Source organism: Typha angustifolia, chromosome 9 (genome assembly GCF_048772165.1).
Source record: "Typha angustifolia cultivar Huaian chromosome 9, ASM4877216v1, whole genome shotgun sequence".
In the NCBI taxonomy this organism is placed as follows: Eukaryota; Viridiplantae; Streptophyta; class Magnoliopsida; order Poales; family Typhaceae; genus Typha; species Typha angustifolia.
In genome coordinates this window covers 7,150,220-7,294,398 of record NC_133247.1, presented here as the reverse complement: position 1 = coordinate 7,294,398, position 144,179 = coordinate 7,150,220, and the positions used below count along the sequence as shown (strand labels likewise).

Here is a 144,179-nt window from a genome sequence, read left to right as displayed (position 1 = left end):
TGTAGAAATTCGTAAACATATGAAGATATTTATTTTATGCAGAAGAATTATTATTAGTAGATTTGAGGTTATTCTGGTCAAATATAACATATTTTTGGATTTTTAATCTTTTTATGGATATAGTTGAGATTAGGAGATTGATGTAGAAAGATATATGTGCAGAGAGACTATTTTAAATCTTTATGAAGGTTATAATTATTAATTGTGGATGGATGAGTAAGACATAATGATTTTTTATAGTAAAAAAGATATTAGATGAGTGATATATATATTGTAAATTGTATATAGAAAAGAATTTTGGAATGACCAATATGATAATTATATTTGCAAGATACTTATGTTAGTAGGTATGGAATTTTGATTGTACCGATAAGATGGATGATTTGATAGGGATATCTTTATCCAATAATATTGCTAGAGGATTAATGTCTCTTTTAAATTTTTAAGTTGATGATTACCAAATAAGAAAATGAGCAAAGGAAATATGACATGGATACAATTATTAGATTATGAATGATTTCAGTAGTTGAAATTTAATGTATATATTTTTGGATGGTATAATATTAGAAGTTGCTAATTATATGAATTGGATTAGATGGAAAGAATGATAGTGAAATGAATTATATAGGATGATGATAGTTACTAAGTTGATAGCCTCATAACATATTTTGCATGCGGTTAAAATGTATTTTGATTATTAGTTTTGTTTTGAGCATTAATTTAGAAGATAAGAATATTATAGCACGACGATCGTGTGTTTTGGGTGATGAATTTTACTTACAAATATACTTTTTTATTATGATTATTAGGTTATATTGATGATGTTATAGAAATTTTTTGATGATGCTATAAGATTAAATTGTTTAGTATATATAGTGGACTTTGTATAAAGGATGTGATTAAATATTAAGTTGGGACTCTTGAGAAAGTATGCGGTTTAAATAATTTAATTAGAAATGAGATATATTTGTTTTTAATCCTAGCTATTAAATTGAGATATTATATGCTTTGACATGTTAGTTGTTTTGAAGGTATTAATTAGAGATATAACTTGATAAAATTATTCATAGAGCCTATAGATATGATCTTTTATTATGACTAATAAATTATTTCAAAGTTGGATAAATTGTGAATGGAATACAAACAACTATAATCTTTCATATAAAGTATATTGATGGATGTTTATTATATTGCTAGTTGATAAATAGATAGTGATGTATAGAAAGTGACTATATTAGCATTTATATAATCTTTGGTTTACGTGTTAAATTATTACTAGAAGTTATTAAGCAAGTTTCTTTTTGAATAATGAGATTGATCTTAATAAATGTACTGACTTATAGTTTGCATTTGAGTTTTAAGATAAAGATATCTAATTGGGAGATAATGATTATAGAATTGATAACTCTATTATAGTTTGTAAAATTTTGATTTTTAATGAATTTTAAAATTGAGGATATGATTTGATTTATAATAAAAGAGAAGATATGTTACTAAGGTTAATAATTATTATTCTTAGGAGTTCTGTTATCCATATGAATAAATTGGTTTGGTAGATCAGATCATAATAGTATAAATAACTCGGGGAGATTGATCTTAGTAGCTTATTAGTTCATGGATAGCACTTTTTTATATTTATCTAAATTGTATGTATGTATTCTCAAAGATCGAGTATGATGGATTAGTAAATACTTAGAACTGTATTAGTTACCTAACGTTATGTTGATGTTATTGAGTATATGTTAATAGCCGTTGGATATGGATTGATATTATGAATGGAGTGCTATATTGTAAAGTTATTAAAAAGATTGTTAGATTATTTTGTAGAATTTACTAGGAAGTCATTGCTTTAACAATGGTGATTGAGTTGATTATGATTGGATTAAAACTATATGAATCAATGAATAGATAGTTTGGATATAGAAAATAATTGATAGAAAGAGCATATAAATTTTTATCATGTATGTTTTTTGAGATAGTTTGAATTTAACCATTCAGATAGTGCAGATTAAAAAGGAAGATAATATGGAGAATTAGAAGACTACATAAATTTTGTTTGATGTAATATAATTAATATTGGTGGGTTGGATATGATGAATCGATTGTTATTTTGAAAAATGTATTATGAATATAAATTTTGATTTAGTAGTCTTATATAGATAAGTGTGATCTCTCATATTGATTTTTTTAGTAAATTACAAGTGAAAATTAGGATCAACGAGAAATGCATTTAGGAAAAAAAATTAGAATTTAGTGTTTTGATCATTTCATGGTGTAATATGTATTTATGGTTTTACCTAGTGTTAGTGCTAGTATCAAGGGATGTTTCATTGAGCATGTTTATGTATTCGAATATACATTTAGTAGATTAGAGATAATTTATTTAAATAGGTTGTATCATATTATTATAGGTAATTATGTCATTTCATTCTTATATGATTGTAATTTAGTAGAAGAAGTGATAGATTTGGACAAATTGAGATATTTTAGAGTAGAACATGATACAGTTGGCAAATGACATACTTGCTATATTATTTTCTTAATGATCAGTATTATTATTGCGTTATCTAGAAGGATAATATGATTGCATGACTAGCCTAGATATAGATACTAAATCTTTATGCTGGATTATTTGTTGTGTAATGTTAGAAGTAAATGGATAAAATGTCATAAACGAGGTAAGAGTTATGGATTTAAAATCGTTATGCTAGACAATTGTCGATATGGTTAAAAGGTTATAGGAAAACGGGTTTTACAATACCAATTTGATATAAATTTTGATGTCGAAATTCTTACGAGGGGGAAGGAAAATATAATAGCCAAGACATAAAACGAAAATAAAATAATATTAAAATAAATATTAAATAAAAAAATATTAGTAATGATAGTAAAGATATAACAAGAATAGCAATAATAATAATAAGTTTAATTAATAATTATAATCATTAATAATAAATATATGACAAAAAATGGAAAAAAAAACACTTTATTGGTTGATGGCACAAGTGTGCCATGCAAACAAGGCTGGCGCTATTGGGCGCCACGCGCCCCCAACTGCCAGCCTGGCCAACCAAGCCGGGCCAGCAAGGGCATAGTGGGCCCTACCACACCCCTCACTGCCTCTCTCTATAGTGCTCTCTCTAACTCTCTCTCTCTCTCTCTCTCTTACCCTCCTCTCTCTCTCTCTGAATCACCTAACCTCTCTCTCTCTCAAGCTCCCTTGTTCTCTCCTCCTCTTACTGATGCCAGCCTGCTGCCGTCGCCGTCACTGCCGCATTCTCTCTCGAGCTCCCTCATTCTCTCCTTTCTCTTACTGATGTCGGCCTACCACTGCCACCATCACAACCGCCACAGCCAAGATAAGCCTTCCTCCATTCCGTTCTCTTCTTCTTCTTCTTCTTTTCCACTACTTCTTCCTCTCTTCGTTCTACCTTTTTCTCTAGCAATAAACAACTATCTTAATTACTTATGCTATTTAGTTTATCTAAATTTAATTTTTAGACATTCAATTTTTCAAGAATAAATATATTTAGTAACATGGTTATTAGATAAGTGTAATCACTGTAATTTTAGTTAATTATAATTATAGATATTTGTACATAAATATACTTATAACTTCATATATTTTTATTAGATTAATACACGTCTTTATAATTAGTTATATATATACAACTTATTATACATTATTATGCTAGTAGGCTTACTTAATGTTTATATTACATGATTAAGTAAAGCTTATTTTATATGCAACTCTTAATTGGTTTTGTAAGAGTAGTAGTCAAAAAATAATTAAAGTATAATTATATAACATATATACTTATATTTTAAATTATATTATTGTACATGTAACTCTTTTACATTTTTTTTATCAAAATAGATTGACTTTTATATGCTTAATATATAATTAGCAAACTATGATTTTATAAATAAATCTAAAATTAGAATAATAGCATATTAATATTATTATAATTAAATATATGATATAAATCAAATTATTTAATAAAAATAAAAGAAGAAATTCTAAACCTAATAAATCATCATATGTTACACAAACGGATCCTAATTGAATAAATAACTAACTTTATATTACCTAAACATTTTCAGATCTCAACCCCTTTATTTGAGACCCTATGGACCCAGTTAGCGATGAGTTGACACTCGATTAATGGATGTAAGGGATACGTGGGTTGTGTCTTCTGAACAAACGATGAGTATAATTATTCCCTAAACGTATTTCTCAAATTATAATATATTATATAATTATATATATGCATGTTTTGGCCTCCAGTATAATTATATAATCTTATCTAGAGATAATTTCAATTGAGCATATTTTATCATACATTCGATAAGACTAATCTTAGATATAAGTATACTGGCGATATATAGAGATGATTGGAGATGATCTTTAGCATGAGTATGCATGTGATATACTAGTATGGATATGCATGTGTTAGATATATGGTTGGAGACTGCATTACATCATTTTCCTCTTGACCTCTCTTTCACCTAAATTTCTGATATGCATGACTCGTTATAGTATTAGATAAAATGCATATAATCTATCATTTAGAGGAAAAGTATGAAATCTAATTGATAGGATTGTTAATAGAAAATGTGAGGATACTTGAGTGGGCGCGAGGGTTAAGATGTGCTTAGTGGATGATTGATCACTTGATGTAGTTGTGATCTTATGGCCTTACGTCCGACGTCGTTAATCTGTGTGCATAGCAGACATTCGAACACATGCTGTTCGCTAGGGCATATGTAGCGAGTTATTCTCATATATTTTTATCAACTATCTTATTAATCAAATTTCATACTTTCCTTCTAAATGACAGATCATATATATTTTATCTAGTACTATAACAAATCATGCATATCAAAAATTTAGGTGGAAGAGAGATAAAGAGAAAAATAATGCAATGTAGTTTCCAATCATCTATTTAACACATGCATATTCATACTAGTCTGTCACATGCATACTTATGCTAAAGGTCATCTCCAATCATCTCTATATATCACTAGCATACTCATATCCAAGATTTGTCTAATCGAATACATGATAAAATATGCTCAACTAAAATCATCTCTAGATAAGATCATACAAACATACTAGAAATCAAAATATGCATGTACATAATTATATAATATATCATAATTTGATAAAAACATCTAGAAGATAAGACTATTCACCGTTTGTTCGGAAGACACAAACTATGTATCACTCACATCCGTCAATCAAGTGTCAACTCATCGCTAGCTGGGTCCATAGAGTCTCAAATAAGGGGGTTGGGATCTGAAAATATTTAGGTATAAAATTAGTTATTTATCCAAGTAAGATCCGTTTGTTTAACATATGATGATTTATTAGGTTTAAAATTTCTTCTTTTATTTTTATTAAATGCATTTGATTTGTATCATATATTTAATTATAATAACATTAATATGTTATTATTCTAATTTTAGATTTATTTATAAAAACATAGTTGCTAATTATATATTAAATATATAAAAGTCAATCTCTTCCAATAAAAACGTCAAAAGAGTTACATGTACAATAATATAATTTAAAATAGAAGTACATATATTATGTAATTATACTTTAATTATTTTGTTACTACTACTCTTACTAAACCAATTAAGAGTTGTATATAAAATAATTTTTACTTAATCATGAAATATAAATATTAAGTAAGCCTACTGTTTTATTACATACATAATCATGTATAATAAGTTGTGTATATATATATACCTAATTATAAAGACATGTATTGATCTAATAAAAATATATGAAGTTATAAGTATATTTATATACAAATATCTATAATTATAATTAACTGAAATTATAGTAATTACACTTACCTAATAACCATGTTATTAAATATTATATTCTTAAAATTTTGATTATCTAAAATTCTAATTTAGATTAACTAAATAACATAAGTAATTTAGATAGGTGTTTTATTGCCTGAGAAGAAGGTAGAACAAAGAGAGGAAGTAGAGGAAAAGAACAAGAAGAAGAGGAGAACGAAAGGGAGGGAGGCTCACCTCGACTGCGGCGGTGGTGGCGGCGACAGTGGTAGACCAGCGTCAGCGAGAGAATGGAGAGAAAGAGAGAGCTCGAGAGAGAGGAGGGTAAGAGGGAGTGAAAGAGAGTACGACAGAGTCTTAGAGAGAGAGCTATAGAGAGAGAGGTGGTGAGGGGGGTGTGGTGGCAGCGGCAGCGACGGCGACAACGATGGCGATGGCGGCAGGCAGGCGTCAGTAAAGAGAAGGAGAGAAAGAGAGCTCGAGAGAGAGAGAGGAGGGTAAAAGAGTGAGAGAGAGCGCTATAGAGAGAGAGGCGATGAGAGGTACGACGGCGAGGCCCACTGCGCCCTCTTTGGCCCGACCCGGTTAGGCGGGCCGGCGGCTGGGGGCACGTGGCGCCCACAGCGCCAACTATTTTATTTTGGCTTTAAGTCTTGGTTATTATAATTTGTCTCCTATGAGATGACAGTATGAAGTTGGACATTTTGGAAGCTAATATGAGCTTCATCTATATGTGAGCCTTCTCTCTACCCCCCTCTCTCGACTGATAGTTTTTGTGGCGACTATGGGAACCCTTATCACATCAACTTGTTACTCTGGTCTCACCTCAACTCTATTTCTCCAACTCCTAGCATATTGCTCTGCTGTCTTGGAGACTTCAATAGAATCTCTTCCCTGATTGAAAAATATGGAGGGCTAGATCTTTTTTATAACCTGGTATAGGATGTTACAACTTTCTCTTTCTAGAAGAGAAATATTGGCATAAGCTGGCCAAAAGCCATTGGCTTATGTAGGGATATCGCAACAATTTCTTTCATCTCGGCATCTACAAAGCATCGGTGTTAGCACATTTCCAACTCTGCATAGGGGAGAACGAGTGGACCCCAGGACTAGTCCATAATACAAGGAACCTGCATCACTCACTTCAAGGACCTATTTAAGTCCACCAATCTCATCTCAGTCTTCGACGGCTACACAAGCAGTCTCTTCACCATCATAGTAATCCCTGAGCTAGCTAAGGAGAACCCACAACGGAGGATATTGAACTTGTCAAAAATGGATTTAGCCCCAACCCGGCACAGCGATTGGATGGCCTAAATGCCTAATTTGCCCAAGATCCTCTCATTTGGTGTAGAACAACATCCACCTCCACCTCAAAAGAATCTCTAACCTAAAGATTGCAAAATCTGCTCCCACTTTCACGCATCTAATGTTTGCGGATGACTTGCTCCTATTTAGCAAAGCTTCCATTAGAGAGGCCTCCCATATCTGCCGGACCTTGGATCTCTATTACTCACTCTTGGGACAACAACTCAACTACGAGAAGTTTATCATAGTGTTTAGTAGAAGGGTGGAGAACAAAATGAGATCTCATCTCAACTCCATCCTCAAGTTAAAATCCTAGAGGGACAGACAATGTCTTTTGGGAACCCCCTTATCTTGTAATGCTCCAAGGCTGAGGCTTTTAAGTTCATCATCTAGAAATTTTAGAAATGACTGACGAGGTGGAAAGCAAAGTACTTTTATCAACAATTTATGGGTTTCCTCGTTAAAAGCAAAAGTACTTTTATCATGAAGTGTTTTGGGAGGCAAATCTGAGTAGTAGCTCTTCTTGGATATAAAGATTTATCCTTCATATCAGAGAAGTATTAAGTGTTTTAGATGAGAGATAAGAAATTGTAGGAACGTATCTTTCACGAAGGAACCCCAGGTCTCCTCATTAGACCTCTCGGACATACCCCTGCTAGAAAATATCTCCACTTAGATCAGAGCAAGCGACATGTAATAAAGACCTCATTGAGCACGACTTCCTTGCTCAAGTTGCCCGTGCCATATGTAAGATCTTTATCAACTTAGACTCGCTCAACTGATCGAATAAACTCTTCTAGATGGCTTCTAAATCTGGCAAGTTGACGGCCCCTCTGCATTCAGAGATCGTGCAGAAGGAAGCTGGGGGACCTCGTCCTTGAACCCTGAAATCCCTTGTATTTGGAAAACCATCTAGTGCTACAAATAAGCCCTCCCCTAGGTCAAAACATTCACTTTGCTAAGTGTTGCGAAGGCCGCTGTTCAAGCTACGCTCAGCAGCATAATTCCTCAAATTGACACTACCTAGTTTGCAACGATCAACTTAAAACTACTGAGCACCTACTCCTCCACTGCAATCTAGCTCGAGCCACTTGGTTCGCAGGCTCTCTTGGCTTAAGGATGGAACCTTGCAGCCTCCCACTAGAAGCCTGGATCCTTAATGGAACAAGGAGTTGGATTCTGATCAACTGGCGTATGTTTTCTCTACTACTTGGGCCATCTAGAAAGCTTAGTGCAACCTCTTTTTCAAAAGCTCCTCAACAAACCCAGCAACTATCATCAAGCACATTGTGAACCTCGTGCAAAGCTCGTTGTCTCTGCCTAGTAAGGGTGCCACCCCCATGGATCTTACTGGGAATTTAGCCTTCAATCTGAGTTGCTCCATGGACCTCTTCCTTTAGTGGGTGGATGCTTCATAGTGAGGTGGTCCTAATGGAGGTGCAGGTATAGTGATCTAACATGCTGCCAGGGACATTTATATAACCAAATATATCCTTCTTGAAGGCTGCGAAAACGCTATGAAAGGAGAGGCCCTAGCCCTTCTTCATAGGCGCAAGGAACTCTTTTTATGGGGAGCCAAGGCCAAATGCTTCATTTTCAACAGTTGTTTGACAGCTGTCAAAGCCATCAATGACCCAGACGAAGGCTTAGACTGGATTATTGCGTAGTGACAGAGAATGTATTAGGTGGACTAAAATGTACTCTATCCAAATCTCTTTTACGAGCAAAGCCAATAACGGTGCTACTCATGACCAAACTAGTCTAGCTCTCAAAAATATTTCTTAGGACTAGACTGATACACTGCTGAATGTAAGATTTGATCTAGATCCATCAATATTCTAAGTGGATGGCGAAATCGTTAATATAGTTCATCAAAGGCATTCGGGTTAAGATGTTTGAGAATGTCATTAAAATATTTGTGAAATTTGATAGAGTAGGCAGTAAACATTGTCTAATTAGGAACATATTTGGCGATTAGAGAAATGATTGTAGATAAGAATGTAACAAATGAAGTAGACTTACTATAACTAAGGAAAAATGCAGAATTAGTAAATATGCTGAGAAAATTTAATGCAGACAGTGCAGCAAACTCAAAAAAAACAAAGAGCAGAGATTCACTTGCAAATATATATATAAGGATTTTGGCTACTCAAATGGAAAGTAATGAAGAGTTCACTTTCCTTTTTGCTTATTATTAACAAGGGAAATACTTACCCTAGCTAAGCAAAGAGGTAAATTTGTCGTTAAGAATGAACAAACTCATGTCAGAGAGTCAAATTTATTAGAAAGATTGCAATTTCTCACCATCCTTGGTTAGAGAAAGCCAAGTAGTTGCCATTATAGCAACTTAACAAAAAGCTTCTCAGATGTGCAACTCGATGGTGCCATTATAGCAGATTAACAATCGGTAGGAAAATATAAAATTTTGTGTAAACTTTTGCATTTATTGACCGCTAGTTGTTGCAAAAAAAAAACATATTATTTATAACTTACACCCCTTTCCTTAGCTGAAAGGATAATCACTTTTGCTCACTACAACGAAGGATGTCATATACGTCATAAGCGCAATCGCAAACATAGAAAATTTTCTATAAAACTCCAAAAACTCATTGTAAAAAATTACGATTCCAATCCAAGATTGAAATTGCTCCATTGTCATTATATGTACAAGATATATTTATAACCCGTCCGACAACTCGACACCGATGGCTTCTTACTTGTCGGATGCCGCAATGACCTACTTCTTATGCAACAGTCTGCCAACTTCGCTAAAACTCACTGAAGTGAGACTCCCCATATCTCAATAATCTCTTGAGACATTGATGTAAGTTAATAGATGCATGAACCTCCAAGATCTTATTATTGTAGCTCTGAAGATGAAATAGATCTTGAAATGAAATAATATCCTCTTTTCTCTTTGATGGCTCCTAGGTTTTGTGGAAGAGATCTCAAAAGCCACTTAATGAGCTCCAAAATATGAATTGATGTCATCCGAGAGATGACCTATGGTTACGTCTAGAGCCCCTTAGGTACCGCTGCTACCAAGTACCAAAACTACCCCTAAAAGTACGTGAAACGATTTAGAAATATTAATGTTGGCGAGGTGATCTAAAGTGTCTGAATGCCTTCCCCAAAAGTTTTGAAGTCATTGTGAAAGTGTTCTAATTAACACTTATAATACACCTCTCTCTCTCTTTCTCTCTCTGTGAAATGTCTTGAAAGTGTTCCAATACTTGTATAACACCTCTCTCACTATCTAATACATCCTGAAAGTGTTCTAATACTTATAGAACTCTTTAGTGATCCAAGTAAAAATCCTTAACTTCGATTTTTGCTCATACACATGGTTTTAAATACATCAAAAAGAACTTTTCTCCATAAATTGTCAAATACAAAACTTAACAATCTCTCTCTTAGACAATTTGGACAATTTCGTGACAAAAGCATTAACCTACACAAACCTAAAAGACAATTCCTCTTATTGAACAAGAACAAGAATTCAAGAGTTTTATTCAATCTTGAAATAGAAAAATACTAGATGCCATGTGAAACACATAACTAGATAACTTTATCATTATATATATTTTCCTTTCCATTTTTCTATAATGAATTTGAAGTATTAACAATATTGATGCTTTATCACACTGCCTTTTACAAGATGATTTATAGACCAATAAATTCACAGCATGATAGCAACAGATGTGCAAGGTTTTGTTGTAATTGACAAATGTGCACAAAATATTTTATTTATGTTCAAGCATCTTAATTTTGTAACATGAGAATATATGCAAGGTTTCTTTGAAGAATTTAAAGTTGAACGGTCTTTTTTCAAGTACCAAAAGTAGAACGTTAGAATATAGAAGACTATTTTTTTTTTCTTTTGAGTAGCAAAAGTTTGAACATCCCTCAAAAAAATTATAGAAGGTTTTTTTTTTGGAGTAGTAGAAGTTCACAGCGTTGTTTGAATGTGAATGAAAGAGAAATCTAGAAATCTCACTTTTAAGTTGTCGCATTTGGACATCATTGAAGAAATTTGTTAGATTCAACTATCTCATGGAACCTATTTAGGTCACCTTATCTAAAAATGTTGAAAGGTTATCAAACCCTAACCCTAAGAGACGTCTATCATCATCTTTGGGAGAGCTTTAAGAAAACCTAACGGCTTTAGATCGTAGAGGACAGCGTCTCGAGGGTTGTTGTCTTTGTTAGATCAATATCGATGATGACAAAGATTGAGAGTCAATCATCAGAAGCATTGAATCCTAGGTTCTACCGAGCAAGATATTTTAGATAGAGTTGTGGATATCAATAGGTATCTATAAGTTTGTTTTGTAAACTGCAATATTTGATTAGTAATTAATTTTTAATACGAGTTTGATTATATAGTTTATTTATCCAGTTTGGAATTTTCTTCACATAAAAACCTCACTTATTTATTATTTATTATTAACATAATATTTATAAGAAAGGATCTATAGTTTTTCAATTAAAATTATAATAGGACCCTCTTTAGAGAGAGATCCTCTGAGCAATAAATTTCTCCATCAGTTGATGGAGCAAATAACGCCTACTATAAAGCTAGAATGTGTGCATATTAAAAATCAATATATCAACGTGTTTGATAGTCCATAGTGAATGGCTGGAGCATACTTACAGAGGTAGTTGATAATAAATTTTTTGATAAACCTGCTAAGTTCTGGGACAAAACTAATTATGAAAAAAATAAGCTAGAATCATATTCCCTCTTATGAAATTACTAAGGATGTAAGGGTTATCCTACAAACTATAATGAGGATACTACAACTATCAAGTTGTCAAAGTTTTACAAGTTATTAATAAGTTTTGAAACCCCCATTATGGAGGAGAATAGAACATTTGATAAGTTTTATGCTAAACTTAATGACATTGTAAACCCAAGTTTTAATTTAGAGAAAGAATCCTAGTGCACAAAATTGCTGTAAAAAAATTCTTAGATCCTTATGACATTGATTCCATGAAGTTGAATTATTTATGAAAAATTTACAAATCTCTAAGTCTATCCTTCCAAAAACTAAAGTCTAAAGACGTAAGCTTGACTACCGATAGAGGTGAAGAAATCGAGTTAGGTATGCAATGTGAGTTTGATCTAGAGTTGATGGCTCTATTCGTAAGAAATTTAACAAGTTTATAAGAAATCTAAGAAATCTATTAAAAATCTATAAAGAAACAAGGTTTTGAAAATAAATAAATAGATAATAAAAATGTTATAAGTTCGAACTCTTAGGCAAGAAATAAGGGTTATAATTAAAATGTAAGTATTAAGAATTCAAAGTGCAATGTTATGATTGTCAAGGTTTTATATACATTAAACAATAATATTTTTAACTATCACAAGAAGAAGGGTATTGCCTTGAAGGCTATTTGGGATGATTCGAATGCATTTGATGCTGAGGATTTTGAGACAGAGCAAAAAAAAACAATGTGGTCTGTACTACCTCTTTATTATCTACTAACCATTCTTAAAATTCTTAAAGCACAAAGGAACATGACTTAATTGAATCAGATGGCGAAGATAACTCAGAGTTACAAAGGGCCTACAACGAGCTATTGCAAGAGTTTTGTAGGCTGAAGAAAACAAATGTAAATCTCTTGACGAAACTTAAGGGCAGTGAATCAGAAAATAACCAAATTGAAAATAAGGATTGAGAATAATAGAAACATATAATCACTTAGCGACTAGAGGAACTCAAAAAATTCAAAGAAGGTAAAATCGAATGAGACCATTTGATAAAATAAATAACCTCTCTAAAAGGCAAAACCAAGCTTGACAAGATCTTAAATGCCCAAATCATCGACAAAGATAAGTATGGTCTTAGTTATATAGGCAGTCCCCGAAAAATAAACTATTTATGAAGAAGGGAAGATAATGCTTGAAGCTCTAGAGAACCAAGAGAAAATTGTCGAACAAAGAACTTTGATAGTGAGTTTTTGTGAAAGTAAAATATAAATTCCAAACAATTCTCCAAAACGAGGTAAGAAAGGAAAAAAAATTTCTACTCGTTTTCATTGTGAAACAGTAGTGCATATCTTATCGTTGATTATTGCAAAAATTTAGACATGTATTCATCTATAGGGTTAGAATCAAATCTATCTATATTAGGAAAAATAAACTTAAACACTATGTAGTTCATACTACACCGAAAGCCCTAAATTCTAAGATAAGGTATGTGTACAGCGGTTGTTCTAAGCATATCGTATATGGAAGGTCTAAAGGCTAATAGTCTAGTATTAGTTAGTTCACAAAAAGTTGTCTTATAGTAGATAACTCAAGAAAAATGCCATTGTGGAATTAGAACTCTAATGATTGTTATGAAGTTGATGCATATATTCAACTAAAATACAATAATAATATTACTTTGGAAGATACAGATCTTAGCACCAAAGATTTGGATATGTCAATAATAAGGACTAATATAAGTTGGTAGTAGCCCTATCAGATAGGAAAGTAAATTAGAGCGTTACATAAAAAGATTAATGCTATTACCAGGGCTGCTTTCCTGTAAGAGAAATTTGATACATTTGAGGTTATAGAAATTAAAGTCCAGAAACCTCATTAATATTCAATTCTATCATGGTAGTGTTTGAGAATAAAAATTATATATTGTTTTACGATTCTAAAGAAATTAAACATGAAAGTTTTGCCCCCATAACTCCGTACCAAAATAGTATTGTTGAAAGAAAGAATAATTTTGTGCAAAAAATGGCACGGGTAGAGCTGTCAAATTAGCTCACTGTTTATGAACAACTTGCTCATTTAGTAAATGAGCCAAAATTTGAGCTTGGATATATAAACACGAGCAAGACAGCTCACTCATGTTCCTTTTGATGTAGCTCGGATTTATGTATATATAAGATATGGATCGAATCTTACAAACGTGGAATATAGATAAATATAAAATGAGTGAACCTAATATTATTTGAAGTTTGATCATTATAAGAGTTTGAAGTTTGAGGATATGTAATATAAATTCATATCTTAGATATTTACAAATAAATGGATATTCAAATACCTACTTGAATCCATAATTTGCAGTCGAATATTATTTATGAAAGATGAAAGAGCTAAACAAGTTATAACTATGTTTCTCAGGAGAGTTAGAAAGTTTGACAATCTAAATATTGGTGGTTTCAACACATATATATATGGAATATTAAATATCAGAATCCATCTGATTTAGTATTTGAATCGGTATCAATCAAAATCATATTTCCATATTCATATCAAGACTTAATTTTTTCTGTAATTTCTATCCGTGCTGGAATATGAAATCTTTAATTAGGAAAGTTGCAATCCATATCTTATACTTTTGGGATACAAAACAGAGTTGGAACGGATATGATTCAACCCATGAATAGAGCCATAGAGGGCTCAACTGTTCAAGTGCTATTACACATGACCAAGATAAGAGAGAGGATTGCATACTAATACTTATTTGTCAAGCACCCGGAATTGCACTACATTCTCTTCTACAAGCTCAAAGAAGCATCTGTCTCCTTCTTTAATGTTGTTCTCTGCACACAACCCTGCCCACCCCTTTCCCAGGAAGTTGTAACGACTGCTGATGCCAAGGTTCACAGGCCATGATCTTTGCTGTGAATTCCTCAGTATAATCTCTCGCTTTGTCGAAAGACCAGCTGATGAGCAAAACTTTTTTGGAACGCTCTGCATTGGTACAAAAGTTTATAGACATTGTTAGTCTAATATCAACTATTAGAGGGAATTAACTTTCGTTAATGAAGCATTCACCATAAAATGTTTAGTGAAGGTATAAGGTCTAATTGTCCCCTCAAAATGAGGTACAGAGGGCTTTGCACAGGCAGAAATCTTCCCTGCCGAAGTAATCTCGTTCTTTCTTTTCGTGTTTGATGATGGCATGTTCCTCTTCTCCTCGTCTACACAGTACCATTTCCATGCTCAGCAAATCAATACCACAAAAATGAGATTGTAACTCAAAAGATCATTCAATTTTGTAACTTTTACCATGGCTAACTTGGTCTCTCGTGGCAGTGGGATCAGAGAAGTCTTTGCAGCATGCACTGAGGTCGAACACCTTGATGGTGAATACCAAATTCCCTTCGTAGCGAAACACTAACATGTAACCAACAAGTAGATCATAAGCCTTCAAAAATTCCTCCCAACCCCTGCCGAAGAAAACTTGTGATCCATCTCGAATGAGCTCGACATGCCAAAACTTGCCGAGGGGACTTAAGATGGTAGCCTCTCGACCATCAAAGATATTGTTGTTCAAAAGATGCCCTGCAAAATTAGGTGGTATTCGCTGCAAGATACAAAAGTTAATCATAGTTTGTTAGGCCATCAAATCCAAATAACAAATAGTATTGAGATAGAGAGAGATTTGTACCAGTTTTTCCATTGACTCGGGAAGCAACACCTTGAAGAACTGGAGACGCTTATGGCTGCGAGTAGCACTTGAGCTACCGTTTGTCGCCATCTGTGGATGCGTAGCTGCAATAGAAGAGCTAGAGATATCTAACGTATGAAATTATAGAACTAAAGTTTAAGACTTCTAGACTGCATGAAAATTAAAATAGCAGACAAAAAGTGTGTAGCCCTCCTTCGGTCCTTCCTCGCCATCTCCCTCTGAAACAACTTATCTTTTTAAAGCAATCAGACGGATGGGTTATTGATAAAGTTTCCTTTTTTTTTGGGAAAAAGATATTTTACTTCTTGTAAGTTGGTCTAAATTGAATGTGCCCCCTCAACTTCCATTTGTGACATTTAACTTTATTGCAGTTTCAATTTTTTTTTTAATGCCTAATAATAGTTAGTTTTAACAAAATAAAAACTAAAACGTCCTTTTCATTTAGAATTAATTAGTGGGTGATTTGCAATAAATTACAATGCTTTTTACGGTATTAGTGATGAGGTCATTATATGCAAGGTAAGCAATAAAATTACAATGCATGTTCACTATTTCTTTTCCAAAATGCTACGATTCGGCTATGGGGGTCGAGTCAATTAGATTAAGTCGAGTCGAGTTTAGTTGGTTACTTTTGCTTTTAGTTGGTTACTTTTGCTTATTGCTTTTAGATTTGAATTAGAGCAGCAAATCCATGTACCAAGCCAAATAAAGCGAATTGGATCCGATCAATTATTTATCATTGTGAAATGAATATCGAGTTAAGTTAATTTTATTATCTTATTTTTATCTTTAAACATACTCGTTAGGTTGCTTTCGCTTTCCTAATTAACTTAGAAACCCTACTAAGCTATTAAACCCTTATCCACCTCCTCTCATGAGGGATCCTACCCTACGACTATCCTCCACCATCCCGTGGCCATATGCTATCATTCGATGACCACCACAATATCGGATAAACTATTTTTGCCTTGTTTTGACATTCCTCCGCTGTTTTATCAATATTATTTCATCTCGACCAAAGAATCAATTCATTCGAAAGTCATTAAATCCGTGACTTCTGAGGGTACTACCCATAATAATTTTATAATTTTTCTACAAACGGATCATTCCAAATCTAGTTTGTAAAAGTGCTATGAGAGCCACCATTTCTCGGCCGATGATTAACATGAGATCAAGGAAGACGAACTAGTAAGGAGCACCCATGAGTGAACTAGAACTCATCTCTATCCCCCATTGTTGCTCATTTAGCACCACCACCACCAGTCAAGCCTTTGGAAGAGCCACCGACGTGGGTGAAGGTGATATTGAAAGAATTTTTGACTGATTTGTAAAAGAACTTAAAAAGAGATGCAATTCATTAAGGACTCGATCCAAGACTAGGCAAAGGCTCTACTAGCTGCCCACTACCACCCGACGCTACCACATCTACCGGCCATTGTAGAACCACCTCTATCATGACCATTATCTTCAACCAATGAGGGAGATGAAGAGAAGCCCCAAACTGTAGCCAAAACCCCTCTTCCGACCATGATCAAGCCCCTGCCAGCTATGCAGACCTTCCTCATCATAGCAGTGATGTCGGAGAGCAGCCCTCAGCGATGGCCCCAAAGTCATCTTCTCTACCTGCAGTGAAAAACTATGCTCGAAACCCAAGTTTTCCACTAATAGTGATCCAAGCCGTCGTGATCCAAACCACCACCTCCAATCTCTCCCTTGGGACCTCCACACTTGAGCCATGATCTCCGTTCACACTACTGTCGGCTAAAAGACTATTGTCGATAACCTTTCATGCTATAGCAAAACCTTGGCTAGTGGCCTCAAGTTCGACACTTCCATGACCTTGACAATTGCGACTAGCTTCTTTTGCCCAACTGTGAGCCAATAGTGGCCGTCGTAGCCACCGACAACCGTAAAGTGGTTGAGCTTGATGGGCACATTCCCTTCAGTTGTGCCTTAGCCATACCATGTTGACATGGCTTCTTGGGGCTACTTCATCACCAAGGCTTCGCTTACTAACACTGGTCAGGGACCCTGCTCAACTGCCACCATGGCTACAACGGCTTGTGGTGGCACCCCTAGGTCGAAACACATTTTTAGCCTTAGGGTTAGGTTTAGAGAAAGTGAGTGGAGGAGATAAAGTGCACCTATATTGAGGTGGGCTACATTTTTACAACTCAACCTGACCACCTCGTGCGACCTAGTTTTGAACTTGTGATCAAGACTCTCGGCATGAGAACGAGCCCGAGGATGACTGGTGGAACAACTTGGTGGGCTTGCGTTTGTTGATTGACTCAAACCTACATGCAACTTGAGTATGATGTGAGCTAGAGTCCACGAGTAGGATGTGAGTTAAAAGATTTAGCTCGCGTACTAGTCACCTTGAGGACAAGGTATGAGAAGCATGATGGACTTTTATGATCCGACCAAAGAGTCGAGTTTAGCTGGTTGCTTTTGTTTATTGCTACTATAAATTAAAGCAAATAATTCATGTATGTAAGCCCAATAGGGCGAATTGGATACAACCCTCTATGACTCTACTTCTATAAATATGAGTGGTCGTGAGTTATTTATCATCGTAGAATAAATATCAACTTAAGTTAATTTTATTATCTTGCTTGTAGCTTTAATTATACCCATTAGATTACTTTTGCTTTCCTATAAGTAAATCTTAACCTTAGAAATCCTACCAAGTTATCAAACTCTAATCCACACCTCCTCTCATGAGCCACCCTACAACACAGACCGTCCTCCACCATCCCATGGCCATCTGCCACCCTCCGATGACTGCCACAACATTGGATAAATCGTTTTTGCCTTATTTTGACCTTCCTCCACTATTTTATCAATATTTTTTCATCTCGATTTTAAAATTACTTCATTCCAAAGTCATTAGATCCACCCATAAATATTTTATAACTTTTCTACAAATGGATCATTCTAAATCTTGTTCATAATAATGGTATCAAATAGACCGTTCCTCGGCTAGTGGTTAACATGAGATCAAGGAAGACGAACGAGGAAGGAGCACCTATGGATGAGCCAGAAATCATCTCCATCCCCATTGTTGCTCCTCCAACACCACCATCACTAGTCAATCCTGTGGAAGAGCCATTGACTTAAGCAAAGGCGATATTCAAAGAATTTTTGACTAATTTGAAAGAGAACTTGAAGGAGATGCAAACTTCCCTCTAGGACTCATTCCAGGCCTTGGGAAAGATTGTACTAGTCTCCCACTGCTACTCGATGCTGCCATATCTGTTCGCTATCGCAAAACCACCACCATCACGGTCATTAGATTACTTTGATTTTACTATTATAAATAAGAGTGGTCGTGGACTATTTATCATCGTGGAATGAATATCAAGTTAAGTTAATTTTTTTATCTTGCTTTTACCTTTAAATGTAAGTGTTAGATTGCTTTTCCTTTTCTAGGAGTAAATTTTAACCTTAAAAATCTTAATAAGCTACCAAATCCTAATCCATACCTCGCACATCCCCTCATGAGATAAGGCACCTCTCCTCATGAGCCACCCTAACTTACCATTCACCGTCCCACGGCCATTTGCCAAACTAATCCACACGACTCCTTTCTCTCTCTCCCCTCCCTCTACTCTCTTTGTCAAAAATTATTTTTTTATTATAAAAGATCTCATCTTTCACTATAGCTAGTGAAAAAAATAACTCTAGAAAAAACACCAATGAAAAAATTAAAAATTTATTATTTTATATAATTTCCTGATAGGTTTAACGTGGGTTTAAAATGACTTACTTGCATTTATATTTTATACATTCAATAAATTTTTGGTACTATTTGTACGACACATACTTAATTTCCTACAAAATTAAATACTTTTCAATTTTTTATGTCATATCAAAGTACTAATTAAACCTGTGTACTCTAATTTCCATCTAAAATAAATATATTTTTATGTAAAAAAAATTTAAAACTTATTAAGTCAACAATAAATTGTAGAGTGGTTGTGGGCTTGTTTAAACCCACAATAACTCACTTTATTTTAATAAAGTTTGAAATATAAAAAACTTCTTAAAAAATAAAAAAAATATTAGTAAAAATAGTATAGCCTTACACGTGAGCTTATAACTGAAAAAAGAAAAATTAAAAGCAGTAACATTATGTTATTATTTTAAAAAAATATTAACGTTACAATATTTTAAGAAAATAAAAAATAAAAAATAAAAAAATGATATATTTCGGTATATGCATGCTTAAAAGCGCATAAGCTTGCAAATCAATAATTTAAAGGTTTTCTAATTAAATAATAATATTTTAAATTTTATTATCAAAGTTAAATGGCATTTTATTTCATTAATTTTATATTATCAAAATCAATTATTTTATATATTACTAATATTTATTTTTTACTTTTTCACATCACACTTAGCTTATTCCACAATCAAATATAATATTTTCTTAGCCTAATTTAAAGTAGTTAAATTAAGACTAAAAAAATATGATTAACTAACTAAGTTCGAAGCTTAGCTTCAAACCAAACACAACCTAAAATTTTTATAACCAATAGTGAAATATCTTCTAATCACCAAATTAACAGAGTGTCTAAGCCCAATAACCATGCATATAGAAGTTATTACAGTGTTTGCATATATGACCATCCTTTAATTTATTTTAATTGTGACTCTTCGGCGATCCATGCAATTTGGGTGGTGAGTAAGTGGGAGACATGACGATGATATCTATAATAGAGTTTTAAAATTTTATGTTATCATGATGAAAATAGATAAAGATTAGTAATTCTCTTTAGGGACTAATGTTCAGTTAGTAGGAATGAGAAATACTATGAGTCTTTAAACTCATGCATGGGGTGGAAAATTAATGCATTATCTAATGAAAGCAACATATTTTGAGTTATTAAGCAACCTATCTTTGCATTGTTTTTTGAATTATTAAACAAATATCTTCTTATTTTCCTTTCTATTTATCTGACCGCATTTGTACTACATTTATCGAGTATTTAAAATGCTTTATAATTATACCACAGTAGCTTCTAAAGTTCCAATAGCACCGTAATACGTTCTAAAAGCTCTAGAATACCTTGTAATAAAACTAAAATATTCGTCTAACAATAGCATAATACCTTTTATTTGGTGATATATATACACTATTCTATATGTTTAGTTTTTTTGTTAGGGGGCAATTTGTGAATCTAAATGCAATAAAAATTCAGTGTTTTGTTTTATTATTAGTAGCGATCAGGTCCATTCTTAGTCTCGTTGCATGGTAAGCAAATTTCACTATTTATTTTTCAAACTACATTTTGATGATATCTATGATAAGGCTTTTAAAATTTTATGTTGTCATCATGAGAACATAGAAGAACAGTAATTTTCTTATGTAAGTTAGTGGGAATGGGCAATATGCAAGTCTGCAGTCCTGCATAGTTATTAAACAACTATCAATCTTTGTGTTATTTTGAGTTATTAAACAAATATATTCTTTATTTTTCCCTCTATTCTCTTGATGGATTCCAAGTGAATAAGAGTATGCTGAGACTCTAATGTGGTGGATTTCGTGGAGAGTAATCCGACCACATTTGTACTACTACCTCATATACTCGCTGATCTATCCAGTATAATAAATACTTTATAATAAAGGCAGAGTAGCTTTCAGTGGAAAGACAAGACAGTACATTCTAAAAGCTATAGGATACCTTCTAATAGAAAAAAAGTATCTTCTAACAACAACGTAATACTTTTTATTTGGGTGGATTAAATATCTCTTCGTAATATACACTATTCTATATTTTAGTGCTTTTTTAGGCGGCAATTTCGTGAACCTAAAACACATGGATAATTTGCGACAAAAATTCAGTGTTTTTTGTTATTAATGTCAGGTCGATTTTTAATTGTTTTGCATGGTAAGCCAATTCACTATTTCTTTTTCAACTACATTTTGATGAGATAAGTGGAGTTTTTGAACAAAAAAAAAATGCTCTTTTATACTTTATTTATTAAAATAGATTATGCCTCAAACTTAATATTATAATAAGCCACAAAATACATATTTATAGACAGATACAATTGCCCACGTAGGAGCTATAAGTTATCTAACTTAATTTAGAAGAATAAATAATTAAGAGAAATGAACGACAATTCTTCACCAGCTCCTTCACAAACTTTGGCTCATCTACTAATCTGAAAATATTTCCACTAAAATGTGGTGATCATAAAGCACAGTAAGTGAACACTTCTACAGTTTAAAAGTAGTTTAAATAATGATTCAATAATAGATATATATGAACACTCACATCATGATCAAAATCAATGCATCAATACTACAATTTATCATGTTCATCTAATGCACACACACATTAATAATTTACAATATAGCATGCATCAATCTGAACTATCATATCCTCAAACTCAAGCTTCACCTATATGCCATATCAATACTATGCAACAAGATATATATCCTTTTAAACTATCAAATATGTAACATCCCATAATAGTTTAAAAAATAATAAAAATAATAATGCACATGAGGGGTATGTGCTCCACCGCACATCATCCTCCTCCTCCCTCCCTTCTCCTCTTCAACTAGGTATAAGTAATTTGGGTTTAATAAAGAATTTAATGCATTTCTCCAATCTTTCTTTCCTCTCTGTTTCACCAAAAATCCGGTCGGCCGACGACCTCGTGCCTCCCGCCACTTGCCCCAATTGTTCCCTCTCACTACCCTCTTGTCGATGATGCCCTTGGTGGGCCGTTCCATCCCCCGATGGAAGCTACACGTGGTAGCCTCCTCTCGTCGGCTTTGAGCCATACTTTTCGGCCATCGCCGCTAGTTTCCCCTCTCCTTGGCCATTCGGGAAGCTTCCCCTCCATAAGGGGAAACTAATGGCACATTGCTTCGGGGCCCTCATTGCCCGAGCGATGGTGTAGGCCAACTCCATGGCTGCCGGCATGGAGGAGCTTTCCCACTCATCGTCGGCCACCCTGGCTGACTATGGGCTATGCACACTCCCCCAACATAAGAGAAGGGGGTAGGCATGTGTTAGTCGGTTGCTGACGGTGGTGTTCATCGGTAGCCAAGCACGAGTTTAGTTGGGTTGGGCTGCAGGCAGCCCACCCATAGTTGTGGGTTGGAATACGGCCCAACCCAATTCTTTGGTGAGTTTGGCTGTGGCCTAATCCAATTCTGTTGTGGGTTTGGTTGTGGCCCAGCCCATATCTATTATGGGGTTGGGTTGTAGCTCAGCCCAAGTGGCAATTTTAGCTAGTTTGGTCTTCGGGCCCAACCTTTGAGTTAGTTATAGCCTAACCCATTACTTTGGGCATTGGGCTAGCCAAATAGATTAGTTGATCTTTAATTTAATTTAGTATAATTTACTCATTTTATTTAATTATCTTTGTCAATTTGAATCTCAATTATTAATCATTTTTTAGAGGGTAGTTTTGATTAGTTATAAAAATTATTACAAATCAATATTAATAAATGATAATCATATTAAACATGCTTTAAAGCAAGTTAATTAAATCCGGTCTATTTTTAATTTACTTTCAATCAACAATTATTAGGGGAATAGTGATCATAATGATAATTGTATTTAATAACCTTTAATAGTGCATCATACTGTAAAAATTAATATATCAACTCTAGCTGATTAATAAATGTAAGGACCTTTAGGTGAACATACCTCAAAACCTATAATAGCTATTCAGATTAATTGATTGATTAATTTAGGTAGCCTTGTGTTTATGTATTTTATTTTCATTATCGAAGAAGATTCATTATCATGCGAGGATGATTTGTGGTGCAGTTGGAGTTGATTAACTTGGAAGCGATGAGAGGCAAGTGAATTCTATGTAGTCTAGGAATAATGTAATATTGAAGTGATGTTTTACCTATGAGTTCATCGCATTTATATCATACATAAGTAGATGTTTATTCACTCTTTAGCATAATTATATCTAATTTACTACTTCATAGTTATTCATGGATTATTTGAGCATTTCTAATTATGATAATTATGGCTGTGGCTCAGTGTGAACTTGATATATGATGTGATTCGGACCCTACCGAGTCGTGAGCATGGATACACCCTATGGGAGTCTACTTTTATTGTGTTTTAATTGTTTCTTTTAGAAAATAAGGATTCTATATGTCGCGTTCGAACACCCCTTGCGAATGCCTTTAGGCATTTGTATCGACAGAGAATGCAATTTGTGTGTTTGAGCACATAGACCTCGTTCAAATGCCCGCGTGTGAATGCCTACATATGTTCGCATCGGTAGAGAACGCGGAATTCGCGTTCAAACATGCTCGACCCCGTTCGAACACAATCGGTGAGAATTAATTATTTTTAAGGTTATTATTTATCTTTTTTGGCTTGTTTAGTTAGCCTTTTAAGGTGTGGATGGCAACCAAAAATACGAGGAATGAATATTAATTTCTATCCATTTCCTTCCTCTCTACCCTAATCTTTCTTCCCCTTAGTTCAAGCCCAAGCTGTGCGCCATCTCGATGCCGGTGATCTTCTAATATCCCTCATCTATCGAGTCCTCCCTCCTCCTTGGGATTTTGATCACTTCTCCCCCCTCATCCTTATCCCCTTAACACCACTATCCATCCACCACATCGCCACTATCATCCCTCACCTCATCATCACCACCATCTGTCACTCCCACCATCACCCTCACTTTTATGTATTTTCATCTCAGTTACAGTCAGAATCTGCAAGGGGCTTAAATACTAAAAACGTAGATAAGGAAGTTACAAATCGAGCAACCCTAGTTTCGTAATTTTTCATCTACGATAGAATATCTACTGATTATTTTCCTCCGACTGTACGGGCTGTTTTCCTGCATTCGATCTAGATCGGGAAGCGGACGCTCAGTTCATAACAATATAAATGATTTGATAGCTTAATTGATACATATCATGTGTTCTTTTATTAGTATATGTGAGTTAATGATATGAATATGTAGCGTGGACATATTACTATGATTATGTTGGCATACATATGTACCATGTGACATCCTTCCGTATCTTATTTTTAAATTGTAGAGATATATATTTTGCTGGACTTTATGCTCACCACCTTTTCATGGAAACACTTTTCAGATCAATAAATGACCCAAGTATATGGAGGAGATGGTGAAGATCTAATTATATTTTTCTAATTCTTTTCGTATTGTAAAATAAGTTATACGAATTGTAGCCCTCATACACGGGCATTTATCTTAATGAAGTGTATGGATATGTATTTTTAAGCTTGTTGTGACCTATAGTAATTTAAACTTTATTTAGCTTATTTTTATTTATAAAAATATTAGATTTTATCCTATACATTACGTACAAATATTGACTAACAGGTCACATAGAAATCACGTAGGTTCTACCCACATAAGAGGCACGTGTATTTGGAGGTGGGTGTTTCAAAATCTTTAACTCAGACTGATACAAAGCCACGACCGTAGGCCACATAAAACAACACTCACACCAGACCACACAAACACCCCCCAAATGAGGGTAGACCCCAGCGATAACTTGCCAACTCATCACCTTACGAATAGCATGCCTGATTGTCTATCAATGCAAACTAATGACTTTAATGTTGGGAGTTTCATATATTGTTAGGTTTCCAATTTTATTGGTAGGAATGTTGTTAGTTGGCCTAAATTGTTAAGCTGCTAAATTTCATATTTTTAAGTTGCTAAGCTGACTCATTTTCTTTGAATATAGATTTCATTTTGCAAGTTTTAATTTCTAGTACAAAGTGTATCATAAACCCTTTCCAGAAAACGATTTTGCATAAAACAGTGTTAGAAAATATTTTCCATTATCGATTAGACGAATAGGAGTCGCTGTCCGAGAAAGTGGTTTCCCATTGTACTACTTTAGAAAATATTTTAAATAGTCTTATAGTATGAAAAATAGATTTTAATGTAGCACTACTTTGGTCAAAAACTCATTAAACAACTACAACTTGGGGTTTTTTTTATGCAAACACTCTAGAAATAGAGATCTGCCAGAACTTCATCCATGCAAGTGTTAGTTAGTACGATCAGACACGATGCATGGCAACTCTTTTCACTCCCACTACAACTACTCGTCAAATATAAACGCCTGCAAGGGAAGGTAGACTCTAATAGTATAATCATCTGCCCATTATTCGAAGAATAACTGAATAATTGTCTACCTCCGTAGACTAAGGATATCAGTCATTGACCCATATCCCCAACTTTATTATCACTGTTATTGTGAGATCATCAAATAATACGAAAATAGAAGCCACAGCTCAATGATGCCCTCGCTCTACGTTGTCGAGTACTATTAAATCTACGCCATCCTACCCTTCGATCTCTAACATAACACTCTAAAGGTTTGGCTTTAGTGTGTCGAGAATATAATGGCCCGTCTAAGCCTAACAAATGATGTGCTGAATTGTCTAGGTTCCACAGATTGAGACATTAAGTATAAGCTTTATTATATCATAATATAATATAATTCTTCTATCCCTTATCCTAGCTAGAGAGGTGTTGCATAAGGTCGAGACATAAAACCACATCATTTATAATAGTGCATAATTAGTAAGATATTATATTGTATAATAAGTATAATAGAAAATATCATCATCATCCAAGTTACATGTATTATATGAGCATAGTAGCATATTAATCGAGATATAAAGAAATCATGGTAAAGACATTCATATCATGCAAAATTAATATGTGCAACTACAAATGTTCAAGCTATCGTATCATATGTGAACTATTCTACTTTATATCCTAGCATATCATATCAAGCGATAAACTAGGTTTGCTCAGTGGTTTGCTATGGTCCTACGGAGGTCAGCGAGGGAGAAGATATGAGAAGTCATTGGCTCTGCCATGACATGTGTGCCAGCTCACGACTAGTGGCATGTGGAGGGTGATTGGTAGTTTTGCCACGAGAGAGGATAAGATCTTCTAGAGGGCAAGTGGGGAGGGAGAAGGAAGATCAGGCGGCATGTGCACTTGACGTGCCAACCAATCTTTATTTCTTTTCTTTTTTTTCCTAGGCATTGCAACTCCACCCATCATAAATAATTTTGATCCATAATTTACTTACTCACCAGCTACATCAAGCAAGAAAAGGTACATTGCCCTCGTCTTCTCCTCACGCTCCCACGTAGCCTCATCAACCGTATTATTCCTCCAAAGCATCTTGAGTCACACCCTGTTTAGATGGAGAGAATAAGAGAGAGGAGAGAAAGTTAGGAGAAGAAATACTTTTTCTCTTATTTGGATTAAATTTTAAGAGAGGAAGGGAGAGAAAGTTAGGAGAAGAAAAATTTTCTCTTGTTTGAATTAAATTTTAAGAGAAAGGGATTTTAAGAGAGGAAGGGAGAGAAAGAAAGAAAAAGCGAGAGACAAAAGGTACGCAAGTAACTTAGATTTTATCAAACACCCTTACTTGGTTTAGGCTTAGTCTAGCCCGAGCCCGAACTACTCATGGATGGCATGGGCCAGTCTTTTACTCGCCCGACCTAGCCCGAAAGTCCGCCCGCAACTAGGCCTGTCCGTTTTCTACAGTAAAAACCAAATAAAATTTTAGTATTAAACTGTTTTACATTTTTTTTAAATACACATTTAAAATTATTTATTTATTATTATTTTTTTAAATAGAAGAACATAAATATTTTTTTAAAAATAAGCTAATAGTAAAAAAAAATTTAAAAATAGCTAAAATATGGATTGGGCTGAATGATTGGTGGGTCGGGCCGGCACGGCCCGATCTCTCAAGGGCCAACGGGCAGTAACGGGCTAGACTATTCTAGCCTGGCCTGAGTAATTGGTGGGTCGGACTGTGAACAAATATTTAAGCCCGGTTGGCCTGAAAAGTCCGCTTCGAATCCGGCCCGGCCCACCCGATGATCATATCTAATGTAACTAGTGCGGGAGCTGTGGAGGAAGCTTTCAAGTTGCGAATTGTCGTGGGTGTGTCGCCGAGCCTCCACACCCACGACAATTCCGAGCCATTACATTTATATGCAGTCTCGCTGCAGAGCACTACTCCCCGCTTTCTTACTGATCTTAAGAGAATCAATGTCATGGTTGTAGGTGACCGTGACCGAGTATTTCTTGCCAGGAGATGTGGTCTCCAGTGCTGCCTTCCTTTTACTAGTGCTTGAGGAATGTCAGGCAAGGAGAGAGGTAGGTGGATTGAGGTCCATTAGTGTAGTTAGTTTTAGAGGACTTTGCTTCCTGAAGTTGAGGGGACATGGTAGGGATATGAAGTTTTGGAGGAGGGGAGTATGCTATGAGGGTGATGGAAGAAATGAAGTCTTTTAGGGTTTGTTAAGAGTCTGCTTTGGACGAGCTTGCTATATTGAGTACGTGAATGGGAGAATATTTTGCATGCATGATGGATGCATGATGGGACTTGTTTGGTTTTGTGAAGTAGATGGGCAACTTTGCCGAGCTACGAAAGAGGAGATGGAGTGGGTTGAGGGCATTGGCGTGGGCTAAATGGGCTAAGGCATAGAAGGATTGATTTGCCTGGTGTGGTGGCACCCTGGCCTAAATTAGGACGTGGTATAGTAGGGAGTGGTTGTCAATAGGGGAGTTGTCTTTGATGTTTTTGGCGGTAGAGATGATGGATTGTGGAGTTTGGGTGAGCGAATGATCGACAGGTGGAGGCTACATTGGAAAGTAGGATAGGATGTTGCTGGTACTGGACTCGCAGAGTGACATGTTTAGGATGGAAGGGAGGGGAAGTTACCATTTGCTGCATGTTTGCGATTAATGGAGGTGGGGCTTGCCAACACTGTGATGATCAGCAACACAATAGGTACAATGAGCTGGTTCTCTTGCCATCCCACTTGAGGTAGTTGGGCTTACGCGAGCTTTAAGAAGCACTGAGGTGCCGGTACTTTGGCTTCAACAAGGCAAAGAGCTTCGAGTGTAGGTGATGGGGAAAATCGCAAGTGATATTCATCTCCAATTCCCCATAGTATGTGCACTCTAGAAGCTCATGACCAAGGCAGGCACAGAAAGAGCAGAACCTAGGAAGATACTCATATTTTATGGTGATCTCCTGGTTTGTTCTGTTTAGCAAAGTGACAGTGAGGAATGAGATGAGAGGCTTTGTAATATCAATCCTGATACGAGTTCGGATGAACTTTGCCCACTTTTTCAACTAGCGTACGAGCAGTGTTTGAGGTGAGATATTTAAGAGGGAGACCATAGAATTTGATCCAAAACTCAACATGCGAGAAGGTTTAAGATTGCACCAACCAATTTTTTTGAAAGTAAGCAAGGATGAATAAGTCTTTGTTGAATGACTAGGGAAAACAAACCAAGCCTTCCATCTATTAATCTTAAGCTCAAAAGCAATCCTGTAGACATTCTTACTGTCTATTTAGGTCAAAGGTATTTAAACATTTTCACGAGTTTTTATTTTCAAACTAGATCTATATTATATTTTATTTAACAAAATGGATAACATCCTAAATATAGTTATCCTAATAGCTGATAAGATCAGCATTTTTTTTAAAAGATAAAATGCTGAATTTATCTAAAAGTAAAATATTAAACTTATTAATATTTTACTCATGGCTGTAATAAAATAACTTACGTTTAGTATTAAATCTGGAAGAGAGTAGTTTGGTCAAGAACTCTTTCCCAAACGCACTGACCACTCACAACTCTCCACTCCACAGCTCCGCTGCACTGTTCCATATTTGCCACGTGTTCCCCGATAAAAGGACGCCAAGGTAGTTCCCTTCCAAAGCAAGCAACGACAATAGGATTCGAAACGACGTTTATAAACACCACTCCTCCACAATCAACAGTACTGCGAGTGTAAAAGAATGGCGACATGCAAGAGGTCTAATGCTTCCAGGAAATCACAGTTCTTTAAGGTCTTGCTACCCCCGTGCCTGGAGATGTTGGTACGTACTTTACCATTATGCCTCTCTCTATCTTATTAGCTATATGATTAATGCATGACTTGGGTACGTATGTACTTGTCTTTACCAGCGTATTCCACCTAAGTTTGCTGTGCAACATTTGAACGACAACAATATGCATATCCATGTTCCTCGAAAGGCTACCATACTCAGTCCCCTGGGCAAATTTTGGCATGTCGATCTTCTAAAAGAAGGATCCGATTTGTTCTTCAGAGGTGGATGGAAGGAGTTCGTGAGAGCTCATAGATTGCTTGTGGGTTATTTTTTAGTGTTTCGATATGAAGGTAACTTGGTGTTCACCATCAAGGTATTTGATTTGAGTGGATGCTGCAAGGAGTACAGAGACGGAGATCTGGAAGCGGATTTAAATTGCAGTGTTCCAGCAAGTAAGTCCTTTTCTACTGAGACTTTCCTTAATTGTTGAAGTAAAATTAAGGCTTCTAACAAAACCTACTTTAAAATAATCTAGCTAACGTAGCTAGTTATCTTTGTGGATTATTTTCCCACATAACTTCTAATTGTTCTTTTTTAAATATACAATATTCTCACTGTATACCTCAGGAGGTGGTGCTTTTTACGAATATACCAATAAAAGTGGAGTTGATTTACAAATATCTACATGGAAAAGGTTTTTCATAGTAAATCTAAAATATAGCTGGTTATTTACAGAAGAAATCGTCTCTTTCTTTTGAGTGTTTGTACTGACTTGTCAGATCACCTTTTACCTTACATGTATGTTGCTTCTAAATTCAAGTACTTACCTTTTTTGTGAAATAATACTTACTTGCCTTAGTTGCTACAAGCATTAGCTCAACAGTTGGTACCCTATAATATTTTAAGTTCTCTTATTCAGTGTTGAGTGAGATGTCACGACCTAACTTAAATGTGATGTGATAAATCATAACTTTGACCTACACAACTCGCCATAGCCGTATATACTAGTCACCGTACTCACAAACACTTAACAAACATTCTAAATTAATAACGATGTAATATTATTACGTAAAATCCACCTTCAAATACACTCGCTAAAATCCACATAATTTTCACGTCACCTGATAATCAATATTTGTACATAATATACAGAATAAATCTAATATTTTATAAATAAAAATAAGTTAAATAGAGTTTTAAATTACCACATGCCGCAATAAGCTTCAAAATACGTATTCATACACCTCATTAAGATAATACCCACGTAGAGGTTACAATTCATATAACTTATTTTACAATACTAAAACAAATAAAGAAAAGTATAATCAAATCTTCACCAGCTCCTTCACATACTCGGGAGGTCATCTACTGATCTGAAAAATATTTTCATCAAAAGTTAGTAAGCATAAAGCCTAGCAAGTATATATCTCTACAGTCTAAAAATAGGATAATGAAGGATGCCACATGATACATATGTATGCCAATATAATTATAGTAATGCATCCATGCAACATATTTATATCAATAGCTCACATGTATTAAATAAAATAATACATTATATGTATCATTTAAACTATCAAATTATTTATATCAAGCTCACAAATTATTTATACCAAGTTTATATTGAGTCATAGTCATAATTATTATAACATGCTCAAAGAGCTATCCACCACATAATAAACATAGACATACATATCATCTCAAACATCAAGGAGGGGTAGAGAACTAGCGGTAATGTCGCCCATACATACCTAGTGACACTTTATATGACTGATTGTTTGTGGCCATCAGGCTAAGGACCCCAATCATAGGCATATCATCATCAATATCATCATCGCTCTAGTAAATCATCGCATAGAGAAGAATCATTACTTGTAGCCGAATCATAGCATAGAGTAGAATCATTTCTTGTAGCTGAATCATCACACAGAGTGGAATCATCGCATATAGCGAAAAAGAGCTCACAGCTCAATAGACGTCTTAACCCTACATCATCAGATACCACTAGGTCTATGACCACTACCTCTCAATCATAATTTCAGATCACCTAGTGTCTAGTTTCAGTACTTGGCAGTGTTACGCCTGCTCAAACCGGTGCACGTAGTGCTTGATAGTCCCTTCCTGACCTCACGACCTTAGAGCTAATATAAATATATATAATAAATATACACTTTGCTCCCTAACCCTAGGCTAAGCGGGTAAACCGGCATTACTGAGACGAAACTTAACTATAGGGTGATACATGCAGGTAGTGTAGTGATTAATATCATCAATCATAGGACATGCACATCGAAGATATCATAATCAGAAATGCTCTAATAATCTATGAATAATTATTCTCAACAGTGAATAAATATTTACCTATGTATGGTATGAATGCAATGAACTTATAAAATAAAGCATCACTTCAATATTACACTATTCCTAGACTACAGAGAATTCACTTGCCTGTCATCGCTACCTAGTTAATTAACTCCAACGGCCTCACAAATCATTCTCGAGCGATAATAAATCTACCTTGATAATGAAAATAATATACATAAGTACAAGGTTACCTTAATTAATTAATTAATTAATTCGGATAGCTATTACGAGTTTAAGGTATGTTCACTTAAGAATCTTTACATTTATTAATCAGGTAAAGTTGGTTTATTAATTTTTACAGTATGACGCACTATTAAGGATTATTAAATACAATTATCATCGTGATCATTATTCTCTAATAATTGTTGACTGAAAGTAAATTAAAAATAGACCGCATTTAGTTAACTTACTTATTGAATATTAAAGCATAATTAATATGATTATCATTTATTAATATTTATTTATAACAATTATTATAGCTAATCAAAATTATCCTCTAAAAATGATTAATAATTGAGATTCAGATTGACAAAGATAATTAAATAAAATAAATAAATTATATTAAAATAAGTTAAAGATCAACTAATCTATTTGACTTGCCCAAGGTCTAACATGATGGGTCGGGTTGTAAATAACCCAGAGGTTGGACCCAAAGTCTAAACTAACTAAAATTGCCACTTGGGCTGGGCTACAGCTCAACCCAACCCAACTAAGGAATTAGGCTTGGCTGCAGCCCAACCCACAACTTAGGGTAGGTTGCTTGTAGCCCAATCCAACTAAAGAATTGGGTTGGGCTGCAGCCCAACCCAACCAAGGAATTATCTGACGAAAGAATTTATCATAACAATTACAGTAGCTATTTAGTGAGAACTCAAAATAACTGACAAAATTAATGATGTAAGGTATAACAAAAGAACACTTCTTTACCTAACCTGTTTCCTTTTAAAAAAGAAGTAAGATTACCACTAATATAATATTTAGAATTAATAATAGTAGCACAAATGGTATAAATGAAACTATTAAGATAACCTAGACTACCTAAAAGGAAAGATAACGTGACTTAATGCTACTTGGTTCTTTGTATTAACTATAACATTCAATAGTTAGATAAGAACTACTAAGTCGACTCCATGCTAACATAATAGTAATTGCATATTAAAATCTACACACATATAGATGGGCTGCAATAGAACTAGAACCTACATCGGTTGATGGGCCAAAGATGGCCAAACTCACTACCCTTGCTAGAACGAAAAAGAATAAGTAGTTACAATGGGTGAAGAAGAATATAAAGGATTGAGAAAAGACGAACTCATCTGATAGAAGAGATGCTCATCACAGGTCCCACATGGGGTGTTGCTCTAGAGGGTAGACGTCGAGGTGGCGAGGGAGAGAAGGTGGTGGTGACACGATGTGGTCAATGACGACGCCCAACGACAAAGCGGAGAACTAGCAAAGCAATCGAGTCCAATGGTGATCTCGATAGGGTCACCCAATGCTCCAGCAAATTATAGTTGTCGACGAAATATTTCGTAGTAGGAGTGGGGAAGCATACGGAGAAACTATATAAAAGAAATGGATTTCATCATGCTAGAAAGAGGGAGATGAGAGCAAATCTAGAAATTAAGGAGAGAAAAGAAGAGAGGGAGGGAGAGAACGTGGGAAAGTGGGGGAAGTGGGGTATGTGCCCCTCACGTGTGCACATGCAAATTTTTTTATTATTATTTTATTTTGGTACGGAATAATACAGCATTAATTATGGGAGTGATTTGAACCTTAAACCAAATTATTTAGGTTTTTACCTTATTATCCATTTTAGTTTTCCTTCACAATTTTACTCTTTTTTAGTTGTAAATGACAGTAATATCTTTTCTCATTTAATTGGACCATGTCATCATCTCACGATTTTTGTCCTTTTCTAATTTTACACTCATTAGAAGAGATAGTTCCTAATTTTTGAATAGATAGAAGACATAAGATTTATTTTTTATTCCTCTCCCATAGGAACACAAATATGAATTTTATTCTTCTCCTGTGTGGAATCCAAAACTATGAATTATAAAAGCTAGTTAGTATGTATAAATATATTATTAATTACTATATTAAGTATTGAGTTTAATAAAATATCTCATATGATCTATCAAAGAGTGTATTTTGAGTTAATATCTATGTAATCATAAGTATCTTAGAAATCCATATTTAATAACTATGAAATTTATAATTATTAATTATAGAATTTATAGTTAATACTATAGAATCCATAGTTAGTAATTACTGAATCCATAGTTACTAATTATAGAATTTAGAATACTAACTCTAAAATTATATTTGACTATCTATCAAAATATTTGTTGTTGCACAAAAATATTTTCGAATTTTTAGATTATTTGCTATTAAAATTTACACAAATATTTCAGAAATAGATTATATTATTTAATGTCATAAATAAACATTTCAGATGTGTGTAGATTATTGTTGTTGTACAAAAATAGTTCATAAAAAACATCATATTATTCCAAATAGATTTTTTTTTATTGTTAGGGCAATTATGATTTTGTTTGGACTCTCCCTTTCTTGATATCTTAATAACTTTCATTGTAATTTCTGGACGAAGCCTAGCCATATTATATTGTATAAATGTCATTGGTGTAACACTTTGTAGTCGATTCTCGTACTAAAAAAAAAAAAAATTCCACAATCCACTCTATAAGAAAGAGCTCATTATTACCTTAAAATCCTTAAGAATTCTCAATCCCATCTAAAATGAACATCTGATCTAACCAACCTATTTTTTCTATTCTCTTCCTCTTATTCTAACATGAGCGAACTAATTCATTAACAAAAAACTTAACATTACAGAAAGGGAAAAAAACATACTAGACATGCGTGTAAACTTCACGCTCTCTGATTTCTCACTGAAAGAAGGAGAAGAAGCCCCACCGCCACACATCGGTGCCTCTTCTACTGGCTACAACCAAAGGTGAGTTTTGAAAATAGGAGAGCTCTTGGTGGCAAAGAGATTAGATATTTTGGTAACATGGAGAAGAGCTTTTGGTGGCAAGAAGATTAGAGGAGATCACTTAAGAATTTTGCCACCTGAGAAGAGAGAGAACTAGAGAAAAAATTATTTCTTTTTATTTTACAAATGAGATCTCTTGCATTTGATATACAGAGATATTCTTAAAGTAGTTGGTTGAAGGTTAAGTTTGGTATTTACAGAAAATTTTGGGCAAAACAGCAAAGAAAACTTAAAATGGGTAGTAAGGCAATTACAAATCATTTGGGTTTACTGTACAAATCGCCCTTAATTATAATGATTATGATGTGCATGAAAAAACTACAAAGAATTACTATGATGTTACAATATTTTATTACTAAATATTTATAAGATATCATTGCTAATCGAAGTTAGAGAGTTATTTCAGATAGTGTACCTTACTAATATTTCAGTCAATGTGGTACTATATTTACTTTTTATCTTATTTTTTATTGTCATAATAATTATTTTAAAAATAATTCATATTTACTTCTCTTCATATATGACATAAAATGCTCTTTTGAGCTTTTTAAATTTCATAATTAATCTTTTAATAATAATATGTGAGCTCTACTTAAATTTGAGCCGAAAGATCTTGTAAAATTAATGTTCAAATTAAAAAATTTACAACAGATACTTCACTGGATACGCACCTTTAAACCAAAAGGATCCTATATATATATATATAGGAGTACTTTTAAAAATTTGCAAATGTAATTGCTTTAAGTATATAATGTGCATGTAAATGTAATTCAGCTACGAAGCAAACCACAGAGCCATCATCCAGTAAGAAAAGGAAGAACGAGACGCCTGCAGAAGAAATTTTTAACCTGCCAAAGAAGTGCAGTAAGAAGACACTACCTCACTTTGTGAAGATGATTAAACCTTACAACCTTAGGAGGTACATGGTGAGTGCTTCATTTGTGCTCCCTAAACATTAACACCATTGATTAATCTACAGATGTAGCAATCCCTACTTTTTCTTTTGGTGCCAATGCAGATTGTTCCAGATGATTTCTGCTTGGAGAATGGTCTTTTAACAACTCGGGAGATGATACTAATGAGGGATTCAAAACAAAGATCATGGCCCATACGCTTTGGCGTTAGTGCTACGGGCAACATCTTAGGGAAGGGTTGGATAAAGTTCTGCGCACAGAACAACTTGAAAGGAGGAGAGAGATGCATCTTTGAGCTTGTAGAAGAGAACGTATTGCGCTTCCAGTTGCTTAAAAGTTGAATGCCAGCAAGTAGTCTACCTTCTGTTTTGATGATCTACCTACTGGTTTTGCAAAGAAGCAAACCCTAATTAGTTATATATATCTTTTGGTTTTGGTGCTCGAAGCTAGCTAACATTCTCATGTGTGAAAATCTGGCTATTTGCCTATGGATGCAACCTTAGATAAGCATACTTGTTGGTCTGAAATGAATTTAAAAGAGAGAAATTTCAGCGAAATTAAAAGCACATATAGAACCTGACAGTGACAACTTGTTCAAATAGTGTATAGAAGGATTAGTAAGCATTTGTTCAGAATTTGGTTTAAGAAAAAAAAAATTTTGGTTACATTCTCACACTTAGTCTCATTGATTATCTTTCTTCAAAAACAAACACACGAATCATGGTCACAAGTCCTTTAATAACAACAATTACTTTCTATGTATTATGACTCATTTAGTTCTCAGAGCTTTCTACATATTGCTCTATGGGAAAGCAATTCATAAATCACTCTATGGGAAAGCGATTCATGAGCCACATAACCTTATTTTGCAGCTAAATAAATCACTTTGGAAAAAGTGATTAATCACTCTCTCGGAAAGTCACTTAACAATCACTCTCCTAGAGAGCGATTGAACTAATACAAAAACCTTCGCCCAACTAAATCCATGCTTTCTTCCTCTCACAACCGAGCGAGCGACGCGATTCTCCTCCTCATAGTCCTCGTGGGTTGTTGGTCGATTGTAGACGAGTAATATGGCATTTTCTTTCCTCTTTCTCATGGCATTTCTTTCCCTTTCTCTTAGTGTAAGCTCTCTTTCTCTCTCTTAGTGTAAGCTCTCTTTTTCTCTCTCTTAGTGAGAGTGGTTTTAGTGCAGGGTTTAAGGTTTCTTCTCATCTTGATTCAGTTTTGTATACTTGAGAGGAGTTGGTATTGCAAAATTTCTTGTCTTCAGTTCTATTTCATAGACCTATTGGATTGCAATTGATCTTGTTTTTCTTTTAACAACACACTTGCATAATACTCTAATATTTGTTGTTATTTGGCGATTACATGTTTAAGTCTCATTTTTAGTTCATTACCTGTGTTCTTTGCTTCTAGTTAATATCTAAGGGAAGTAATACTTTAAGAAGTCATTTGATGTGATTCGAACCACACTAAGTCACCTCGTGCATGAATATAATATATGGGCCTTATTTCTTATTTTGTTTTAGTTGTTTTCCTCAAAAAATAAGAATTTTAAATGTCGCGTTCGAACGCGGCCTCCCCGCATTCGAACGCTTGCATATGTTTTGCACCGACAGATAACCTAAATTGTGCGTTCGAAAGCGCATGACCCTGTTCGACCACGATTGGTGAGAATGCAAAGTTTCTAGGTTTACCATTTGTTAGTGTGGCTTGTTAGATTAGCCTCTTAAGATGTGGATGGCAACCTAATGGGGGATTATGAATGAATATTTAATTTTCTTCCCTTCCTCCTCTACCCTACTTCTCCCTTCTCGTTCAAGCTTTAGCCATGTGTCATCTCGACACCGGCTACCTCTAATCCCCCTTAATTATCGAATCCTCCCTCCTCCTTAAGATTTCAACCAACTTCTCTCTCTTCATCCTTATCTCTTCAACACCACGTGCCACCAAATCCATCACCCTTATCACCATCATTACCATCACCCATTGTCTCCACCTTCACCACAATAGTGTATTTTTGCCCTAGGTGCAGTTAGAATCTACGAAGGGCATAATATAAAAAATATAGATCAGGAAGATATGGAATAATCATCACTAGTTTCGTAATTTTCTAACTATAGAAGGATATTTTAAGAATATTCTCCTCTGACTGCACGGACTGCTTCCCTACATCTGAGCTTAATTGGGAACGGACGCACAATCCATAACATCTTTCATGCATATTAAAAATGTGTTTGATTGACTTGAAAGATATGTGCAAAATTGTTCTTTCATGCCCTTTATAATATGTGACCCTAAACGTGTTAATTACGGGTGGCAATCGAGTTAGGTTAAGCAGGTTCAGGTTGAGTTGGGTTAACTTTATCTAGACACAAACATGACTCAATTAATAAATGGGTTGCATTTGGTAAACACAAATATGACCCGATTAATAAACGGGTAACACGACCCTACCCGCCTAACCCATTTAATAAACGAGTCAGGTTAACATGATCCATCTAACTTGTAACACCTGCCACCAAACATGTGCCTCTCACATGGGTAGAGATTACCACGTGACGTGCTAGTCAATATTTCAACATAATATATAAACGAAAAGCCCACATTTTTATAAATAAAATAGACAAAGAAGTCCATAATACCAAGACCACAATAAACCTAAAAGACATATCTATAAAATATAAGTCAAAGCTCACACAGGAGTTACAAGCTATCTAGCTTAATTTACATTAATATAATAAAAATAAGAATTAGAAGACTAAAAGTCGATCTTTGCCAGATACTCTACAGGTCTAGGGGTCATTTACTAATCTAAAAATAATTCCACCAAACGATGGTGAATATAAAGCCTAGCAAATATTCACTACTATATTCTAAAAGTAGTGCGATAAAAGATGCAACAATAAGTAAATATAAATATGCACAATATAATCAAATAGAATACATCAGGACCACATACTCGTCATGCTCATACAATGCGCACATGTATTAGCAAACGATAACCTACCACACATCATCTGGACTATCAAGTCTTCAAACTCGAGCTCACACCGAGCTCCGCCTAGAGGTCATGTCAATGCTACATCACATAATATGCATCTTCTTAGACTACCAAGTCTGTAACTAGGCTCTTGTAGAGCTACGCCCAGAAGCCAAATCATCATCTCATACCCAACCACACGCATATACCCAAGGGAGGGTAGATCCTAGTGATAGAAATGCTAGCCCATCACCTGACGAATAGTATATCCAATTGTCCGCCTCTGCCGACTAAGGACCTTAGTCATAAACCCATCACATAGGTCAGTATCGCACGTTGATACTAACATCTGAGCCCTCGGCTCCACATAATTACACCACTGTGTAGAAATCATGAGCTGTCGCTTACGGACGCTTTCACCCTACGTCATTGGATACCATTAGGTCTATATTATTGATGTGATATTTATTTAATGGAAATATTTGGGTATAAAGAGAGTAGAAGAAGAGGAAGAAGGGGGCCTTTCATAAAGGTCTAGGGGGATAGGCCAGTTGAGGAGATTAGAGATGGCGTAGCCATGGTGGGAGAGAATGAGAGAGAAGGAGAGGAGAAGATTTGGGGAAGAACTCAGTTCATTCAATAATGATCATAAGGTTGTATTCCATATATTTAGAAGCTAACCTAATAAGCAAAACAGTCAAAAGAAAGTCCTAGAAAGAGTGCAAATCCGCCAATCGCATTCGAACGCGATCGAGCACGCTCGAACGTGCTAAATATGTTCACTAAATTTGCAAATGTATGCAGGTGTTCTATCGGGGGCGTTCGAACACAACATCGAATGTACTAAATACGTCCTCTGTATTCGTGAATGTATACTGCAGGTGTTCGAATGAAGGCGTTTGAACATGAGTTCCTTGCATTCGAACACGACCATGAAAAAATTTTATTCCAAAAGGAAAACAAAAAAAACCCAGCCTGAGATAACTAGGTCCAATCCTAGTCATATCAGTCGTCCTACCCTTCTCTTTTCTCTCTATCTTAAACACTCTAAAGGATATTACTCTTATCGATCGACAGTATATCGCCCATCGCCTAACAAAATGGCTACTTGATTGTTTGTGATTAATATACTAAGACCTCAAGCATAGGCCCCGATGTATATATATATATATAAGTAAAATAGTATCCCGTGCCCCTAACCCTGGTTGGGGAGGTGTCGGGTACTGTCGAGATGCAACAATCACTCACTTTATGGTCGTGCATGTGTGCAAATGGCATGATATTATCCAGCACAATAAGCATAATGTAATACATATCATTATTATATTTTGCGTGCTAACACACATGTTCATTCTTACTAAATATGCATAGAAATCATAATATACGAAATCTTACTAAAATGCAAAACAAAATTACTATGCATAACGTGTAATAATAATAGTAAAAAAAACGTATGCACATGTATGCTTGTGATGATGTCATAAGGTAAGTTATTTCATTCTCTACACTAACTCCTAAATTATAGAAGTTCTATTTGCCTGAACCAATTTCCTGATACTAGCTGCAATTACGCCACGGGATCATCCTTATAGGATATAGAATCTACCTCTATAAGGAAAGTAAATAAAAAGCATAAGTACAATATTCCTATCACTAATTAGTTAAATAATCTTACTAACATTCACTACAAACTTGGGCTAGGCTGGGCTACCTCTAGCCCCACCCACCATAAACATGGGTTGGGCTGCATGCAGCCCAACCACACCCCAAAACATGGGCAGGGCCACACCAAGTCTAGCCCGGCCCGTGGATTGGACTGCACCCAACCTGACCCGACACACGGGGTGGGCCACACCCAACCTGACTAGGCACTAAGGGTAGTTGCGCCAAGCCCGACTTTGGGACATCTCTCTCTCTCATTCCTCACCTCTATTGAAAAGAGGAAGGAAGGGTAGCTGCTGGTGGCCACTACCGCCTCGTCAACGGAGGAAGGCACCCATAGTGCTTCCCAGGCTGGTAAGGAAGATGAGGACCACTCACTGATGAGCGTGAACCCAGTCGGTGGCGAGGGGAAGAGTTGCCGGTGAACCCAGCCGTCGACAACCTAGACCCCATAGACACATGCTTCCCTCGGTAAGCAGAAGCTAGCCGAGGGGAAGCCCAGTTACCATGGGTGGCCAACGATGAGAATCCACCTTGCCTCGGCCATCGGCCAAGACGAGGGCCCACCCGGTAGCTCTGGTCGCGAGGACCCAAATGCGAGCACCCCATGGAGACTCCTCGTGAAACCAAGGATGACGACGGCTAGAAAATAGCTCACAAAGCCGCTGAGATAAGCCTTGATATGTAGCCTTGCATAAGGCGAGGAGAGCCCAATAAGGGCAACAACCGATAGAGCTTCACAAGGTGAAGCTCCCGGATCGGCACGACAACGACTGAGGTCACCAGATGGCCAAATCGCTAGAGAGGTTGAAAGGGGTAGAAAATGAAAGAAAATGCGATCTAGCCCAAATTAGCTGAAATTAACTACAATAGGGGGTATAGAGCACTTACCAGCGGATTGATTGGCGTTGACGGTGAGCCTGGATGGAGCTCCAATGCAGTGAAAAACAAAAAGAGCTAATGACATCTTTAGGTGGGGAGAAAGAAGGAGAGAAGAGAAAGATAGGGAATGGAGGGGGAAAAGAGAAAGGGGTGCATGTGCCCCACACGTGCGTGCCCACATTAGCACACGTGCTGGACACGTGTGCACCATTTTTTTAATTTTTAAAAGGGGTGTTACATAACTTGTATACTTAAACAGGTCATGTTAACTCAACATGTTATGAGCCGTCTAATACGTTTAAGATAAATCTTATATAAAATCTAATATTTACTGATTTATCCTATATAAATGGTGTATTATACATACAAAATAACCTATTAACAACTCAAAGGCCAAATGAATGTCCTGTCACATGTTGCCGCTGAACAAGTCGTATCTAGAAGGTCACACTGAAGTATTAAAATCCATTTCCTCTACTTGCTCTTCTTCCTCCTCCACCTTCCCACTTTTTTGTAGATGACGACCATGGCGCTCCTCAGTTGCCTCTCCTCTTCTTCCACCTCCTCCACCCGCTTCCTCTCTGTCACTTCTCGTGGCTTCTCCTCCACCTCCATTGATAAAAACCCTAACAATCAAGAAGAGTGTCCCTTCCACCGACAACCAAATCAATCCCCTCTCCCACTTCGTCGATGCGACCTCCTCCAAACCATGTCCACCATGTGTTGCATGGAGATTACCGCCGACTCCCTATATAAGGCGAAGCTCATCCGTGGCTTCTACCACCTCTATGACGGCTAGGAGGCTGTTGAAGTCGGCATGGAGGCTACTATCACTAAATCTTATGCCATCATCATCGCCTACCGTGACCACTATATCTACCTCGGTCGCGGCGACAATCTCGTATCTGTCTTCCTCGAGCTCATGGGTTGCCACAACGGGTGCTCTAGAGTTAAGGGTGGATCAATCATTTCTACAAGAAGGATGTGAATTTCTACGAGGGACACAGGATTGTTGGGGTGCAGGTTCCCTTGGGATGTGGCATTGCGTTTGCTTAGAACTATAACAAGGAGGAGACGGTGATGTTTAAGTTATATAGAGATGGGGCGGCGAACCAGGGGTAGCTATTCGAGGCACTTAATATGTTAGCACTATGGGAGTGGAGGCACCACAGACAAACGTCGACGAACTCTTGGGGTAGATGGCAGGTGGAGATTAAGTGGGAGGCATAGTGATAGGCGGCAGGCGGTGGCTAGAGAGATTGGAGAGAGAGGAGGCGTGATAGAATTTTTTTGCCCTTTTAGTGAGATGAAGTGGCTGCGGTTGGAATATTGGAGAGTGGAGAGAATGAGAGGGTGATTTAGGATTTAGACTTTAGTTACCTTATATTTATGGGTTAGTAGGTTGGCGGGTTGACCCGACCTGACCTAACCCATATACTTATACGGGTCAAATGGGTCATCTATATAAACCCGAAAACTGCCTAATTATTAAACGAGATAGGTGGGTTGACCCATTTATGACTCGAACCCATTTTACTAAACCTAAACCCAACTAAGAGTTGGGTTATCGTGTCAGGTTATCGGGTCAGGTCAAGATTTGCCACCCCTAGTGTTAGTGGTAATTTTGTAAACATTGTTTAACTAATATATTTTTTACTCACACTTGCAATGGTAGCACTCATTGAAAAGGTTTCTGTCGATCATACTATGCTAGGATTGATAGGTTATATGTTGAACAATAAATTGTTCTCTTAAGATGCTAGGATTGCATTGAAGATTTTAAGAAAAAAGAACAATTCTTTTATATTTGGGATTGTTCATATGACCATGTACTCCAATTCTAACCGATAGAAAATTTTAGGAAAACAATGAATTATGGCCAAAAGTATTTGTACAATTATTTAACCTGTGAAGAAGTTTCAACTATCAATATGTTATGCCAAGCCAAATTTCATCTATTAATAAATTCTAATATTTTAGAAAGTTCTCATAGTTCTTCAACTAAATATTTCATAGATTTTCTTATTATTATTCATCTCTTATTATTGGAGTGGCTCAATTACGAGGGGGCTCAATAGTGTTAAATATGATGGTGGAATAAAAAAAAGTTATTAGAGTGGAAGAGGTCAATATATGAGGAGTTATTAGATAAAATATCGATACTTATCGAACTAAGTAGGGGTGAAAGTAACTTGGAATAGTATTATAGGATATGCAACCCTGGTCGTGAGTTTGATACTATGCCAATTGTTGATGACAAAAGTGTGGTTTTTTTTTTTTTTGTGAACAAAGTAGTGGTTTGGTGGAATTATTTATAAAGTCTACCCCGAAAGATAGAGTGCATGATAGTTTGATGGAATTCACTACTTTGCTCACACAATCTAATAAATAAGGGATATCTCAACCACTAGTAAACTTAAATTTTTATGAACAATATTATGTAGACCTAAGTTAACCAAGTTTAACCACGTCAACCTAGTGATACCTGAAGCACTAGTTGATCTGAATTATCATGAACAATATTATGTAAGGCCCAAGTCAATCAAGTTTTAATAATGTGAGCCTTGAGATATTTCAATCGCCAATACATCTAAAAAGTAATGAAGATTAGTATAATGTAGGCTCAAGTCAACAAAGTGGTAGAGTTGATATCGTACATATAGTAAGTATTATATATGGTGTAGAAACAAATGATAATTATGCTTCCACATCTGATGAGAATATTGATTAACAACTAGAGGTTGATCAAGATGATCAAGATCATTTAGTGCCACCTTTATTTGAATCTCCGCTAGAATGGTGTAACGTAGATTGGGCACCTCATGTGTTGTTAGTAACTAAGTACAGGGTATATCAATTACTTCATAGAATATTAGTAGTGAGCCATGTGTTAGTTTATTGTTTAAAAACAAAGACGAGTAACAAATGTATTTAAAAAACATCCTCATACCACCCATATGAAGTTAAATATTCTAGTCCTACTATTTTATATGTGAAGTATCAATAAGATAATATTTATCAATGGGGAGTACGAGGATATATTCACAATAGCCATGGAATATGGTAAATAACAAAATACATTGGTCCTCATACTTGTCTCAATTTTTCAATAAATGTGAATCATCATCAATTAGATATCAAATTTGTGACTCACAAGCTTATAGATTTTGTGAGAAAGAATATAAGTATAAAAATAATTAGTCTATAATGAGAGTTATCCATACTTATCATCATTGGATTTCATACTAATTATTATCTAGCATAATTATGTAAATTATTGCCTTCATATATGATGGAAGTGAAATGCAAAAGTCGGATATTGTGGTTCAGTGGGATAAAGTCTTATTAGATGACCTAAATATGAAGATGTTTATGCATGTTTTTGGTTTTTTGGAGCTTCAATTCATGGATTCAAACATTGTAAGCCTGTAATAAGTATTGATAGCACACATCTATATGGTAAATATAAATGTGTATTAATTATTGCTACAGGAACGGATGAAAATGATTAGACATTTTCTCTTGCATTTGCTATTGTAGAGAGCGAGAATGTGTCGAGTTGGGGTTGGTTTTTTGCATGTTTGCGCCATCTCGTTGTGCATCAAAGACAAGGAAATTGTTTGATTTCAAATCAGCATGCTAGAATATTAGCAGCTGCGAATGACTCTAGTAATAGTTGGAAGGAGCCAATGGCTTATCACCACATTCATTTGTGTCATATGGTTAGCAATTTTAACGAATATTTTTACAATACTACTTAAAAAAATTTTGTTTATCAACTGCTGTGGAAAATCAAGTCTAAAAGTTTGACTTTCGAATGTCATGAGCGATTACATCCAAATGCAAACAAATGGCTTGATAACATCTGAGTTGAAAAGTGGACTCTACCTCATGATGGTGGACATCATTACGGCCCAAGACTACTAATTTGTCTAAATTAATTAATAATGTATTGCCCAATGCTCGATTCTCGCCAATAACAGCTTTGGTGCAAGAAACATTTTATAGCTCAGTCTACTACTATTATGAGAGGCGCAAACAAGGAGATGATTATTTAAGAACCAATCAACAATTCATGCCTAACATTGAAAAAATATTAAATCCCTAGACACACGTATGTATCTAATCTCTAGGCAATGATATTTCTCGTTCGCTTAAGAAAAAGTCAGAAGAAATATTAAAAACGAAAGTAGAGATGAACGCCAAGATTTTAACGTGGAAAACCCAAACGGGAAAAAAAAAACCACGGATCCAAACTCGGATCAAAACCAATCACTATGACAGTAGCAGTTACAAGACTGACTCACAAAACAACCCGTCGATCCAAACGACTTTGTTCCTCTCAGTCTTGATCGCTAGAACCCACGATTCACTGCTTCTTGTGATTGAAGTCCAATCTCAGTAGCCCTCGAGATTGATCTTTCGTCTAGATAGCCCTTAAGACGAAAGATTAAGATTTATAGATGCGAAGGGCCTTGTTTGTTGAAGAACCGATGTAGCCTCCAAAAAGTCTCCTTGAATAATCTTCTTCAACTACCCTAGGTTAGGGCAACACTATCCTTATATATGATCTCCAAGATAGAGCCAAATCCAAGTCATATTCGTACTCACGAAAATCCAATAAATTGCAAACTTCATATGTGCGTTCGAACGCGGCCCGAGTGCGTTTGAATGGCCTAACTTAATCTCAGGTGCCTTTGAACGGGCCCAAGTGCGTTCGAACGCGACAGCTTGAATTCTTCAGGTTGCGTTCGAACGCGTTTGTGAACGCTGCTCTCGGTCTGTGTGAACGCAGTACCCGCGTTCGAACGCGTTTGTAAACGCGGCTCTCTGTCTGTGTGAACGCAGTGCCCGCGTTCGAACGCGTTTGTGAACGCGGCTCTCTGTCTGCGTGAACGCAGTGCCCGCGTTCGAACGCGCTTGTGAACGTGGCTCTCTGTCTGTGTGAACGCAGTGCCCGCGTTCGAACGCGTTTGTGAACGCGGTGAGAATGCGAGGCTTTTCTCCAATGATCTTGCAATTATTCACACCAGAGATATTCTAGACTTGTGTAAAGCTCAAATACATGAAAGAATACATTTAGAATATTTTGTACAAAATTGCCAATAAATAAAAAACCTAACAATCTCCCCCTTTAGCAATTTGTGACAAAACACTTAGGTTACAAGATATTACAATGACTTCAAACTGAGCAATCAACAAGTCTAGAATATTTTGCACATCAATCCCTGCAAGGGAACATATACCAATCCAAGATCAAGTGAAAATAACTTGAAATAAAAAAAATCAAAACACAAGTTATCACAAGAGCAAAAATTTAAACAGACAAAGATTAAACACACGTTATCACAATTACTTCAAGTTAAGTTAAGTTTCAAATGCCAAGTTCAACCATCAAGTAAACTCCACTAAATTCCCCCTATGCCCATACTCCCCCTACACACCTAGACACTTAAACACTGAGACACTCTCCCCCTTTTTGGCACAAATGCCAAAGACTAGGAACTCGGAGGAAACTGACGATGAAGAATCGTCAACACGGAATCAAGTACAGTTCCCTGACGGACTTGCTCAGTACGTAGATCATTCACCGTGGAATAGAGATCCTGCACTTGAGTACTAAGTTGATCGAACCGGTCCGAGTACTGTGGTAACTCCCCCTCAGTGGGAGATGAGTCATCGGCAGAGCTATCATCAGAACTGTCGAGATGCGATGACCGACTAGGGGCGGAAGAGGACGGTTTGAGAGGAGACGTCTGGTCGTGAGCTTGACTCCGCTTCAGAGTAATCCGATCCAATGGTTTCTGCGAAGTAAGAGAAGGTTCCGAAGCATCTACTCGCACCCCACTCTGAGTGCACAAAGTGGTAAGAAAAATGCCAAACGGTAATCCCTCACGAGGTGCTTCTTACTATGTAGCTGAGAGAATGGAATCATAGATCACGACAGCTAAGTCAATAGAGACTCCCGATAACATGGCATGAAGAAGGAACACACGATCCAAACTAATGCTGGAATGGCGAGTCTTGGGGGTGACATTGTACAGACAAAAGAGGTGAAGCATGCGAGCCACAGATGTCAGCCTTGCATGCGGCATCATGTTACCTTTCCAACGTTCCCCTTTGATCAGGACTGTACCGGCATAGTCATTTATATTAGGGAGTGGAGCAGACGTCGGATACTGAAACTCACCATCAAGCAAACTCAGTTCAGCACGAATAATATCGGAATCCAGGTATATAGATACACCACGAACAGTAGAACGTATACAGTGATCGAAAATCATGGCATTACTAAAGAATTCTCGAACAACTTCCACATAAGCAGTCCCGCTCATCCGACACACTGATAACCATCCACGTTCAGTAAAGATCTGTTCAATCCCCAACTCAGAAAAATCAGATATAACTACGGGTCTTTCACAGATAACAGGACGGGTGCCAAAATTATGCTTGTAACGACCCTCAGCCGTTGTTGAAGAAAACTTGGGAGCCGAGGATGGCGAGGAAGGCGGCCTTGGTTTCTTGGTCACCGTCGTTTTCTTAGGCATTCTTGAAAAGAAAACACGTTTCAATATTCAATACATCTCCGAAAGCAACCAAAAAAATAGCAAGAAATCCAAAGAAAAATGGGAAAAACCATGAAGCCCCAAAAGGAAAAACATCTTACACTTGAAAAATGCTAAGATATCACGTTCAATCTCACAAGAATCATCAAGAGTTGAACATTAACGTGATCAAAAGTTGAGAACGCACAAATCACTCAAAATCAAACAAGTTTATTGAAAAAGAATAATGGATGATCATACCTTGCAAATGTGGGGAGAAACTCAAAATTTTGGTTGAAAGACACTAGATCCGGAGGAGATCGACCCCCAAAAAGGATTTGAAGTGAAAAATTCGATGAAAAACACCAAGATCTTGAAGATTTGAGAAGGGGAAAATGAAGGGTTTTTAGGGTTTGGAGAATGGAAGATGAAACCCTTGGGTTTGGACGCAATATTTAAAGAACCCACGCGTGCGTTCGAACGCACCAGTCCGCGCGTTCGAACGCGCCGCATTCGAACGCGCCGCGTTCGAACTCAACAATCCTCGTTCGAACGCCCTTTTTTTGTTTTTTTTTTGTTTTTATTTTTTTTAAACTAAAAACAAGGTAAAAATATTTTTGGAGATGCACTTCTAGAATTCCAAAATATAATCAAGACATAGAATATGACAATCAAATGAAATAAGTCATACAAGATCAATCAAATCATCAAAAGCATATTATAATCAATTCGAATGCATCACTCAAAATTACATTAATCTTGATTGATCATAACGATATACATATGCAAGATGAGCATAGATAACATGAACCAATCTTCTTAAACAAACTTTACTATATAAACAATAATGCAATACAGTAGTCAAACCGACTTAGTATAGAAAGTTTGCACTTTTCGACTTATTCTCCATAATACAGCAGGAATTTTTCCTGTAATTTTTTTTTATTGAACAATATATGTGCAATGATGGCTTTCACACATGAGTAGGTAGCCCTTTTCTTGTAGTACAAATCAAATGATGTGCAAGAAGAAATTCACATATATCATTTTTTTTTAAAAATTTGCAAATAATGTACGGAGTCAAACTGGACTCGAAACAAGACGGCTTTCACACTAACTCATTGTAGCCCTTTTCATTGATCTTTTATAAAAATATATTTGATAACTAAGCATGAGGTCAAACTGTGCAAATCAAAGTTAATAGAGAGCTATTTAAAAAAATATTCATGATATCATGCTCACTCAAGAATACACATACATTATGAGGCATTAAAAATTTATTATTATAGAAGTCGAGGGAGTGACAAATTCAAAATTGAAACAATATACTACAAGATGACAAAATTGACTATAATAACTCATAATCAAGAGAAAAATCATATTTTTATGTCAAGAGGATATTATTGAATCTAGGAGTGCATCAATTTTTTTGTTTTTTATTTTTTTTATTATTTATAACAAAAACTCTCGATAAATCTGAAACTAAAACCAAAGAAAATTTCAGAGTAAATGAAAACAAAAAAAAATGAAACAAAAGAAACTCGCAAACTAAAAAGAACACACATCCCAATAAAATCAGTCCAAAGCACAAATCCCTAAAGAAGTACGAAGATACTCAAATCTCTGTAAATCCAAAGGTTTTGTAAACAAGTCACCCAACTGTTTCTCCGTCTCAACATGTTCTAGTGCTATTGTTTTGTCTTCAACTAACTCGCATATAAAATGATGTCGGATATCAATATGTTTTGTACGCGAGTGTTGAACATGATTTTTCGATATATTAATAGCACTCATGTTGTCACAATAAAGCACCATAGTATCTTGTTCGATGCCATAATCCTTGACCATCTGTTTCATCCATAGTAACTGAGAACAACAACTTCCTGCTGCAATGTACTCGGCCTCTACAGTAGATAAAGATATCGAGTTTTGTTTCTTACTGTGCCAAGCAACCAGATTGTTTCCAATATAAAAGCATCCACCTGAAGTACTTTTTCTATTATCACATGAACCTGCCCAATCAGAATCCGTGTATGCCGATATGATAGCACCCGAGTCATAAGTAAACCAGATACCTAAATCAACTGTGCCACTGACATATTTTATGATATGTTTCACAGCAAACAAATGTGACTCCTTGGGTTCAGACTGAAACCTAGCACACACACCGACACTAAATGCAATGTCAGGTCTACTAGCCGTTAAGTACAAAAGGCTACCGATCATGCTCCTATACACTGTCTGATCAACACTTTTTCCTGACATGTCCTTACCTAGTTTGGTAGTTGTACTCATAGGAGTTCTAGCATGTTTTGTATTTTCTAAACCAAATTTAGTCACAAGATCCTTAGCATACTTGGTTTGAGTGATAAAAATCCCTCTCTCCAATTGAGTAATTTGAAGCCCTAAAAAGAACTTCAACTCACCCATCATACTCATCTCAAAATGACTGTGCATGAGATCAGCAAACTCCTTAGCTAATAATTGACTCGTCGCCCCGAAGACAATGTCATCTACATATTTTTGTGCCACAACTAAACTCTTGTTTTCACGTCTGATGAATAATGTCTTGTCCACTCCCCCTCGAGTGAACCCCGCATCCACTAAAAAGGTGGTCAACTTCTCATACCAAGCTCTTGGAGCTTGTTTTAGCCCGTAAAGAGCCTTTTTCAATTTAAAAACATGAGAAGGAAATTTTTGATCTTCGAAACCCTTAGGTTGTTCCACATAAACATCTTCATTCAGAATACCATTTAAGAAAGCACTTTTAACATCCATTTGAAACAATTTAAATTTTAAATGACAAGCAATGGCAAGCAGTATACGAATAGACTCTAATCTAGCAACAGGAGCAAATGTCTCATCAAAATCTATACCCTCAACCTGAGTGTATCCCTGTGCTACTAGTTTGGCTTTATTTCGAACTATATTGCCATGTTCATCACTTTTATTTTTGTAGATCCATTTTGTTCCAATAACGTTCACATTCTTAGGTCTAGGAACTAAATACCAAACATCATTCCTAGAAAATTGCTCTAATTCCTCATGCATAGCATTTACCCAAAAATCGTCTAACAATGCTTCCTTCACATTTTTAGGTTCAAAAGAAGATGTATAACAAGTAAATGATACCTCACTTTGGATTTGTCGTCTTGTCTTAATTGGTCCATTCAAGTCTCCTATCACTTGTGACAGTGGATGATTTGATTTCACTCTAGCAGATGGTTCCGGTACGTTGCAGTCATTTTTGTTCATTTCAATTTTGTCCTCGTCCTGATTCTCCATTTCCAGATCAAGCTCCTTTCCTATTTCTTCGTAATATGTACCTGCAGAAACAGAAATAGAAGTAGCTTTAGTTAAGTCAGTCGAGGATTCATCTATCATAACATTAGCAGATTCCATAACAGTAGAAGTTTCAAGGTTAAATACTCTGTAGGCTCTACTATTATTCGAGTACCCCAAGAAGATGCCTTCGCTACTTCTAGTGTCAAATTTAGTCAAATATTCTCGATCACGCAAGATATAACATTTACTACCAAAAACTCGAAAATACTTAACACTAGGTTTCTTACCTTTCCAGATTTCATAAGCTATCATATTTGTACCTGGTCTTAGATAAACACGATTTATCACATGTACCGCTGTATTGACCGCCTCTGCCCAAAACCTTTGAGTAACCTTTTTAGCGTGAAACATAACCCTAGCCATTTCCTGCACAACTCGATTTTTTCTTTCAACAATCCCGTTCTGTTGTGGAGTTATAGGAGCTGAAAACTCATGTTGAATACCAAGAGAATCGCAAAATATAGAAAAATTTTCATTTTCAAATTCTCTACCATGATCAGAACGAATCCTAACTAGGGTTGTAGATTTTTCATTCTGCAATTTTAAGCATAGTGATTTAAAAACTTCAAAGGTTTCAGACTTCTCACGTAGAAAGGCAACCCAGGTATATCTAGAGTAATCATCGACCATTAAGAATATATAGCGTTTACCTCCAAGACTTTCAGTTTTTGTTGGTCCCATCAAGTCCATGTGAACTAATTGTAGCACACGGTCAGTAGTAGCTGTATTTACCTTCTTATGTGAAATACGAATTTGTTTTCCAATTTGACATGAACCGCACACTCTTTTTGACATTTCTTTTATCTTAGGTATTCCTCTTACCACTTCATGTTTGGACAGAGTAAATAATTCCTTGTGATTCACATGTCCAAGACGTTGATGCCAAAGATCTGCAATGTCGAAAGACGCACTGTTACATTTCAGTTTATGTGAAGTTCCAACGACATAGCAATTATCAGATATTCTAGATCCATAACATATAACATTACCATCATGATCTAGAACAGTACAATCATTTTTGGAGAATTTTACCTCATAATCTTCATCACAAAATTGACTGATGCTTAGTAGATTTGCTTTCAAGCCCTTAACATAAAGAACATTTTCGAGACGAGGAATCCCTAGAGTATTTACCTTTCCTTTACCTATTACCTTTGATGAATTACCATCTCTGAATGTCACAACTCCCCATTCATGTTTTTCAAGATTAGAAAATAACGACTTGTCACCCGACATATGTCTTGAACAGCCACTGTCTAAATACCATAAATCAGAATTTAAAGCTTTCAAGGCTGTATGCACAATATAACATTTCAAATCACTTTTCTTGACCTATATGGTTTTTGTTTTCATCCCATAAATGAAAGCAGTTCTAGGTTTTTGCAAAAATTTACAATGAGGTCGAATATGCCCTAGAATGCCGCAATGATAGCATGTCGGAATAAACCCTTTTCTACTCACCTTTTGTCGAGGAGTGTGACTAAAGTTTACCTTTGGTGCTGTCAAAGATTCACTAGTTTGTAGATTCAACTTCAATTCTGAAGGATTCATCCAGGATTGCTTTGAAAATACGATTGATGGCTTCAGGTATTCTTTCTTTTGTTTACCTGCAGAAACAAAAACAGTTTTATTATTATTTGAATTACCAGTATATCCAATACCATACCTGTCTTTTCCAGAGATCTGAGCTTTTAGAATCTCGTCCAGTTTGTTCTTCCTTTTTAGAAAAGTAACTTCCTTATGCAATCGCTCTAGTTCAATTTCATCAGCCTTTATTTTATTTTTCGCATTGTCAAGTTGTTCAGAAAGGTCTTTGACACGTTCAAGCTCCAATTTGTACTTCTCCTCAAATTGAATTTTTTCTGGTTCAATTTCCTTGAGTCGTTGAAGTAGTCTAAGATTGCTTTTCTTGAGTTTAAACGACTCCAGGTACAAGTCATTATATGCCTTTTGAATTTCAGATTCATCTTCCTCAGTCGGTAGCATATCAAGATCATCTGTACTATCAGTTTCATCAACAGAGTCAGTATTAAGCAGAGAAGAGGCAAAGGCTACAAAGTTTTCTTCGTCTTTATCAGAATCATCATTAGATTCATCTGAATCATCCCAAGTAACTTTCATAGCTTTGCCCTTTCTCTTAAGACGATTAAGGCATTCTTGTGCGATGTGTCCAAAACCAGAACATTCAAAACATTGAACTTTATTTTCAGAATTCTTATTTTTCTGTTTGATATTATTGTTGCTACCACCTGTATTCGAAGTCACAGTATTCTTCTTTTTCACAAAAGTTTTGTTTTTTTTAAACTTTTCAGTATTCAACTTGTTTGACTTCCGAAAGAATTTATTGAACTTTTTGACAAACATAGCCAACATCTCAACATCTAAATCACCTTCATCTTCAGACTCCTCTAAATTTTGTTCAACAGTGGATAGAGCTATCCCTTTGGACTTCCTCGGTTTTGAAAGACTGGACTCAAATGTTTGTAGATTTCCTACCAATTGTTCAACTTTCATAGAGTCAATGTCCTTACTTTCCTCAATAGCTGTAACTTTCGCCTGAAACCTTTCTGGAAGAGACCTAAGGATCTTACGGACAATTCTATTTTCAGGAATTTTCTCTCCTAGGTTGAAACTGGAGTTGACTATATCACTTAACTTTGTATAGAACTCATCAAATGTCTCATTCTCCTCCATACGTAGGGTTTCAAAACTAGTAGTCAACCTCTGAAGTTTCGAAAGTTTTACAGCCATGGTTCCTTCGTGAGTAGTTTCTAAGATCGTCCAGGCTTCTTTTGCTATTTCACAAGTAGATATTCTTCTAAATTCTTCCGAGGAAACACAACTAAAAATTGCATTTATTGCTTTGCTATTCCAACCAACTTTTTCATAATCTGTTTTATCCCATGACTCAATCGGTTTCTCAACTAACTCATCATTCACCATGTACATTGGTGGACTCCAACCGTTCATAATGGCCATCCAAACTCTCTCATCTATAGACTTCAAATAAGCTCTCATCCTAGCTTTCCAATATCCATAATTTGATCCATCTAGAATAGGAGGTCTAATAGATGATGGTCCATCTCTATGAAAATCCATGCCTATTTGATCTCTCTCAAAGAGTGAGAGAACCCACTCTGATACCAATTGAAAGAATATTAAATCCCTAGACACACGTATGTATCTAATCTCTAGGCAATGATATTTCTCGTTCGCTTAAGAAAAAGTCAGAAGAAATATTAAAAACGAAAGTAGAGATGAACGCCAAGATTTTAACGCGGAAAACCCAAACGGGAAAAAAAAACCACGGATCCAAACTCGGATCAAAACCAATCACTATGACAGTAGCAGTTACAAGACTAACTCACAAAACAACCCGTCGATCCAAACGACTTTGTTCCTCTCAGTCTTGATCGCTAGAACCCACGATTCACTGCTTCTTGTGATTGAAGTCCAATCTCAGTAGCCCTCGAGATTGATCTTTCGTCTAGATAGCCCTTAAGACGAAAGATTAAGATTTGTAGATGCGAAGGGCCTTGTTTGTTGAAGAACTGATGTAGCCTCCAAAAAGTCTCTTTGAATAATCTTCTTCAACCACCCTAGGTTAGGGCAACACTATCCTTATATATGATCTCCAAGATAGAGCCAAATCCAAGTCATATTCGTACTCACGAAAATCCAATAAATTGCAAACTTCATATGTGCGTTCGAACGCGGCCCGAGTGCGTTCGAACGGCCTAACTTAATCTCAGGTGCATTCGAACGGGCCCAAGTGCGTTCGAACGCGACAGCTTGAATTCTTCAGGTTGTGTTCGAACGCGTTTGTGAACGCTGCTCTCGGTCTGTGTGAACGCAGTACCCGCGTTCGAACGCGTTTGTGAACGCGGCTCTCTATCTGTGTGAACGCAGTGCCCGCGTTCGAACGCGTTTGTGAACGCGGCTCTCTGTCTGTGTGAACGCAGTGCCCGCGTCCGAACGCGCTTGTGAATGCGGCTCTCTATCTGTGTGAACGCAGTGCCCACGTTCGAACGTGTTTGTGAACGCGGCTCTCTGTCTGTGTGAACGCAGTGCCCGCGTTCGAACACGCTTGTGAACGCGGCTCTCTGTCTGTGTGAACGCAGTGCCCGCGTTCGAACGCATTTGTGAACGCGGTGAGAACGCGAGGCTTTTCTCCAATGATCTTGCAATTCTTCACACCAGAGATATTCTAGACTTGTGTAAAGCTCAAATACATGAAAGAATACACTTAGAATATTTTGTACAAAATTGCCAATAAATAAAAAACCTAACAAACATCATTGCTAAAATAAGTGTAGATTTTGAGATAGCAAACTTACGTACTATGCATGAGTTTCATCACCACTGAGATATTTTTAGTGTTACTACTGCATGTTCTTTACGAAGTACAAAAAGAGGTGAACATGACTAAATAGTTAATTTGAGCAACTACACTTGCACTTATGAAAAATGGCAACAATACCAGTATCCTTGCACACATTTACTTGTTACTTGCAAGTCTATTCAGCTTGATTGGATACAATTTGTTGATAAGATATACATAATTGAAGCATATATGAACACATGAGGACCTAAGCGTACACCACTTAGTGATCAAGGTTATTCGCCTGAGTACGATGGTCCAATCTTGTTACCTGATTTATTAATGAAATGGATTAGTAAAGGGCAGCCAAAATCCATAAAGATTCATAATGAGATGGACAAAAAGGAAAGTTGTCAAGCAAACACATATGAGATGTTGCAAACAACAAGACCATAATCAACAAACTTGTCATGTTACAAATGAAGAGTCAAGCATAGACATTGCTTTAAATGTAATAATTTTTCACTTTTATAACTATTTAGCATGTTTATTATTTTATGCCATCATAATACTTTTTTTATGTTATGATCTTTAACATACTTATGAATGTAATTTTATATAGTTGTGAGCACATGGCTGCACGTGAGGATCTAAGCTTTATAAATGGATCTTTTTTGAGGTAGTAGAAACAATATCGATCTGAGACATTTGGAGAGGTGAGGTTAGAGCTATCTTGTTAGTTATAGGATTTTTTATTGGTTAAAAACCTTGTTATAGATGATTCATATGACATGCTTTAAGTGGTTCATATGACTTATTATTTTTTATTTTTGCAAATCGTAGGATTCGAGTAGCCTCACTTATCGATATCGTTTCACATGAACTTTGAGATAGTGGTAGCACATTCATGAGTTCTTCGTTTTCTTGCCAAGAGCGGATTCTATTTTGTCTATAGAGTAGCAGAGATTGCAAATTGTAGGTTCATATGACTCACTATTTTTTGTTTCTACAAATTGTAAGACACGGGTAGCCTCACTTATCGATATTGTTTCACATAAACTTTGAGATAGTGGGTGCCACATTCATGAGTTCTACATCTTTTTGTTCAGAGCGGATTCTATTTTGCCTACAGAGTAGCAAAGATTATTGTTGACTAAGCACTAACTACAACTCTAGTTGAGTGTTGGATGGAAGAGATGGCACACATATTTCATCTTGCAGTCGGGGAGGCTACCGTGACTTTGCAAGATATGGCGATATTTATGAGTTTGTGTGTCCATGGTCTAGCTGTCACTAGTAGCACATATTACAAATGACTGGAGTTGTGTCTAGAGCTTTTTAACAATTATACCACCTCAGACTGCTATGCGAGGTTCATCAATTTGGATGTAGTGCTTGCGTGACACATTTGTGGCTCTACTCGCAGATGCTAATAATCAAACTATACAAAGATATGCTCAGGTCTATATTTTATCACTTTTGTGTGGTTGCAATTTGGTTGACAAGTTAAGAGCTGCGGTCTAGTTGATTTATACCTCTACTACGAGACTTGTAGTACACTGGCACTATTAGTTGGGGTAGTGCATCACTAGCAATACTTTATCGAAAGCTATGTGGAGCTTTTTGCCTCACTACATCAGAGATAGCTGCCCTCTTGTCTTGTTAAAGGTATAATCTACTTCTATTTACTTTGTCTATTTTATTTATATTGATATATATATATATATATATATATATATATATATATATAAATTAGGTTTAGGCATGGAAACACCTAGATGTTGGATGACCAGATAGGCTCTTACCTCCTATTGAAGTAGTTGGTGATCATATTGAGAAGCATGAGGCCCAGGGTGACCAGCCACCCGTAGTACCATCCTCACCTTCAGATCCACTTGGTGCAAAATGGCGGTGCCGCTTGGCTTTTGAGCATAATCTAGCGTTACATATTCCGATACTACAGAGATCAACTAAATTAATAGAGAGATGATTAGGTAGTTGATAGTTAATAATAGAAAGTAAATGTGTTTTATTTTTCACTAATTATTTTAGTGTAAACAAATGATATGTGAGCTATATACTAAGGATGTTATGGCTACTTTACCTGCCATATGTACATCAAATAGTCACATATGGAGGACTAGAGCTCCCATCATATGCCTTGATATGGTGGCGTGAGTTTTTTTTTATCGTGTTATGCAATGATTATTCACTTCTAGTAAATCTTAGTAGCATGTAATATAGAGGATGGACTTTATGAGGTCGATAAGCATGAAAAGAGCAATTATCACTAGCAGACGCATCATGCAGCATATATTTGTATATGAGAGCAATGGATAGATAAAGTAGTGAATAAGGCTCCACATATTGGATTGGTGGAATTTGCTAACCCCTATATGGAGTGGTAAAGAATGATCAGCCGACGACTTATTTCTTTTTTATGTGATCGACCCCCATGCAATTTCATCCATTTGGTAGCATCACTAAGACTATGGTATATATACGACTAAATTTATTACTTATAGTATTATGTATATTTGACTTGTGGTTTGCTCGTAGGTTCATACTTTGACGGATATTCATACTAAAGGAGTAGTGATAGGGGCATCTTATGACGACAAAGATGTGTGATATATGTGTAACAACATTAAATGAGATTGATGAGTCACAACATCTTGCATATCTATCTCACAAGGATGTTGTAGCTCTAGCTCATGAGGATTTTATAGCTCCAGCTCATGAGGACATTACATCTCCTGAGATTGAGGTCCCCACATCATAGCTGACGCAAGAGCCATTTGCACGAAGGAGAGAATGTGGTAGATGAGAGCGGGGATGGGGATGTAAAAGAAGAGGACAACGGGAGTCTTCTAGACCAATACATGAGGGATTGGAGGTCCTTTTCGAGATTGAAGTATCTCGAGAGGTAGAGGCTTATGAGATAGAGGCCCCCACATCCAGCTGACACAAGAGCCATCTACACTAGGAGTTATTGTTTACTAGAGAAAGAAACCATCACACCTTCATTTTTATGTACTAAGGATAGGATAGTTGATGATATTTATTTTTACTTTTTAATTTATTCTTATTGTAGATATCTTGGGAGATATGATGTATTCTAATTTTGTTAAACTTTTTTGCTAAATATTATTTTGGTTTTATAGTAAGTTTTCTATATTGTTAAGTTCCTAATATTTTTTGTAGGTGTGTTGTTAGTTGACTCAGATTATTAAGTCGTCAAGTTGACTCATTTCTTTTGGATCCCAATTTTATTTTGCAAGCTTCAATTTCTAGTGTGACTCAATTTTTGGTACACATTTTATTTCATGTTAGAGTTTTAGATTTTGTAGGTTTTTGGTACACATGTGTATCACAATCACTTTCTAGAAAAGAGATTATTAAGTCGCCTTTAGGGAAAGCAGTTATTAAGTCGCCTTTGACGAAAGTGATTATTAAGTCCTTTCTCCAAATGCGTTTTATGACACATTTGGTGGCTGCATAATAAGTTGATGGATTGTATTCATGAATAGCTTTCCCATAGAGCGAGTTATGAATCGTTTTCACCAATTACTTAGAGGTAATAACCTAGATAAAAATAAATAAATATAAATAAAAATAAAAATAAAATAAAATGATGATAATAATAATAATATATAAATTAAAAAAGGACAAAAAGATTTAACTATCTTCTAATTGTAAATCCTAATGCAACCTCAACCGAAATTTATATCATCTTCTAATTCTCCACATTATCTTCCTTCTTAATCTGCAATATCTAAAAGGATTTAACTATCTCAAGAAACATACATGATAAACTTTATAATGATCTTTCTATCAATCACTTCTATATCCAAACTATTCATTCCTCGATTCATATAATTCCAGTTTGATCATTATCTATTTAATGACCATCACTACTAGTATATCCACCAAAATATCGCTTAATGATATCGATATTCCGATCCAAAGACTATCCATGGAGTTCTATTAAGTGATCCAATAATCTCTTCAATATCTCGACAGATATAATATTCAATTCATAAACCAATATATACTAATCCATCATACTTGATTTTTTAAAAAAATACAGAAACACATCTTAAACAAATCCATAAAATCATTATAAATGAACTAAAGTTACTAAGATTAACCTCCTGAATTCATAATGCTATTATGATCTGCTAATAAACTAACTGACACTAACTGATTCCTATAGATTAGAAGACATCCAACAATATAGATAACAACATTCTCACATCCTTAACTTTGCAATCCATTAAACGATCAAATTTCCACAAACTATAATAGAACCAATCATGAAATCATTATCTTCCAATCAAATGTCTTTATCTTAAGACTTAAATTTAAACCTGTAAGTCTTTACAATCATTAAATCAATCTAATCATTCAAAAAGGCTCGCTCAATAACCTCTAGTAATAATCGAGCATGTAAGCCAATGGTTAAACAATTTCTAATATAATCACTTTCCTATACATCATTATCTGTTTATCATCTAGCAGTATAATAAACATCCATCGATACATTGTACATGAAATATCATAGTCCTCTATATTCCTTTCATTATCGTCCCATGAAGCAATTAGTTCAACTTCCAAACCATCTCTCAGTCATAACAAATAATCAAGTCTATAGGCTCTATGAATAACGCTATCAAATTAGCTCACCAATTAGTATCATTGAAACAACTAACATGTCAAAACACATAATATCTCAGTTTAACATCTATACTAACATATCTCATTCCTAATTAAATCATTTGAACCTCATACTTCTTTAAGAGTCGTAATTTAATATTCTATCACATCCTCTATACAAAGTCCACTATATATGCTGCACAATTTAATCGTATAGAATCATCAATATCCCTCTACAACATCATTAATATCACCTAATAATCATAATAAAATAAGTCTGTATACTTGTAATTAAAATTCATCACCCAACATACACGATCTTCAAGTTAAAATATTCTTATCCTCTAAATCAATTTTCAAAACTAAACTAATAACCATAATATAGTTTCACTGCCATACAAGATATATCCTGAGACTATCAACTTTAGCAACTATCATCACCCGATATAATTCCTTTCATTATTATTCTTTCGATCTACTCAAATTCACACAGTCAGCAACTTCTAAACTAAACCTACTATCATGCCATCCAGAAAGATATACATTACTTCTCAGTTACTAACACCACTCACAAACTAATAACTGTATCCATGACATATTTCTTATACCCGTTACCCTATTTGGTAATTAACTCAAAAGTTTAAATGAGACGTTAATCCTCTAACAATATTGTTAGTTACACATATCCCTACTGAATCACTCATCTTATCGATACAATCAAAATTTCATACCTACTAACACAAACATCTTGCAAACATAATTTATCATACTAGTCATCCGAAAATTATTTTCTATATACAATCTATAATCATCTATATTACAACACATAATTTCTTTTCCACTATACAAAATCATCATATGTTTTACTCATCCATCCACCATCCATAATTATAACCCTCATAAAGATCAAAATAGTCTCTCTACACATATATCTCTTTACATCAATCTCCTAATATCAAATATATCCATAAAAGATCAAAAATCCAAAAATATGCTATATCTGCTCAGAATAATTTCAAATCTACTTATAATAATTCTTCTGTACAAAATTCATATCTCCACATATTTACAAATTTCTACACTTTATCACAATATATGAACAACTCCATATATCCAATATTATGCTCCACAGACTATGACACCTCAATATCAATATTAATGCATGATTTTAATAATACCTCTTCCTATTCATTAGTCGCTCAGATAACTTCTCAATATACCAATATCACCAATTATTTCTATCTATATCGACAAGTATTAAAACTTAATAATCTTAACATCACAACCTAGATTCCTATCTCAACCAATTCATATCAAACTCATCGAGATCGACTACTAGCGTAACCCTAAACCAAATTGACGACTACTATCCTTGATGGTTTGCCAGATCATCCTTAAACCTAAGCTCTGATACCACCTGAACTGTAACGCCCCCGCCCGGCATGGATACGTGCACGCCCACGCGCCCACACGGCACGCGCGGCGCACGCGACAGGTCAAGCGGGGCCCGTCACGCACAGATACACTCCTGTGCACATACAATCATGACATCATCAAATAACACCTGCTAACATATCCATGATCACATAATCCATCACCAAATAAATCATACTCTTAACCAAATAAACCTGTTAACATATGAATATCAAAATACACAATAATACACACTAGACCGCTACATAATCTGGTAGGACCCACACAGGCCACAACAAACCATCAAGATACAACTAAACAACTGATACAAGAGTACACTATGATTCGACCTGTATTATATAAATCATCGTCTAATACAAAAGAGTACAAATATCAAATACTGGTACAACTCAATTTCTATATAAACTATCATCTATGCCATCTCGCATCTATAGCTCACCTCATCATCACTCTAAAATATCTTCTCAAGTCGCTATCACGTACCACATATCTGAGGGGTTAGAAAAGAAATAAAGAGAGTCATGAGCAAAAGACTCAGTGAATAGACCTTACCCCGAATCAGTGAAGCCAAACAGAGAGTAAATCATGTACTGGATAATATGAATCAGAAAGCAGTATGATGTCATGTATGAACATATATATATATATATATGTATCCTCAATGACATATATATGAATGAAATCAGTTCTCATGAATGATCATATTATATCCTCAACCGAAATTATATAACATCACCGAATATAACACCATATCATGTATAACAATTATGATCCAATGATATTAGTCACAACAATGATGATGCATGATGCATGCCAACTACTAGATAATCATATATGTCAGAGCCAGATATAATTCACATATCTCTCACTATCACAATCATCCGTCTCAACTCTGAATATCATCCACCATGCTGGACTACGGTACCCGGCCCCAAACTCGATACACATCATGTCACAAGCTTAGAGCATACCCTGTCATACGCTAAGAGTATCTCTGTAGATAAATCATACCCTGCCATACGCTAAGGGTATCTCTGAAGAAAGTAATCATACCCTGCCATACGCTAAGGGTATATCAATGATAGTTGTACCCTGTCATACGCTAAGAGTACAACTATCAGCCATCACCATACTCTGCCATACGCTAAGAGTATGTCCAGTACCAGTCCGGACCAGATACCGGTCTCAACATCATGCCCGAAGGCTCAGAGCATACTCTGCCATCCGTAAGGAGTATCTCAAATATAACCATACCCTGCCATCCGCTAGGGTATCAACATCCATCCAGACCGGGCACCCTTCTAGCTGATAGAAATCTCGTGAGGATAACTCGCCACATATGCCCTGGCGAACGGCATGTGTCCGAATGTCTGCTGCGCACACAGACTAACGACCTCGGACGTAAGGCCAACAGGATCGCGACCATGTCGAGCGATCAATCATCCACCAAGCGCGTCCTAACCCTCGCGCCCACTCGGGTATCCTCACGCTTTCTATCAACTATCCTATCAATCACATTTCATGCTTTCCTTCTAAATGACAGATCATATGCATATATCCAATACAATAACAAGTCAATGCATAACAGGAATTTAGGTGGAATAGGAATCAAGAGCAAAATGATGTAATGCAAACTCCAACCATGTATCTAACACATGCATACTCATGCTAATCTACCACATGCATACTCATGATAGAGATCATCCCGACATAAAACCTTAATAGCATAATCATCTCCAATCATCTCTATATATCACCAATGTACTCATATCCCGGATCAGTCTAATCAAATGCATGATAAAATATATGCTCGACTGAAATCATCTCTATATAAAGTCATATAATCATGCTGGAGGCCAAAACATGCATGTACATAATATATAATGAATCCTAATTTGAGAAAGGGATCTAGGGGATAAGACTACTCACACTCTGATCAGAAGATACAAACCACGCATCTCTCACGTCCGTCAGGTAACCGAGTGACACTCATCGCTAGCAAGGTCCACGGGGTCTCAAATAAGGGGGTTCGGGATCTGAAAATGTTTAAGTAACATAAAGTTAGTTGTTTATCCCATTATAATCAGTTCGAGTAAAATATGATGATTTATTAGATTTTAGAATTTCTACTTGTTTTTATGATTGGCTAGATTTTAATTATAAATAAAATATATATAAAAATCTAATTATAATTAAATTATATCTTGATTAATTAGGGACTATGTAGTCATTATCTTATTTGCTACAAAATAATAATGTATAATAAATTAATAGAGTTACTTAAAAATGTAAATCATAAGAATATTAGAATATAAATCTAATAATTATAATTTACAAATTTATCTATTAATCTAATATACATATAAGTAAGTAAATAAATAAATGTAAGTATTACCTATATTTATGCCTAATTAATCATTAATTATAAAAATTATCATTAATAAAAATACATTGAAGGATATATAATATTATTAAAATAGTTAATGTCTAAATAATCTATTTGCATTAATTAAGAAGCAAAATACTTAAATAAATAACATAAATAAACTAATTAATTAATAAATTAATTACAACTGCCATCAGTGCTGGGCTCGGCCCAGCACTGTCTGCTACAGTGCTGGGCCGAGCCCAACACTGTGTAGAAAGAGAAAAGAGGAGCTGAGGAAGAAGGAGAAAAAGAAAGAAAGAAGGAAAGAAAGAAGAAGAAGAAGAAGAGGAAGAAAAAGAAGAAGAAGAAGAAGAGGAAGAAGAAGAAGAAGAAGAAGAACAGAAGAGAAAGAGAAGAAAGAGGGGAGGTGAGGGAGGCGTGGACCCGGGCCGGCGGGGAGGGCACCGGCAGCTGGTGGCCAGCCAGCTGCCGGCCTCTCGCTGGCGGCTCGGCTGCGACGGGCCCGAGCCCAAGGTAAGAAAAAGAGAAAGAGAGAGAGAGATAGAGAGAGAGAGAGAGAGAAGAAGAGAGAAGAAGAGAGAGGAGGAGAAAGAGCTCATCGGCGCTCGTGGAGGTGGCGGCGGCGGCGATAGTCCGGCCTCGGCGAGAGAGAGAGAGAGAGAGAGAGGTTTAGAGAGAGAGAGAGAGAGAGAGGTTTAGAGAGAGACCAAACGGGAGAGAGAGAGAGATTTAAAGAGAGAGAGGGAAGACGGTGAGGGCGGTTTGCGGCGGCGCTGGGGCCCGCCGCGGCCAGCTGGTCGCAGCCCATTGGCTGCGGCAGCGGCAGCGGGCACATGGCGCCCCCACCACGCAAGCTGCATGCGTAGCTTGCATGGGCACGAGGCCGGCCACAGTGTGGCCGGTCGCGTCGTGCCCAAATTTTTTTTTTTTTTTTTTTAAGATTGGGTTGTTACACACACTCTCTCTCTCTATCACCTCACTCTTTCTCTCATTCTCGCCGTCATCGCCACTGCACCTTTCATCATGTCGAGTTTGGGGTTGGGTACCATAGTCCAACATGATAGATAATATTCATAGTTGAGATAGATGGTCGTGATAGTGAGAGATATGTAAATTATATCTGGCTTTAACATATACGATTATCTAGTGGTTGGCATACATCATACATCATCATTAATGTGACTAGTACCATTGGATCATGATTGTATATATAATATGTTGTTATGTTCGGTGATGTTATATTGTAATTTCATCATGAGATATATTTTTGGTTGAGAATATAATATGCTCATTTATGAGAATTGATTTCATGTATATATATGTCATTGATGGTACATATATACATGCTCATACATGGCACCATGCTTCTTTCTGATTCATATTATCCAGTACATGATTTACTATCTGTTTGGCATCAATAATTTGAGGTAAGGTCTATTCACTGAGCCTTTTGCTAATGACTCTTTTTATTTTTTTTTCTAATCCCCTTAGATATGTAGTACATGATAGCGATTTGAGATATCTTGAGAAGATATTTTAAAGCGATGATGAGGGGAGCTCTAGATGCGAGATAGTATAGATGATAGTTTATACAGAAATTGAGTTGTACAATTATTTGATAGGTATACTCCATTATATTAAACGATATTTTGTATAATACAAGTCGAATTATATTATACTCGAGTGTCAGTGGTTATATGTTGTATTTTGATGGTTTGTCGTGGCCTGTGTGGGCCCTGCCAGATTATGTAGCTATCTAGTATAGTTGTGGATATAGATATAGATATGTTACAGGTTTATCTGATTGATAGTATGATTTATTTGGTGATGGATTATGTGAGCATAGATATATTAGCATGTTTAATTTGATGATGTTATGATTATATGTGTATATGAGTGTATTTGTGCGTGACGAGCCCCGCCCGACCTATCATATGTGCGACGCGTGTGCTGTGTGAGCGTGCACGTGCCCATGTCGGGTAGGGGCGTTATAGTTGGACTTAGTTGATTACACATATAATAATCGTTGTCCAATAAAGTGATTTCCCTGTAGTATTAGTTTGAGAAATAGTTTGAACAATAATATAGTTTCCAAATAAAATTTATTGCACCAGTATTTTGGTCAAAAACTCGTCTTTATTATTAGGAAAATTTGCATATAATACCCTATCTTTTATTATTAGGAAAATTTACATATAATATCCTGTCTTTTAATGAAATTATAGTTTTTTTACACCTTACATTTTTACTATTTGCAAATCGAACCATGTAGTTTAGTAAATATATATAGAAAACACCCTACCGTTAGATCAGTTAATTAAACTTAACCAAATTTTTAAGTTAACTATACTAAAAAAATTATAAAAATACCCTCAACCAAGTCATACTAAGGGCATTTTAGTTATTCTAGAAATAAATATATTTTACTCATTTTAGAAATAATATATCTCTACTTAACGGAATAATCTCACGATGTTAGTTCAAAGGTGTTTTCTGCACATATTCGATGAATCATAGAACTTGATTTATAAATAGTAAAAATATAGGGTGCGAATGATAATTATATTATAAAGCGGGGTGTTATATACAAATTTTTTTTCCTTATTATTATTTTTAAGAAATGACTGAAACGTGGCAGGGTGCCTTGTTTGGTCAAAATCTATGACAATGGACATTTTAATATTGTGATGCAACTCTCAAGTCACAAAGCAGTGTACCGACTTCTGATAAAACTGAGATCAGAAAGAGAAAGCTAAGATCTGTCCCCTTCCTAGTTTCTACAACAACATATCTGTGATATATATAATCAATCAACTGTCGAAAAGAGAAGAGAAAGTGCATCGAAGTCGAGGGAGGAACAAGAAGAAGAAGAAGACAAGAAAATTACAACATGGGCTGCTCCTTCTCGGGGTTCAACGCCTTCTACGACGCCGTTAATGGTGGAGGAGACGTCTGGATCAACGAGAACCGTTTCAGGATCGTGAGGCAGCTCGGAGAAGGTGGCTTCGCCTTCGTCTACCTCGTCAAGGAAGTCATATCCGACGGTGGAAGTGGTGGGTTTGCCTCGAAGAAGACCATCAACCCAGCCCACATCTCAGGTAGCGTGCTTTAGATCTGCGCGCCAGCTGCTTGCTATAATGCCTGCTGCGTTAATGTGTTTGGTCATGAATAGTATTGGGTCGTCTAAAATTGGTGTCAGAGGTTTTCTTTAATCCCCGGATCGGTTGAAAATGGTTGTTAGATGTACAAATTTGTGTGAAGTTTTGTTGGTCTGTATTTGATTCAGATGATGGGACCTATGCTATGAAGAAAGTGATTATACAGAGTGAGGAGCAGCTGGAGTTGGTTAGGCACGAGATCAGTGTTTCGTCGCAGTTTAACCATCCTAATTTGCTTCCTCTTCTCGATCATGCGATTATTCCAGTTAAGGTATCCTAAAAAGTCTCTTTTATTGGTCTCATCTGTGTACTCATGAAATTGTGCAAGCGTTCTTGTTTATTGTTATTGTAAAGTAGATTGGTCTTGAGATGACAGAAAGAACTTCTTGTGCTTTTGTAAATGTGATTGTATTTAACAAGTTAAAATGTTTTCAACTTAATTCTCTAGCATCAGAGTTCCTTGTTTATGTCAATACGTGGTAATACATTTTAGATAATCGCAATACGTGAGTGACACTTCATGAAACTATTCGATGCTTTGAACGAAGTCTACAGGCTACAGGCTGCAGGCTTAGTCTAGCAAAGATATTAGATTTAGAGGAAATTTTGGTACATGGCCCATGTGGAGATCTGGACAAACAAGAAATCATACTTCAGGAAATTGTTAATTTCCACACTACTTGTTTACACAACATATTTATGTTGTTTTTTGGTATTTATTCCCAGTCAATTATGTTTACATAAGGCAAGGAAGATCATTTATTGACAACAGGGGCTTCTTCATTATCAAAGAACGCTATGCCCAAAAAAGCATAGGATTGCCACAGAATGGATGTCTTGTGTGAGTTTTTTGGCTTTTTCCTTTTTTGAAAGAAATATTAAAGAAACCTTATGACTGATTGTCAATCTGCAGTTATCCATTTAGTTGTTGCTGAGTTCTTCACCAATGCAAATTCATCCAAGGAGAACTGGACAAGAGTTCATCATTCATATATGATCTCTGAGAGGTTAATTAGAGAGCTAAGTACTATTTATGGTACGAGGATGAGAGAGCTGTTATTCATAGAAGCCAAAGAGATAAATAAAACAATTTTCTCCACCATTGCATAAAGCCTAGAGTCCAGTGAAAAGAAACATTTGACTATGTGCAATGTTGGGAACACTTTATGATCATAAAGATGGTCGTTCTTCTTTATATGTACCATCCTTTGAGGATCTTCCTTTGCAGAGATTAACATTCAGCATGATAACAGTTTATTCCTAAAAATTTGTAATAGTTCCTACTTCCTAGGGGACATTGCATGCAAGTAATCATTTAATATCTTACTAAGTGATCTCTGTCAACATTTGTGCTATTACCAGCTTAATTTTATACTTTAATACTTTATTGTATTTGTATAGAATAAGCAAGATGGATCGCGGATTCATGAAGCTTACTTGTTATTTCCGGTACATTTAGATGGAACTTTATTAGACATTGCAAAAATTATGCAAGCAAAGAAAGAGTTCTTTTCAACAATCACAGTTCTCCAGATATTCCAACAGGTACTTATATCTGCTGAAGTCATTTCTTTGGTTACTTTCCTCTGTTCTTTCTGGATGATAACAATATGAAGATTTCATTAGATTTTAAATTTTTAGAGGGAACGTATTGTGAATTTTGTCAAATTATTTTTCATCATTTGAACTTTATCACTTCCTGGTTGAACTAGCATTGATGAGTTGACTTATTCTAAGAGAGTGAAGCTATGCGACACTGGTATTAATTCTATTAAAACTCAGAGATAATAGACATTTACAGTAATAGAGGGCATTGAAGATAAAAGTCCTTTTGCAGATTTTTGCTAATATATCATCTGAACTTCAAGAATGAGCTTGCAAATGAACAGATTAATCTGTGAATTACCTCTCATACCTGCATTTCACACAGTTTACTGCCTTAACCTTAGTTGCCAAATTCTGTGACTCTTTGTAATCAAATATGTAATAACAAGCATAGGGTAAAGATCCTTGAATGCTGACTCCTTGCCAATCTCACAAATTTTCTGATTCAAGTTTTAGCCCAATAGAGTTTATAATCTTTGGGTCATCTCCTTTCTCAATCTGTTGACCAGCATAGTGTAGGATATCAAAATTTTAACAAATCCTGTAGTTCATATTAGGAAGCAGGAATGACAAGATGATTCATCTTGAGAAGCTTACTGGAATAAACACAACTTAACATGATCTCAGACCATGGATTGATTAGGGTTTGTAAAATAGCCAAGAACTTTATCCCCATGGATTGATTAGGATTTGCAAGAAGCCAAGAACTTTATCCCAAAAAGGCTTTCGGATTGGCTTTTTGGTGCATGGGGATCAATACTTCATCCTGGTGGGAAAATAGCATTCTCTGATGGTCTCAACCCAGGTGAGGGCCACAGTTTTGAACATTGATTTATTTGCTGATGGTCGATGATGAGAGGGAAAGGAAGGCTTTGATGGTGGTTGACGAGGAACACTATGCTTTTTGTTGGGTGGTGGAGGTGATGCAACATGCATAAGAAGAGACAACATCAGTGCTGTAGATGGAGGTGCTTCTTGAGCTGGAGAATTGCTAGGTGCCACACTAGCTTGCCTGAGGAATTGGAATCAATCGAATTCATTTTGAACACCGGAGCTTCAGTGGACTCATCTTTAAAGATGAAATATGAGCACTTTGGCTTGCTTCTTTTAAAAGAGAGTCTTCAGCTGATGCGACCCCATGAAGGATCGCGATCGAATCGGCCCTAGATAGCAAACGGGTTCCTCACTGTCGCTTTGGATGCAGAGTGCACAGACTAGGGCTAGTGTGCACCGAGCTTACGTAGCCACGGGCTACATGCAATGCAGGTTTTCTAGAAGCAGTGCACACTAGCCTTCTTGGGTATGTATCCATGCAAGTTTAAGCTTAGTGAGGCCAATGAAGCACGGATATGGACACGACACGATACGGACACGGTGACATGACAAATTTTGAAAATATAGGACATAGACACAGCATAGGACATATCAAAATAAATAAATAAAAAATATATATATATATATATATATATATATATTATTGATACATCTAAAGTAAAAGTTTGCAATCTAATAGTGTTAAATACACATACATCAAGCTATAAGAATTAAGAAGTATCATTCAAATAACTAAGAAGTATACATCAAGCTGTAAGAACTAATTTAAAGATATGAACAAATTGAAAGACAATCAAAAGTGTACAAAATTCTAAAAAGGTATCAGATTATCATTACAGGTCCCAAAAGTACAAAACATGTCCAACTGTCTAAGTAATTGAGTTCCACAGAAGTTTAAAAACTAACAATCATTACAAAATAGCAATATAAGGTAGATCATTCATCTTCAGTTGCCTCATTGCCTTCATCAACAAACATTATAGTCTCCAAATCTGGTTTATCAATTGAGAGATCAACAAATTCCAAAATTCCAACATTCCTGCACTATTAAAGGAATCATAAGAATCTCCTCCGACATCCCACATCTTGGTCTCCTCTCTCAAATAATCTGGAGACCTCCTTGATAGAAAGTGAAGATTAGTATGCATATATATTAAATCTTCAGCTTTTTGTGGAGTTATCTTGTTCCTTTTCAATAAATAGATGAAAGAATAGGTGCTCCAGTTCCTCTCACAACCTGAAGAAGAGCAAGGTTGCCCAAATAACCTAAATGCTAAATTATGAAGAATAGGAGCAGAAGCACTATGAGCAACCCAACACATGTTTGGATCAAACTCATTTCTATCTGCTATGGAATTATACTTAACAAAACTTTTGATTGATGTGGAGAAACTAGTATACTCTTAGTATGCCATTTTTCGTTCTTCTGCATTTGAAAATAACCTTTTTAAGTGTTTATTTCTCATATTAGAAATTTCCAAATCCTTATGCGGTGGTATATGATTTGGATCCTCTTGAATCCATGATGAGCTATAATATCTATTAACATAATCATCTAATTAGTAAACAATAGCAATGAAAGAACAAGAAAATTTTTAATCATAAGAAAGAGGACTATAGAAATTAAATTAACCTTGGATTCAAGCAATGTAATGGTGTATTGCTTTTGTCTCATCTATCCACTAGGATTTTATGCACCACTGAATAAAAAATAGATTTCTCGCGTTCCTTCTTGTTTTCCTACATAAATATGATTGTCTTCACCTTTTCAATCATTGTATTCCACATTTCATATATCAAATGTAATCATGGTCTGTGTTTGCAACTCGTAGTATATAATATATAGGCTCTGTGAAGGTAAGTATATATTCAATTTTATCTCACCAAATGTCATCGAGAATTTTATCTTTGACAAATTGTTCTTTACCAATATCATCTTCCCTGTAAGAACTCAATTTATTACTGATTACTATTGATTAAAGACCCTTCTTGATCTTTCTGAATGTTTTCAACATTATAATCACCGAAGCAAAACGAGTTTTTGCAATAGCAAGCAATTTTATGTTGACAAATTCATTAAAAATAGCCAACCTCATTGAATGTTGTATGATGAAATTTTTTATGCACATTACATCCCATATAATTACTGAAATCCAGCTACACTCATCAAACACAATCTCATTTGCCTCAGTATTTTTTGCTGCACATATGAGTATGAACTACACATGGAGTCCAAAAATGTGAGAAAACCTTGTTTCAAGAAGCACCTTGCTGCCTCACAAACATGTGCATTATCCGTAACTACTTGGACTACATTATGAGGCCCAACCTCTTTAATGATTTTAATGATCAAATTAGAGATAAAAAAATTGTCTTTATATTCTCCTTTACAATTCATAGCTCTCAAGAACATAGGGCCACTCTCAGTCACCGCTAAAAAATTTATAAACGATCTCCTTTGTGCATCAATCCAACCATCACATACAATACTCAACTCTTTCCCCCCATGTGCTTCTAATAAGGTTTAGCAACATTTCAATATTTGTTCTCTCTTGTTGAAATAGTATAGTTTTCAACATATTGTAGCCAGGGGACACAAATTCATTTTGTAGGAGGTTGTGGATGGTGTTTGGACCGAAAGGAAGGTCTTGGAAAGGAATAGTTGGGTGATGGATGATTTAGGGTTTAGATACGGTAGATAGTTGATGAATTATGGCTAAGATTAATGTAGATGATGACGGAATGTGGATAATAGCTCAGGTATGGTTGTGCACAACTAGAAAGAGGGGGAAAACCACTAAGAGAAGCAGCGGCAAGGTTTGAGGACTTGCTAGAAGATTGATTAAGAGAGCTAGGGAGATAGCGAGATTAATGAAGATAAGTATATTCAATTCATAAGCATGTCTAAGATATAAGCCATAAGACCCTATTTAAAGAAATAAAATAAAGAAATTCCAGAACTGAATAAGAAACAAACAATTAAACTTAGGGGAAATTACATTTTACTCTCTTGTAGTTTAGTACAATTTCACAAAACTACTATATACTTTCAACTTAAGCATTTAGAAGGGTATGGTTTTGACTAAAGTGCACATATTATATTTTCATCATATTTGGTCTAACTAGAAGTCAAAATTAAAAATTCTCATTAAAGATAAAATTGTAGAGAGTTAGGTAAGCTTTTCAACTCATCTAAAATAATACTGATTAGATTTCAAATAATTAGAATATGACAAATATATAGACTGTATATGTTTTTGTCATATAAAATCTTATCTATATTATTTTTGATGTGTTAAAAAGTTTATCCAATCTTTTGCAATTGTCTCGAATAAGAATCTTTAAATTCGATCTCTAATGTGGTCAGATATGATGAAAAAGATAACAATTGTATTTTAGTTAAGGCTATGTAGGGATTAAGTCTTTAATTGAAAATACGTGAAAGTTTTGTAAAATTAAGGCAAACCACAAGGGATAAAGTGTAATTAAAACTTACCTAACCAGTCATCATATCTCCCTTGGATTGTAGCACCATTCCTTCCTAGATAGAGTTTGAATATGGGAAAAGTTTGAATACAAAAAATGTCGTCACCAATTTAGTTGTTTTGGTTTCATGTTATTCGGATTTCGTATGAATATTTGCTAATTATTTTTTCGGAACTGCACAAACTGTAAATTTCTACAATTCTGGGATTTTGACTAATTTTTGGCTCAAATTCAAATGAAACATAAATTGTATCAATCCACCATGCTTCAGTCCATCTTGGCCTTAAGGTGAAGCATAATCTTTGTTTGGGAACCCTCATATTGCTATGTCTCCTCTAGGTCTAACTCGTGCGAGCAAGTTGCTAGCTCGCCTAGGTCTGGTTATTGTGATAGCGCATTCGCTGCTTGATTCTCTATTCCCTTGTTATAAGCTATTTCATAATAGCATCACTGTAGCTTGGATACTTAACGTTGTTGTTCCAATGTATGTATCCACTAGCCCACTAAGTAAGGTAAACTCCACTAATTAGTGGAGATAATGAAACAACAATCAATTAGATATGGATGCCAATTTGTGACAAAATGAATAATGGTTAATAGTTCCTGAGGTTTTGGCAAAAGATCCTTGCTGAGGTAGGCCACAGGTCAACCTTCTTGTTTGAGCATGGATTCAATGCCAACTCTTGAACATTGCACTCGACGACGAATGTTTTTGAAAAATCAGGTAATGCCAAAAATGGAGCAGTGGTCATGATTGCCTTTAACTTCTCAAATGAATCTCTTGTCTTGTTCATCCATTTAAACTCACCATTCTTTGCATAGGATATCAATGGCAACAGTCTTTCCATAGTCTTTGAGGAATCACGATAGTAGCCTATAAGACCAAGGAAACCATGTAGCTTTCTCAGGTTCGTCAGTATTGATCGTTTCACCATATTTGTGATTTTCTTAGGGTTCGCCTCAACCATTGTGGTTGAGATAATATGTCCAAAGTATTCTACTCTCCGCTGCCCTCAAGGACATAGCCATCTTCACATATAGGTGATGTTGGCAGAGTAGTGATAACACCTTTAATGATTCAAGTGGTTGATGCAAAACGTAGTGGGGAAAAAATGAAGTAGGGAAATAAGGAGGAAAGGAATGGGGTTTCACACCTCCACCCTAAGAAAAGGTTTCACACCAAAATTCTCTGGAGAACAAATCACACAAACTTTCATTAAGTTCCAAAGGAAATACAACGGGTCTATATATAGACCTACAATGGAATTAAGCAAAAGACACCCTACATAGGAAATAAACAAAAGACACCCTAAATAAATAAAAATCAGAACCAGATCCCTATAGGAGGGATCATCAGCTGTCGGCGCCTCCTGCGCTGGTACACACGCCATCGCGTCCTATCAGTGATGTCCGCATCATTCTCCCCGGGTGGGAGAGAAGTCGACTCCGTCGCGTGTGCTGCTCTGCTGCTCTCATACTGCTCTAAGGTATCAAGGTGATGCACCTCCAAATCGTGACGATCAAGCCACGTATCATCAGATGTAGGTCGTCCTTTCCAACGTACTAGATACCGTTGGGATCCACCTTCTCTAGTTGAAATAATTTCATCATCTAAAATTTTATCAATTTTGTCTGCTGTGTTAGGTGGAATATTGGGAAGTGGGGGTAAAGAGGGTCTCTCATAAACAGGCTCATAGGTAGGCTCAGTATCTAGTGGGTTATCTGGAGTAAAATCTGGACCTTTATAAGCTACTAGATCCTCAATATTAAAAGTAGAACTGATGCCAAAATCACTAGGGAGATCTAGAACATAAGCATTATCATTAATTTTCTTGAGAATTTTAAAAGGTCCGGCACTTCGTGCATGCAACTTTTTGACAGTTCCAGGTGGAAACCGTTCCGGACGTATTCGGACCATCACAAAGTCTCCAACATTAAATTCTTTGAATCTCCTTCTTAGATCAGCTCGCATTTTATAATTAGTATTATTTTGAGCAATTCTGTTACTGATTTCTTTATGCAAGTCATGAATATGTGATGCAAATGCAGATGCAGACTCAGACAACCTATGATAATGGGACATAGGAATGAGATCTATAGGTTGTCTAGGTTTATAACCATATACTACCTCAGTTGGACTCAGACCTATGGATCTATTAACAGAATTATTATATGCAAATTCAGCAGTTGGCAGTTTTTGATCCCAGTCTCTTAGATTCTTGCCGACAAGAGTTCTCAGTAGGTTACCTAAGCTCCTATTGACTACTTCAGTTTGCCCGTCAGTTTGTGGGTGGAAAGCAGTTGAATACTGAAGCTTAGTTCCCATCTTATGCCATAGGGTTTTCCAAAAATAACTAGTGAATTTTACATCCCTGTCTGATACAATAGTTTTTGGTAGCCCGTGCAACTTAATGATTTCGTCAAAATAGATTTTAGCAACTCGAGAGGCGTCAAAAGTTCGGGAACAGGGTATAAAGTGGGCCATCTTAGAAAATCGATCCACCACCACAAGAACGGAATCATGCTTTCGGGTAGTCTTTGGAAGTCCAAGCACGAAGTTCATACTAACATCTTGCCAAGGGCAATTAGGAACCGGTAAAGGCGTGTACAATCCTGTATTTTGCTTTCGCTGCTTAGCAAGTTGACAGGCATGACATCGACTAACAAGTCTCATAACATCTCTCTTTAAGCTTGGCCAGAAAAATCGATGTTCCGTAGCTTCGATAGTTTTTACATGCCCAAAATGTCCTGCTAAACCCCCAGCATGCAATTCCTAAATTAAAAATTCCCTTAACGAGGTGCTAGGAATGCATAACCTTCGGGACTTAAATAGATAGCCATCCTGCACGATGAAACCATCTATTTCTCGAGTCTCTCCATTGCTTAATAAATTGTAAACTTCATGAAAATCCGGACATGATTCATATTCAGTTTTGATCTTATCAAATCCTATTACTTCTGCGTTCATCTTTGAAAGAAGAATCATGCGACGACTCAGTGCATCAGCTGCCTTGTTGTCGGCTCCGGACTTGTGTCGCAAGGTGTACGTATAGTCCTGGAGAAATTTGACCCACCTACCGTGTCTGGCATTAAGCTTTTTCTGGGAATTAAGGTAGCGAAGAGCTTCATGGTCAGAGAAGATTACGAATTCTTGAGGAAGCAAATAATGCCTCCAGTGGCGAAGAGATTGAACCACAGCATAAAATTCCTTATCGTAAGTGGTATATCGTTGTCTAGTTTCATTCAGCTTTTCACTAAAGTAGGCAATCGGATGACCCTCTTGGCTCAGGATTCCCCCTATACCAACTCCAGAAGCGTCACAGGTGACCTCAAAAACTTTAGTAAAATCGGGGAGTCGCATAACAGGGGCTTCCACCATTTTCCTTTTGATTTCAGTGAAAGCTTTAGTAGCACTTGCTGACCACTTAAATTCACCTTTCTTGAGGCATTCTGTTATTGGAGCCATAATGGTACTAAACCCTTTGATGAACCGACGATAGAAGGTAGCTAGTCCATGAAAACTTCTCACGTCTCTTATGGTACGGGGTTCAGGCCACTCTTTGATAGCTTTGACCTTATCAGGGTCAGCAGACACTTCTTCAGATGAGACAATGAAACCCAAGAAAACAACTTTGTTTGTCAAAAACGTACATTTCTTAGGGTTTGCATACAATTGCTCTCTCCTTAAGACAGCGCAGACTTGACGAAGATGATCTATATGTTGCTCCCGAGATCGACTATAGATAAGGATGTCATCAAAGTATACGACTAAAAATTGTCCCATAAAAGGTCGTAATATTTGAGTCATCACTCTCATGAAAGTACTCGGAGCATTAGTCAAGCCAAAAGGCATAACTGTCCATTCATATAACCCATCTTTTGTTTTAAACGCAGTCTTCCATTCATCGCCAGGGCGTATACGAATTTGGTGATAGCCACTTTTTAAATCTATCTTTGAAAATATTGTGGCCCCTGCCATCATGTCCAGCATGTCATCCAGACGAGGGATGGGGAAACGGTATTTTACCGTTATTCGATTAATAGCGCGGCTGTCGACGCACATACGCCAGGTTCCATCTTTCTTTGGCGTTAACAATGCGGGAACTGCGCAAGGGCTTAAGCTTTCCTTCAGGAAGCCTTTTCTCAATAACTCATCAACTTGTCGTTTTAGTTCAGCGTGTTCAGTTGGGTTAAGTCTATAATGAGGCAAGTTAGGAAGAGATGCACCCGGGACGAAATCGATAGCATGTTGAATATCTCTCATTGGTGGCAGTTCATCCGGGAGATCCTCTGGAAAGACATCCGAGAATTCCTCAATCACAGCAGTGGCTTCAAAAGGAATCGATTCACTAGGCTCATTTAGAATTTCTCGAGCCGCAAGAATCAGAATAGGAGCTCCTTTACTCATCTCACGTTCAATACCTCTCGCACTAATCAAGCTGACTTTATTGTCGGAGTGGAAGGGATCAGACTTCTTTTCCATCTTACCACCTCTAGGCTGTGATGGAAGAATCTTGATTTTCTTACCCTCATGTTCAAACATGCAGATATTTGAACGGCTATAAATATGCACATCATTATCAAATAGCCAAGGCCTTCCAAGGATAATTTGACCCACATCCATGGTCAAAACATCGCACCAGATTTTATCCTTATAAGTCGTGAATTCAATTGGAACCAAACAGCGCTCTTTTATTTCCAGCGTGGTTGAATTAATCCACGAAACCTTGTAAGGATTAGGATGGGAAACTGCTCTCAGATTTAGTTTTGAAATAATGGTGGAGGACACGGCATTTATACAACTGCCACTATCCACAATTACTTTACAATTTTTATCTCCAATTTTCGTGAACGTGTGGAAAATGGAGTTGCGCCTCCAATCATCATTGACTTTAGGTTGAGAGAGGGCACATCGAACAACATGTAACCTTGTGGAGTCTATGTGCCTCAGGCACCCTAGGGTATTTTCTTCCTCTTCATCTTCAAAATCTCCTTCTTCACCGTCTACATGGTGAACATATCCATCAAAGTCTTGCTCGGGGTCTTCTTCGAAGGGTTCCTCAATTAAACTTATTTTATACGGGCTCGCACAATTTGCAGCAACATGTCCATAGCCTTGACACTTATAGCATTTGACTCGAGGATTAATCTTAGAAAAGTCTTTCTCAATGTTTTTACCTTTGTATTCTACCTTGGGTTGTGAAGGGCTAGGGGTAGATCGATTAAAAGATTGACTAATAGATTTGGCTTGATGAGGACCTATGGAGGATTTATGAATTTGAGTTCTTGTTTCATAATTTCTTGGGATGTGGTTAGGTCTAGACTCCTCTAAGTCTTGAACTAAGCTGTAAGCCTTTTCCAAAGTATCAACATTACGAGCAAAAAGTTCACTTCTCAATTCTTCACGTAGGCCAGCCCTAAATCTGGACAAAATTTGCATAGGGGTTTCTGATTCGATCACGCTACACCGAACAAGCAATTCATCAAAGGTCGCAACGTAATCCTTAGCGGACTTACTCCCTTGGGTAAGTCGGTTCCATCTATCTAGAAGCTTAGGGTAATAGGAAGGCGGGAGGTATTTACGTTTTAGTTCATTTTTCATGTCAACCCAAATTTCAATTGGAAGCTCACCCCTAATCTCACGAAGAGTCTCAACGTTGGTCCAGTATTGATTTGCTTTCCCAGTCAATTTCATGGCAGCAAACCTGACTTTACGGATTTCCGACATATCATACCATTTAAAGTAACGGTCCATGTCTTTGATCCAGTCCAAGAAGTGTTGCGGATCTAGACGACCATCAAACATCGGAGCATCAATTTTAATGCTTCGAAGGTACCGTTCATCAGGATCTCGCTCATTCCCTTGAAAATGTTGACGAGGTAAAGGAGTGGGAGATTCACCACGTTCAAGGTCAGGGCGGTGATTATTTTGAGGAGCGGTGTGCTCACGTGGTCTTTCTACCCTATATAGTCGTTCATCGGTCACCCGTTGATACCCAAGCAAAGTATCTTGAGTATCCCTGACTTGTTGAGCTAAGGTACCTAGTTGTCCCATAATGTCGTCAAGCTTCTTACTAAGTTCGGGATCCATACTGCTACTGCTGGACTCACTAGAATCACTAAGAAGGTAGGCCTTACCTCTACGAGTTGGCATACACTAATATGCAATGAATGAGTTATGAATTGCTTTATATATTTTATTTATATATATATATCCCTTTTTTTTTTTTTTAATCTTTTTAAATTTATGCTTGCTAATTTAAATAATGTTCTAACCTAATGGAATGCAGACGTCTCCTATATTTAATCCAAATACAAATGTCTTAATCTAAATGATATGAGATGTTATGCTATGCAATCAGGAAAAATTTAAAAATGATACTTAATTGAATTTAGATTTTCTGTTCAAGAGGTTCAAAGACTATTGTCAAGACTAAATGATTTTTAAACAAAAGTCATTAATAAATGCCAAACCCTTTAAATTTCTTTCCAAAAATTAAGATAATGTTAATATTCTATTTGGCACAGTTCATCTCTTAATATCAGGACTAAAGCAGATAAGGTTTCTATGTAGTCTCTCCCTCACTATATGTGGACAACAGGAATTGATAACAGTTTAGAGATGATACTAGAAAAGAATGACCCAAAAATATTTAATACATTGAAAGATCACGTACCTGACCATCTGAAAAAGAATTGAAATTAACTAATTTGTTTTCACCGTATCGGCGACGTCGGCGGCAAAGTCCGAGACAGTGGTGGTCGCCGTTGACTACGGCAGGGAATGAGGCACGGGAGATCACGGCGCGGGCGTCGGCGTCTGCGTCGGCGTCGTCAGTGATGGCTGCAGACGTCAAAGGAAAGGCGTCGTCAGGTGGCTGCAGACGTCAGGTGGCGTCGTCGGGGCGGGGCAGAGCCGGGGCGGCGTCGTCGGGGCGGGCAGAGCCGGGGCGGCGGCGTCGGGGCGGGGCAGAGCCGGGGCGGCGTCGTCGGGGCGGGGCAGAGCCGGGGCGGCGTCGTCGGGTGGAGTGACGGCGTCGTCGGGGCGAGGCAGAGTCAGGGCAGCGTCGTCGGGTGGAGCGACGGCGTCGGGTGGCGTCGTCGGAGCTGCGCTAAATCAGGGTGGCGTTGAGGCAGCGCCGGGGCGACGTCGTCGGATGGAGCGACGGCGTCGGGTGGCGTTGTCGGGGCGGGGCAGACTGGGGCGGTGTCGTCGGAAGGAGCGAGGCAGAGCCGGGGCGGCGTCGTCGGGGCGGCGTCGTCGGGAGAGGCAGAGCCGGGGGCGGCGTTGGGGCAGCAGCGACGGCGTCGGGTTAGGATTTTGGTGTGAGGTGAGGGGAAGGTTAGGGATGAAGTTGGGTAACGGGTTGGGAGGAAATGATTAAGGGGTTGTGGGTTTAGTCTAATAAAGTTTGGGTTTTGGGCTAATGGGTTTTGGGTTTGGGTTTGATGGGTTTAATGGGGTTGTGTTGGTTTTAAGTTAGGGAGGGAATTTGAAAATTGGAAATATTGGAGGGATGAAAATTAGGATAGATAGGATTTGTTGGGATGTTAGAGAAGAAATAGGAAATTTGGTAGGAGGTTTAGGGGAAGAAGGAATTGGTTGGGATTTAATAAAATTAAAAGCGAAAATGAAATTTTCGAAAATTTGAAACACTGATTTTTTTTTTTTTTTTACAGCAAAAGATACGTGCTGTTTCTTTTTTTTTTTTTCACAGCAAAAGATACGTGCTGTTTCTTCTTTTTTTTTTTTTTTTTTCTAAAAACAAATAAAAATAACGATGGAAACTAGATAATGCAACAACAATCAAATTTTTTAAGGATTTGGAATCTTACACGGTAGCGATTCCTCTATGACAAAAGATTTTTGTTGTTCCTCGTCGATGGTAATTTCTTTGCTCGTTGTACGCCGGATTTCTTGACGTTTCGGTGTTCGTGGAGCGATTGGTCGTGCGAAGAACAAATGTGGAGCGGCGTAGAACCCGGGAGGAGGGGCGTCCATAAACTAGGATCCTTCGCTCTGATACCAAAATGATGCAAAACGTAGTGGGGAAAAAATGAAGTAGGGAAATAAGGAGGAAAGGAATGGGGTTTCACACCTCCACCCTAAGAAAAGGTTTCACACCAAAATTCTCTGGAGAACAAATCACACAAACTTTCATTAAGTTCCAAAGGAAATACAACGGGTCTATATATAGACCTACAATGGAATTAAGCAAAAGACACCCTACATAGGAAATAAACAAAAGACACCCTAAATAAATAAAAATCAGAACCAGATCCCTATAGGAGGGATCATCAGCTGTCGGCGCCTCCTGCGCTGGTACACACGCCATCGCGTCCTATCAGTGATGTCCGCATCAGTGGTCCTCCTACGTAGCCTTGTACACCAAGATATCATAAAAAAATATAAGTACATACTAATGCCATAAGGGTCTAAAGATATTGTGCATAAATTCTTGAAAGGTCACGGTGCATTAGTGAGGCCGAATGACATCATCAGAAACTCATGGTGTCCATCATGGGTACGAAAAATCATCTTGTGCACATCTGGTGGATGTACTGAGATTTGATGGTATACATCCCTCAAATCTAACTTGGAGAAGTAGGCCGCTCCAGATAACTCATCTAGCATCGATGAGGCAATTGGATATTAGTTTTTGATGCTAGTGGCGTTTAGTGTTCGATAGTCCATGAAGAATAACTAAGTCACATCATTTCATATTAGCAACACTAGCGAGTACGCCCTACGACTTGGACGAATAATCCCACTAGCCATCATTTCACTGGTCAACTTAGTCATTTCCTTCTTTGGGGCATGATGGTATTGGTATGGCTGTATGTTCACTGGTTCTACACCGGTACAATCTCAATATGGTTATCGTGAGATCTAGTTGGCGATGAATGCTTTGGCTCCTCAAACACCTCGCTGGATTCCTACTATATAGAAGCTAGATGAGTAGGTAAAACATTGATAAATCGTTCCATCGAGGGTTCGACCAGCTGTATGAAATAACCACTACTTCTTAGTTTGGGCAAACTGTTCAACGGATTGCACCCGAATTTGGTCACTGCCCTCCAAGAGTACTTTCTTGTCGCCACTTCAGAAATCCATGGTTAACTTTCCAAAGTTGAAACAAACCTTGCTGAGCCCTTGAAGCCATTGAATGCCAAGTACTAGGTTTGCTCCTCGAAGGACCAGTGCATGTAAGTCCAAGAGAAAGGCATGCCCTTGAACTCTAAGTGTTATGCCACGATGATACACTTAGTTAGGATATTTTCCTATTGCATTAGTTTATTTTCATTAAAATAAAATTCATGTAGGTCGCGTTCGAATGCAGGAGGGTCGTGTTAGAATACATATTGTGCGTTCGAACGTAGTCGGGCGAGTTCAAACGCCCGCATCAGGTTTACAAATATAAAGAACGCATATTGTGCATTCGAACGTAGTCAGGCAAGTTCAAATGCCTACGTTCGAACGCCAGTATCGCATTCGCACATACAGAGATGGAGCTTTTGGTGCGTTCGAACGTGATCGGGCGCGTTCGAACGCGATCGATGGGAATCCTCTAGAATTAGGGTTTCATATTTTTTTAGGACTTGTTGGCTAGCCTCTATAAATATGTGGATGGCAGTCAACTTCATTATGCAATTGGATTATTGATTTCTTGCCTCCTATCTTGACTCTCTCCCTCCTCTCTCTTCACCATCCTTCCACCTCTACCGTTGGCAAGGTTTCTCGTAACTTTTAATCTCCTTTGACTGTCGAGCCACCCCTCTTCTTTGGGATCTCGACCACTTCGTTTCTTTCATCTATTTCCCTTAATCACATCCACAATCTACCTTCACCTTCATACCCATCCACCCTAATATCCACTCCACCCGTCACAATCATCATCACCATCACCCATGTTATTCTGTATTTTCGTCCCTGCTACAGTTTGAATCTGCGAAGGGCGTAAATACGAAAGTTATAGATCAGGAAGTTACGGATCTAACCCAATTAGTTTTGTAATTTTCTGACTATCAGAGAGTATCTGACGAATATTTTACCACGGTTGCGCGGACTGATTCCTGTAATACATTCAGATCTTGAGGGAATCGTTGCGTAGCCTATCTTTGGTACGAGAACCTATCATCTGGTATCAGAGTTTATCACACGATAAATTCCTTTGGCTGTCAATTATGTGCCATCTCCAATGGCGACATTGAAACCAGCAGATAACTCCACTTCCAATCCTATTCGTCGAACCATCTTCTTATTAACGAAGTTATGGATACTTTCACCCGTATAGTCCATGATGCGGTGGGTCCTGAGTATACATGTAAAGAGATCTCAGCATGGATCTCCTCCACATCTCCAATCTTCTCAATCTCCTCCTCCTCTGGTCCATCCCTCCATGTGTCTCAGCCCTAATCTCATTGCCAACTAACTCCTCCATGAACATCACAGTTGCTAGCTTCACATATTTGTATTCTAGGATGAATTTCTCGTCATAATAAAACCACAAGCCCTTGGATCCTCCACTTAGGTCGTTGTGACCACTATAAGTCTTTGTACCAGCCCTAGTCACAGGTTGTCAAGCTAGAGCCAGCATATCTACAGTAGCTGCAAGTGGTTTGGTGCTCCCAATCGTGTCTGTTCTGATCTAGGGTACTTTTCATCCAATCTTCAATGTTTGAAGCTTCTCTTCCATCACCTATGCCATGTGGAAGGCATCCGCAAGTGAAGTAGATTGCGTCGCCTTTACTTCATCTTGGATGTTAGGGCGAATTCTGCTAATGAAGGTGCTTTAGAGAGTGGAATCCGGTCATCATTGAACTCTATTCAAAACTTTGTCAAACTCCTTTTGATAAACTTAGACAAAAGTAATTTGAATAAGTTTCAAGCATGGAACCCAGTTTCGGCTGATCCTGAGTCGGATGGCCGACCTCGATCCCAAGCTGAAACTAGTATATTGATTGATTTAGGTCGAGTATTAACTGGATCGACCAATACTTGATCTTTATCTAGTCGGTATCTGCTGATCCCGCTCAATACGGGTGCAGGTGACCAAGGTGCTCTCGACTTCCTCTCTCTTCTCTTTCATTCTCTACTCTACTACCTAATCCACTAGCTCCCGAGCAGATCCTGGGGACCTCAACGTCCGACGACGTGCTCCGACAAAGATTCGACGATCTCGACCTCCAGCGACCTCGGGTGAGTTCTTTTTATATTTTGTTTTTTTTTCTTTCTTCTTCCTTTCTCTTTCACTTTCTTCCTCTCTTTCTTTCGGTGACCTCCGGCAAGCCTCCTCCTTTCTCTCTCTCTCTCTCTTTTCTACTATAGTAATAGTGATAGAAGGAGGAACTGAGGAAGACAGAGGGAAAGAGAGGGGAAAACAGAGAGAGAAGGATTTAGAGAGAGAGATAGTAAGAAAGAGAGGTAAGAAGAGAAAGAGAAGGGAGAGGGAAGGAAGAAATGGAGAAAAAAGAAGAGGTGGGCTGTGATTGTAAAAGGGAGAGGTAAGAAGAGGAGAAAAAGAGGGAAAGAGAAGGGAGAGAGAATAAATAGAGGAAAAAAAGAGATGTGGACTGTAGCAGTAGGAGGGAGAGAGAAGAAGAGAAAGGGGAAGAGGAGAGAGAGCAAAGAAATGGAGGAAAAAAAGTTGTGCACTACGGCCGGAAAAGGGAGAGGGAAGAAGATAGAGAAAGTGAGAGGGAAAGAGAAGGGAGAGAGAAGAAAAACAAAGTAAAATTTACCTTATAGTAGTAAGATGGGGAGGAAGAGAACTAGGGTTTTATTTTTAAAAATTTTTAAATGATTTCATCTCTATTTTTTATTATTGTTTAGGTTTATTTACATTGAAAATTGAAATGTCTCCAAAAGAATATTTAGGGTTCATATATGAGTAATTTTTATTTTCTTATTTTTTTATCATTTTTTCTAAAATTTTAGAAACTTTTTTGCATTTTAAATAATATTTATAATTTTATGTAATTAAAAAATAGTTTGATCCAATACGAGTGGCCGATACAACTGAATAAATACATATCGTTTTTCCAAACGGTCGATCCCGATACTGAGTTTTCGAACCTTGGTTTTGAGAGAGTCGCCTAAAAGTCCTCGTATTTGGATGACCTAAATTAAAGACAAATTGTGATCACAAACTCGTTCCATGTCTAAAATAGTCGATTCCTTTTGGCCGATTGGAACCACCATTGGTGACATCTTTCAGGTTAAAAGTGGTTAGCAAGTCCTTGGAGTCTTCGGGTGTGGGTAGGTAGGAGCAGAATTGCTCCTCTCAGTAGATCTAGTCGAGAGGGTTGCCATTGGGTCTTGTGAAATTTGATTTATTTCTACCATAGCAAAGTTTTGGGGAAGGGTTAGGTGATGATAATTAAAAAGATGATGTTGATATGCTTGTTTACAATTTAGATACATATCACCTTTTAGTTTGTCAAATAGTTGAAATACATGACAAATATTACAAATATCAAATTGTGTTGACCTATATATTTAGTTTATTACTAGTTATTTTTATGGATTAAGGAAAGGTTTAAGAGAAAGGTTGTGAACCTTCCTATAAATTGTTTTATATCCCTTGCACGATACTATTAGGACTTTGCGTTTAATCACCATGTTTAGTTTTTTCATCTTGCTTGCGCACTTACTATAAACGTCACGACTTGAAATTGGAATCATGATCGGCTATGTACCTCAATACGCTTGAGATACATGAAGCCTTACTAATACTTCCTAAGTGTATAATGTTAAAAATAAGTAAACAAAGAGGATCTGCTTTATTAAATTTAAACTAATTGCAAGGAAAATAAACAATGTCATTATTACTATGTTTCTAAACAAAATTAAATTAACAATTAACTAAAACATAAGACCAAAAGAGCGAAAAGGTAAATAGGTAGGTCCTAAGTAGAGGGAGGGTCCCAGTGCATCTTTTATTATTAAGATATAATAAAAGAGAAAAAAAAATTCATGAGCCAACAACTATAGCTCATTGAATGGAATCTACTCTAAAACCAAATAAGTTCTAAAATTTTATAGTGTTAAATAAAACCCAAGTTTAACAATATAAATAACAATTTTCTGAAAGGCATGCTCTTAAAATAATGACAATGATAACAATAGAGAGTCATAACTTGTAGCCTTGCTTAATTTCAACATATTAACATCTTTCCAATGTTTATAATGTTATTTGTCTTAATGGGTCTATACCTTGTGGATTCCGACGGCAAGAAAGAAGAAAACGAAGGAGAAGAAGAAGATGAAGAGAGAAAAGAGGCTGGGTAAAGAAGAGAGAGAGAATTAGGGTTTAATTTATGGAGTAAAAATTCAAATCTAAATTAGATTTGGATTTGGCGAGATCTTTGCGGCCACCTCGTTGCGTGTCAGAGAAGGAGAGGGGAGGGGGTTGCACGTGCTGCGCACGTGCACCCTCTTCTCTCAATTTTTTTTCTCAGTTCTTACAATAAAACCTCTAACCTGTAGCTTAATGTGGAAAAACAATTATGGAGTGAGTTATACCTAATCCATAATTCTACTTGCTTGATTAATATTACTGAGACAGTAACCTGTAAGACATACTTTCATATAATTCTATTTTGCTGAGCCTTTGTTTTGTTAAACAACTAGCTTTATTTTCATGTACTAACAATATGTGAGTCATTATTGTGGATCTTTGATACTTAATTGGGGGTTTATGCAGCTTTGTGCAGGCTTGAAGCATATGCACAACTTTGATCCTCCATATGCTCATAATGACGTCAAGCCTGGTAATGTCCTCATAACCCATAGAAAGGGACAACCACCTCTGGCAATCTTAATGGATTTTGGTAGTGCTCGCCCAGCAAGAAAAGCCATCTGTTCTCGCTCTGAGGCATTGCAATTGCAGGTGATTAACACTTAATTTTCTGTACCATAGAATACTTAAAAGAAAATTTATGTATTTTGCAGTAATGTTCTATTATTTAACAATTGTTTTAATCTTGTTGCTTCTGAATATCGAGTCTTACCACATGACTAACCCCTTTATGATTGGAAGAGGATTGGATGATAATAATAATAAATTTTGCTATATGAAACCAGTTTTCTTACTTGTAGTTAATCCTTGATGTGGTATCTTTTTATTTGACCAAAAGATGATAATATTTAATAAGCTTTTCTAGGTTTTGCTACAATCAACTTTGAACAAGACTTTGTTACCTGTAATTGATTCTGGCATAGTACCTTTTAGTTTGGTCTTGTAGATGGTTTAATGGAAGTATGTTTTCTATAGTGAATACTTTAGTTTATTTTTGTTGTACTTTGTTGAAAAATGAATCCTTCTAAAAGAAAATGCATGAAATGCTACAATGGATACGGGGGCTCAAATTTGCCATCCTCCCTTTTCTCTTATTGCTGCAAGAATGCCCTCATCCCCTAACGATTTTTCCTTTTTTTCTTGTGATAGAATATAAAATAAGGATCTGTACAAGTATCCTTTGATACTTTTCTATATCTGGAGTCGGCTATCTACATTGTGGTTTAGCTCACATGCCAGTAGTTTCATTTGGCAACTCTGTTTGGTGTTCTTTCCAGTTATATGTCAGGTAACACCTAGGACACTTGATTCATATAGTTAATAACTTTAGTTTAGTCTAGTTTTCCTGATTCAGATCTTAAGTTCCACCGTGTGAACAAGTGGACTAGATCAAGGATCCAAGCGTCCGATTGGGTTAATTACATTTACACCTCTTGAACTATGGCCAATTTTCAATTACACCCCTTAAACTTTTTTTTGTTACAATGTGCCCCCTCAATTATGGATTAACTTGTAACAATGTTGACGAAAATGAGCAAATTACTGTTTTACCCCTATACCAAAATAGTACATTCTTGACCACCATGTCAATAGATGCTACAATTACATAGATATCCCTTCTTCCAAAATTTCTCTTTCTTAATGGATTTTCGTTGAGACTATATACCTTTTTTCAGAGTTGGGGGTGATTTTAACCTTGTTACTGAAAACACACATAATAGAGAGAAAACAAGCCTACCTGATAATATAAGCCAAAACATAGACAAAGTAGTTTTTCCATGGGTCTACTTTTTTACTCATATCCTCATCTCTCCCATCTCTCTTCTTTTCCTTCTTTATTTTCCCTAACCCGTTGCCCGGGGAATTCATCCATGTCTTCTTGGCTTAATGACAAAATTTGTCCATCTCTTCACCCCAATAGCTCCTCTATGTTCTACTTAAAATCCACCCACATTATTAAGGAATACATCACCAAGAACTAAAGAATGCATTATATGCCATTAAACAACATAATAATTTGGGAAGATGGAGAGGAAAGTCTTACATTGGAGAGAAAAAAGTCTGGAGGGAAGTGTAAGAGATAGGAGGTCTTGGGAAGATGATGTAGGGGAGGGAACAAGGGCTTCTTTGTCTAATAGTGTAAATTTTATAAGCTATTCTCCAAAGATGGATAGTTTGGTATATGAACATTATTGTGAGCACCACATCAGCAACATAGGTCAACAAGGTAGATGGCAAACTAATGGAAGCTGTCAATATGTTGCAAATCCATAGTTGAGGGTGTACATTGTAACATAAAAAGTTTAGGACTGTAATTGAAAATTGGCTATAGTTTAAGAGGTGTAAATGTAATTATACCATGTTTGTTTCTTCAAACTTGTGGTTAAGATTGGTCTAAGCAACAAACCAAGAATCCAAGATATGGGGTGGCCATATTTCTTATCCTTAAATTCCTAAACCATGGTAGTAGCTAACCACTATGTCTCCTCTCTGACGCTTAATGGGCAGCCTGGTGCCTCTCTTCTCTCTATCTCCTCTTTTTTCTCAGATGACTTCCAAGCAATTCTGCTGGGTGGCATCATATGCCATGTGTTGATAGTGTATGTCTCACAGCATATCCTGCCAATAGACCAGTGAACCCTGTTTTACATAACTTAACTCCATGGATTACATTAAAGGTATATCCAGTTAGATCTGATAGAACACTAAGATCTATTTTGACTCGGAGGAAGAAATTAGGATTCTGTAGAGAAATGGGGCAGAATGCCAAAGAGAGAAAAGAGAACAAGAAGGGAAGAATAATCAGAGCCCAAATTTTATTTAGTTAAAATCACATCTGAGCTATATTAAATCTTGACATATAACTTTATATTTGATTAAATTTATATGTAAACCTTCAGGTAAAAGTTTTGCATATAACTTTTATTTACTGACAGTATACAACATAAGGAGACGAAGATCTTACCTGATTTACTTATATCATCAGCCATACAATATCTTAAACAAAGAGTAAATTGAGAATCTTTATGTAGGCTACTTCTATATCTTTTCAGTCCAAGCACATTTGATGTCTCTGCAGCCAATCTAGTGCCCACAACATCTTATTTCCGCTACAGAAGGAAACCTTCATAAGCTTTTATAGAACCATAGACCAACTTCTTGCAATCTAGTGGATGGTTGAATACTAATGAAGTTATGAACTTTATGATCTAACTGTGTAACAAGTCAAAACAGTGCAAGTTGCATAATTTCTTTTAGGCAAGCTTTTTCTGCACATTCTTTTTATGTGGCCATATCTGCCACAATGATGATATTGGACGTCGGCCTTCCTACTGTCCTCGTCCTCTATCTCTATCTCTGGTTAAAGTAGATGAGAATGGATTGCTATTTTCATTTTCTTAGCCTCTTTTGCCATTGCTTCTATCTCTTCTATGACCAAAATGTCGTCCTCCTCTTCCTATAGAATCTCCTCTCTGTGAAACTTGAGATTGAAAGTCTTACTCTAAGGGAAGAGAATCAAGTTGATTCATGTGATATTCATGGGATTGGAGTGATCCCGATAAACTTTCAACACCGACACTTGTCGAACACTCCTTGGACAAGTGTCGGACACTTCTATGAAGTATTCGGTATTTAAAAAATATGAAAGAAATTTGTACTTGGACACTTCCATATACTCTTGGAACACGTTTTGAACATGAGATTTATCATATATTACAAATATCTATAGCAAAAGATCATCTGTTGTAGGAATTTTCTTAGGAACCAGATCTGGACTGATCCGGACGTAAGAAAATTATAAAAATTTAGGTGATGGTAACCTCGTGAGTTAGGGTTCTAATGGCTTCAGTTTCACTTTAATCGGAGATGGGATGAAAAGTTAAAAATAAAACAGTGGAGATAGATCAGAATGGGGCAGAATGGTAAATATTCAATATTACGGCAGTCGTTGGAGGGTGGTGATGGATGGCCATAGGGTAGGGTGGCTGCTGGAGGAAGTTGGTGGCTAGGATTTGGAAGCTTTGAAGGTTCTACGGATATGATCACTCTTAGAAAGGTAAAGACAATCTAACAGCTACGATAAAACGATAAATACGGTAATAAGAAAATAATTAAACTTAATTAATTCTCAATGCTTGGATGCTTGACAAAGAAGCTCTGCCCCTCTATATATAGAGGTGTGGTACAATGAGTCTTACTTGGACTAGCCCTAAAGACTTATACAACTCGAACTAGTACTTGCCTTAGACTAACCCTAAAGGCTTATATGACTCGAATTAGGACTTGCCTTAGAGGCTTACATGACTCGACCTAGGACTTGCTTTAGAGACTTACCTGACTTAATTAGACCTGTCTTAAGGGCTTATATAAGCATGAATCAATTAAAAGATAAATAGATCTGATTCGACTTGACTCAACTTAACCCATGTTATCGGATCGTAATAATCCACCACGCTTCCGACACCTTGTTCTCAAGGTGCCTAGTTTCTCATATCCTTGTACTCATACAGCTTACCATACCTATCAGTGAACTCAGGTTCATCCTCTTCTAGTCCTCCTAAGAATATGACGTGGGCTGGCTAGCGCTTGCATTTATGATCGGAGGTAAATCGATCGTCACGGTGAAAATACAAGCCTTTCCTTCTGCGCTCCTCTAAGTCATTGAGTATAAAGCGGCGAGAAATCATCTGGCAGTTTGGCTGAACCGTCTATGTGGGGCTTAGTTAGGGTAGATGCAGTCTCTAGTGGGCCGTGGGCTTGGGTCGTCTTTCTTCTCTCCTCCTTGTGGATCTATTTCAATCGATTCAACTTGAAATCCATCAGAATAGCTAATGAGAAGGCCTCATCAGAAGTAGTAGGCCTTAAAGCTTTGATCTCAGCCTGAATGTCAGGTCTGTTCAAGGCTGAGTTTGCTTGGGCCGTCGGCTTGGGCTGTCTTTCTTCTCTCCTCCTTGCGGATCTAGTTCAATCGATCCAACTTGGAATCCATCAGAATAGCTAAGGAGAAGGCCTCATCAGAAATAGTAGGCCTTAAAGCTTTGATCTCAGCCTAAATGTCAGGTCTGTTCAAGGCTGAGTTTGACTAGTTAGTGACTCAATTGCAGATCCGTTCAAATTCCTCTCGGTACGCTCGAACTGTTGTTGACTGAATTAGTTTAGCCAACATGGCTTCAAAGTCTTCGTACTAGGTCGGACCGAATCGAGCACAAATTGCGTCCACAAAGTCCTGCCAAGAATTGAATGGTTGAGTCCGCTCAGCTGAACTTGAGCTCGGGCTCAAGCTAGTGCAGTGGCGGCCATGGTGCGTTGTCGACAGGTCCACCGGCCCCCAACCGCTGCGAAAGGGACCATTGGCCCCACTATAGAGGAGCGGCGGTGGCCGGAAGTCGTGGCGGAGCCACCCCGATGTAGGGGTAGCTTTCCAAGGTGGTGGCTATTGAGTTTGGCCACTCGATGGTCACTGGCGGCTACGGCAGCCACCACTAGTTGGCAATTGGCCCGAGGAAGCTAGTTGTGGCCGTCGATGGTCGTGGAAATGCCGGACCCGTAGCCACTAGCCGCGGGTTTGCTATAGCATAAACCGTCGTCACTGGCGGTCTTCCAATTAGTGCTAGCGCGAACGGCGGCCTAGGCTCGGGTGCAAGTGGTCCAAGGAAGAAGACCTCGGCTTTTGCGATGGCGACTGTGAGGATCTGCGGTGGTGGAGGGACCTCCACCGCGGCTGGAGGAGGGGTCGAGGCCACTGTTTTGGTCGGCTCGTCCCCTCCCTCACGGCTTGGGTTTCCCTACCGTGGGTGGCCGGATTCCATTGTGGCTAGCAGTGTTAGCAGTGCAGGGTGACCGTGCTGGGCTAGAAGAACGGTCGTTAAGGCTTGGATTGCCTTCTCGACCCTTTCGGAGCTTTTCGTGGCTCTCTTTGATGATTCTTGTAACAAGTCTATGGACTCTACCTATGTTTTCGGCCACGTCGGTGGCTCATCACCAACGGTCGCTAGAGATGGTGGCGGTGGCGGTGAAATACCCATAGGAACAAAGATGAGTTCCTGGTCCTCTATGATTGCTCTTTCCTCTTTCGTCTTGGATTGCGTGTTAACCATCGTCTGAGGAACGTCGACTCTGATACCAATGTACAAACCAAATTTGGACTGATCCGGACGTAAGAAAATTATGAAAATTTATGTAGTCGTAGCCTCATGAGTTAGGGTTCTAATGACTCTAGTTTCACCTAAATCGGATGTTGGGATGAAAAGTTAAAAATAAAACAGTGGAGATAGGTCAGAATGGGGTAGAACAGTAAATATCCGACGTTGCAGTGATCGTCGGGGGGTGGCGGACGGCCAAGGGTGGTGGTGGACGGCCATAGGATAGGGTGGCTGTTGGAGAAAGTTGGTAGCTAGGGTATGGAAGCTTTGGAGGTTCTACAGATATGATCTACTCCTAGAAAGGTAAAGACGATCTAACGGCTACTATAAAATGATAAATACGGTATTAAGAAAATAACTAAACTCAATTAATTCTCAATGCTTGGATGCTTAACAATGAAACTCTGCCCCTCTATATATAGAGGTGTGGTACAATGAGTTCTACTCGGACTAGCCCTAAAGGCGTATATGACTCGAACTAGTACTTGCATTAGACTAACTCTAAAGGTTTATATGACTCAAACTAAGACTTGCCTTGGAAACTTACATGACTTAATTAGATTTACTTTAAGGGTTTACATAAGCATAAATCAATTAAAAGATAAATAGACTCGACTCGACTTTACTCGACTTAATCTATGTGGTTGGATTGTAACAAACTGTGTATGTTGCAGAAATGCAATGCAAAAGTCACAAATTAGTGCATCGGAGAAAATTAATCTTAGTGCAGATTAGTGCAAAAATTATAGATTTGCCTACTCCATCTATTGTAGTAGTACATTGCAACCTTACAACCAGCAAATGTTATATGCAAAGAGAAAATTAACTTTAGTTATACATTCTCAAATTATTTTTGGGAAAATATTCACTCATAATATTCTATTGTATTCACGTATTAGACTTTTAGCTTCATCACCTGTGATTGTTATGATATCTTTGTGGTATTGTGCACTCTTTGATTTTCTCTCATGAATAGATTATGCATGCTTGTGTATTTACATTTTATGTTAGCAAAAGTTTTTTTAAAGTGTATCAATAATATATATGTATATATTTGTATACACACACATATTATGTTTTTTATTTATTTTTTCATATCCTTAACATGTCATGTCCAAGATTTGTCACATTCCCGTGTCCGTATCATGTCGTATTCATATCCCAAGTCTATGTCTATGCTTCTTCTCTATAGTCCTAAGAGGACCCAAAGGATGCATATTCTGCAAAGTATTGTTTCTTTCTCTTGAATCTTGATCTTTTCACCATTCCTTCCTAAGATCTTTTGGTTTTCTTTTGGCAAAGTATGATAGCTGAGGATGAAAAGGATCCTTTATTCATAGAAAAAGTTCCTAAGAGGGAGGGAAAGACTGAAACAAAGATCAGGGCAGTTAGTAAGCAAAGATATGATAAGATCTGATTTGATACAAAGTTACAAACAGATGGGCTATATTGGGGTAAATGGAGAAGAAGGATTTGTGCAGCCCACCCTCGGACTAAAGGCTTGGTTATTACTATTGTTGTTGCTGTTGTTGTCATAGGATGAAAATGAGTTTGCCAGTTATTACCAAACTCGGCTCGTTTGAACTTAGTTTCCATAGGATTGCCATCTAGTCATAGAGTAGATCAGTATCCAGGTCCTTTCTTTCAAATTTAAAAGTCAATTATAGTAGTTTCAAGTATCAAAAGGCAAATTGATATATGAATAGACTTTTTGATGTAAGTTCCCTTTCTAGTTAATTTCATTATCATCTTTTCTCATTAATCTTTTGGTAAATTTGCAATTTATCCCTATGAACTGTGCATAGGAATGGGCTTCGGAACATAGTTCTGCACCGTTTCGAGCTCCTGAGTTGTGGGATTGTCCAAGCCAAGCGGACATTGATGAGAGAACTGATATATGGTCCCTTGGATGCACCTTATATGCAATAATGTGAGATTTTCTCATCCCACTCTATTGTTTGTTTTTATTTCTTTTTCTTTTTCTTTCTGTACAGATTCTATTTTTAAGTTGTGTACCAATATGCTTTCTTGGATACAATCAATGCATATCCTCTTCTCACAGCCCTTATGCATTGTTGGATTTTCTTAGTATGATTTTATTTATGTTATCACACCCTGGACATTACGTTAAGATGTTTTATTTCTTATCCTTTTACTTATGAAAGATGACTTCTTATAAGATATAGCTTCTTAAAATCTATTACATCTCATTTTCAATCTGCTAAAATACCATTCTGCAGGAATCAATATAAAACAGCAATCCATATTATTTAGCTGTCAAGAGTCTAACTACTATATTATTGATGATTCATAATTCTATGTCAAATAATGCTCCTATGATGGTGTGTTGATATTAATTTATTGGAAAAACAAGGATCAACATGACATAGATTAATAGTTATGATAAAGGGCTGTTGGACCAATGCCTTATGTTTTATTCAATCTACTTGTGATAATCTGTGATAGTACATATAAAAGGTGACTAAAATATAGTATGATAATTAATTAAGAAGTTTCATATAAGAGAATATGAATTATCAATAGTAATTAAAAGGAAATTTTTTTATTAATTAGCTGCTTCAATTACAAAAAGCTTCGTTAAGGTAATAGTTCAAAAACTAAGGCAAATCGGCACGGCATGTGCTGATCGGCATGGTCATCCATGATTAGTTGTAATGCCCTCGTTGGTATGAGCACGTGCTCGCCCATACGGCACGCGCGACGCACGTAATAGGACGGGCAGGGCCGCCATGCACAGATACACCCATGTGCTCACATACTCAATTACAAAATAAATCATGACATTATCAAAACAAACCTGTAACATATCCATATCTAAATCTACAACAATCATACTAGACAGCTACATAATCTGACAGGGCCCACACATACTATGACAAACCATCAAGATACAACTTAAATTTATTAACACACAAGTACACTATAATTCGGTCTGTATTATACAATTCATCGTCTATACAAAGGATTACAAATATTAAAAAATGGTATAACTCAATATTTAGATAAACTATCTTCTATACCATCTTATGTCTATAGCTCACCTTATCTTTGCTCTAACATATCTTATCAGGATATCTCTAGTTGTTATCACGTATCATAGTATCTTGATTGGGGGGTTAGAAAAGAAATAAAGAGAGTTATGAACTAAAGACTCAGTGAACAGATTTTATCCCGAATCAGTTATGCCAAACAAAAAGTAAATTATATATTGGATAATATGAATCACATAGAAACATCATGTCATAAATGAGTATATGAATGTATTCTCAATAATATATAAATGAAATGTAGATATCATGTCATCACTGACCAAAGTATATAATTCTCGACAATGTATAAATAATCTCTATATCATACCATTATCATAACTCTCCCAAATATGACATATAATGCATGCTGATCATGACTATGCTATGATATCAAATGCAATAACATATAAAGCATATTGAGTACTCGATAATCAGGTATATTAGATGATAATGAAATCATATGCATTTTTCAACATTTCAATCATCAATGTCATCTCCGAATGTCATCATCCTATTAGACCACTGTACATAGTCAACATTCAGTATCCGGTCTCAACATCTTACCCAAAGGCTTAGAGCATACTCTGCCATCCGCAAAGAATATCTCAATCATAATCATACCCTGCCATCCGCTAAGGGTATCAATATCCATCTAGATCAGGCACCCTTTTAGCTAATAGAAACTACGTGAGGATAACTCGCCACATGTGCCGTGGCGAACAGCATGTGTCTGAATGTCTACTGCACACATAGATTAACGACCTCAGACGTAAGGCTACAGGATCGCAACTACGTCGAGTGATTAATCATCCACCAAGTGTGTTCTAACCCTCGCGCCTACTTGAGCATCCTCATGCTTTCTACCAACTATCCTATCAATCAGATTTTATGCTTTTCTTTTAAATAATAGATCATATGTATTTTATCCAATACTACAATAGATCATGCAACTCAGAAATTTAGGTGGTAAAGAGGCCTAGAAAAAATAATACAATATAGTCTCCAATCATGTATCTAATACATGCATCCCCATACCAGTCTATCACATGCATATTCATATTAGAATCATCTCGATATAAACTCATAATAGTATCGTCATCTTTAATCATCTCTATATATCACCAGTATACTCATATCGTAGATCAATCTAATCAAATGCATGATAAAATATGCTCAATTGAAATCATCTCTAGATAAGGTCATATAATCATGCTGAAGGCTAAAATATGCATATACATAATTATATAATAAATCTTAATTTGAAAAAGACGTCTAGAGGATAAGACTACTCACCTCAGATCAGAAGACCCAATACACGTATACCTCACATCCATCAATCAACCGTCACTCATCGCTAATAAGGTCTACATGGTCTCACATAAGTGGTTCGGGATCTGAAATGTTTAGGTAACATGAAATTAACCATTCATATAAAATATGATGATTTATTAGGTTTTAGAATTTCTACTTATCTTTATATATAAATATAAATAAAAATATAAATATAGATAAAAATCTAATTATAATTAAGTTGTAGTTCTCGCTCTATCTTGATTAATTAGGGACTATGTAGTTTTTTACTTTAGAAAATAAATAAATAAATAAGCATAGTATTTCATTTGTTATAAAATAATAATATATATAACAAATTATTAGAATTACTTAAAATGCATATCATAAGAATATTAGTATATAAATCTAATAAATAAATATAAGTATTACCTATATTTATGTGTAATAACTTATAGCATAATTAACATTAATTATACTAATTATAGTCAATAATAATCATATTGATGAATATGTGTTATTATTAAAATAATTAATGTCTAAATAACTTATTTGCATTAAGTAAGAAAGAAATACTTAAATAAATAATAAACAGATTATTGCCACTAGTGCTGGGCTCTGCTCGGCACTGTTTCAGCTAGGTGCAGAAGGATCGAGAAAAGAAGAAGAAGAAGAAGAAGAAGAAGAAGAATAGGAGGAGAAAAGAAGGAAACGAAGAAGAGAAGAGACGAGAAAGAGAAGGGAAAGGAAGGGAAGGGAGGGGAGGGGAGGGGATCGGGCCGGCGGGGAGGGGCTCGGCTGTTGTCGGCCAGCCAGTGGCTCGGTTCTGGTGAACCTGAGAGTGAAAGAGGGGGAGAGAGAGGGGGGGAGGGGGAGGGAGAGAGTCTCACCTTGGTGGCGGCAGCACGAGGGAAAGAGAGAGAGAGAGTTTGAGAGAGAGAGAGACCAAAAAAGAGAGGGGAGTGAGAGAGATAGACCAAAAAGGATCGAAATTTAAATCACACTAGTATTGTAAGAAAAAATCAACATATCTAGTTTGACTATCTTCTAATCAAATCAACAATTTTCTAGTCTCACTTTTTTAGATCCATAACTCATAATTCATTTACTAATTTACTAATTAACTCCTAACATTACACAACCATAAGTAACTTCCATATAAGAATAAATTCCTAGATCTAGGTCAGTCAGATGATCATATTATATCTATAGACATCCGTAATACTACTGGTACGAAAGAAAGAACGTATACTGATTCTACAATATAAAAAGTGTTATTATTAATTGTATCATGTTCTACTCCAAAAGATCTCAATCTGTTTAGATCTATCACTTCTTCTACTAACTACAAACATATAATAGTGAAATGACATAATTACCTCTGATAAACCAATACAACTTATTTAAATAAATTATCTCCAATCTACTCTGATATCTAAACATGCTCAAACGATTATCCATCAATATTATTACTAATACTGGGTAGAATGATAAATATAAGTTAATTCAAGAACATCCGAAATACTTACTCATGTTTCTATTTCTAGACAAATAATGTCACTAACCTAAAATATACTCATCATCAATCGATATCCTCATAAAATTTAGGCGATACCACAACTCTCTTATTTAAAGTGCACTGCTCATATGCTTAAACAATTATACAAATTGAAAGAACACCCAAACACAGTATCTATCTAAACCCTAGGCAATGATATCACTCCTTTACTTAAATAAAAGTCGGAAGAAATATTAAAAAGCAAAAGCAAAGATAAATACCAAGATTTTAACGTGGAAAAACTCAAATGGGAAAAAACCACAGATCCAAACTCGGATCAAAACCAATCACTAGAATAATAGCAATTACAAGACTGACTCACAAAACAACCTATCGATCCTCACGACTTTGTTCCTCTCAATCTTGCTTGCTAGAACCCACAATTTACCGTTTCTCATAATTGATATCCAATCTCAATAGCTTTCGAGATTGATCTTTCGTCTAGATAGCCCTTAAGACGAAAGTTTAAACCTTGTAGAAGAGTCAGACCTTATTGGTTGAAGAAACAATGTAGCCTCAAGAATTCTCCTTCAAATTGCTTCACCAACCACCCTAGAGTTAGAGCATCACAATGCTTAAGATAAAGCCAAATCCAAGTCTTATCCAAACTCACGAAAGTTCAAAAATTGCAAACTTCGTAGGTGCATTCGAACGCGGCCCGGGTGCATTCGAACGGGCCCGGGTGTGTTTGAACAGGCCCAGGTGCGTTCGAACGCGGTGGCTTGATTTTCATAGGTTGTGTTCGAATGGGCAAGTACACTCCTTTGGATGTGTGAACGTGCTGTGAACGTAGCAGGGTGCGTTCGAACGGCCCATGACTACGTTAGAATATGCATAGAAACAACACTCTCTATCTGTGCGAATGCCTGTGCTCGCGTTCGAACGCGCTGTGAACGCCACTCTCTGTCTGTGCGAACACTTGTGCTCGCGTTCGAACGCGCTGTGAACGTGATGTGAATATGGTGTGAACGCGAACGTTGGGTGCGTTCGAACACGCCCAACTTCATCTCCTTAATTAAGGAGACTGAGGAGAGAGAGAGAGAGAGAGAGGAGAGCCACCGACGATCACCACCACCTGAGGTCCCTTTTCGGCACTACCATGACCTTGCGATCTCACAGAGTGGAGGAAGGTTGTCGAGGGTATTCACTGTCAACGACCTTTCTCTCTCCATGGCCAGCGGCGATCAGAGTCACGAGGACTCTAAAGAGAGTATTCACGGCATGAGGTTGACGATACGAAATTTCCGATGAAGGAGTGATAGTGACCCAAAATCGTCGGTCGACGAGATTCACCGATGAAGCCACAAACCCACAAAATTAGGTATTTCTATTTTAACCAATTAAACTTAAATTAAATTTGAGGGGTGGGAGAAGGCTGACCGATGAGTCTCGAAGTGGTCTTTGATTGTTCTGGCTATGCTTCGGCAGTTCGATCTCACTATGCAAGCTCCGACAAGTTTAGAAAGAGAGAAAACGAGAAAGAACGGCATAAGGGGAAAAGAACAGGGCTAGGGTTTTGATTTATAGGGTAGGTTTCAAATTTTTATTTAGGATCTAACTTGGATTCAAAGTGGCCAAATATTCCGTGGCTACTCTCTCATCACGCATCGAAGGAGAGGGAAGAGGAGGTGCACGTGCACCATTTTTTTCAGTTCTTACACTCTCAGTCCTATCCAACTCAGCCTCCTTCGTTTGAATTGCTCTCTTCTCATCCTAACTCTCCTCTCGCGACCCAATCATCAAACCTCAAGTCCTCTCCATTGTCGTCTTCATCTCCTATATCTCCTACAGCTTCACGCTGTGCACCACATCCTTAGAGAAAACCCTTGCTGACAGCAACCCTCCTACGACTATAATACTAGGGGCCCATCCCTTTACTTCCACATGTCGAACCCCCTCTCCTCTAATCGGTCAGCGACATTTGCTCGTTAGCGGCGATGGAGAAAAGTTTTGGTGTCGTCTTCTCCTTCGTCATCTTGACGAGCTCCCATGGGCGCTCGAGCTCGAAGACAACGGCCTTGAGCTCCGGTCGTTTACGCATCTCGTAGATCTTACGCTCACGGAGGAGGTGGGTCTTAATAAAACTCTAAAGGAAAGGGTCAAGTATGGTATTTCTGATAGTTCGAGAGATCATTGTGTATCAAAAAAAAGTTTAAAAGGTTATTATAGAAAAAAGTGATAGTTCAGGGGGTGAAAAGATAATTATTCCTTAAATTTAAAAGCAATAAGTAAAAATAACTAACTGGACTCAACCTAACTGATTTGACTCTCGTGGTCGGATCATATCACATGTCATTTCTCTTTTTCTCATTTTCTTCATCTTATCTCCTTTTTCCTTTTCCTTTCTCCCTCCCCCACCCATCCCTCTATCTTACCCTCCTTTGCTGGCAGAATGCTTGTTACTTCCGAACTTAAATCCTTGCAGTCAAGTTAAAATTCCAAGTATTGATCATGCTATAAGATTTGAAAACTCTAGAAGAGGATAATGTCATGCCTTAGAGGTCTCATACTCTTTTATCATGTTAAGAGAATGATAGACAATAATAAAGCCTGATATGATGTTCTACTATGAAGTAGCTCAGTAGTATAGTCATATTATTAAATGGATAGTTACACTGTCGCCCTCCCAGAAATATGACAGGGTATCATTTTATACCCATGAAAGATACAGCTTACAATTTTCACTGATGAACTATGTGAAGCTACGGAACCTGCAATCTCTTAATTTGCTGTGAAGAATTTGGACAAAACCTTCTAGGAGGAAACTACCAATCTGCATCATCATCTTATACCATTGTTGTAGGTTGCTTGGTTTCAGACGATTTGAGGTGGTGGTGGTGGTGGGGTGGGGATATGCTTTCTTATTCATGGGTCGTTGTTGGTTTATAAGAATCTTGTGATAATGTTCTTGGTGGACTAATACATGGATATGATTGACTCATTTGACATAGTTACAATATGATGTAGGATCAGCGGATAGAGATCAGATAGTAACTTATGCTTGTTATGGTTAATTACATCTAGGATCACTAAGAACTTGCTTTCTGCGGTGATGGATGAACAATCTAAACCTATCAAAATGAGATATGTGTATGTTATTTGGTGATGGCACGTATTAATTTAAAGAATCTATGTCAGCATTAAACTCTATAATATGGAGAATTTGATGTTTTAGATTATTTGGTTCAATTTGAGTATATTGGATGAAACTTTAAGAAAGTTAAGCATCAAAACAAGGAAGCTGCTGTTAAATATCATAAATACAACGACTGCTTTCACTCTATTGAAGAAGAAACTTAGCAAAAAACATTGAATTATGGAAAGGTGACTCACCCTTTTGTGGGACCCTCATATACTCCTAAAATTTGAAGGAAAATCTTACAATGTGACTGATATAGAAGTATTTCGGATATTTGGTTGTGCCTATAGATCTCTTTGGTTGAAGTCTTAGAGTAGAGAAGATATGACAAGATCTGGTTGAAGTCTTACCGAAATCAATGTGTTTCAGAAATTTTTTTCTAACCTATAAAAGAGATTGTCGAATTTATAGCTACGATATATAACAACTTTGCTTTTCTAAATGCCTTCTCTACCGGAAAAAAACCAACAAACTGTTGCTAGTAACACCCATCTTGTTCACGTATGCTGATACCTTCAATACTAAATGCTTGCAAGGTATTAGCTGAAAGCTTATATATATTATATACAATTCGCACTGATATCTCATTTGTCATATGCATTAGCTGTAGTCTTGCTGAGTCCTCTCTGAATCTAAATTACATTACATTGATCGTGCAAAATATTAATCTGCTACATGACGTAACCAAACTTTCTTAGTTTCATGAAACAAATCTATAACATGGGAAATTGAGAAGAACTATCGACTTTCTTTTATTCCAATTCACTTTTCTCTGGACCTCACAGGTATGGTGAATCTCCTTTTGAGTATGTTCTTGGCGAATCTGGAGGAAGTTTACAGTTGGCCATTATGAACGGACAAATTAAATGGCCACTTGGACCAGACCCTCCGTACCCGGAGCCTCTCCGTCAGTTTGTAATTTGGATGCTTCAGCCTCAGCCTGCTGTTCGTCCTCACATTAATGATATAATTATTCATGTTGATAAGCTCATCTCTAAGTACTCTTCATAAACTAAAAATGTCATCTGCCATTACTATATAACTTATAAAACTTATAGGTGCATTGTCCATGACATGCAATGTTATACTATGACTTAAATTATGATTTACTACCTGTTAACAAAAAATAAAACAATTCTTTTTGTAAGTTTCAACTGGTAATCATTTTAATGTTAGTTGTACTTATCTGGAAATTGTACTCAATTCTTCCTTCCTTTATTTTCTTGAGTGGGAGATGGTACTGCTTTTATGTGGTGGTTGTTTTTCTTTCTTTTTCAACTTTCTTTTGTTTGTTGTTGTTTCTGCAGTACAGAATGTACAATATTTAACTGAAATTTTGGGGGAGAGATATGAATCAGTTTGACTAGCTTAAAATGATACGTTAAGTCAAAGTCAAAGTCAACACCATATCTGATTTAAACTAGAAAAGTAGAATCTTACTAAGGACTAGAAAAATTGAATACTTCTCGTACTATAAAATTAAAATCGAGGAGAAAGGAAATCGAGTATCAGTAGAAAAAGTAAATACATGACAAAGAGATGTATACATGTTTTTTTTTTAACCTCGAAAACCTCTCAGTCTAATAAGGAGAAAATATCACAGATCTAGTCAAACTGAATTAATCTATTTCATATCAATCAAATAAACAAGAAATACTTACAAGACTTAGATAGTTCCTTGTCGAAGTGTTTAAGCTTTGTTTCTTGGTTGCAGTACATCGCAGTTAACTACATCATGAATAGATTGTCTTTGCATATGATATGTTGTATGTCTCTTTGGGTAGCTTCTTAAGTCCTTGCATGCGTGTGTTGGTATCATATCGACAATGTCGGTTCAGCTCCTTAAATGCTCTTGATGATCAACCGTTAGAAGACCTAGCAGTCAGGCATATGGTAGTAACCTGCAGTCGGGCATGTGGTAGTAGCTTTCCTCATAATAGATATGACATATGCCCCGTGGTGAAATATAGAACATCTCTAAGGGTAGAACTTGATCTTCCTTTTAAGTTCATTTTAGTTCTATGAAGCCCCTTAGCTTCTGGTTGAAAACAAATTTGGTAACTCCACACTGCACCCCGTATGCAATCTTTCACAATTTGGAAACTTTTATATGGTCTAGGCTTCCTACAGCGGACTATTTATACCACATTACTTTGGGCTTTTTACTCTGTCATTTATGCTCTTTAGAAGAGGAATCACTGAATCAGTGGCTCACCTGTTCTAAAGATGTTCCTTTGCTAAGAGGTTTTGGGTCTGCCTTGTGCAGTCTTTGGACCTTCACTTCCAATTTGCTCATAACTGGGTGAATGAAGATCGGACCTTTGAGACGGTAATGATAACAATTTTATTCCTGCTCTTATTGCTAACGCTTTGTGGCATCTTTAAAAGGAGCGAAATGCACTAATCTTTCAAGATGAACAACCTCAGTTGGTGAGTCAGAGAAGTTTTGCAATTTGCCCCATGATTACTACAGTAGCCCTGCTTATTCTATTGGCACTTCTGAATCTATATGGGTGTGTTGGGTTTATTAAATTAAACTCGGACGAGTCTTACTGTCTCGCCAATGGCAAAGCTGGTGCAGGTTTTATAATTCGAAACTCAGGTGGATTCTCTTTGTTTGCAGGTGGGCGTCCGGTTGTAGCTAAGATCTGTTCTATTTAGTGAAGCAGGGGTATGGGTATGAGGGAAGGCTTGCAGAAAGCTTGGGGGGCGAAGTGATAAAATTTTTGTCGTTCAGGGTGACTCCAAAAACCTTATTGACATCATCGTAAAGAACCTGGAAAGCCCATGGATCGTCGACTCCATCATCAAGGATATTTTGTTGTTGGCAGCTGTATATATAGGGAAGCTAATAGATTGGTGGCTAATGGGGGTTAAGCTAGTTTTGCTTGTAAATCCCAAAATTATATTTACTGTTGTAGTGACTTGCCACCTGATCTATCTATATTCCTCTCCGAGGATAGATCGGTGTCCTTTGTACAGAGAGGTATCAGATAGCTCTCCGGCTATCTTTTCTAACAAAAAATAATATTATATATATATATAACATAACTCAAAATTTGTAGCTCAATCTTTAAGTTTTTGTTTTGCTTGGACAGTAGGTCTGCCATACGTAAATAGGTAAAAGTAAAACCGCTTTTTGTGAAAACTATTCTCTCAATGCTATATCTGATATTATCAAGTTGTAACCACGTGCAAAACTTTGCTGACCATGAGAGCAATTCGCTTTTTTGTGGAGAATCATAAATTTACCTACCAAATTGCTGGTTCACCATAGAAATAGAGCTTTTAATATCTCAGAAGAGAAACTATAGAGTAGGGGAGTTACACTACAGGGTAACATTAGCAGCTCTTCCACCCTAGAGTAGTAGCTAGGGCTATCAAAATAAACGAGTGACTCGGGCTTGGGTCGATTGAAGCTCAAGCTCAGCTAGCCCTGACTAAGAATTGAGCCGAGCCTAAGCTAGCTCAGAAGATTCAAAATCAATTTCGAGCCGAGCTTAAGCTGGAGCCGACTTGATAGGCTCAGTATATAAGGGATTCAGAAATTAGAAACCCTAGCCTCAACTCACAAGTCCCAATTCCCAAACACAGTTGCTCAACTCTCCCTAGCTTTCCATCAGACCTCACTCACTTGGTTGCTCTAATCCTTCATCTCCACCGTTGGCTCGTTGCCTCGTCCTTCTCTACCGTCAGCTAGCTTCCTCCTCCTTCAGCAAACCAACTCTTGATATGAACTAGGTCAAATAGGATTGCATCATGAGGACGTTGGGCTCAAGTTGAGCTGAGCCGAGCTTGAGGCCCCTTTTGGTCTTCCCCTGAGAGTGAGATTTCTTTTTTCTACTTTTCTTTCCTAGTTGCTCCATGGGATGCAGCCAATAGTTGAAGCATATGCAATCAATAAATTTGAATACAAATTTAATTGTATTTTGTAGTTTTATTATGGATTTCATAGTTATTGAACACTTTATTTTCTCATTCATAATTTATTTACTCAATTCACAGTTATTAAACATTTATATTTTTATGAGTTTCATAGTTTTATTATAGAATTTGTAGTTATTGAATACTTGCATATTTTGTTTTGTAATTTTATTATGTATATAGAAGGTGAGGTACTAAAAGGATGAATCACTTATGCCATGGAAACTTTGGTATGTTGGACCGGCAATTTTGTTGGCTCAATCACTTAGTTGGTTGCAATCGACCCTTGATGATGATACTGGATCTATTTTGCCATTGACCAAGGAGCATGGCTTCTAGTTTTGAGCTTGGTGACGGTGACAAAGTGGTGATGGTGATAGAGCTTGGTCATGGCGAGCTCATGTAGGGAGAAGGCGGAGCTTGGTGAAGCGACGGAGTGTTAATAGCAGCGAAGCTTGGTCACGACAGATATGCAATGGTGGCAAAGAGCTTAGGTTGGCAAGCTGCCAAGCTTGAGGAGGGACCAAAGGAGGTGGAGCTTTGTGATGCCGAGCTCAAGGAGGGAGGACAGGAGGAGGCGAGGTTGGTGACTCCATGAGGTGATGGCATCTAGTGATCAATGATGGCGATGTCGAGGGGGGATTTTAGAGTTGGGGTGAAAGTGGCTATGGGTTCAATTGGGATTTAGGGGAGATGGAGAAGGTAGGGCTAGGATGTAATTAGATGAGTTGGGTATTTAAATAGCGGGTAAACAGATATCTGTTATCCAATAATATTAGTTATACTCATCCATATTCGGATCTAGATGTTTTCTTAACAGATTATCGGTATTCGAACATTTTATTATACTCCTATCCATATTTGTATCTAGATACGAATTGAATATTGTAACGCCCCCACCCGGCACGACTACATGCATACCCACGCGCCTACATGGTACGCGCGGCGCATGTGATAGGGGACGGGGCCTGTCACGCACAGATATATCCTTGTGCTCACATACTCAATCACAAAATAAATTATGACATCATCAAATAAAACCTACTCACATATACATATCTAAATTCATAACAATCATACTACATGGCTATATAATCTTGTAGGGCCCACACAAGCTATGACAAATCATCAAGATACAACTAAAAATACCCTGGGCTCCATATTTATTAAAATAATAATATAATATATATTTATATTAGCTATTAGACTCATTTTTATAAATAATAAAAAATTTAAAATTTAAATTAACTCAAAAATAATTTAATATTAGACTCATTTTAAAGGTCTCAATGAGACCTTTCTAATGGTATGATTTTTGTTAAAACTAATTAGTAAAACTAATTATATACTCAGTTTAACTAACTAGATTATTTAATAAACGATATAGATGGAATTAAAATTATTGAATGCAATAATTATTGGGCAAAATTAGTATTTTTGGAAAGCTGAAAAGACAAATGAAGTCGAGCCTCACTATTGCTAGCTCCAAATTTGGAGCTAGCATTAGAGTTGCTCTAACACCCACCACCAAATACACATGCCCCTCACATGGGTGAAACCCACATGATATTCACGTGACTTGTTGGTCAATATTTCAACACAATAAATAGAAGAAAAGTCTATATTTCTATAAATAATATAAAACAAAAGAAATTCATAACACTAGAGACCACAATGTCTTAAAATATATAACCATAGATAGATCCTACTGCCCACGTAGGGGCTATAAGCCATCTAGCTTACTTTACAAGAAGAAAATAAATAAAAGGAAACTAAAACTAGTCTTTGCTAGATTTTCCACCAGCTCGGGGCCACTACCGATTTGAAAATATTTCTACTAAAAGGTGGCGAGCATAAAACCCAGCAAGTATCTACTACTATAGTCTAAAAATAAAACAATTAAAGATGCCATAATAGGTATGAATATGCATATCATGATGATAGGGTCTACGGTACCAAATTGATAGGCTCTGATTCCAATGATAGGCTATGAAACAATTCCTTCAAGACTTGGATTTATTGTAGGAAGCAATCCGAGCAACTAAGGGAAAATATTCACCAAATATTTTTTTTAGTTATAAAATTACAAAACCAAGTGAAATTGATCCATAACTCCCTGATCTACAATTTTTGTATCTATGCCTTTCGAAGATTCGAACTGCAACTGGAACAAAAACATGATATATTACAGATGATGGTGGTGGTGATAGGTGGAGTAGATGTTAGGGTTATAGATGATAATGAAGCTGAGGGTGGATGGATGATGTTGTTTAAGTGATTAAGATGAAGGAGAAAAGATGGTCAAGATCCCAAAGAAGAGGGAAGACTCGACAGATAAGGGAGATTAGAAGTTATGAGAGACCTTGCCAACAGTAGAGGTGGAAGGTTGGTGAAGAGAGATGAGGGAGATTAGGGTAGAGAGAATAGAGAGAAAATAGGAGGCACGAAACTAATAATCCAATAACATAATGATTTTGGTTGCCATCCACACCTTTATAGAGGCTAGCCAATAAGCCAAAATAATAATTATTAACCCTAATTCTAGAAGATTCCCACTGATCGTGTTTGAACGCACCTGATCACGTTCAAACACACAAAAGACATTCTCTGTCAATGCGAATGCGACGCAGGTGTTCAAACGCGCATTTTGTGTTCTCTATTTTTGCAAACCTAATGTAGGCGTTTGCAAGGGCGTTCGAACGTGACCTACAGAAATTATATTTTAATAAAAATAAACAACTAAGTGTATCACATGATTAAATCAATGCATCGGTACCGTATACTCAATATGTTCATCTAATATGCACATACATTAGCAATCAATAACATAACGTGCATCAATCTAGACTATTAAGCTCTCAAACTTGAGCTCACATTGAGCTCTGCCCATAAGCCATGCACCATATGATATGTATCACTGTAGACTATTAAGTCTGTAACTTTAAGCTAATGTAGAGTTATGCACGTAAACCACATCAATACTCACACCTGACAACACAAATATCCCCAATAGAGGGTAGACCCTAACAGTAGAATCGTCAATCCATCACTCAGCGAACAACATGATTTATTGTTCGTCACTACAAACTAAGGATCTTAGTCGTAAGCCCATCACATGAGTCAATATCACACCCGATACTATCCTTGAGCCCTCATACGATGTCACCCTACGTCTAGGGTATCACAAGGTCTACATCCTCCTACCTTTCTCTCTTTATTCTTAAGTACCCTAAATGCTATAACTCTCGTTGACCAATAGTAAAATACTCACCGCCTAGCAAAATGGCTGCTTGATTGTCTATGATCAACAGATTAAGACCTCAAGCATGGGCCCTAAACTATAAATATAATAATATCCCCTACTCTCAACCCTAGCTAGAGAGGTGTCGGGTTTTGTCGAGAAGTCACCCTTGAAAAAAAAAACCCCTAGCGGAACGTATGTATCTAAACACTAGGCAATGATATCGCTCATTCGCTTAAGTAAAAATCCAAAGAAATATTAAGAACGAAAGTAGAGATGAACGCCAAGATTTTAATGTGGAAAAACCCGAAACGGAAAAAAAACCACGGATCCAAACTCGGATCAAAACCAATCACTATGATAATAGCAGTTACAAGATTGACTCACAAAATAATCCGTCGATCCAAACGACTTTGTTCCTCTCAGTCTTGATCGCTAGAACCCACGATTCACTGCTTCTTGTGATTGAAGTCTAATCTCAGTAGCCCTCGAGATTGATCTTTCGTCTAGATAGCCCTTAAGACGAAAGATTAGATTCTTGTAGATGAGTAGAACCTTGTTCGTTGAAGAACCGATATAGCCTCAAGAAATCTCCTTCAATAATCTTCTTCAACCATCCTAGAGATAGGGTTTCATAATCCTTATATATGATCTTCAAGATAGAGCTAAATCCGAGTCTTATCCGTACTCATGATCTTCAAGATAGAGTCAAATCCGAGTCTTATCCGTACTCATGATCTTCAAGATAGAGCCAAATCCGAGTCTTATCCGTACTCATAATCTAGATAGAGCCAAATCCGAGTCTTATCCGTACTCATGAAAGTCCAATATTTTTAAACTTTGTTGGTGCGTTCAAACGGGCTCGAGTGCGTTCGAACGCGACAGGTTGAATTCTTCAGGTTGCATTCGAACGCGTTTGTGAACGCGGCTCTCTGTCTGTGTGAACGCAGTGTCCGCGTTCAAACGCGTTTGTGAACGCGGCTCTCTATCTGTGTGAACGCAGATTTCGCGTTCGAACTCGTTTGTGAACGCACCGCGTTCGAACGCGTTTGTGAACGCGGTGTGAACTCAACAGCTTTTCTCCAATAACCTTGCAATTCTTCAAACCAGAGATATTCTAGACTTGTGTAAAGCTCATATACATGAAAAAATACACTTAGAATATTTTGTACACAATTGCCAACAAATAAAAACCTAATAATCTCCCCCTTTGGCAATTTGTGACAAAACACCTAGGTTACAAGATATTATAAGGACTTCAAATTGAGCAATCAACAAGTCTAGAATATTTTGCACATCAAGCCCTGCAAATAAACATATACCAATCCAAGATCAAGTGAAAATAACTTGAAATGAATGAACAATTCAAACACAAGTTATCAATGGAGCATAAATTGAAAAGTACTTAAGCAGACAAAGTTCACAGTTACTTCAAACAAAGTTCAAAAGTACTTAAAACTCTCATAAACTCTCCCTATGCTCATACTCCCCCTACACACCTAGACACCTAGACACTAACCTAGACACTAAGACACTCTCCCCTTTTTTGACACAAATGCCAAAGACTAGGAACTTAGAGGGAACTGACGATAAAGAATTGTCAACACGAAGTCGAGGTAGGTGACGAAAGCGACCTTGGTTTCTTGGTAACTGTAGCTTTTTCTTTTCTTTTTTTTAGGCATTCTAGAGAAGGAAAAAAGTCGCAAGATTCAACATATGCCCAAAGAGTACAAAAAAAATAACAAGAAATCCAAAAATTCTAGAAACTATGAAGACCCTAACTGAAATCCATCTTCCACTTAAAAATGCTAAGTTATCACGTTCAATGGCACAAAAAAACATCAAGATATTAACTTTAACGTGATCAAAACTTGAGACCGCTCGAAATCAATCAAGATCAATAGACTTTGGAGATGCACTTCTAGAAATTCAAAATATATTCAAGACATAGAATATGACAATCAAATGAAATAAGTCATACACAGATCAATCAAGTCATCAAAAGCATATTATAATCAATTCTAATGCATCACTCAAAATTAAATTAATCTTGATTGATCATAATGATACGCATATGCAAGATGAGCATAGATAACATGAACAAATCTTCTTAAACAAACTTTCCTATATAAACAATGATGCAACACAGTAGTCAAACCGACTTAGTATTGAAATTTTGCACTTTTTGACTTATTCTCCATAACATAACAGGAATTTTTTCTGTATTTTTTTTAAAAGAAAATAGGTGCAATGATGGCTTTCACACATGAGTAGGTAGCCCTTTTCTTGTAGTACAAATCAAATAAAGTGCAAGAAGAAATTCACATCTATCATTTTTTTTTGAATTTGCATGTAATGTACTGAGTCAAACTAGACTCGAAACAAGACGGCTTTCACACTAACTCATTGTAGCCCTTTTCATTGATCTTTTATGAACAAATTTTTGATGACTAAGCATGAGGTCAAACTGTGCAAATCAAGGTTAATAGTGAGCTATTTAAAAAAATAATTCATGATATCATGCCCACTCAAGAATACACATACGTTATGAGTGCATTAAATTTGTTTCATTATAATAGAAGTCGAGGAAGTGACAAAATAAAAATTGATACAATATACTACAAGATGACAAAATTGACTATAATAACTCATAATCAAGAGAAAAATCATATTTTTATGTCAAGAGTATATTATTGAATCTAGGAGTGCATCAATTTTTTTTATGACAAAAACTCTCGATAAATCTGAAACTAAAACCAAAGAAAATTTCAGAGTAAAAGAAAACCTAAAAAAAACGAAACGAAAGAAACTCACAAACTAAAAAGAACTTAAATCCCAATAAAATCAGTCCAAAGTACAAATCCCTAAAGAAGTACAAAGATACTCAAATCTTTGTAAATCCAAAGGTTTTGTAAACAAATCACACAACTGTTTCTCCGTCTCAACATGTTCTAGTGCTATTGTTTTGTCTTCAACTAACTCGCGTATAAAATGATGTCGGATATCAATATGTTTTGTACGCGAGTGTTGAACAGAATTTTTCGATATATTAATAGCACTCATGTTGTCACAATAAAGCACCATAGTATCTTGTTCAATGCCATAATCCTTGACCTTCTGTTTCATCCATAGTAACTAAGAACAACAACTCCCTGCTGCAATGTACTCGGCCTCCACAGTAGATAAAGATATCGAGTTTTGTTTCTTGCTGTGCCAAACAACCAGATTGTTTCCAACATAAAAACATCCACCTGAAGTACTTTTTCTATCATCACATGAACCTGCCCAATCAGAATCCGTGTATCCCGATATGATAGCGCCCAAGTCATAAGTAAACCAAAAACCTAAATCAACTGTGCCACTGATATATTTTATGATACGTTTCACAGCAAACAAATGTGACTCCTTAGGTTCAGATTGAAACCTAGCACACACATTGACACTAAATGCAATGTCAGGTCTACTAGCAGTTAAGTACAAAAGGCTACCAATCATGCTCCTATACACTGTCTGATCAACACTTTTTCCTGACATGTCCTTACCTAGTTTGGTAGTTGTACTCATAGGAGTTCTAGCATATTTTGCATTTTCTAAACCAAATTTAGTCACAAGATCCTTAGCATACTTAGTTTGAGCGATAAAAATCCCTCTCTCCAATTGAGTAATTTGAAGCCCTAAAAAGAACTTCACTCACCCATCATACTCATCTCAAAATGACTGTGCATGAGATCTGCAAACTCCTTAGCTAATAATTGACTCATCGCCCCGAAAACAATGTCATCAACATATATTTGTGCCACAACTAAACTCTTGTTTTCACGTCTAATGAACAATGTCTTGTCCACTCCCCCTCGAGTGAATCCCGCCCCGCATCCACTAAAAAGGTGGTCAACTTCTCATACCAAGCTCTCAGAGCTTGTTTTAGCCCGTAAAGAGCCTTTTTCAATTTAAAAACATGAGAAGGAAATTTTTGATCTTCGAAACCCTTAGGTTGTTCCACATAAACATCTTCATTTAGGATACCATTCAAGAAAGCACTTTTAACATCCATTTGAAACAATTTAAATTTTAAATGACAAGCAATGGCAAGCAGTATATGAATAGACTCTAATCTAGCAACAAGAGCAAATGTCTCATCAAAATCTATACCCTCAACCTGAGTGTATCCCTGTGCTACTAGTCTGACTTTATTTCGAACTATATTGCCATGTTCATCACTTTTATTCTTGTAAATCCATTTTGTTCCAATGACGTTCACATCTTAGGTCTAGGAACTAAATACCAAACATCATTCCTAGAAAATTGCTCTAATTCCTCATGCATAGCATTAACCCAAGAATCGTCTAACAATGCTTCCTTCACATTTTTAGGTTCAAAAGAAGATGTATAACAAGTAAATGATACCTCACTTTGGATTTGTCATCTTGTCTTAATTGGTTCATTCACGTCTCCGATCACTTGTGACAGTGGATGATTTGATTTCACTCTAGCAGATGGTTCCGGTACGTTGTAGTCATTTTTGTTCATTTCAACATTGTCCTCATCCTGATTCTCAATTTCCAGATCAAGCTCCTTTCCTATTTCTTCGTAATATGTATCTACAGAAACAGAATTAGAAGTAGCTTTAGTTAAGTTAGTCGAGGATTCATCTATCATAACATTAGCAGATTCCATAACAGTAGAAGTGTCAAGATTAAATACTCTGTAGGCTCTACTATTATTCGAGTACGCCAAGAAGATGTCTTCGCTACTTCTAGTGTCAAATTTAGTCAAATATTCTCGATCACGCAAGATATAACATTTACTACCAAAAACTCGAAAATACTTAACACTAGGTTTCTTACCTTTCCAGATTTCATAAGCAGTCATATTTGTACCTGGTCTTAGATAAACACGATTTATCACATGTACCGCTGTACTGACCACCTCTGCCCAAAACCTTTGAGTAACCATTTTAGCGTGAAGCATAACCCTAGCCATTTCCTGCACAACTCGGTTTTTTCTCTCAACAATTCCATTCTGTTGTGGAGTTATAGGAGCTGAAAACTTATGTTGAATACCAAGAGAATCGCAAAATATAGAAAAATTTTCATTTTCAAATTCTCTACCATGATCAGAACGAATCCTAACTAGGGTTATAGATTGAACTTTCTACTCACTTTTTATCGAGGAGTGTGACTAAAGTTTACCTTTGGTGCCATCAAAGATTCACCAGTTTGTAGATTCAACTTCAATTTTGAAGGATTCATCTAAGATTGCTTTGAAAATGCGATTGATGACCTCAGGTTTTCTTCCTTTTGTATACCTGCAGAAACAAAAACAGTTTTATAATTATTTGAATTACTAGTATATCCAACACCATACCTGTCTTTTCCAGAGATCTAAGCTTTTAGAATCTCGTCCAGTTTGTTCTTCCCTTTTAGAAATGTAACTTCCTTATGCAATCGCTCTAATTCAATTTCATCAGCCTTCGTTTTATTTTTCACATTGTCAAGTTGTTCAGAAAGGTCTTTGACACGTTCAAGCTCCAATTTGTACTTCTCTTCAAATTGAATTCTTTCTGGTTCAATTTCTTTGAGTCGTTGAAGTAGTCTAAGATTGCTTTTCTTGAGTTTAAACGACTCCAGGTATAAGTCATTATATGCCTTTTGAATTTCAGATTTATCTTCCTCAGCTGGTAGCATATCAAGATCATCTATACTATCAGTATCATCAACGGAGTCAGTATTAAGTAGAGAAGAGGAAAAGGCTATAAAGTTTTCTTCGTCTTTTTCAGAATCATCATTAGATTCATCTGAATCATCCTAAGTAATTTTCATAGCTTTGCCCTTTCTCTTAAGACGATTAAGACATTTTTGTGCGATATGTCCAAAACCAGAACATTCAAAACATTGAACTTTATTCTCAGAATTCTTATTTTTCTGTTTGACATTGTTGTTACTACCACCTGTATTCGAAGTCACAGTATTCTTCTTTTTCACAAAAGCTTTGCCTTTTTCAAATTTTTCAGTATTCAACTTGTTTGGCTTCCAAAAGAATTTATTGAACTTTTTGACAAATATAGCCAACATCTCAACATCTAAATCACCTTCATCTTCAGACTCCTCTAAGTTTTGTTCAACTGTGGATAGGGCCATCCCTTTGGACTTCCTTGGTTTTGAAAGACTGGACTCAAATGTTTGTAGATTTCCTACCAATTGTTCAACTTTCATAGAGTCGATGTCCTTACTTTCCTCAATAGTTGTAACTTTTGCTTGAAAACTTTTTGGAAGAGACCTAAGAATCTTACGGACAATTCTGTTTTCAGGAATTTTCTCTCCTAGATTGAAACTGGAGTTCACTATATCACTCAGCTTTGCATAGAACTCATCAAATGTCTCATTCTCCTCCATACGTAGAGTTTCAAAACTAGTAATCAACCTCTGAAGTTTAGAAAGTTTTACAGCCATAGTTCCTTCATGAGTTGTTTCTAAGATCGTCCAGGCTTCTTTTGCTATTTCACAAGTAGAAATTCTTCTAAATTCTTCTGAGGAAACACAACTAAAAATTGCATTTATTGCTCTGCTATTCTAGCCAACTTTTTCATAATCTGTCTTATCCCATGACTCAATCGGTTTCTCAATAAACTTATCATTCACCATGTACATTGGTGGACTCCAACCGTTCACAATGGCCATCCATACTCGCTCATCTATAGACTTCAAATAAGCACTCATCCTAGCTTTCCAATATCCATAATTTGATCCATCTAAAATAGGAGGTCTAATAGATGATGGTCCATCTCTATGAAAATCCATGCCTATATGATCTCTCTCAAAGGGTGACAGAACCTACTCTGATACCAATTGAAGAAACCCCTAGACACACGTATGTATCTAAACACTTAGCAATGATATCGCTCGTTCGCTTAAGTAAAAATTCGAAGAAATATTAAGAATGAAAGCAGAGATGAACGCCAAGATTTTAACGTGGAAAAACCCAAAACGGAAAAAAAACCACGGATCCAAACTCGGATCAAAACTAATCACTATGTTAATAGTAGTTACAAGACTGACTCACAAAACAATCCGTCGATCCAAACGACTTTGTTCCTCTCAGTCTTGATCGCTAGAACCCACGATTCATTGCTTCTTGTGATTGAAGTCCAATCTCAGTAGCCCTCGAGATTGATCTTTCGTCTAGATAGCCCTTAAGACAAACGATTAGATTCTTGTAGATGAGTAGAACCTTGTTCGTTGAAGAACCGATGTAGCCTCAAGAAATCTCCTTCAATAATCTTCTTCAACCACCCTAGAGATAGGGTTTCATAATCCTTATATATGATCTTCAAGATAGAGCCAAATCCGAGTCTTATCCGTACTCATGATCTTCAAGATAGAGCCAAATCCGAGTCTTATCCGTACTCATGAAAGTCCAATATTTTTAAACTTTGTTGGTGCGTTCGAACGGGCTCGAGTGCGTTCGAACGCGACAGCTTGAATTCTTCAGGTTGCATTCAAATGCGTTTGTGAACGCGGCTCTCTGCCTGTGTGAACGCAGATTTCGCGTTCGAATTCATTTGTGAACGCACCGCGTTCAAACTCGTTTGTGAACGCACCGTGTTCGAACGCGTTTGTGAATGCGGTGTGAACTCAACAGCTTTTCTCCAATAACCTTGCAATTCTTCAAACCAGAGATATTCTAGACTTGTGTAAAGCTCATATACATGAAAAAATACACTTAGAATATTTTGTACATAATTGCCAATAAATAAAAACCTAACAACCCCCTTTATGGTCATTCACATGTGCAAGTATCATGATATTTTATAACACAATAAGTATAAAAGAACACACATCATTATCATGTATTATGTGCTATCACAGATTATCATGCCCAACAGATATGCATAGAAACCATAACACGCTTAATCTTAATTAATGTGCACGACATGCATTACTACCAGTAAGAAAACATATGCACATGCATGATATGGATGCGATAATGCCATAAGTAATGCCATAAGTAAAACATCTCATTCTCTATGCTACTCCTAGACTATAAGAATTTCACTTACCTGACATTGTTTTGAGTCCACCTCGATAATGAAAGTAATAAAACATGAACATAACATATATTCCACTAATTAATTAATTAATCTTACTGACATCCGTTATAGGTTTGGATAGGTCCATCTAAGAATTCTTACATTTATTAATCAGGTAGAGTTGGTGTATGAATTAGGATGGTCTAACGCACCATTAAGAGTTATTAATATAATTCCCATCATATATATCGTTCCACCAATTACTATGGACTTAAAGAAAATAAAATAGATCATGCTCAATTAACTTATTTTATTACATATAAATGCAATTCTAATAGAAATTATCAAACTCTAATTAGAACTAAATCCCCATTAAAATCAAATTCATAGAAGTACCCTCATATGGCTAACTAAACTTCCCTCTATAGGTGATCAATATTTAAGGCTCAACTATCAAGACTAAAAGAATAAGATGATTAGCATAAACTAAAATAATTATGGTGCAACTAATCGGCTTGGACTTGCTCAAAGCCACACACAAACTCACCAAAATTGGGCCCAAAGCCACAAGGCAACTAGGCCGTTGGACTGCCCACAACCCAACCACCACTTGGGTTGGGCTATCTGTAGTCCAACCAAGCTCGAGTTGTGATAGCCAGCCCAACTCAACAACACCCCACCACACCACCTCCTTCCTCTCACTTGATAGAAGACCAACCAAGAGGAAGGTGGTAGTTACTAGCATGCACTACCACCCGTAGCCAAGGTTAGTGCGTCGATTGACACCTATAACGGGGATGGCACCGAAAGTGCGACCCAGTAGGAGGCCAAGCAAGGAGTCATCTCCACAAGGAGGGTTCCACAATAGGAGAGGGGTCATTGACTGTCCCTACCATCGACAATCCTAGCCGACCACAGCCAATGCAACCATGGCACACAGTTCGCACGAGATGGCGTGTTGCTGGCTGAGGTAGCCGACAGTGATCAAGCCCACGCTAAGGCCGACTGCTAGGGGGATGAGGTCGCTTGGTGTGGCCTCTTCCAAAGGCAAGAAGAGCCCACAAAGGCCCCAACCATGAGAGCTTCACAAGGTGAAGCTCCTATGACTGGCATGGCGGCAACCAAAGGTCGTCAGCTGACCCATTGATCGATAAGATTGAAAGAGGAAGAAGGGAGGGGAAAATACCACAGGGCTAAATTAAAAAAAAATAACTTCACAAGATGGGAGAGGACTCACCGGTGAGCATCTTCGTTGTGATGACAAGGTCTGGTGACACTCCGGCGTGATGAGGAGCCATAGGGGGAAATGACTACGGGGAAGGAGGAAAGGAAAAGAAAAAGAAAAAAAAGAAAGGAAAGGAATATAGAGGGGAAACGAAGATAGGGTACTTGTTATCTACACGTGCTCAATTTTTTTTAAGGATGTTATAAATTTGACAGGAGTTTGTACTTCGTTCAGGCAGGTTTGCTTATCCTTGTCTATTAGACCCTCTTCCTTCTATTACTGAACTTCCTAAAGTACTTTTGATGAATAATGAAGAATGGTTGGGAAATATGATTCTTTATGCAAAACTGACTCCTGTGGCATGCATGTTATACTTAATTTGTCTCCACAATATCATTCCTAAAACAAGGCATTCCAACATTAATTTGGAAAGGGGCTACCTTCTACATGCCATGCTTATAAAACAATACATTGATCTTGTTTCAATTATGTACGACTGCATAGAGTCAGTTGCACTCATAGAGGCACCTTGTGAGGGGCTGTCTTTTGGATTTTTTATTACTAATCTTTATGTGCGGAGTGGTGTTTAGGCTGATTCCATAGAAAAGTTTGTCAAGTTCTTAAATCCCATGGATCAAAGCACTGTCAAGAGAATACACGAGTCTCCTTCCAAACTGAGTTCATCTTCAGCTAATTCAATGAGTACTGCAAATATTGACGTTTCTTGAAATTCAGATGATGAAGCTTATGAGCTAAAAGGGAGTTATAGTTTATGCATGAACGTTTTGATGCCATCTAGAATCAATTGGGTGACTTAAAATTACTAGTTATTGGAGCGGCTGATAGTGTAGCAAATATAATGGCGGATCAAGGAAGGATTCGAGCTAAGTAAGCTCATCAAAGTTCAATGCCGAATAATGTCATAATTATTATAAACCAAAATTTTCCTCATCCACCCAAGTAATCTTTGTCAATTTGAACCAAAAAAGGGCAGAGGTAGTGGTAGAGTTATAGTTGACGAGTGTGGTTTAGGAGTTTAGGAGGAGTCTAGTATGCATTTTTTTCTTACTTCCTATCTTTTTATTTTACTAGTTCTAAAACTTGTTATATTTTGCTTACATATGGTTGCTAGTTGAACACTTTAAAATCATTGTGTTTTAATTACTTATTTCTCTATGATATACTTATATTTTATTTACCACATGGTTTGCTTTCACTTGTTCTTGGATTGATATATATTTTATGTAGGGTTGAAATGTAAATTTTACCAAACTTGTTGAATGCTTACTTAGGTTTCATTATAACTTATGTAACTCTAGGTATTTTATCACAAATTGCCAAAGGGGTAGATTATGAAGGCTTTTAGTATTGGCAAATATGCATAAAATATTCTAAATATTTTTATTCATGTATATGAGCATATCTACAAGTTTTGATAAAGTTCAATTGAAAATTTTCAAGTTTTAAAGATTTTAAGTTGGCGTGTTCGAAGGGCGTTCAAACGTACCATATAGGAGTCGAAGATACAGAGACATATTTTTGGACATTCGAATGCATCCTACAGTCGTTCAAAGTGTGTTTGAAAATATAAAGACCTATTTTCAGCCATTTGAACGCAACTAGAATTTAAGTTAGGCTGTTCAAACAGGCATGATTGGTATTCGAACGTACCCCAAAGATTTTACAAAATCTAGGATTCTATGTGTCCAAATTTAAGTTAGATTTGGCCTTATTTTTGTAAAGTATTTAAAGGTTGGGATACCTTGACCCTAGGGAGGTCGACTATTATTTTTGAAGTGGAGTTTTTGAAGAAACAATGTTCATTCACCGATGAAGGTCTATCTCATCTTCTACACATCAAAGATTTCGTCTTAAAGGTCACCAAAGTTGGAAATCAATCTCGAGGGCTATTGAGATTAGAGATATAGTGAATCGCAGGCTCTAGTGATCAAGACTGAGTTAAACAAAGTTGTGAGGATCGACAGATTGTTTTGTAAGTTAGTCTTGCTAACTGCTGCAGTTAATTAGTGATTGATTTGATCCAAGTTTGGATTTGTAGTTTTTTTTCGTTTGAGTTTTTCTACAAAAAAAATCTTAATATTCATCTTTATTTTACTCATTAATTTTTATTCTACATATTTACTTAAGCAAAAGGTAAAATATATTACCTAGGATTTAGATACATGCGCGTGTCATAGAATATCTTTTGCAAGGTTTCCTGTGCCAATATAATATGCCTATCCAAATCCCAAGCCATTTGAAACTCCTAAGCCTGCCAATTTATAAGATGAGCAAGTAGGCCGACCATGAATCAGTTGCATCTTTCCTTCCAAAGCAACCAAACAGTGTATATATACAATAACCATTTCCATTGCCTAAATTCCTCTTTGAAGAAGATAGCATAATGAGGTCCACATAAACCATCAAAATCAAGAACATATTTTCGTGAACAACCTCATAAAGCAACCTGATTTCACGCTTAGCAAAAGCACAATTACAAAACTGGTGGTTCAAGGTCTCCAGCGTAACCTGACAACGTGTACATATGCGATCCGACATCGCAAAAACAAACCCACAAGGAATCTGCTATAGGTACTTTGCCTTGTAAAAGATGCCAAAGGAATTGTTTATATGTACGTGGTCCACAAGGCATCCTCTACATATGAGTCCACCCTATGTTCCTCTTGAGTGCCGGAACAAATTATAATATTGTAATAGCCAACGATATAAAGAGCCAACGATATAAAGAGGAAACCATCACCAAAACAATATCTTAGTCAAGTTAGTTACTTAGCTTTATCTTATTATTTTAAATTTTAGGTAAATCAGATTAATAATTTGTATACAGATCTGATCCGCTAGGGATTTTACTCCTATAAATTGGGGTAGACATGTCTTGATAATTAAGAATTGAAGGGAATAAATCTGAGTTTAGCTAAGTTATTATTTTCGTCCTTATCTTTTATCGTAGTCGTTAGATCGCTTTATCTTTCTAAGAGTAGATCATGGCCGTAGAAACATCCCAACTTTCTAAACCCTAGCCACCTTCCTCCTCCAATAGCCACCCTACCCTACGGCCGTCCATCACCACCTTCCAACAACCGCTACAACGTCGAATATTTATCGTTCTGCCATCTCTGACCTAACTCCACTGTTTTATTTTTAACTTTTCATCTTGACCTCCGATTTAGGTGAAACTAAGAGCCTATCTCCATCTAAATTTTGATAATTTTTTTACGTCCGGATCAGTCTAGATCTAGTTTGTAGCATTGGTATCAGAGCCGACGTTTCTCGGAAGATGGTTAACACGCAATATCACTGAGTTTTGCATAAAACTTATAAAAGTTTCATTCATCTCCAAGTGAGAGCTTCAAAACTTGTCAATCTTTGAAGCTTCGAAAACTTAACAATAGTGGTTCCTTCATGTATAATTTTTATGATAACCGAAGAATCTCTAGCAATTTCACATGTAGAAATACTTCAGAATTCATCTAAAAAAACACAACTAAAAGTAATATTTATTGCCTTGCTATTCCAACCAACCTTTTCATAATTTGATGTGAATCGGGTCAGATTGGATCGTATCATGAGGATATTTGGCTTAATGGATCAAACTTATATATCTTTTAATTGATTCATACTTATGCAAGCCTTTAAGGTAAGTCTAGTTAAATCATATAAGCCACTAAGGCAAGTTTAATTAAGTCATGTAAGTCTCTAAGATAAGTCCTAATTTAAGTCAAATGAGTTTTTATGGCTCAGTCTGAGTAGGACTCATTGTACCCGGCCTTTATATATAGAGGACTGGGCTTCTTTGTTTAATAATCCAAGTATCCAAGCATTGAGAATTAATTGAGTTTAGATATGTCTTAATATTATATTTTTCATTTTTATCGTAGTTGATAGATCGTAATCATAGACCCTTCTAAGCACTCAAACCCTAACCACCACATTTCTCTAACAATCACCCTACTATAAAGCCATCCACCACCACTCTTGGTCATCCGCCACCCTTCGACGACCATCACAACGTCAGATTTTTATCATTCTTGCCCTACTCTAACCTTGCTCCACTATTTTATTTATATCATTTTATCCAAACCTCCGATTTAGGTGAAGCTAGAGCCATTGGAACCCTAACTTACAAGGATACCACCATCTAATAATTTTATTACATTCAGATCGGTCCAAATATGGTTTGTGACATAATCTGACTTATCCCAAGACTCAATAGGTTTATCAGCTAGCTTATTATCTACCAAATGCATAGGAGCACTCCAACTATTTACCATGGCAAACCAAACATGCTAATCTATCGATTTCATGTAAGCTCTCATCCTAACTTTTTAATAACCATAGTTCGCTCCATTAAGAATAAGAGGTCTAATCGAAGATTGTCCATCTCCATGGAAATCTATGCTTAGTGGATCTCTCTCTCTAATAAGAAAACATACTCTGATACCAATTGAAAATATTTAAATACGCATATATGTGTCTGAAGCCCAAGTAATATATCCAACCATTTGCTTAAGAAAATATGTAGAATAAAAATCAACGAGGAAAACAAAAATGAACACCAAGATTTTTTACATGGAAAAACTCAAAGGAAAAAAAATATCGATTCAAACTTGGATTAAATCAATCACTAATTAATTTTTGATCTCCACGACTTTGTTTAACTCAGACTTGATAGCTAGAGCCTACAATTTATTGCTTTCCGTGATTGATCTTTAATCTCAGTGACCCTCGAGATTAATCTTTTGCCTTGGTGACCCTTAAGACGAAACCCTTGAAGTGTAGAAGATTAGAGGGACCTTGGTCGATGAATGAATTTTGTTTCTTCAAAAACTTCACTTCAAAAGCAATAGCCGACCTCCCTAGTGTTAGGGTATCCTAATCTTTATATATCTTATATAGATAAGGTCAAATCCAAATCAAATCTAGACTCACAGAACCTCAGATTTCACAGAAACTTCATGGTGTGATTGAATGCCAATCGTGCCTGTTTGAACGACCTAGATATTTTCGAACGTATTTCAAACGGCTGCAGGCTACATTCGAATGTCTCTGTATCTTTGAATAATTGCAGGGTATGTTCGAACGCTCTTCGAATGTGGCAATTTAAAATCTTCAAAACTCAAAATGTTTTAATCCAAACTTTATCAAAACTTATAGATGCTCATATACATGAATAAAAACACTTATAATATTTTGGTGCAAATTTGCCAAAATTATTAACCAAAAAGATGCAGCGTTTTTATTGATGCTCGGACACAGTACGAGGTAGCTTTTGTGCGTCTACCCCTTCAAGTGATTTGCTTTGGCCTTTGTAAGATTCCGTTTCAGCAAATTTGGTATTTGAAGCCAAACTCAAAGCCATCTTACTTGATATTGTTATGGAAACTGGTGCTGGTGGCTGTTTTGAATGGGGAATATGGTTCTATGTTCTAATATGGAGCAGCTAATTGAGAAAGAAGATTTGGTAAGAGCCTACTAAGTTTAGCATTTATCTTTCTCTTCTATTGATAGATTTTTAAATTCTATTGCTAGATAGTTTTTCATGTTAAGTATTTTCTTGCTTTGGTGGCATGTCACTGACTCCAAAGTATGTTCCTAACCATTTGTTTTTAATTATAAAATCTCCCAAATATCCCTTCCTTCAGTTGTATGTTTCTTTTTCCGTTAAAAAAAATATTATCACGTGACTAAAGCTTTTTGAGAACCATTTTAAACTTATTTTAGAGGAAAGAAAGAGAAAGAAGTTGATAGTAAAATAAAATTTGACCATTAGATAGATAAGGACGCCAAATATCACAAAAAATAAACTGAGCAATAGTTAAGGCCAGGTTGTAGGTGTAATTAATATTATTCAGTCTAAGGCAAAACCACACGTTGCTCCAATTAATATGTCACTCATAACATAGTCATCTGAGATAACTGTAGTAATTAGCTCTATTTGTATCTACTTTGCACAACACAAAGCAAGACAGTGTTAAAATTAATCAACGACTAACCGACTGCAGTTTGAATCCAAATACTTTCGACAAGAAAATGAAGACTGGAGAACAACAGTGACACCTTGAGTGGAGATTGAATCAGAAGGCATACATGGGATTAGATGCATCACCCTCTAAGAAGACATTGCCAAAAGAGATGCTTCTAAGTGCATGGTGACTACCACTTCCACTTCACTCAATTATTCCTGCAGCCCCACCATATCCAACACTACTAATATCGCCATATAGCCTATATATATACAAATCTACTACTAATAGAAGTGAGAGAAAGAGAAAGGAAGAGAAGTGTGTGAGTGAGATGAGGCCTGGAAACTTATCAAACTCCGGTGGTGGATCTCATACATGGGACTTCCCAAATCCATATCTCTATGCATTCATTTTCTTATTGTTGTTGGTCATAGCTGTTTCTCTTGTGGTACTAGCATGCTCTCATTTGAGGTCCTCAAGAAAGGTCCCAGAGTCATCGTCTAGCATGAAGGATGAACCCTACGTTCTTCCTTCAGAGATGGAACCTCGGATTGCCGTCGTCATGGCCGGAGAGAACAAGGCTACTTTCTTGGCAAAGCCTCAGTCAAAAATCATTCATTCATGAGGATATAGAGGCTGCAGGTTCCAGCGTTGCCTTTTTTTTACCCCTTTTTCTCTTTTCATTTCCTTCTTTTTGGTTGTCTTTTTTCCGGCAGATGTGAACTCTAAAGTGTAACTTTACTGCATAATCTGTATAGATTTTCCATCCCAGTACTCCAATAATATTAAATGCATATAGTGAGATGCGTGTTAACGGGTAGTTTATTTTTGAGATGTCATATTTGAGGAGATTCTGCAATATTTTCTTGCATGCTGTAAGTTATAATGAAGATTGCAAGAAATTCCTTTTTCGATGTCCCAGAAAAATGAAGAGTGAGAAAAACTTGGGAGTTAAATGAGAGATTCAGTTTTTGGAGAGAATTTTCACAATTCATTATAAACATACATGTAAAGCTGGGAACTCTCACTGAATACTTTAAAAACTTATATTGAAAGAGAATAATAATATTTATATTTTATATCATAATATTTTTCTTTATTTCTTGGTTTGAAATATTTTAATAAGCCCAAAAGTGAACTTGATTTAAATAAATAGAGATTATTTTCTAAATAAATGATCAGCCTGCTGGCAGGATACCAACCTAGATAAAGAGAGGCAGATTTTCTGTTTTTGAAAATTCGCATCTAACCTTATATTTATGATTAACACCCTCTATTTTTTTTTATTTATAAATTTCACCTTACATTCCTACCAATTAATTTAGAGAAAATACCCTACCATTATAGTTATTAAATAAGCTAAACTAAACTTAGCTTCTAGGTTAAGTTAACTAAATATATCACCAAAATACCCTTATGCAATCTAAACCTACCTTCACACTAAGAAAATAATTACTTCTACTATTACAAACCAGATCTGGACTGATTCGGATGTAAAAAAATTATAAAAATTTAGGTGAGTTAGCCTTATGAGTTAGGATTCTAATGGCTCTAGTTTCACCTAAATCGGAGGTCGGGATGAAAAGTTAAAAGTAAAATAGTAGAGATAGGTCAGAGAGGGCAGAACGATAAATATCCAACGTTGTGGCGGTCGTCGGAGGGTGATGGATAGCCAAGGGTGGTGGTGGATAGCCGTATTGTAGGGTGGCTGCTGGAGGTAGGAGATGGCTAAAGTTTGGAGGGTTGGAATGTTTTTACAGCTATGATCTACTACTAAAAAGATAAAGTGATCTAATAGCTAAATAAAAGATAAGGACGAAAATAATAATTGGACACATGTCCACTAGTATTTATAGGAGTAAAATTCCAAGCGGATCAGATCCGCATATGGATTATTTGATTTATTTGAAATTCAAAACAATAAAATAAAACTAAGTAACTAACTTGACTCGACTTAACCCATGTAGTCAGATCATAGCAATCCACCATGCTTTCGACACCTTGTCCTCAAGGTGACTAATCTCTCACGTCCTTGTACTCATACAACTTGTCGTGCCAATTAGTGGATTCAAGTTTGTCTTCCTTGAGTCCTCCTAGGAACATGACGTAGGATAGTTGGCGCTTGCATTTATGACTGGGGGTAAATCAATCATCATAGTAATAGCACAAGCCTTTTCTTCGACACTCTTCCAAGTCGTTGGGTACAAAGCAGCACGTGATCATCTATCGGTTAGGTTGAGTCACTGGTGCAAGCTGAGTCAAGGCAGATGGCGTCTCTAGTGGGCCGTGGGCTTGGGCCGCATTTCTTCTCTCCTCCTTGCAGATCTTGTTCAGCTAAAGAGAAGGCTTTGTCAGGAGTAGTAGACCTCAAAGCCTTGACCTCAGCCTAAATGTTAAGCCTAAGCCCACTAATGAAGGTACTCTTCAGAGCCGAGTCAGACCAGTTAGTGACTTGGTTGCATATCGGCTTGAACTCCTCCCGTTAAGCTCGATATGTTGTTGACTAAGTCAGCTTAGTCAACATGGCCTGAAAGTCATCGTACTGGGTCAGACCAAACCGAGCAAAAATTGCATTTGGAAAGTCCTGCCAAGACTCGAATGGTCAAGTCCACTCAGCCGACTGCTACCACCTAATCGCCTCACCCTCCAAGTAGAATGAGGCTAGTTGGACTTTCTGGTGGTCGGGCATGCCATGGTATGTGAAAAACCCCTACTAGATAAGTTTAGTCCAACGGGTCTCCTTCAAAAAATTTTGGGAAATCAAGCTTGACGGTCCAAACTTGGATCCCAAAATATGGTCTGTCATCACGAGCGAAGTGACCTCCGGGTCAACGCTAGTCTTGTGGGTCATAGGCCCATGAGTTTGGCTCATGTCAGCTCTTAGCTGCATGCGGGTTCGGCTCAGTCTGACGACGTAGGCCTACTGATTCATTCCACCATTCTTCCTCGGGCTCATACTCGTGCTTGGGTCTTGTTCATGGGTTCAAAACTGGTTCATATGAGGTGGTTGAACCGGTTCACAAAAATTTGGCCTACCTCAAAAATTGTGCCCTTCATCTCCTTCATTCTAATAACATAACCCTAACCCTAAGGCTGAATTTGGAATTTGGCCTAGGGGTGCTGCTATAGGGTGCATGGGGGCGGCGACGGCTAGGTTCGATCGAGGGTAGCCGGCAGTTGACCCCTAGCTAATCATCGCGGTAGTGGAACAGCGACGAGGGCAGTGGAGGGCCGAACTTAATCTCAGGCTCAAGATGGTAAAATAACAGCCATGGTGCATCGCCGGCAGGTCCACCGACCTCCGACGACTGCGAAAGGGGCTAGTAGCCCCACCACAGGGGAGCAGCGTTTGTGGGAAGGCACGACGAAGCCACCCTGACATAAGGGTAGCTTCGCGCGGCTAGCGCTATTGGGTTCGGCCAACCGACTATCGTCGACAACCACCACTGGCTGGCAAACGGCCCGAGGAAGCCGGCAGTGGTCGCCGGTGGGTGTGGGAGCATCGGACCCATGGCCACTAGCTACGAGTTTACTATAGCGCAAACCGTCGTCGCTGGCGGTCTTCCAGCCGGTGCTAGCGCGAACAATGGCCTGGGCTCAGGTACGGGGGTCCCACAGGAGGGACCGAATGTGGAGTAGGGGCCAGGAGCGACTGGATGGCCGTCGGTTGGAGGCTAGGGTTTTCAGCCCTAGCTCCCACTGTAGGTGGGGAAAATAGCTCGGGGGCCATCTCTAGCGGCTGCTCTGGCATCGATGTGGTGACGGGCTCGGCTTGAGGGACGGAAGGCGTTTCTCCTTGATCGGAGGAAGGATTCTCGCTGGTAGTTGGATCTCATCTCCACTTCCTTCACGATTTGAAGTTGGTGGCCGTGGTTGGGCTATTTCCGCCATGGCCGGTGGCGCTGGCAGCATGGGCTAGGAGAACGGCCGCCAAGGTTTGGATCGCCTTCTCGATCCTTTTGAAACTTTCTATGGCTCTCCTCAATGATTCTTGCAACGAGTCCATGGACTCTACCCATGCCTTCGCCCACATCAATGGCTCGTCGTAAAATGTTGGTGGTGGTGGTGGGAGTGCCAGATCAACTCCCACAAGAATGGAGATGAGATCGTGGTCCTCTATGGTCTTGGAATGCGTGTTAACCATCTTCCGGGAAACATCAACTCTGATACCAATTTTACAAACCAAATCTAGACTGATCCAAACATAAGAAAATTATGAAAATATAGATGGAGGTAGCCTTGTGAGTTAGGGTTCTAATTCACCTAAATCAAAGGTCGGGATGAAAAGTTAAAAATAAAATAGTGGAGATAGGTTAAAGAGGGCAGAATGGTAAATATTTAACGTTGTGGCGATCGTCGAAGGGTGGTGGTGGATGGCCGTATTGTAGGGTGGCTAGGGTTTGGAGGGTTGGGATGTTTCTACAACTATGATCTACTCCTAAAAAGATAAAGCGATCTAACGACTAGATAAAATATAATGACGAAAATACTAACTGGCTAAATTCATATTTCCATCCTAATTTATAGGAGTAAAATTCCTAGCGGATCGGATCCACATATAGATTATTCGATTTATTTGAAATTCAAAATAATAAAATAAAGCTAAGTGACCAATTTGACTCAGCTCGACTTGACTCGACTTAACCCATGTGGTCGAATCGTAACATCTACAATCTAAACAAAAAAGTCATTAACAAAAATGAAACAAAGAGAACCCATGACTAGGAATTGAACATAAGCTTTATTTAAGCTCTCAAAAGCTTCTAATGGGAGCTAATAGATAATAGAGGAGAAGAGAGTCGAAGAGAAGAGAGGGTTGAGCTTGACAGCGACCGTAGTTTTCTTTCTGTTTTTGCTTTGAAATTTTGGCCCAAGGGAAAGAAAGAATATAATCATACCTAAGAAGAAAAAGAAGAAGAATAAAGATTGTAATCTCTACTACATCATCATTCTATTAGAATAAGGTTATAATTCTAAATTGCCAACTATAAATATGACTCTTAGTCAGATCACAAATGACTTTTGGTTTCTTACTCCAAAAAAATTCTAAAGATTGCCATTACTTCAAGGCACAACAAAGGTCACTTCGAATCTAAAGCACCCACATAATCATGGTCAATATTCTGCACTAGTTAATTAATTTAAGGTCTAATTCTATTTACGCCCACTAAGGCCTCATATTACTTACACCCTTTGTGAAAATCGCAATAATCACACTACCAGAATTATAAAGATGTATTAAAAATAATCTTCAGTTAGACTACCGTACCGTTTGATATTTCTAACAGAAATATTCAGACACGATTGCCCTTGTAACCTAGAAAATAGTTTTTTGACTAGTTTAAGTCTGCTCATCAAATATTGTAGCCAAATGAGTTTTAGATGTCCATGGATTCTCTATGCATATCTATGAAACAATACTTCATTCTTTAAAAGTCAAGAGGATCTATGCATGGCCTCCCTCTGATCCGCCTCTACATATATAGGACAGGCATGCTTTCTTTCATAAATAGCCGTATGATAGGGTCTATATATATTATTTATGCCGAACCCACACAGTCTTCTTGATCAGTTTTGAGAGATGAACTTCAATACAAACTATGGTGAATGTAATACAGGTTCTATCACGAGTAGTCTCAACTTGTGCTCATCTTCATCTGCTCTCACCCTAACACCATCACTCTAGGAAAAGTCGTCTTTAATTCTAGAGCACTATGACAATGTGTTAATTAGTAGGAGAAACTATTCTTGCAACACTCAAGGGTCTTAAGGAACTGTTTTGCATCTCGACTCCCCACTAGCTCGTCAGTGACTGCTTGGAGGTCATCAGTGCTGTTAATGGGTCTAGTAATAGCACGAATTGGACTATCGCTTTTATTGTACAGGAGATTTTAGGTGGAGATTCTTGTTTCTCAATAGTAGGGTTATCTTCACGAGTGGGTTTCGAAACATTGTGGCTCACAATGTAGCACGTCTAGCTATTCGATGATTTTATAAGGAGTGGACTAATCCCTTTTTGGGTTGTGTTTAAAGACCTTGTACTCTAATTGCTGTCTATGTATCTAAAGTAGGGGAGCTAGAGGTGATTATTGGCGTGCCGAGCCAGTTTGGGATGAATTTTTTCAAGTCAAACCGGCTTAGGCTTCTATTCGCTATACCACAGGTAGGACTATCAAGTCAGGCTGAAATAAACTACAATGCTCACTAGCTCAAGAGATTTTACGGTCATAGTAGGCTTGCAATCAAGCGAAATGCACCAAGTTTGCGGTTGGAGGAAATAGACCTAGTTTCTATTGGAAATATTATGTATTTGAATATAAATATTTTATTAACTTTGAGCATAAATTTAATTGAGGTCCACACAATATTAACAGATTAATGGTGAAACTAAAAGAGTTTAACAAGTACTTTAATAATATTATATATTTATTTATTTAAATTTATAAAAGGAAGTGAATAAAAATTAGTTCTAAAGTGGATATCATGTGACAATAAAAAATAAAGAGAAGTGAGTTTAATATCATATTAAATATTTGAGAAATATTAATATGGTATATCAAACTTCCCATAGGCTTTTGGCCCCAAATGAGATATCTATTTTGTGGATAAAGACATCAAAGCAAATCAACTCACACACACATATGCTGCTTGATCTCGCTTAGCTCGGTTCGGTTTGGTTCGCACAAATGGATCAAGTCTAAAATTATTTTTGCCTGATATAAGTTCTGGTCTAGTCAAACCCAACTTTGTGGGTCCCTTTAGATTAAAATAATTAATCTATTGGTTGAACTAGAAATGATGCATCCTTTCAGATTAAAATAATTAATCAATTCAGACCCGAAGCAGTGCATCCTTTCGTGACTTGATATCTTGATCCAATCGTTCGCATGGCTTCAATGTGACTATGCAATTCTATAAATAGGTCATTCGTTTACATTAGTTTCTAACAAAATTTTTGTTCATTCCATTTGAGTCTTCCGTTTGCATTTGAGATAGAGTACTGCATGATTATGGTTCGATAAGGCAATCGGATAGCAACTTCCTTTTGATTGCCAGGTAGTTATTGTATCTTGGAAAATTGACATCCACTGTTCAAGAAATAATCGGTGGAGCACAAATTGGTCTTAAGAAAATAGTGTCCACCATTAGACTTTATTATAGAAAATTTTATATTTTGTAATTTGTAAGTTTGTTTAACTTAATTACTTATTTTTATCAGATTTTTTTGTGACTTTTAGAATCAGATTATTACTGGCAACCATCTTAAGATCAATCCCTAGCTTTTAATCTTATTCTTGTCACTGTTGTTTTTCTATGATCATATTTTTTATTTTTTCTTTTAATCGTATAGCTGATTGAAATAGTAAAAGTACTATTATCCTTACCACTGCTCCTCCGACTATAGATTATGGAGAAAGCCTGAAAAGTTATATGTTGCAGACTCCTAAAGATGGTAGTAAAAAATGCAGTTTTATCAAACCACCTTGAACATGGCTAAATTTCTATATGATGATATGCCTAAATTGTGAAAAGTGAAAACCGATAGAAAGTAGTTGCTGCAATGGACACAAGGAAACATGGAAGCATGCCAACTTCTTTTGTAGGAATTATATCCTCAACAGACTAAACAACTCGTCAGGCACATGCATCATATCATTGAGGAATCCCATAATTCCTTAAATGTTTTCACTAAACAATACATGTTGTGGGATCATAGTTGAGTATAAAAAGTTTTAAGCTGATGTTTGACTTTGATAAGTTTGTGCTTATAGAAATTGATGTGTATGTAGGAAGGGGCTACTTATCTAATGGCCTCTTTAATAAAGATGAATCTTCTTCTACTTACTTGCTTGAATCTTGTGAAATTTAGCATGGTAGAGTAGGATATGTTAATTATTATACATTGCATAGATTAATATTAATCTTAACATATTGCCTAATTTTCATATTGATTTGGATAATAAATATGAAACATGTGTGGAAGCCAAATTGGCTAAAGATTCTTTTCATTTTATTAAACGAAATTTAAAACCTCTACAACTTGTACATACCAATGTATGTAATTTAAAGTTACTAGAGGTGGGAAAAAGTATTTTATTACTTTTATAAATAATTCTGCAAAATGTTCCTTTCTAATTCATATTATCTCATACATAATTTACTCTCTATTTAGCATCATTGATTTGGGGAAAGATCTATTCAGTGAGCTTTTAACTTATGACTCTCTTTATTTTTTTTCTAACCTCTTTCAGATATGCAGTACCTGTTAGTGACTTGAGATATCCTAAATAGATATTTTAGACTGAAGATAAGGTGAGCTAGACGTGAGATGATATAGAAGAAGTTTATATACAAATTATGTTGTATCATTATTAGATATTTGTACTCTATTGTATTAGATGATGAATTGTATAATATAAGTCAGATTTTATTATACTCGTGTGCCAATTGCTTTATTTCTTTTATTTATTTTAGTTATATTTTGATGGTTTGCCATGGCTTGTGTAGGTCCTAGTAAATTATGTAGTAGTCTAGCATATTTATTGTAGATTTGGATATTGATATGTTAATATGTTTATTGGTATGATAGTATAATTTATTTTGAGATGGATAGATAGTTTGATATACATCATAAATTTCACTTGTCCGGATATTCCGTACTCTGTGAGTAAACTAAGTAGATATATAAGTATCTAATGAATGACCACTAGAAGGTGATAGTTAGGGTACTCAAATATTTAAGATACACAACTAACTATGAATTGTATTATTCAAAATATCCAACAATACTTGAAGAGTACAGTGATACAAATTGGATTTCTTATAAGAAAAACACCAAAATCTATGAGTAAATATGTCTTTACACCTGGGGTGCATCTGTATCACGAAAATCTTCTAAATAAATATGTATACCTAGATCTACTATAAAATCTGAGCTCGTAACATTAGGTAAGGCTAGAGAAAAAGCAAAGTGGCTTCAAAATTTCTTAGAAGATATTCTTATATGGTCAAAACTTATGTCAGCAATTTCTTAGAAGATATTCCAATTGACCATAAGAAGGGCATAGAGTCAAATTTACAATGGCAAGTCACAATATATACGTCATAGACATAATATTGTGAGACAATTGATCTTAAATGGTATAATATCTGTTGATTATATGAAATCAAAAGATAACATCACTGCTCCACTAAGAAAATGCTTAACAAGGGATCAAGTATATTGTTCATTGAGGGAATAAGTTTAAACCCTATCACCTAGAGTAACAATACAATGACAACTAAATCTAGTTGACTAGAGATCCTAAGATCTAGGTTCAAAGGGACAACTGAGTTGTGGGGGACATTCTTTGAAATTACTAAGGAATTATTTCCCATGTGTTTTTTTTATGATGATATAGTGATAAACATGCACTAAGTGTTAGGGTAAGCACTTTTAATAGCCTTTAAACCTTGGTGATGTGACCACTACTTGAGATAACTAGGCTAAATCTTTAGAGCACTCAAAGTAACCATGTGAGTATTATTGTCTTGCTTTATCCAAAAGCTGAATAATTCAAGACATTATATTCACTAGTTAAAAAATAAATCCGATAATATTTCACTAGGAAAGGTTCAAATATAAAAGTTACCTATTATGATGCGATAACTTTTCGTATACTCTCAATCAAGTCTATATTTCATGTGCATTTATAACCACTTCATTCATGCGGGGGTTGTTAGAAATATCATCTATTTGAGAATTATATTTTATTAACTTTGAGATCAAATTTATGTAGGGTCCATATATTATTAATGATTAATTAATGGTAAAACTAAAAGAGATCAAAGAGTATTTTAATATCATATATACACTTATTTAAATTGATAAAGAGAAGTGAATAAAAATTAGCTCTAAAATTAGTATCATGGTAATAGAAAATAAAAAGAAGTGACTTTAGTATCATATTGAATGTTTGAGAAATGTTAGTATGGTATATAAATATTAGACTTCTCATGGCCTTTGGACCCCAAAAAAGGTACCTACTTTGTAGGTAAAGAAATCTATGCAAATCAATTCACACATACGTGCCTCACCTAGCCTAACTCAACTCGATTTGATCCCAAAGTGATGCGTTCCTTTAGATTAAAATAGTTAATTAGTTCAAACACAAAGAGGTCTATACTTTCGTGACTAGATGCTATGATCCAACCATTCGCATCCCTTTGACATGGTTGTTCTATTCTATAAATAGGTCGTTAATTTGCATTTGTTATTAACAAAATTTTTGTTCATTGCATTTGAGTCTTCCGTCTGCATTTGAGAGTCTTGCACGATTCCGATTCGATAAGATATTTGGATAGTAGCTTTATTTCGAGTGCAAAAAAATCATTGTATCCTAAGAAATTGATGTCCATTATTTTAGAAGCAATTTATGGAGGACAAATTGATCTTAAGAAATATTGTCCAACACTAGACTCGACTATATAAAATTTTACATTCCGTAGTTTGTAAATTTATTTATTATATTTTTATCAAATTTGTATTAGTTTTGTAACTTTTAGAATCAAACTATTACTACCAACAATTTGTGGGCTTTAAAAACAAGCTTTTCAGCAAGCGCACAATGGGAAATTAAGAGGGACACTATAAGAAAGAGATCATGGAAGAGGAGAGAGAAGAAAGCTCAGTGCCTAGAGAGAGAGAGAGAGAACATAAAATTTTGGTGATTGGTGGTGCTATAGAGGAGAATGACTAAGGAGGAGAAGAGATCTATGTAAAAGGGAAATAGAGAAGTATTTGAGGTGCTTTTTTGGAAAGATGCCGAGATGATGGTTGGAGTTCTTACTATGGGCGGAGTGGTCTTATAACACTGCCTATCATAGCAGCATTGACATGACTCCATTTGAGGTGGTGTATGGACGCACAGCTCCGATGTTACACGCTTATAATCTAGTGGCATCGGCAGATAGGACGGAGGTGGACTTAGCATTGATGGATAGAGACGCCATATTGAGGAGGTTGCGTGCTCATCTTAAACCACATGAAGCAAGTTTATGATCGTAGCCATAGGGAGTAGGAGTTCGACATCGGTAGTTGGGTGTTTATGAGGGTGCAACCGTATCGACAGGTGACCTTGTGTCCGATGGATAACCAAAAGTTAGCACATCGCTACTTTGGTCTGTTTCGGGTGTTGGAGCGTATTGGTCTAGTTGCATATCGTTTGGAGCTGCCGAAGAGGTCGAGAATACATCCTGTCTTCCATGTTTCATTGTTAAGGGAGCGCATTGGAGATCATGAGGTTGTTGGATCGGTTCTATCGGAGCCATTGGAGGAGATAGAGATCGTAGAGCCAGTTTGAGTACTTGATAGACGCCGACAACGACGCGGTACCAGATTGGAGATGGAGATTCTAGTTAAGTGGCTTGGCAAGCTATCTAACGATGTGACATGGGAGTTGGAGACTAATATCTTGGAGCGTTTCCTTGACTTTTCACCTTAAGGGCAATACCTTCATAATAGAGGTCGAAATATATCATTCATGAGGCCTTAAAAAGTAGCTGAAGCATTGGTGAGACCACAAGGCATCACCCGGAACTCATAATGCCCATCCAGAGTCCAAAATACAGTCTTATGCACATTCGTCGAGTAAACTCTAATTTGATGATACCTAACTCTCAAGTCAAGCTTGCTGAATATAGTCGCCCATACAAGCTCATCCAGTAGCTCCTTTATAACCGGAATGAGATACCGGTCCTTGACGGTTATAGCGTTTAGTGCCTGATAGTCGACCCAAAAATGTCATGTCCCATCATTTTTCGCACCAATAGCATGGGCGATGAGTATGAGCTATGACTTTATTGAATGAGGCCTTGCTCCAACATCTTGACTACCATCTTAGAGATAACTTATTTTTGCACATGTGGATATTGATATGGCCTCACATTCGTCGATACAGCCCCGGGCACAATCTCTATGTGGTGATCTGCTATTCTACTTTGTGACAACTCTTTTGGTTCCTCAAATGGTCCAACAAATTTGTCTAATAAATTAGACAACTCGATGGTAGTATCTAGACTCATTTGAGGCTCATCTCCTACTGGTCCTAACTATAGAAGATAGGCCAAATCACTTGCACATAACAGCATCACCATCGGCTGCATTGCAGGAATCGACGGAGATCGATGCCATCAAGCCGCACATCTTTATTTCCTTACTTAAATTTTATTCACATGCTCCGAAAATCAAAAGTGACGGGTCCCAAGCTTTATAACCACTGAGTGCCTAGGACAAAATCCACTCCTTGCAGAGCCAACGAATATAAGTCCACGACGATGTTGTGTCCTTGCATCCGAATACCAACCCGACGACACAAACTCTTCGCCTTAAGCTTTGTGCCGTCTCCAATAGCAACATCAAACCCCGTGGTCAATTCAGCATCCAAGCCCAATCTCCTCACTAACCTCTCATCTAGAAAGTTATGTGTACTCCCTAAATCAATGAGGATATGTACACAATGCTTTCTCACGAGTCTATATACCCGCAATGTCCTCGGCATGGAAATATTTGAATATGCATGCATCGATATTTCAGCTTGGATATCTTCCTCTGCACCCTTCTCAACGATCTCCTCATGAACCTCCTCTGAACACTCTCCATCCCTAACAACCTCTTCGTCCTCCTCAAGACCGTCAATGAGCATTATACTCCCGATCAATTTAGAACACTAATGACCGGGGGTGAAACGTTTATCGCATCGAAAGCAAAGACCCTTTGCTCTTCGCTCCTCCACCTACGCAGCTATGAGAGTTCGAACGGGGGATCTTATGCCTCTTCTAACATTGAAAGAAGGTCTCAAAGGTTGTCGTGGTCTAATACTAGCAACCGCTGACTTTGAATTTGTAGAATTTCCAACCGGTGTTCTAGGTGCAAACTGCCCATCTCGGTTGCCCCAACTTATTTTTGCTGTCATCTTGAGAGCCTTATATTTTTGCTCCATCCTCATGGCCTTTTTAAAGGCCTCCTCAAGAGTGGTAGGACAAAGAGCATGAACATCTGCCTGTATCTCATCCCGCAGCCCTGAAATAAATATTCTCATTAATGTCGGTTCGGGCCAAAGTGGCTCACAATGACTACTAACTCTTTCAAATTCAGCTTGGTACTCCAATACGATCGTCCTCTGAACCATCTTGCTTAATGTGGCAGTAAAATCTTCATATGCCACTGTCCCAAATTTGCATGTAATCCTTCTACAAAAATCAACCCATCTGATAAATCCTCCACCATGAATAACCGATTGATACCAATGCAATGCCGTTCCTTAGAGGTGAAAGCTTGCCATCTGGACCTTTGCGTCCTCCGCTGTCCCTTGATAATCAAAGTATTGTTCAACTTGAAACACTCAATCCGTTGATTCACCGCCTTGGAATTTTAGAAAGTCCAAGCGTGCGGTTCTCCCCCGAATAGCATTGTCATATTTGCGAAAGATTCTTGGTTCAGGTCTAAACCTTTGTGCATGTTGATCTCCTTCTCTAAATCCTCGAGCACGCCCATCACCATCTTCGAAGAGATCAACCTCATCCTTAAAGTAATAATCCTCCTCATCGACGAAGCGCACTAGTGCCACACGCCTCTTGAGTTCCACCACCATCATTCTTGGGTTTTGTAACAGAGGTGGGGGATGATATGTAGGTATAGATAAAAGGGGATCATTGACACTAATATGTCGCACTTGGACCTGTGGGGTATCAGTTCGGTGTGGTGGTCTCACCGCTAGTCCTTCTTGAGGCACCAATTGTTGTCGAGAAAATGATGAAGCCGATCGGTTCATGACATATTCTTTTAAATCATTGTGATCCTTTTGCATTGCGTCAACTCTATGTAGCAATGTTTGGAACATGCCCCTAACCCATGGACGTTGGTTGACTCGGTTCTACCGTGGTCGCTCCAAAGGAATCGGCCTCACAGTTAGGGTTATCGTGGTTGAGTCTTCCTTTGTCGATGTGCTCTCTATTGGTCTCCTTATTGATGTCATCTTTCTTGTTTCAACCATTAATGGAGGTCTGAGGTTCACCTGACTCTGATACCAAATTGATGGGTTACAATACCAAAAGATAGGCTATAGAATGATTCCTTCAAGATCTGGATTTATTATAAAAATTAGTCCGTGCAACCATAGGAAAATATTCATCAAATATTCTCCTATAATAAGAAAATTATAAAACCAACTGGATTAGATCCATTTCGTATTTATGCCCTTCTCATATTTGAACTGCAACTGGGACGAAAATACAAAATAATGCAGGTGATGGTGGTGGTGACGGGTGGAGTGGATGTTAGGGTTACGGATGATAATGGAGATGAAGGTGGATGGTGGATGTGGTTAAAGGATATAGACAAAGGAAAAGAAGTGGTCTAGATCCCGAAGAAGAGGGAGAACTCAACAGATAAGAAAAATTAGAAGTTAGAAAAGACCTTGCAAACGGTTGAGGTGGAAGGTTGGTAAAGAGGAATGAGGGAGAGAGAATAAAGAGAATATAAGAGGCAAGAAATTAATAATCCAATAGCATAATAAATTTGGCTGTCATCCACACCTTTATAGAGGCTAGCTAACAAGCCCTAATAACAATAACTAACCCTAATCCTAGTGCAATCCCGCCAATTATGTTTGAACACGCTCGATCGCATTCGAACTCTTAAAAGACGTTATCTGTATATGCAAACACGATGCAGGCATTCCAACGTGGCATTCAAACACGCCCAATCGCATTCAAACACGCTTTTTGCGTCCTTTGTATTTGTGAACCTAATGCAAGCGTTTACAAGGGCGTTCAAACGTGACCCCTTCCGCGTTCGAACGCGGCCTACAGGTATTTTATTTTAATAAAAATAAACAACTAATGCAATATGAAATGATCCTAACTAAATGTATCAATCACTTTAGAAATTATGCACACTTTTCTGCTTTGGCGCACCCATACACGGCAAAGAAGGTTGCGGAGGTTTATGTCCATGCCATGGCCAAGATGCATGGTATGCCAAAAATAATTATTTTAGATCGTGATCCTATATTTGTGAGTCAATTTTGGTAGGAATTTTTTACTCTCCAAGGGACTACCTTTCGTATGAGTTTAGCCTATCATCCTCAAACGGACGACCAATCCGAAGTGCTGAACCGATGCTTGGAGTACTACTTGTAGTGCTTTGTCGGCAAGTGACCGCGGTAGTGGCTATCTTATTTGCCATGTGTAAAATGGTCATACAATTCGGCCTTCTAGTCGGCCATTGGCATGACTCCGTTTCAGGCCATCTTTGGTCAGCTGCCTCCGACCTTACACACATACCTGCCATCAGCCCAACCTAACAAAACTAAAGTGGATGTGATTTTGCAAGATCAAGATGAGGTGTTGAGGAGACTCAAGATGCACCTAGTTGCTGCCCAAAATCGAATGAAGCAAGTCTATGACCAGTGGCACCAAAAGAAGTCCTTCTCGATTAGGGATTGGGTCTTCATCAAGCTCCAACCAAATCGACAAAGCTCGGTTAGACCCATTCCTAATTAGAAGTAGGCTCCAAAATTTTATGGACCTTATCAGGTGATCGAGTAAATTGGACCCGTGGCGTACCGTCTAGACTTACTTGAGGAGGCGTGGATACATCCAATTTTTTATGTCTCAAGCTTTAAGGCTCAAGTTCCTCCTGGCAAGCTGATTGGAGCTGTTCCACCCGAGCCAATAAGGGTTGATTCAGATGAGTCTGAAGCTAAACTGAGTACCCCTACGCCAGTTCAGATCCTAGCTAGAAGACCCACTCGAGTCCATGACAAGTGGGTGACTGAGATTTTGATGGACTGGCACAGAAGCACCGTGGATGAGGTGACTTGGATGCTCGAATCTGACTTTATAAACTGCTATCCAGATTTGACACCTTGAGGACAAGGTGAACGGAAGCATGGTGGAGTGATACAACTTGGTCAGTTGAATCCACTCACGACATTGGGTTCATTAGGATGAGCCTATTTATCTAGTTTGATTTTGCTTTGAGAAAATAAAGCCTTTTGCTGGGCCATACGAATACCTACACACATTCACAAAAATAGAGAACGGGAATTGCGCGTTCAAACGGCCATGGGCCCATTCGAATACCTGCACATGTTCGCAAAGATAGAGAATAATATTTGCGTGTTCAAACACGATCGGGCGCATTCGAACGCACTACAACGAGAACTTTTAATTTTTAGGGTTTTTAATTGGGTTGTTTGGGTCAAAAGGGTGAGCCTCTGTAAATATGTGGAGGAAACCCTAATTGAAGTTTTATCGAATAATTGGATCGGCATCGTTGCCCTTATCCCCCTCCTTCTTGCTCTAGCCATTGGCGCTCTTTTCCACCTCCTTTCTTCCACCGCCCAAGTCCTTGATCAGCCTCCTCTTACTCATAATCCCCTTTTTATGCAGTAACTTCTCCCCTTTCACTCTAAAGAGGAGTTCTCCTAGTACCTATCTAACTATTGAAGGACTAACAAGCTAGGGTTCACCGACCTTCGATTACTTTTTGGCCTATATCTCAAGATCTTGCCATCCAAACTCTAAGTTCTTGGATTCGTTGGAAATCTCTCTTCAAGAGCAACAACATATTCAAATTTGAGGAAGATCCAACAGCTAGATCTTTTATGATTTTCTTCGAAAATCACATCCTCAAACATGTCCGGAACAGTCATAGATCGGATCAAGCGTGTTCTTAACAAAGGTCGATGCGCACCTAGTGCAAATAGATGACTTAGGTGCACACTCCCTAGTCATTGAACCAAGAAATACGAAAACATCTATGTTAAATTGGTTCAAATTTTCACAATTAATTATCAAAACTAATCAAAGGATATTCATGCAAGCATAAAATGGGTTCTTAATTCACCTGGTTATAGTTCCAACTTATTTCCCAAGTGTTTTCTGATGCTGAGTATCTGAGTGTTACATAATGGGTGTTAAAAGAATGAAAATTTATATATAACACCCTGATTTATAATATAATTATGGTTTACACTCTACATTTTCACTACAAATCGAGCAATTTAATTTAATGAATATGTGCATAAAACACCCTAGGCTAAATTTAAGCTAACACCGTCAGAATATTCCATTAATTAGATATATTTTATTTTTAAAATGACCAGAATACCCTTATTTTTCAAATGTCTAAAATGCTCTTAGTATGACTTGGTTGGTAGTATTTTTGTAATTTTATTAGTTTAGTTAACTTAACTTACAAATTTAGCTAAGTTTAACTAATTGATTTAACAGTAGGGTATCAATTGTATATATTCACTAAATAATAGAGCTTGATTTATAAATAGTAAAAATATAGGGTATAAACTATAATTTTATTAAAAGATGGGGTGTTATATGTAAATTTTTCTTTAAAAAAAAAAGAAAAAGCGAATAATCCGCGAGTACTCTTTATTCGCTGTGTACTTTGTGACGGAATAATTTTGTGATTTTTGGGTTTTAAGTTGTCAGGAAGCTGCAAGGCCTGGGACTAAATTCTAGCTTTGGAATAGCAAAAGCTATTTTTGGATGTTGCAGCTTTAAATTTTGGTAAAGCTTTGGCAGATCTCTTTTTCTAGAGAGTTTGCATTTAACATCCCATGTTATCGTTGTTTAATGCAATTCCTGTTCTATAATTGCAGTATCCGCAAATAATAGCATAAAATAAGCCAAAAGGCATAGTTATTAAAAAACTTTACTTTTGTGAGTTTCACAGTTTTATTATATAATTCAGTTATCAAAATATCTGTACTTTTTTATAAAAAAAGTATTTGTATTTTCTATTTGTAATATTATAACTTGTATTTATATGAAGTTTGGAAGGTTTTATTTGTGCTTATTTTATTGGCATATTATGTTTCAAAAATATAATTTTTGTTTATGTAATGTGTCTATATTTTATATATGAACATATGCAAAAGTTATGAGATGTTTGATCAAAAATATTGAAGCCGAAAATTAATTTTAAAATCAAAGTATTCAAAACAATTTTAGAATCATCAATAAAGTGCTTAAAAGGTGTCATGACAATTGAAGTAGTATAAAAAAATTCATAAGAACATTGGAATAACCACTCAGCATTCAACTATTTGCAATTTTTCACATAAAAGGTTTTGTGTTTGTGATTTTTTTTTCACGCTTTACTTTTGCATATTCATTATTGATATCTTGTAATAGATCTTATTTCCTAGGGCGTTTAATACATTTTTTCAAACTTCATAGTTTCTTAGTTCCTAATTTGTACTATGTAGGTCATACTTAATACATAATTCCTAGTCTTAGTAGTTAGTAAAAATTTATGAAATTTTATAAATCACACCTTATGTTTTACCTATTTTATGATTTACATCCTCGTCTTTAACTATTTTGTAACCCAAGACCTCATTTTCCCCCTAATTTTTATTTAAACCCTAAATTAACTTGAATTGTATTAGCAAAAATATACTTCGTTATAATCTACTGAATAATTTACATAATACCTGAATTATCCATATCTCCTTCATCCTCTCATTCTTTCCTATCCTTCTCAAATCAGAGTCGTTCAAAATCCTCGACTCACTTTATCTTTTTCGGTGAACCCTTTGTCAGATAAAATATGGCATAAGAGGAGGATACGGGAAGAAGCAGAAGAGAAGGGAGTGATAAGCCTATTTTAGTAATTTGATTAATATTAGTTAGTCAAAATAATGACAAGTTGTTAAATAAAAGTTATAAGGAAAAAAAAGGGTTGGTTATAAAATCCTCAATAACAGGACTGTGAATCACAAAATAGATATAATATAAGTTATGATTTATAAAATATTTAAATTTTTATTACTACTTTTGTGGAGAGAAATTTGACATAACAATATATCTTTACAAAAAGTCACAATAAGTCGCAGAAGGTATATAGTTTATAAATATATGAGAGAGAGTAAATACATATTATTATGCCCATCTTCTCGAGGCAAAAAACAAGACATAATAGTATATTATACAAAAATTCTTAAATTGTGCTAAATGCATAGTAGGCCTTGGTGACAAAATGGAAAACCAAAGTGTGTTTTGGATGCAAATTCCCCATCTACAATATAGTTAAATGTCACAAATGGAAGTTTAAAGGGCAGATGGAATTTTGACCAAACTAGACAATTATATATATATATACGTATATATGTATATATGTATATGTATATATATATGTATATGTATATGTATATATATATATATATGTATATGTATATGTATATTTCCCAAAAGGATATATATCTTTATCAATAACCTATCCCTTTGATTGCTTTAAAAAGAAAACTTGTTTCAGTGCGAGATGGCAGAGGAAGGACTACACACTTGTTATCTGCTGTCGATGCATTTCAGAAGTCTTTAAGATTTAGCTCTAAAATTTCATACGTTACATATCTCTTGCTCTTCTATTGCTGCTACGCATCCACAAATGGCGACAAACGGGAGACCAAGTGCTGCTCACAGCCATAAGCGTCTCCAGTTCTTCAAGGTGTTGCTTCCCGAGTCCTTAGAGAAATTGGTACAACTCTCTCTCTCTCTCTCTCTCTCTCTCTCTCTCTCTCTCTCTCTCTCTCTCTCTCTCTCAATACTATTTGTTATTTGGATTTGATGACCTCACAAACTATATTAACTTTGCATCTTGCAGCGAATACCGCCTAAGTTTGCAGTCCATCTTCTGAAAAACAATATCGTTGATGGTCGAGAAGCTACCATTTTCAGTCCCCTCGGCAAGTTTTGGCATGTCGAGCTCATTCGAGATGGATCACAAGTTTTCTTCAGCAGGGGTTGGAAGGAATTTTTGAAGGCTCATGATCTACTTGTTGGTTACCTGTTAGTGTTTCGCTACGAAGGGAATTTGGTCTTCACCATAAAAGTGTTTGACCTCAGCGCATGCTGCAAAGACTTCTCTTATCCCATTGCCACGAGAGACCAAGTTAGCCATGGTAAAAGTAAAATTGAATGATCTTTTGAGTTACAATCTCATTTTTGTGGTATTTGATTTGCTGAGCATGGAAATGTTTCTGTGTAGACGAGGAGCAGAGGAACATGCCATCATCAAACACGAAAAGAAAGAATGAGATTACTTCGGCAGAGAAGATTTCTGCCTATGCAAAGCCCTCTCTACCTCATTTTAAGAGGACAATTAAAGCTTATCACTTAACTAGAAAGTCTATGGTGAGTGCTTCATTAGATAAAATAGTTTATCTTAAACTAACAATGTCTATAAACTTTTGTGCCAATGCAGAGTGTTCCAAAAGGGTTTT

The 144,179-nt window shown here is 36.8% G+C and overlaps 3 protein-coding genes across 4 annotated transcripts in view; all 3 read left to right on the top strand.

Annotated features, from left to right (window-relative positions):
* Positions 1-29,220: 29,220 nt before the first annotated feature.
* Positions 29,221-36,243, top strand: LOC140767621 (putative B3 domain-containing protein Os04g0347400). Of its 2 annotated transcripts, XM_073107610.1 has the most exons (5): positions 29,221-29,458; positions 29,547-29,729; positions 29,811-29,862; positions 35,568-35,719; positions 35,812-36,243. In XM_073107610.1, the coding sequence occupies exons 1-5, from the start codon at positions 29,378-29,380 to the stop codon at positions 36,046-36,048; spliced, it is 705 nt and encodes a 234-aa protein (XP_072963711.1). In that variant the 5' UTR covers positions 29,221-29,377; the 3' UTR covers positions 36,049-36,243. The 2 variants fall into 2 exon arrangements, with proteins under 2 accessions (XP_072963711.1, XP_072963710.1); XM_073107609.1 differs by having other exon boundaries at positions 29,547-29,862.
* A 30,392-nt stretch (positions 36,244-66,635) lies between these two features.
* LOC140767272 (uncharacterized) lies at positions 66,636-102,694 on the top strand. Its single transcript, XM_073107121.1, has 6 exons — positions 66,636-67,025; positions 67,214-67,356; positions 68,487-68,630; positions 86,717-86,902; positions 94,260-94,384; positions 102,277-102,694. The coding sequence occupies exons 1-6, from the start codon at positions 66,818-66,820 to the stop codon at positions 102,500-102,502; spliced, it is 1,032 nt and encodes a 343-aa protein (XP_072963222.1). The 5' UTR covers positions 66,636-66,817; the 3' UTR covers positions 102,503-102,694.
* A 40,540-nt stretch (positions 102,695-143,234) lies between these two features.
* LOC140767622 (putative B3 domain-containing protein Os04g0347400) overlaps positions 143,235-144,179 on the top strand; it is a 1,268-nt gene continuing 323 nt past the window's right edge. Inside the window, exons 1-4 of the mRNA XM_073107611.1 lie at positions 143,235-143,434; positions 143,561-143,858; positions 143,945-144,090; positions 144,161-144,179. The exon at positions 144,161-144,179 is cut by the window's right edge and continues 323 nt beyond it. Of these exons, the coding sequence (XP_072963712.1) occupies positions 143,345-143,434; positions 143,561-143,858; positions 143,945-144,090; positions 144,161-144,179 (553 nt within the window). The 5' untranslated portion in view covers positions 143,235-143,344. The remainder of the gene's footprint in view (positions 143,435-143,560; positions 143,859-143,944; positions 144,091-144,160) is intronic.

Excerpts from the sequence above, each read along its gene's own strand:
- LOC140767621 (XM_073107609.1), top strand. The coding sequence starts at position 29,378 with ATGGCGACATGCAAGAGGTCTAATGCTTCCAGGAAATCACAGTTCTTT. Across the intron at positions 29,863-35,567 it reads AAATTGCAGTGTTCCAGCAA|CTACGAAGCAAACCACAGAG; the intron begins GTAAGTCCTTTT and ends AATGTAATTCAG. Across the intron at positions 35,720-35,811 it reads ACAACCTTAGGAGGTACATG|ATTGTTCCAGATGATTTCTG; the intron begins GTGAGTGCTTCA and ends GTGCCAATGCAG.
- LOC140767272 (XM_073107121.1), top strand. The coding sequence starts at position 66,818 with ATGGGCTGCTCCTTCTCGGGGTTCAACGCCTTCTACGACGCCGTTAAT. Across the intron at positions 68,631-86,716 it reads TTCTCCAGATATTCCAACAG|CTTTGTGCAGGCTTGAAGCA; the intron begins GTACTTATATCT and ends GGGTTTATGCAG. Across the intron at positions 86,903-94,259 it reads CTGAGGCATTGCAATTGCAG|GAATGGGCTTCGGAACATAG; the intron begins GTGATTAACACT and ends AACTGTGCATAG.